The sequence below is a fragment of the Pyrus communis genome, chromosome 16 (assembly GCF_963583255.1).
Source record: "Pyrus communis chromosome 16, drPyrComm1.1, whole genome shotgun sequence".
Taxonomy (NCBI): Eukaryota; Viridiplantae; Streptophyta; class Magnoliopsida; order Rosales; family Rosaceae; genus Pyrus; species Pyrus communis.
Genome location: NC_084818.1, coordinates 10757367 through 10896450, shown reverse-complemented (window position 1 = coordinate 10896450; position 139084 = coordinate 10757367). Strand labels below are relative to the sequence as shown.

The window sequence follows — 139084 nt, the reverse complement described above, 5'->3', positions numbered from 1 at the left end:
TTACTTCACCGAGAAGGCTGATGAGATAACATCTACCAACAAGGACTCGAAAATCCTTGTTGATCAACCCTTGGATAAATAACCAGTCGGTCTCGAAGCAGTGCTGTTTATCCAAATTGAAGGTGCTTATTGGTCGGCTGATTTTACTTCTCCAGTACTGTTTATCCAAACTGAAGATGTCGTTGGTTGCCTTCACAGTGCTGTCTATCCAAACTAAAGATGTGTTGGCGAGAAGAAATGGAAAGAGGAAAAAATCTCAGGGTTGTTGAGAAGCTTTGCGTAGGACAATTTGTGTGTTAATTTAAAGGGCTTTGAATGATACACTCCATTCTCTATTTACCGCAACAAACCCCTTCATGGTTGAACTAGAAATGTACTCGGATTCAAACTCTTCAATCCAATCTAATTAGGTTTCGACCAATCCTAACCCCTATAGGACTTTAAACCTAGCTCCTTAATGAACTAGATTCATCCGTTAATTCTAAGCATCTTCAGCTTTAAGACTCCTTGTTGCGCTAGGGTTCGACTACTTCACCCTTATCTAAACCAATCTTTCTAGCAACAAGATTCGGCCAATTTTGACTGGATAACCCATGACACGATTCTAGATGAATGATTCGGCCAATCTTGACTGGATAACCCATGACAAGATTCTAGATGAATGTTACTGAGCCGAGAATAACTCTAAGCTCGGCCTAAAATATTATTTTGGGCCCAAACATTGCCCCCTTGCTTCTGAAGTTTTTGGCCTATAATTCTTTGCCGAGCCTCGCCCTTGAAGAAGTGATCTATTACTAAAGAATAAACCCTTAACATATTTCTTGTAGTAAACCAAAAAACATTGCAAGCCTTTAATACTCCAACTACCCAGACATATTTATTAAGCACAATCTTTCACCGCAGCAAAAGTTGACACATCGCAACTTTTCATCGCAACTGTCCATCTTCAATAATGCATACCCTTACATTCAAAGCGTACAAACACTGAAACGTCTTATCGTCATAACCTTCGCCGTCACATGCAATCATGTATTCTTAATTTGCAAGTTTTTCGACCTCTTCACTTGGATTTTCAAAGATCCGTTATGATTGTGAAATTCTTCAGTCGGATTTACGCCTTATCTTTTAAAACTAAACTGTTTGATAATCTTCCCCAATTGCTTATAAATACTTTGCCCAACTTCGTTTGAACTTTCACACTTTCAATCTTCAGAAATTCTTACCATTTGCTTTCGGCCAAAAAAAAAGAAATCAAACTTCGAAACCCAGAAAAAAAATTCAAACTTACTTCAATGGCCTCCAATACCTTCATTACCAAGCTCACCAGGAATGCAACAAATGCCAAGACTTCATTTATCGGAATGCGATCAAAACTCCCCGATTTTAGGGTGATTCAAGCGCCACTCACCAGATTCTGGGACTGCTTATTAAGGACAACGTCCCAGAAATCATCATTGAGATGTTGAAGGCCCACTGACTGAAACCCTTATTCCAAGGGTATGATTGGTCGAAGTGGGAATCGACCAAACCCCAAATAGCCTGGTCCTCGACCCCCGCGACCTGGGCTGCTTGGGTCACTCGAATAGACCTATACTTTGGCGACGAGTGGTAGACCATCGGCATGTTCGACGCTATTAAGCTTTCAACCTTTGAGATCAACATGGACTGAGATCTCTTGACAGCTGCCCTGAGCTTTTGGTGTTCAGCCACCAATACAATGGTTCTTCCCCTTGGCCCCATCAATCCAACCATGCCGGATATCACAACCCTACTCGGCACTTTTCCCTCTAGTCTCCCAATTGATACTATTCTTTCTCGGTATGAATTCCACCTGGATCTGAAAGTATTCTTCAACGAGGGTGCCGTTGAAGTTTTGACAAAGAAATATCAGGAACCATCGAAAGAATATGTGCACAAATTGCACAAAAATTTCTACAATTCCAACACCTTAATCAGCCACTTCGCCAGCTCAGAGGAGGAAACTCTCAAGAAATGAAAGCACAGGGCCTTCTTGTTTTACTGGTACAATAAATTCATTTAATGTACTAAGTCGAACAAGTTTTTGGCCGAAAGTATGCCAGTGGTTGAACCTCTGGCCAGCGACCATGTCCTGGTTCTCAGCCCGGTCATCCTCGCCTACCTTAACTAGTGTTTGGTCGAGGCCTCTGTTGGGAAGATTGATCTATAACAGAACGGTCCACTTTGGGTCTTCTAACTCTAGCTGCAGGTCTACTTTTCTACGTTGAGGCTAGAAATTCCAAGCTTTAACTCTTCTGAAGCGATGGGTCTTCAACTAACCTTGTGCCCCATTCCTACTCACTCAGCTGAAGACATCGTCAAGTATTTCTTCGACCTTGAAGATCTATCAAACGACGAATTTCTGATTTGCCACCGCCAGAAATATTTGTCTTCCATTAAACTCCCAACATTGGCATAGGAGGAAACAGAGGAAGCTGATCTTCGACAGTCTTAGGGGTCGTTTACCCTAGCTCGCGACTTTCCCTTTGGTTGAGACGCTCGACGAGCCAACTAGGAAGTTTACCATCCCAACTTTGTGGCCCGTCAATTGGGCTTCTTTTAGGGCTATCTTATGCCACTCCTCACTTCTCGCTCACTCTTGAGTTGAGAATGTCTCTTTGGCTCCTCAGAGAGGGAATGCGAGGAAGCCAAGCAAGAATTCCAAGGACGATGTACTAAATTCTGCCTTCTGCCGAATACTCCAAAGACCCATTGTACCAGCTTTGTCGACTGATGGAATGTTTACATCAGGGATTTCTTCAGTGCTTCGGCCGAGGTAACTTCAAAGAAGATTTATGGCGATCGACCAAAGAATACTCTTGCTCCAAAATCCAAAGAAATGGCTCTCAAGGTATATATCTTGTATTTCTCTATTCGTTTATTCAAACTTGATTCTGACTCAGGCTTAGCTTTTCCAGGTGGTCGTGCAATAAAACGGGCCGATGTGGTTGCGATGGTCGCAGCCAAAAAGAAACTCGCTCATCATTCAAAAAAGGCTGCAACTATCGTGGCTCCCTTAGCCAAAAAGATAACCACTTCAACTCCAACAGTGGCCACTGCTGCGCCAATTGCACCGAGCAAACAACCTCACCCAGAGGCTAAGACAACTGGTAGCATTGCTTAGCCCAAAAAACGTATCAAGAAAAAGGCAAAGAAGAGAGAGTGGGAGATTCATGTTATTTCAAGTCAGACCACTCGAACGACCACTCATAATATCCCTCTATATTCTCTTGTTTCTAGGTCTCGACAACGGTACCACAAGACATCTCGACCCTAACAATGGGTCAGGCGACCATGGTTCAATCAACCACGTAAGCCGCTGTTGCCGAAACAAACATTTCCCCCAATCCAAAGAAGAATCCAGTGAGGGTCCTGGATGAAGAGGTATAACAATTTCCTTTAATAATGTTCTCATTTCATTTTGACTGGATTTCCCGACTGAAAAATAATCATATTTCATGAACAGGAAAACGAGAGCGAAGTACCCTCATTGGTGAGGCACCATCAACAAGTTGAACCACCTACTATAAGTCCCTTGCCTCTAGACAAAGGCAAAGGTGTCGCATCCCCTATGGGTGATCTCCAACTGGCGGTCGAGGTGGCTGGCTAGGTATACCCCACGTGGCTGAAGTAGATTTGGGACATAAATTGGCACCTGTTGAACCAGAAGCAACGGCAGAAACGCCGGTTCATCCCCAAGACTAGAAACTCGGCATCCCTCATCAGGAGGTCACTTCGACCTTCGCAAGACTCATCATCATTTTCTTTTATTAATTTTCTGTCTTGGAACTCTAAACCAAGAAAAACATTAAATGTCAGGTGCCCAATTGTTCATTTCACAGAAAATTTTATGCGCCAAAGGGTGTTATTTATATTCCCTAGCCACTCTAGTGGCCATCAAACGTAGATAACCTTCATTGGTCGCATGAATTGAAAAGCTGCCTTAAACACTAGGCTCGGCCATTAAGCTCTCTGGGTTCGACCAACAAACCAGCAAACATGGCCTAAGTCTCTTCTCGACAGGTCTTACACAACATCTCTCTACTATCTTTTTTAATTCTCTTTTCTCTAACAACTCTTTTCTGTGCAGCCTTCATGGGAAGTCGAGCTTGACGCCCTTTTCTTCAATGTTTCGGGGACAGCTGGTCATTCAGCAACCACAACCGAATCTAGTGCCTTCGCTAAGCTACAGAAACTTCTATCTCTCTCAACCTCATAAATCCTCCAACGCAAAGGTGTCAACTCTGTGGAAGAGTGCTTGAACGATCTTGCAACTAACGACCTGCTAAGCAACGAGAATGTTGTTTATCTATCAATTATCCTAGAAAGAACTCGACAATATTTCACTATTTTTTAGAAGACTTTTCAAACAGAGGACGACCTCAAGGCTGATATGGTCACTCACCGAACTTCATCGACAAAGGTCGGCCATTGGTTTTGATCTTGAAAAGGATTTTGACTTGAACAAACCTTGGCTGGCAGAGTACGCAGCTAGTGTGAAAAAAATACAACTAAAGGCTGACAAAAGAACACAACAAGCCAAGGTCACGATGGGTGAAATGAAGTGGCTTGAACTAAAAGGCCCTCTTGAAGTTTTTCTTCCTTTGACTCCTTAGGTTTTTTGGTGTGTTGGCTTGTATGCCGATCGATTTTTTTGTAATTTTGAGTGTACGCCCTTTGAAAATTAATGAAATCAATCCTTTATTCTTGCATCTCCTAAGTGACCGGATAATATTTCTTTAAGAATTTCTGATTGATCGATAATTTATGAATTAAACCAGTTTGATCCTTGAGGTGGTATGCCCCCTTATCGAGAACTTTGTGAATGATCAATGGGCCTTCCCAATTCAGCGACCATTTCCCTAATTTGGGATCCTTAATCTCTATTGGTAACACGGTTTGCCACACCAACTCCCCTTCACTAAACATCTTTTGCTTAACTCGTCGATTATAAGCTTATTCGGCAATCTTTTTCTGCAACACTTGTAAGTTATAGGCATTGAGCCGAGCTTTCTCTAAATCCTCTGACTCTTGCCTTATGGCCTGACTATACTTGGCACTGAACAAACTGCTTTGTTCAATAACTTGTAATGAGTTTATGCTTAGCTTAACTAGTAGTATGGTGTCGTGTTCATAAGTTAACGCATATGGGGTCGTCCTTATTGCTGATAGGAGTGAAGTTTGATATGCCCATAATGCCTCATTTAACTTCAAATACCACATACTAGCCTTTTCTTTTATCATTTTCTCAAGGATACCAATTAGAACTTTATTACTTGCTTCGGTCCGTCTATTTGCCTGTGGGTAATACGGCTTGGATTGTTTGAGTCAAATTTTCAAACTTTTTGTGTATTCTTTAAACCTGTCGGCCGTAAAAATCGTGCATTTGTCCATTATAATTGTTTCTGGTACGCCGAATCTCGTCACGATGTTTTCTTCTACAAAATTGCAAACCTTTTTGGATGTTAACTCAACATATGATTTTGATTTGATCCACTTGATGAAGTAGTCGGTCACTACAAGTATTAATGCATGCTTTGCTGATCCGGAAGACGGCTTAATCTTGCCGATTACATCCATGATCCATCCTCTGAACGACCATGGCTTGGTAACCGAGTGAATTATTTCGGCCATGACCCTCTATATAGGCCCATGGATTTGACATTATACACAACCTTGCGCATATTCAATGCAATCTTTTAACATACTCGGCCAAAAATAACCATGTCGATGGAGCAACCAACGTGTTTTGCATCTTGATTGATGACCCTTGTATATTCCTTCGTGTACCTTTTTAATAGCTTGGGCAGCCTCATCCGGGCCGAGGCACAATAACAACAAACCATCTTCACCTTTTCGGTATAGTTCATTCTGGTACATTATGTAATTTGTGGAGTGCACCCTTGTCTTGCGGTCGTGTTTGCCACTGAGATTATCAAGATCTTGCATGATTAATCTTCTCCAATCGTCTGGTAATGTCTTGACCGTGCAGATATCTATAAAATCCTTTTGTTCCAACAACGAAGGTAGGGACATAGCTCGTGTATGGATTACATGGTCGTGTTAGAGAACTTATTGATTAACCAAGGCCGGGCACTAGTATGACTCGACCTAGTTCGCCCTTTAGGAGTTATGCTCCGAAGGCTATTTGAACCAACTCATCTACATCAGTATTTTGAACTCGTGAAATGTGCTCCAAAGCCAAAAAGAGTTTCTCAACGACCGAATAATTTATCTCAGTTCTAACTAAGATAAAAAATGGCCTACTCCCACTCAGTGTCATTGTCTTGAGCAAGAAAATAGCCAATGGATTCCTCGGCAACCAAGATATACAATTTAAGAGGTTTACCGCATCGAGGTGGCATGAGGACAAATAGGGTGGTGAAAGAGACCTTGATTTACGTGAAAGTGTCTTGATGTTCTTCGTACCATTCGAATTTGTCAGAATGCTTAAGTTTCAAAAACGTGGAAAAAGCCTTCATCTTCCCCGCCACGTTAGAAATGAAACGGTGGAGGAAATTGATTTTGCCGAGCAAGGATTGTAATTGCTTCTTGGTTGTTAGGGATGGAGCATCAATGATCGCTTAAGCTTTATTCTCATCTACCTCGATGCCACAATGATGTACAAGGAAACCCAAGAAGTTACATACCGATACACCAAATGCGCATTTGGCAATATTCATTTTAAGATTATATTGGCACACATGAAGGAAGGTTTACCGAAGATCATCTAAATGTATTCGGCGGTGCTTTGATTTGACCACAACATCATCGATATATAACTCAATGATTGTGCCAATCAGGTCAGGAAAAATGGTATTCATAACGCGTTGATATGTGGCACCGGCGTTCTTAAGTCTGAAAAGCATGATGACTCATTCATAGGCCCCAATTGCCCTGGGGCAACGAAAAGCAGATTTGTGGACATCAGCCTTAGCAATGAAAATCTGGTTGTAACTAGCATGGTCGTCCATGAAAGATAACACTCGTGATTTGCTGTAGTGTTGATTAACAAGTCTGAAATCAGCATCGTATATTCGTCTTTAGGGGTTGCCAAGTTCAAAATACGAAAATCAATGCAAATATATGGAGCACCACTTTTCTTTAAAAATGGGACAATATTCGCCAACCATTCAAAGTATCGAGCTGTCCGAATAAAACAGCTTTTAAAAGTCAAACAAGTTCATCTTTTATGCCAAGCTGAACTTCTATCAAGAATCGTCAAGGAAGGAAGGGATTGGAGGAAAGGTTTACAACCAACCTTGATGCGTAATTCGTGTTTGATCCAGGCCAAGCATCTCATGGTAACTTCAAGCGAAACAATCTTTAAATTCTTCGAGCAATTTACAAAGCTCAGCTTTCATAGGTTGGGGCAACAAAGAACTAATAAATAAAGGTCAAAGGTCATCAGCCATTCCAAAGTTTATTTCGTCTAACGAATCTTTGACTTGGGGTCGACTGTCTTCGAGCTCGGCTAGGGCAGCTTGGACTTTATCAAGTGATAAAACTGAGTCATTGCCTTCCTTAACAAGGAACTCTACTAAGTTCACACCAAAATTCGGTTGCTTGGAAATAATATACCAATGGGCCATCAAGCGTTCCATGATAGATGAAACTATGGCCCAGCATATATCGTGTTTAGTATCAGGCATTGGGATCGTCAATTAAGTTAGCCAACCCGAGTCTCGTAGAATCCTATTGAACAGTTTCGGCATCAACCTCGATGGCTTTCTAAACCGAGATCCTAGTTGGCCGTCCTTTTTCGTTGAAACCTTACAAAGTGATGTAGCTAACATAATCATCGTAATAGCGAGCTTGAATCATATTAGCTTCGAACGGCTGATTATCAGCCGGATGAATTATAGCCAATTTGTCGTCCCAAAAGATAAGGACTTGATATAATAACAAGGGGATATAGCCAGTTTGGTGGATCCAGTCATGACCAAGCAATGCATTATACTCAGTCTTTGAGTCGACTATAACAAACACGGTCATGTGATTTCGACCTGCGATACTCACCTCTAAAGGAAGCACTGCTTTAATCTGAGATTTGTCACTGATAAAGCTGCTCATGGTCACCCCTGATGAAATGAGCTCATCTTTGGAACGATGTAATACTTTCATGATAGAAACGGGTATGATGTTGACCATCACTCCACAATCGACAAAAATTTTGGAAATCAGGTATCCTTCAATATGGGTCGTGACATACAATGACTTCAAGTGATGAAGATTAATATATGGAGAATAAGAAAACAGTTTGGCAAGAGCTGTTTTAAGTTTATCCTCTTTGCTTATTTGCTCAGTTTTTTCGATGACCACAAAATCGATCTGCATGGCCTCCTCGACGATCAAGTCACCGTTTAGGAAATTTGGTTGGGATGTGGTTGACCAGAATTTTACAGGTAAAACATGGACCATGTTGATTTCTATGTTGTAGAGGATCGAAGGGTCTATCAGGTCGTGACTTCCGTTTTTTGGATTTTCGGGCAAAGTGCCTTGCTCATAGGCATTACTCACTTAGCCATCTTCGGCTGCAGTAAAAACACGTTTTTGCAACATGTCTATCGGAGCTATTTCGTTTTGAATTTTGACCACTGGATCGCTTGGCACTGGGACTTGGTCTTGTGATTGTAAAGCCTTACGAGTTTGCTCCTGATATGCGATTATGGCATCTCTTGTGTCCATGTAAGCGTCTACACATGCCACGCGCTCTTTTTGGTCTGCCGTAAGGCCAAAAAGAGAAACAGCTAAGAAAACTTTGAAATAGTACCACAAATATTGGAGGTTTTCGAGAGAGAAATGAAGATCAACAGTATTAATATCAGTATATAGTTCTACCTCAAACCCAAGAACTCGAGCCTCTTGTATATGTTGGAACCTAGCCTTCATTCCCAGATTCGACCATTTTTGGATGATTTGTTTGGCATCAGGGCAAGTTAACACCAAATCAAGAAACTTTTGACAGGTCGTACAAGTCCTTAGCAGAATGCTTCTTGTGAAAACTCTCGCATGTATTCCAAAGCTTCGCCGAGAAAGACGGGTGGCGATTCTGTTTGACTTTAATTAATGGCTCTTGTGGAAGTAGCGGAGGAAGTTTGCTTTCGGCTTTCTTTCGAAAATGCTTGAGGCGAGCTTTCATCTCCCCAGGCCGAAGAAGGAGTTTGATTCGCTTCTCGAACTCTTCAATTATGGTTTCAAAATCGCGATTGATTACTTTCTTTCCTTGAAGCAGTCTGGTCATGATTGCCAAAGGTTGTCGGTCATCTTCGTTTCCCATATTTTCTTTTGGCTGCCATTTGGTAGCCAGGGTAGCCTGGGCTGCTTGTTGGCGAGCTATATAATCTATTCTCTGGCGACGACATTTCTGCGATTTGGACAACGCGGCATACGCATTGGTATGAGAGTTGTAGCTATACTAACGTTGGTCCCGTGACTCAGGTGGCTTGAAGGTTCACCGGTTCACAGGTGAACTTGAGCTGCCAAAGTTAAGCGCGTAATAATCTTCATTGTAAAATGACGCATTGAAATCAAGTCGTCGTCTAACCAAAAACGGCTTGTTATTATGTGTATGAAGGCTGAGCCTATTGAAAACTTTTTGGCGTTGGCCTGCACCGACCACTTTTTGAGATGTTACCGCAGCTGCAGGCGCCAGTTGCGGTGCTTCAGCCCAAAGTAGTTGTTCATTCAGCTTAGTTATGATGACGTTTGATTTGCACCGACTACATAAAATTATCAGCCCGTCAATTTCCTTTGTGTTAGAATCCAACATTGACTCGGCATAAGTTGGGTTTGATAAGTATTTGGGTTGCTCATCCGAAGATAAATCAACTTTCAATCGCAGTCGAGAATTCTACTTAGGGACGTACTGCGTTAGGATGAACTCAGCTTTACATTTTCTCTTGTCCTTAGGTAGATGAGCATCTACCATGCTTACCGTCACCGAAGGGAAATGACCGGCGTTAGTGACCATTAGAGGTTTCTCGGGAAACTTGAGTTTGCCATTATCGATCCAACTTTGGATGGCATCGCGAAATATGACATAATTATATGTCGTATGCTTGTTTGAGTTGTGGTATTTGCAATACGTCTTTCCCTTCAAATCTTCGACCTTGGGAATATTATGCCCTGGCTGAAGCTTTACAATTTTTGCAAGTAACAACTGGTCAAAGATAGCATCAGCCTTGATGATGTCGAAAATGTAGACCTTTGATGTTTTGATGGCGGTTTCCACAGAGGCCAAGCGGGTTTTAACATCTTTGGAATTAACATGGGCCAGCACCTTGTATACATACGGTTTGTCAATTACTATCTTGGCCACATCTATACTGCCATATTGGGACTCTTCGCCTTCAGCCAATGCATAACATACCATTGGGTTTTTGTAGATTTCGATATTTTCTTTTCTTTAAGCAAATAATCATATTGCTCGACATGTTGAGCCAAGTTGTACATATCTCGGAAGTTTGCCCCAAGAAATTCTTTTTATGTTCCACGTCCAGGCCATTCAGGGCAAGCCTAACAAACTCAACTTCAGGGAGGGGTACTCGGCACAGTTTCTAGCTGATTTGAACTATTTCATTGGTGACTCGTTGGATGATTGAGCCATCCTGGCCAGAGAAGAAAATAACATTTTCATCCCTGGCCGATAAAATTGCTCATGAAATTTCTCGACCAATTCCTCCCAACTTTGGATAGAGTTGGGTGGAAGGTTGATGTACCATGCGAACGCTGGGTCGGTTAACGAGAAATTGAACAGTCGTAGTTTATGAAAATCACTATTAACATCTCCACATTGAGCAGTGAATCAAGCCACGTGTTCTAACGAAGACAAGGATGATTCTCTAGCGAAAAGACTAAATATGGAATCTTGAATCCCTTAAGTACTCGAACCTTTCTACAATGGGTGGATATGGGTGAATTAATTTTGGAAACTGCAACCCCTTTTTTAAAGCCAAATAAATCATTCGCCAAACTTCGACCATGTCAACAAGTGCCGTTTCTTCTCCTAGATTGATTCTGAATGATCTGCTGCTTAGTTCGCCATTTTTTTCTAAGTCAATCATTTTGAGCCGAGCAGATCCTGTCTCTGCCTGTATCGCTGTCAAGGGATTATTCTTTAGAAGCAGAGGCTGCTTGGGTCGGTCGGTGGGTCCAATATCATGGATTTTATTAACCAGAACTTCGAGCAATTTGTTGTGCACATCGTTATTATCACGCATCTCTTCAAGTATGTTTTTTACCTCGGCTGAACATTTATTCAAATTACCAGGACTGTTCTTCAAATCGCGCCGAAGAAAAGATTTAGATGGTGGATCAAAGGCCTCATCATCGTCGTCGTCACAATCCTCCACCAATCCTTCAACAAAAATGACTTTTGTCATTTTGGTGGGGATTTCTGCATCACAAGTCCGACCGCCAAGATTTACATCTTTTTCTTGGTGTGTTTTACTTATGACTTCAGGTGTTGCAGCAGTAGGTGTTGCTAACTACGTCATTCGGTTCTGCACAGGGCGTGCCAACTCATCGGCTGGGGAGTAAAATATGTTGATGTAGCGTTGGGCGCGCTGCTGACTTCCTAATCTTGCGATTGCGGTCGAGGAAGGAACACGTCTCTATCTCCAGGTTTTAGAGCCGGAAGACAAGGTTGCTAATTTATTCGAAGTTCACAAATCGTTGGCGCCGGGTTCAGTCTTGGTAATTATATTCGTGGGAGTATAAGTACACCAAACTAGTACCAAACTGTACGGACATAAATACTCGACAGAGATAAATTTATTGATTGTAAATGTGGTTCGGCCTTCAGAATACCGAACTCTAAAATGTACGTGAGAATATCCAATCATAAAACTCGGCTTTCAATGTGCCAAGCCTAGTAACCTGGTAACACCTCACTTCACCGAAAAGTCTGATGGGATGACCTCTACCAACAAGGACTCGGAAATCTTTATTGATTGAGACTTGGATAAATAACCAGTTGGTCTCGAAGCAGTATTGTTTATCCAAACTGTAGGTGCTCCTTGTTCAACTAATTCTACGGCTCCATTGCTGTTTATCCAAACTAAAGATGTCGCCAATTGCCTTCATAGTGCTATTTATCCAAACTGAAGATGTGTTGGTGAGAAGAAAGGGAAAGAGGAAAAAATCTTAGGGTTGTTAAGAAGCTTTGCGTAGGGCAATTGGTATAAGGATTTGAAGGGTTTTGAATGATGCACTCCCTTCTCTTTTTATAGCAATGAACCCCCCTTATGGTCAAACTAGAAATGTACTCGGATTAGAATTCTTCAACCCAATCTGATTAGGTTTCGGCCAATCCTAACCCCTATAGGACTTTGAACCAAGCTCCTTTATGAACCAGATTCATCATCTAATCCTAAGCATCTTTAGCTTTAAGACTCCTTGTTGCACTAGGGTTCGACTACCTCACCCTTATCTAAACCAATCCTTCTAACAACAGGATTCGACCGACCTTGACTGGACAGCCCATGACAAAATTCTAGATGAATGTTACTGGGTCGAAAACAACTCTAAACTCGACCCCAAATATTATCTTGGGCCCAAACAAGTACAGTTTATATTCAATTTTAAATATAAAAAATTTACAATAATTTCTGACCGCACGATATACGATAAACGGATGTAATTTAAGAATTCCCAAAATCTTCACAAAAAGAATCCATCGAATCCTCACTCCACACATGCCTTCCCCTACCACTGTAATTTTGAAGGTTTTTCCTCTCTTTGAATATATCTTAGTACTTTTCGACCAAAAACAAAAAACGCAAGGAATTGAATGACTTGGTAACTTCTGTCCGTTTAAATAGCATAGAACCACGTGAAATCACATTCAACTCACATTTTTTATTCAAACCATTTAAGAAAAAAAATTAAAGCCCAAAAGATTATAAACCTTCACAGTCTCAGACTTTTCAATTCATCCAACCCAATCTCATTTCACTTTACCATATTCCAATTTCCTAATTGGCTATCCTCACCCCCCACGCAATCGTACTGATTTTTCTAAATTGCAAAACATTAGTCATCTTTTAAAAAAATATATATATGTGAAAATGATCGCATTGAGTATTTTAATATGTATATTTATTTAGAATGCTGATATACTCATCCATTTTTTTTTATTTCTCCCTCTACTTTTTAATAAAAAAGTTATTCACAAATTTACACCTAGAAGCTGTGTTGATTTTTAACGTTCCAACTTCCAACGAACTACGTTGCTCTCTCCGGCTCCTTTTCTTTCTCTACTCCCTCACAGTATTATCCTCCTTTTCTTGTTTTTTCTTTTTTAATTTTTTGTTATTCTTGTTAGTCACCAGATTTGTCGATTTTGGAATTTTAGTTATTAGGTTATTTTTAAATAATATCATAGGTTATTTTTAAAGTTTTTTTAATTGGATATGATTGTGATTCCTTACTTGACTGAGTTGACATTCAATTAAGAGAGTATTAAAGATAAAATTTAGTAATTAATTATATTTTTAATGTGTGATTTTTCTCCTCATCATGGACAAGAGAGCTTGATGAGGTTGTATTCAGTTGCTCAGGTCTTCAAACCATGTCTAAAAAAATGTCAAATTTTTAAACAAAAAATTTAAATCTGAAAGCATAAGTGGCACGTTGATTTTTTGTAAATTTTGTTCTCCAACCGTATGTCAAATTTAAACTATTATTAATTCTGTTATTTACTTTTCATAATTGTATTAGTAATTTTGAAACAAAAGATAATAACAAAAAATTGTAAAAACCATTTATTATCCACTAAAAATATATTTGAAGCTCCAGTCAAATTTGATAGCAACTTCATCTGCTGTCATTCCACATAGAAATTGACATTTAGGTTGGAAAACACTAGTGGTGTTTTTTTTTTTTTTTTTTTTAACCATTATTGTTAATGTGGACATTTTAACATCTTCTTTGAATATACTCTCAGAGATGTTGAACTACAAGTGGATTAAATGTGGACCTTACAAATTTAATAAGGATATTTTTTTTCTTTTTCAGAAAAAAAAAATCACATTTCAGCTCCAGAATTTTTCAAATTATTTTTTGCTCTACTATTTAGTACCCAAGTGTTGTCCTACCAATTAAAAAAAAATTACCTGTGACATTATCAAGCCTTTCGTAGTGTAGTTATGGTGGTAGATAGAAGGTCGTTATAATGCTAACTAAAAAAATAGTCAAAAATGGAGCGCCGGGAAAAGAAAGACGTCTTTGGACTTAATTAATAAGGTGGAGAAAGTAGTTAAAAGTCTGGTGGGGAGACTAATGAACATAATATTTTTGTATTTTAGATGACAATAGTCAATTGAATGAAATAATGGTTTTGAAATTTCATTCAGGTAGGAACCAGCAACCACCATATTTGACATTTCTTAAAAGAGACATCATGCCGGCACAAAATCAATCATTTTCGGAATGAATTCCGTCATGTTAGGCATGCTTCCGATTGGATAATTGATTCAAACCCGAGCTATTGCAAACATGGTGTGCAATTGTCCGAATTAAAGTACCACGAACAATGGCATGAATTTGAGAAGAACTTCAATGTGACACTACAAGAAATATATATTCACTAGGTACAGAGGTGGAAGTGTCTCTACTTTTCTTTGTAGAGACAGAAAACTTGTCTACTTAACTAATAGAGACAATGCATCTACAAATTAGTGATCTGTTTGTTTCATTGGTGTAGTTATTGATGATTTGAGACACAGCTAAGATTTGTCCCTCAAAATTTTCTAAATATTATAATTAGACTTTGGCACAAGTCTCGATGCTTGATGTTGCATCTTTGCACAAGGTTTGTAACTTAATTAGTTAGTTCAGAACAATTATTGTAGCATGATTCAATCGCCCCCTTCGCATTTTACACATTTGAAAATAAGGTTCCTCAATAGGATGGCAATACTAGAAATTTGATCAACCGTCACGGATTCAGTCGTGGCTATCGATGTTATTGGCCGTAGACGACGAGTAACCATTGAAAGTCTTCTTCTTTTTTTCTTTTCTGTTTTTTCTGTTTTTTTTTTTTTTTTTTAAGAAATAAACTAAATTAAACAATAGAGTCACAAGGGCCTCCAATACATAAAGTATCACACATCAAAGCGTGTCTAGCAGGAAACGGAGAAGTACAAACCCAAAATATATCATAAGGATATAGTGACAATAATTGGCTAAATACAATTCCATTATACACATGAAATCATTTGAATGAAATCATATCATACTTAAAGAGATCATCTTACATAAGTTTTTTCCCATGTATTTTGGGTCTATGAAGTGCCACAACCATTTTAATCTTTTCCACACTTAAAAATAGAACAAGATAAATATTTCCATCGTGAGATTATGTCGCAGCCTCAAATGTAGCAGCTTCTTCATACACTAAATTATGTGTGAACATTCAGCAGCATCGGATATTTTGGGTAGGCAAAAGACAAGAGTCTCTTTACTTTTTAATGTCAAAAAAATGGAGAAAAAGCAATTACGTCCACGGACACAGTTCCTAAGTTCCACTACCATAACACTATAAAGTACACGACATTAGCTTCCACTTGCAAACCTCGGCTTTCCTTAACCCTTCTCTTCTTCATCTCTATAATTCTCAACCCCTCTCTCAGCTAGCCATGGTGGACAGGGAGCAAGTCAGGCCGCTAGCCCCTGCCGCTATCCACCCAAGCAGCGACGCCGATGAGGCTGCTTTTCACTTGAAAAAAGTTAGACGAAGGAAGTTCATCAAGTGCTGCGGCTGCATAACAGCCGTGATCTTAATCCAAGCCGTTGTGATCATAATACTAGCTTTCACTGTGTTCCGTGTGAAGGAGCCAAAGATCAAGATGAATAAGGTCACGATTACAAGGCTGGAGTTGATCAACAACAACACAGCCCCTAAGCCAGGCTCAAACATGTCACTAATAGCCGATGTGTCGGTGAAAAATCCCAACTTCGCCTCGTTCAAGTATACCAACACCACCACGACCCTGTATTATCACGGTGTGGTGGTGGGGGAGGCTCATGGCGCACCTGGTCATGCTAAGGCTCGACGGACCATGAGGATGAATATCACGGTTGATATGATCACAGACCGGCTCACGTCCGACCCCAACTTGAGGGCGGATTTCAATTCTGGGTTGATGACCATGAGTAGCTATTCTAGAATTCCAGGAAGGGTGAAGTTGTTGAATATTATCAAGAAACATGTAATTGTGAAAATGAATTGTACTATGACTGTTAATATTTCCAGCCAGGCAATTCAAGAACAAAAATGTAAGAGGAAGGTTAAGCTCTAGGTTTTATTGGGGTTTTTGTATACTTTATTTATTGTGTTTTTAGTAGGAGATGGAATAAAAATATAGGTTTTTGAACACGACATATACCATATGTTCATATGTAAAACAGTACAAGAAATGAGTGTGCTCCTTGTATAGATTTTTTCCTTCACTTTTCTCATATTGGATTTTTCATATTTAGTTTACCATCCAACTCCTTTTTTTGTCCTTCCTCTTTTTAGTCATATTAAGTGTGGTAACCAAAATAGTCTCTTCTTGAGCTATCCCTTGTATCCCCTGTGAGAGCAAACCAGGATCTTTTTCGGATTCTTTTTATAAAGATTCAGAAGATTCTTTAATTATATTTATCCATCGTAAATTATATAATTAATTTTTGTCAGATACTATTTATATTTTAATTTTAAATAAATAATTTAAAATAATTTTTAACTGATTAATTTACGATAAACGAATATAATTAAATAATTTTCTACATCACACACAGATAATCGGAGAGAATCCTCGTTCTTCCAAACCATGCTCAATTGTCAAGGCAATTGGGCAATTATGGACCCGGCAATTATTACCCAAAAAACGGAAAATCTTACACCTGGGCCCAGAGCTGTCATACAATCCTTGCCCGATCCTGCTCCCGAGTGGTCTGAAGTGAGCTAAGTTCAACATGACCCGACGAACCCAGCCCCGCCGGTGACGACAACTTGGAGCTGACGACCCAGAAGGCGTTGAACTCGTCAAGGCAAATGAAGCCGTCGTTGTCGGTGTCGAGATCGATCACGACGCGCTTGAGCTCGTCGTCGGAGATGGTGGAGTATTGGGTCTATCTAGCTTTCCCAATTTGTTATGGACTTTTTGCTTATCTGTTTATTGGGATGGTTGGTCTTACCCAAATATAATACTTTATATTATTTAATGGAACATGCTCTTTGAAAAAAGTGTGGTAACCAAAGCATACCGCCAAGCAAGATTATTACATGCCAGCAAAAAATCTAGAAGGAAGGAAACGTCGCCCAACCCTCTACAGGCCAAAAGTAGAAGAGTAAAATTCTCTTCCTCTTTTTGACAAAAATAATAATAATAATGAAATAAAATAAAATAAAAATATCTTCCTTCTTATTCTCGTCCTTTAATAAAATAAAAATATCTTCCTTCTTATTCTCATCCTTTTCTTTTTCCTCTTCTCATACTTCTCTTTTTACATGCCAGCAAAGAGTCTAGAAGGAAGGAAACGTCGCCCAACCCTCTACAAACCAAAAGTAGAAGAGTGAAATTCTCTTCCTCTTTTTAACAAAAAAAAAAAATTAATGAAATAAAATAAAATAAAAATATCTTCCTTCTTATTCTCGTCCTTTAATAAAATAAAAATATCTTGCTTCTTATTCTCATCCTTTTCTTTTTCCTCTTCTCATTCTTCTCTTTTTATATATATTTTTTTAATGTAAAATGTTGACGTGACATAGTTATGGGATAAGATCCTTCTTCGTCTTCTTTCATCTCTTCAAGCTTCTAGTTCCTCTTGTTCTAAAATGAGGCAAGCGTAGCTAGGGAAATTTGGGATTTGGATCCCATTCGGATCCAAACGGTAGGGATCATAAGGATCCTCACATCTTAGTTATTCATTGTTCATCGTGTGGTCGGAAATCATTTGAATTTTTTATTTAAAATTAAATACAAATAGTACCTGACAAAAATTAGTAGCATGATGTACGATGAATGGTTAAGATGTGAGGATCCCTAAGATTCCCACACAGAGGATTCGAAAAGGATCCTCATCAGGAAATTCGCCCATCATAAGGGCCTTCAGAAAAAGAAGACACTTATGCATACAATTTTTCTCCACTGCGCATGGGTTGATCATTGTCCATATCAACTAATTAGATGTCAAATTTTAATCATAAAATTTAGGGTAAATTAAATAAAACTACCTCAACTATTAGGTCAATCACAGTTTCATACCTCATCTTTAAAAGTTTCAATGTCATACATCATCTTATGATTTGTTACAATTTCATACATTCCGTCAGTTTGTCTATCAATTCTCCCGTTAAATAGTGACGTGGCTTAAAAAAATAATTAAATATTAATAAAATAATTAAATATTAAAAATGAAAAATATAAAATCGTTTAATATTTTTTCTTTTTCCATGGGGAACCCACCCCCCCTAAACCACCCGTATCTCCTTCATCCCCCACTTCTCTCTCTCGTCGTGCGCAGAACCCCCTTAACCCACCTGGGTTTTTTCATCTGCCATCCCCTTGGATCCCTTCCACCTAATCTTCTGCCCCGACCTTGACCTTGGATCCATTTCACCTAATCTCTGTCGTCCACTTGTCCTCTTTTTTCTTTGTCCTCTGGACCGGCCCCATTTGCACCCTCTTTCACAATGTCCCAACCCTCCAGCCTCCGCACCACCAACCGCACCTCGTACTTTTTTGTTGTCAGAGGCGGCCATGGTCGCCACCTTATCATCTTCACCACTATTCTTTTGAATCAGTCCCTACCCATTAACCCACCAAAGCCAGAAAAGAAAATTTGGGGAAAGCAACCCTTAATCTGAATCAAAAAATTTCTCTCGGTTTGGTCTCTAGGAAAATAAATGTTTCCGATAGGTTCTTGGGTTTGCAGTGAAGGATTTTCCAAGAAAATTTGGGATTTGATTTGATTTGATAAGTTTGGGGGAAGACATGAGCAGGTAGGATCTGGGTTCAGGGCCGACGAGGCTACTATTGTAAAGTGAAAGAAAGAAAGGGAAAGAGAATACGGGAGGAAAGGGTAATTTTGTCATTTTTACCCAAAAATCCACATGTCGCCTCTCAATTATTTTTGGCTGCACACATTGGAACCTTAGAATCAGCCGATCAAGGAACACCTTCAGTTTGGATAGACGACACTGCTTCGAGGCCAACTAGTTATTATCCAAGTCTTGGTCAACAAGGATTTTTAAGTCCTCGTTGGTAAAGGTCATCTCATCAGCCTTCTTGGCGAAGTGAGGTGTTACAAGCTACTAGGTTCGGCACATTGAACGCCAAGTTTTATTTTATGATTGGATGTTCGCAAGTGCATTTTTAAGTTCGACATTCCAACGGCCGAACCACATTTACCATCAAAACATTTATCTTATTCAAGTATTTGTGTCTGTATAGACTGGTGCCAGTTCGGCATGTTTATACTCTTACGAATATAATTACTGTGACCAAACCCGATGCTGATGATTTGTGAACTTCGCAAACCTAGCAGCCTTGTCTTCAGGCTCTAGAACCCGAAGGTCGAGACATGTTCCTTCCTTGGCCACATTCGCAAAATTAAGAAGTCAGCAGTGTGCTCAACGCAACATCAGCATATTTTACTCCCCGACCGAGCTCGGCCATTAAGTTGGCACGCCCCACACATAATCGAAAGATGTAGTTAGCTTATTAGTTACTCGGCCTGCGCACAATGTAGACTTGGTAGTTTTTTAGACAATTGAATACGCATTCATGATCACCATATATATAGCTAAAAATGTTTATCAAAAAAGATAACTTGCTTGTTATTTTAAAGGAAAATACTAGTAGGGTTTAGGATAAGTGTGTTATGCATATCAATTCAGTGCAAGCTAAGACACCTACATTGTCTCAATAATCCTCAACCCTTAGCAAAGATGGAGGGGGGGTAAGATAGACCATTAGCCCCCATCATTCTCCGCCAGAGCAAAGGACGCCGATGAGGCTGTTTTTCAATTAAAAAAAGATTAGAAAAACAAAGTTCATCAAGTAATGTGGCTATATAAAAGCCATGGTCTTAATCTGAACTGTGGTGATCATAATTCTTGCTTTCACTGTGTTCCGAGCGAAGAATCCAAAGATCAAGTTGAACAAGGTCATGATTACAAGGCTGAAGTTGATCAACAACAACACAATCCCTAAGCCAGACTCTAACATTTCGCTAACAGCAGATGTGTCGGTGAAAAATCCAAATGTGGCCTCATTCAGTTATAGCAACAACACTACCACTCTGTATTATCACGGCCTGGTGGTGGGGGTGGCTCATAGTCCGTCGGGAGTCTCTAGGGCTCAACGGACCATGAGGATGAATGTCACAATTGACATCATCACGAACAGTCTCACATCCAACCCCAATGTGAGATTAGATGCGGAGTCAGGGTTGATAATCATGAGTAGCCATTTTAGAATTCTTGGGAGGGTGAAGGTGTTGAATATTATCAAGAGACATGTGGGTTGTGAAAATGAATTGTAGCATGACTGTTAATATTTCCAGCCAGGCAATTCAAAAACAAAAATGCTAGAGGAATGTTGTTCTCTAGGTAGGTATCTATAGTTTGTTTTGAGTGTTGTTATACTCACCAACTTGTCCTATTTTCTCTCTCAACTGACAACTAAAATATAGATGCAAATCAATATAATGTGGGTGTCAAAATAGAAAAGATGAATGGGCATGTATAGTAGCACTATTTGTTTACTGTCTTTAATGTAGATAAATAATAAGCACCTAACTTGGTCTCCTCAAATCCTAGCCGCTAAACAGAAAAATAGAGAGAAAAAACCACTATACCCAACCCTCTGGTCGGTGGCAATCCTTGGTTTTTTTTTTCCTCTCTTCCTATTCTTATTTTTCATATCATCTAAATTTTTTTTGATCTCCTGGTTGTAGTTGCTCTTTCGCTTTGTGGATAAGAGCTATCATGATTGAGGCCACTACTCAACCTTGAATCTTAAATTGGGATTGTTGTTCAGCTTTGAGATTGTGGTTTTTGTGGTTCTCGTTGTTTGTGAGCTTGGAAAATGTTTATGAGAAGCTCAACGTTTTTAGACGCGACTCATAGGAATGCTTATTGCCGACAATTACAAGTTCATTCGAATGGTGTGTGGTTTCCTCGTGGTGCATTTACGGCACTTCTCCAACTTACTGTAAGAATTTAGTTCCCGTGTGTGATATCTTCCATGTTGGATGGATGTGCATCCTCTGTAGCTGATGAATCGTATTGTATTTTAATGTTTGTAATTTTGAAGCCATGATTTTCTTTTAGTATGTGTGCTCTTTTATTCCTGCTCCAAGGATTTCCTCTGTGTTTTTTTCTGGATAAGGTTTGACGTAAGGCTTACATTTGAGATGCATGTCCTATATCAGTTCTTAATGAAGTTTTATCTGACCCATATACATATATATAGACAGAGAGTTAGGCCGGGAGCACACGCTTTTGACACATTTTTTTTGTTTCACTCCTTAATGTATTTCAAGATTTGAACCGTCTATTTTTTTAGGTATTTCTTCAAAGATCATGTCTACCAAAAATACCTAAATCCGAAATGACCGTTGGATTAAATTTAGTGTTTTTTTTTTAGAACCATATTCGTCAATTTCTTTTATTACAAATGAATGTCTTGTTGATTTTGGATATGTCTAATATTTTGCAATAATTATGTAAAAATGATTTTCTAAAATATAGATGGTTCAGATTAGTGAAACATATTACAAAGTGACCCTACAAAATGAGTGTCAAAATGGATGTCAAAAACGTGTCCTCGGATAAAATCTCTTCAAATTGAATCTTGCATCTAATAATTGAACGTATCTACTAACCATTTTTGGGCCTCTACTGGTTAGGCCTCTATGAAAGATTTTTCTTTTTGGGTTGAAACACTTTTATGCTCTTCTTTTATGTACTATTTTGTAACTTCTGAGAAGAACCATTATTCATGCATTCTAGGGCTATGTTACTATGTAAGATGTAATTTGTCGGTTGGTCTTTGTTCGTTAAAAGTCTCTACGTCCAAAAAAAAAATTGAAAAAAATTGAAAAACTCTCACCGTTTGGTGGTGTGGTTCCAACAAACTTTTAACATATGATGCATCATGCATTCCTTTTGCTTACTCTTTCATTTTGATACCCTTTCTTCAAAATATTGAATCATTTCAACCCCACACGTTCCCTCTACTTTAAAGTCATAACTCGCTCATTAATTTAAACAAATTACACAAAATATAAGAACCAATGTGTGATGACTTGCTTCTGTAAGCGTCTTTAATTAAATTAATTAATTAATTTAGTTATGTTTTAAAATTCCAACGTTGCTTCGCTGCCATTTGATTATTTCCAAGTTTCTGGCTCTGGGGAATGCCAAATCCAACTTTGTTACATCAAGGAAGATCCGTTGACCAAATTATAACATATTATACGAACACAAATTATTTAATAATCGGACATGTATGCATTTACAAATTCTATATGTATTACTGAAATAATCATTACATTATAACTTTAGCTATGTTCATAAGCCGTATAAACTTAACCAACTATCGGTTGAATTTAGCATTTACTAAAAATTCATTTGGAACTGTTTTTGTAGAAAGTAATAATGTTCATAAGCGTTTATACTAGAATTGCTTCTACGGTAAACATGTAGCAATTTTTTACGACAAATTTCATATGTTTGTTAATAAAGAACCTGGGACTGAAGCACTTGACGGCTCCAATTTTGTTTTTCAAACGTATCTTAAATTTCCAACTAATTAACGCTAGTGCCAGCGTCGAATTCAGAATTTTGTACGTATGGAAATGTGGCGGGGTGTGGGCTATTGCTAAAAGCCTAAAATTACTTTTTACTATTTAGTGGGCTAAATGGGGATTGCGTGGGGGGGTAGGAGCCGAAAACAAAACAAAACCCAATCCAAAATGGAGGGTGGTAGGAGTAAGTCACTACCACTCACCACTCACAGTTTCCCACCAATTTAATGCGTCTTCTGGTGTGAGTATTAAATGCAGCAGCTGCCGCACCCACCCACCATCTCACCCCAACCCACCCAAAAAAATCACACCCCCCCTCCAATGGCTAAACCCCTCCTTCCCCCTCCCTTCCTCCAATGTCGTCCACCCCCACCCCCTCCAACCCTCACTCCCCCACTAATTATCTAACTACCCTCGGCCTCGGCTACGGCATCGCCATTTCTCTCGGCTTCCTCGTCCTCTTCTCCACCCTTCTCCTCGCCTCCTACATCTGCTGCCGCGTCTCCCGCCACCGCCACCACCACCACCACCAGCCGCCTCAGCGCCAGAACCCGAATCCGAGCCCCGAAGGCGTCATCCTCCCCCGCATCATCTTCGTCGCCGAAGACGACATCGAGCAGCAGCAGCAGGATGATGATGAGAACGCCGTCGTCGGGCTCCACCCGAGCGTCATCAATTCCTACCCCAAGTTCCCGTTTTCCAAGGAGGCGTCGACCCCCGATTCGTCCACGTGCTCCATCTGCCTCTGCGACTACAAGGACGCCGAGATGCTCCGGATGATGCCGGAGTGCCGGCACTACTTCCACCTGTTGTGCCTCGACGCGTGGCTCCGGCTCAAAGGATCGTGCCCGGTTTGCCGTAACTCGCCGCTGCCGACGCCTCTGTCAACTCCGTTGCAGGAGGTTGTGCCTTTGTCTCAGTACCCGGCCGATCGGAGATGGAGGAGGTGACATATTGCCCATTGATTGGATTTCTGTTTTTTTTTTCACTTTCTTTATTTAGTTTTGGGTTTTATTTTTTCTTTCGATTGTGTCAGTTTTCAATGGGGTGTGTTGAGTGGTTGCTTGGTTTCGGGAGATTAGGAAATGTAAATTTTTTTGGGGTTTTGAAATTGGTGAAAGTGGATTATGCAACAAAAAAACTGAAATTTAAGGGATTTGTTTTAATGTTAATCAATTTTTTTATCGAGTGATGATAAAGTTTCTGAATTATTCTACTTCACTTAAAAGCATTCAGTTTTTCCAACAGACAAGTCTTGTTCATAATATTTGAATTTACAACCGTTTAACAAAGTAAAGACTGAGTTCCACTAAACCAACTTGTCATGAGCAAAGCATTCGCCATTCGGCGAAGGGCTTGTGTTTGTGTTTCTTGCTTGGTAATACAAAAAATAGGGGAGTTCTTGTTTGGCCAATGCTAAATTTTGATAGAATAGTGAATCTGCAACTTTGGCAACCCTGTCTGAATTTGTAATTTTCTTTTTTCCTTGTTTGAAGACGTAGTGTTAATTCGTGGATTGTAGGGATTTGATGGAGAGTCAAAGGTCATGTGGTGGTCATGACTCCAACAATCATGTACTTTCGAAGTAGCATAAGACAAAGTTGGCTGCTTTGACACCTAATCTAACCCTAAACATGCTAACTACTCTTTTTCTAGTTGCCTTTGCTTGTGCTTTAATTCTACTTCTCGTAGGATTAATATATTTAATTTCTACGGACTCTATAATTCTATTCTTCTCGATGGGGGCCTTCTTTTATTATATGACGGAGAAGAAATTGAATACAAGACTTTAGTTGAAACAAAATAATTTTTATGCAACGGAAATACTACTACAGTAGCATCTGTGACTAGATTAGACGCTCATAAACAGTTAAGGAACATTGTCTAACAAAGTCAAATGTATGTATGTCAGCATATTGTGCAGTAACAGTACAGCACGTGTTTTTGTCAAGTGTCGCGGCGGCTGATCCTCTAGTTGTCTCTTGTCTTGATCACACTACACCACAATACTGACCAGTTTTTATGCGGAATGGAACTGTATTTCCATTCATACCTTGACTAATTCACCTCACATTTTATCTTAAACCTCAAGCAAAATGATTAAACAAGCCCTAGTTGCTTTGACTGGAATTTGCCTCCCATTTTGTATATAGGAAAGAGTGGTACTGGTAGGGTAGCGATTTTCGCATTCCGATATTTCCTTCTGCGCTCCTTTCTTTCTTCGTGTTCTTTTGTTCTCTTTTTCTTTATTCAATCTAAAGAAAGAAAAAGGGAGGAATAACGCAGTGCGGGAAAAAATAGGAACATGAGCCTTTAAAATATTGGGATCGAAAGGATGGAAAGTAATGATCCCCATATTTTTTTAAACGAAGATCATCATTTTCAATGACTTTTGCATTCAAAGTTAGTTTTGCATTCAAAGTGCTCATAAACATAAGAAATTTTTCAGTGTATCTAAAATACGATCGGTACATCAAAGTTAGTTATGTAAGTGGATGAATAGTTGAAAGAAAATGTCTATCCACGAAGACCACCAAAAAACCTTTTTGATCAAATAAAACAGATGTGAGCTTTACATTCTCTGATCTCAAAGCACATTTTTAAAGACTTAATTTTTTTATCCCAAAACCCAGTTGAACACAGTTTAAGAAATATTCTGTTTTCTTGAAAAAGTTTTCAAATGTGAACTGTTGAAAAGCACTTCTCAAAACTGCTGCTTTTTTCTATAGCCGAAAGATACGAATACACCAAATCTTTTCAAAGACCTTAGGAACATGGAGAGGAGGAGTTCGCAGCTCAATCTTTGTGTTAAGTGCTTTTGCTCTTCTCATTTCTATTGCTACTTTATCCAAATTCTACTCTCTCGGATCGTTTCACGTCACCTATGGCCTCTGCAGTTATGTAAACACTGATCAGAACCAAAGCAGGATCGACACCATGTCACGAAAACTCTCGAAACTGTAATCAGAAAATCCAAACAGAACTTAAGAAGTTCAGAGATTCGGAACCAAGCCGGGAGAGATCAGTATTGGACTCGACTTTCAGCGTTGGAACCGGGACTTTTGCAGCAAGGATGAGGGAATTCAATGTGACTATAGTCTCAGCAATTATCAATCGCGGGGCACCTTTCAACGAAATGATAGCGCTTCGTGGACTTGTCCCGCTTTACCTGACTATAAATCAACGACTTCCATTCTTCGATACACCACGAGGTTTCTAGACGGGTGGATAGATTTTATGCTGCTAGACTTTGTTCTGTACGATTGGGATAGAGTTCTGAGTCCCGGGGGGTTCTTGTGGATCGACAGCTTCTTTTGTTTGAAGGAGGATTTGAGTGATTATTTGGAATCCCTGAAGATGCTGAGGTATAAGAAGCACAAATGGGTAGTTGTTCCAAAGCTTGATAAAGATGATGATGGGGAAGTTTTCTTCTCCGCTGTATTAGAGAAGCCCGGCAGGCTGTTCCGGTAAATTACAGATCGATCTTATGTGTCTGATAATCACTATTGATTTTATATGAGCTTAAGTTTTTGGAATATGATGTTATAATTGTCATTACAGTTAGATGAGGTTGCTGTGATAGAAGGAAAATTTTCTGCAAAATCCATTTTTGTTTCTTTTGACAATACGATATTACTAAACAAACTACTCTAAGTTATTGAATGGGGACTCGATGTGGGTGCAAAAGGGTGAAGATTGTGTTGGTCAATTGACCTAACTCACGTCATGTACGCTTGAATGGTATAAAACAGGTAGCTCTGCTTCTCAACAGAAGGCATGAGTTTAGGCAGCCACAAGACACTTTGCATTGTTGGAGGCATTAGTTAATTTTTGAGTGTCCATTTTTACTTGGTGCAAATAAGGGCCCACTCATGTCATGTTAAAGAAAAAAGACATTAAAACTGAGGTAGGTTTTCTAGCATTAAACCTTCCAGGAACCTGTAAAAGTAGCTGACCCAACAGAATTTTCAATAGAGTCGTTTGATTAGGGTAGTTTTCACAACAAGTGAAACCAGCACGCGGTCGATTGTCCAAATCAAAATGATCTCATGTTTTTATCATTGTCCCTTGTTCGATGAACTTAATAATGATGGCAACGAACACAACTGGTGAACTGCTCTACTAAATAAAATCTTCTTCTTTAACTCGCTGCATCTCATGTTCAAAAATACGAATCCAAAGCAATATGGAAGGGCCTTTGAGAAATGGGGCAGAAGGAACCTTTGTGATTGATGGGCCTGAGGCCCTTTGTTATAATTGGCTATCAGCCTATGACTTAGCTGCATTTCTTTTTCATTTGCAAATGATTAGCTGGATTTATCAGTGTCCGTTTGTTGTGACTGTGAGTCGAAATAAAGTAGCCAGCGTCTGCATATTCTCCTTCCACTGGTCCACCATAAAAGATTCGAAAGATGCCAGGGCCCAGGCCAACCAGCAAATATGTAAAAAAAGATTCTAAACAACAACAAAGTTCAAAACTTTAAAGTTTTGCATGACCCTCTTATAAAGTTTAGAATAATACAAATTTATCTAATTGGAGTGATGATAAGTACAATTTACAAAGGTTGAATAACAGTCACTTTAGACTTTAGAGTGGTGGTGAAAAATTTTGAAGTGTAAATGACAGCTTTTAATCGTAAAATATGTATTTTATGTAAATAAAAATGAATAAGAGAACGTTAGAGATGTAATATTCAAAATCTTCATGTGAGAAATAAATAAATTCATAACTTCTTCTTTCTTTCTTTTTTTTTCTTTTTTTTTTTCGACTTAGTGAAGGGTATCCCAAAGGCTTCCTAGGCCCAAGGACTATTCCCTCCGGCGCATGTGAAATGCTCCAACCGTGCATTGCAGCACAGTGCCTGGCCACTTTGACAGCTTCGGGGTTCGAAGTTAGGTTGGGGAACACACCCAACTAGGCAAGAACCATTAGGCCACTTGCAGTGGTTAAATTCATAACTTCTTAGCCACACTATAATTTTATTAACTTTAAAAGATTTTAGTAACTTATACAACTAGTTGTATATTAGTTGTAAAATAATAAAGTTCACGATTAAGTTAGATGTAATAAATAAAATGTTGTCACATTATTTAGGATATGAGTTGTGTTGGATTGCTTATGAATTTTGTTTAAATAAAATAAAAACTTTTGAAAGTTGAAAGCTTTATATGGGAAACCTAAGTCTTTTGGGATTAACCCAAGTTAGGATTAATGTTTTTTTACGGAGTTATAATTAAGTTAAGTAAGAGTTTAATTCTTGAGCCCTCTTGAGCAATAACCTCATGAATAAGCTTAAATCTCTTTAAGTAATGAGTAGCTGATTTTCCGAGACTCCCAAAAATAGGCAAAAACTCTTGAATATGTTCAAAATTTGAGAAAGATTTACAATGCTCCACCACTTGAAACTCTTAGATCCAATTCAAGGGTAAATAATTGTCTTAAAAAATTGCAAAAAATTAAATGGTTTTAAACCTATTTACCTAATTCGTCTTTGTAGACTCTCTACCATATTCGCAGTCACAATTCACTTTCTTTCGTAGCCTCAAAATTCTAGGCCTATTTTTAGGTAAATTAAAGCTTACCTTAACAAGCTCTTATCACCTAAACCGACTCACTTTCTTTCATGAGTTGGATGGTTTGATACATGGGATGCGGGTATCGGTGGAAGCGGAGCCAATTTCACACTTATTCTTTGTGGATGTTTCCGTCGTTTTTTGTCAAGCCAATGAGTATGAGGCCAATCAGGTGATGCGCATTTTACAGGATTATGGAGACTCCTCGGGTCATATTATTAACTCGGATAAAAGTTCTATATTTTTTGGGAAGGGATGCCCTAAAAAAACAAAAAAAACGCATCGTTACGGTGATGAATATTCAAGCAAGAGACGGATTTGGTAAATATTAGGGGATTCAGGTTGACTTTGGGCACTCAAAGAAGGCGGCCTTCGAATCTGTTAGACATGGTATTGAGTGTCGTATTGACGGTTGGGCAGAACAATTCCTTTCTCCAGCGGGTAAGGAAGTTTGATCAAAGCGGTAGCAATGGCTATGCCAAATCATGCTATGGCGTGCTTTAAGTTACCGGTTGGAACGTGTAAAGAAATGGAAGGGGTTATCTCTCAATTTTGGTGGAGGGGGCAATCGAGAACGAAAGGGTGTCATTGGGTGGCGTGGGATAAGATGACAATGAGTAGAAAGTGTGGAGGTTTGGGTTTCCGGGACTTGATTTGTTTTAATTTGGGTATGCTAGCAAAGATCAGTTGGCGGGTATTACAGACACTTTCCTGCAACTTCTTTTTTGAAGGCCAATAGGAGGAATAAATCCTCGTGGGGTTGGAAAGGAATTTTACTTGGCCGTCAAGTATTACTATGTGGTCTTAGGTGGAGAGTTGGTAATGGATCAAGTATACATGCGGCGAATGACCCGTGGCTCCCAAAACCCCATACATTTAAACCCCGGATGCAACAAAGGGATGTTGATCCGCTTGTGCAGTTCCTTATTGATCCTATGACTATGGAACGGAAGACTCAACTTGTGACGGAATTGTTTGAGTCGGAGGATACTGAAATTATTAGGGCTATCCCTATTAGTCCAAGTGGATGTGACGATCGAAGTGGAGTGGGTTGGGTCTTGCGTGACTTTGCAGGAATTCCAAAGATGGTGGGAGGAAATGGTGGGGAGTATTTCTTGTTGTCAAATATGGCTGAGGCGGCAGCCATAAGACAGGGTCTAGAGATGTGTGCTTTAAGGGGATTTCATGCGTCCGGGAGGCACTGGAGGTGGAGTCTAATTCGAAAGGTTTGGTTCAAATGTTAAATAAGGAGATTCAAGCTGATGTGTTGATGGAGGTCTATGTAGTTGATATTTGGAATATGATGTAGTCATTCCAATCGGTGAAGTTTATTTTTACCCCTCAACAATGCAATCGTGTAGCTCAGTTGGTGACGGCGTACGTTCTTAAGCATGTCGGAAGCTTTGGTTGAGATAAATTAGGACCTGAATTTTTGTTTAATGTTCTAGCAGAAGATGCAAATGTTTCCATTCGTATTTGTTATTAATACATTTCTATCCTTTGTCAAAAAAAAAAAAATTATCAATTGATTTTTCCCTTTTTTTTCCATTTCTTGTCTATTAAGTTACCACAATTTTAATTTTTAAAATTCTAAATTTGACCCCCAATGCCTCCCCATAACAAAAAATAAAATAAAAGTCGTTGGACAATACTACCCCCAATCTGGATCCACCTCCACCCCTCCATCACAACGTGAAGCCATATACGATGGGAGTGGACCCCACAAAGAACCTACCCAAGGGGAAAAAAGTCACCCGACCGTCCAAGCCAGTCATGTCCTCACTGCTCCCCGCCACGTGGTTCGCAACCTTTCAAACCAGGTCGGTCACTTTGTTTCAAATTTCCCCCGAAGCAACCGGTTCCGGACCCGAACCTCCAGCCTCGCGCTAATCATCAAAATTAACGGCCCAGATGTGACCTCGTTTCCCGCACCCTTTTATATCCCCGCTCTTATCCCTGCCCCAAAACCCTACTAATTGTCCGTGCTATCATTTCCGTTACTCGTCTAAGCGTCTCGGTGCGATTTTTATATACTTTTTCAACTTTTCGGGTTCCGGATCGGATTTAGGAGATCATGGCCGATGAGAAGGAGCACGCTGGATCGCCGGTGGAGGATAAGCCATCGCTGTTGGAGAAGATGGGCGACAAGATCCACGTCGGTGATCACGATTCGTCGTCTTCCTCGTCTTCCGACTCGGATAACGAGAAATCGGAGAAGAAGACCGAGTCGGTGAAGGCCAAGGTTTTCCGGATTTTCGGCCGTGAGAGGCCGGTTCACCATGTGTTCGGCGGTGGAAAGCGTACGGACATCTATTATCTTTCTCTGAAGTTTTTACTTTCACTACTATTTGAAATGAATACATATATATTATTTGCGAGTAGTGATTTAGGGTTTTAGGAAGTGGAGATTACTGGATTTGTGTCGGTTGTATGGTGATCTGGGATTTTAGATTGCTTTTAAGCTGTGTTTGGATGCTTAGAAAATTTCTGAGCCGATCGGAGTTTTTCTTTTTGAGTATCTATTGCTGTGCTTTATCCGATGAGTTGAGTAGTTCCGATCGGTGAAGTTGATCCACTAATTAGCTCATTAAGTTTTGGAATCTTCGATTCCTTTTTCAATATTGCATTAGACTTTGGATTTTGGATTTTGACGTCGGTGAACTGTTGCAGCTGCTGATGTGTTCTTGTGGAGAAACAAGAAGGTTTCGGCTGGAGTTCTCGGCGGAACCACCGCCATCTGGGTCCTCTTCGAGTTGCTTGAGTACCACCTGCTTACACTTGTTGGCCACATTCTGATTGGTGCCCTGGTAATCTTGTTCCTCTGGTCCAATGCCCATGCGTTTATCCACAAGTAAGACGTTCGGCCTTTTCGATTTCATTGTTTCATTGTCCGGAAGCTTGTGTAGGATCTCAATGTAATATATGGTTTTGTTTGGATCACTGCCTAATGGGTTAATAACTTTGCTTGTGTAGGACTCCCCCTCATATCCCGAAAGTTCACCTTCCTGAAGAACCATTCCTGCAGGTTGCATCTGAGCTGAGAGTTCAAATCAACTGTGCATTTGCACTGCTTCATGATATTGCATCTGGGAGAGACTTGAAAAAATTCCTCGCTGTAAGAATATTTGATCTTTATAACTCTTTAACACGTCTGCCAATCAGTATAATGTGACTTGAATCAGCTTTTATTCGTCGAAACTCAGTAGCTTAATTTGCATACATTACGTGTCATGGGTTAACAGCATTTAGAATTTGTGCCATGCTAAATTTCATCCCTTAAGTTAGCGAGGTTTCGTTGATTTTGTTGTATGGTTTTGTTTCTCTGTTAGTTTAATGATGTACTGTCGGTTTCAGGTTGTTGCTGGCTTGTGGGTTCTATCTGTTGTGGGCAAATGGTGCAACTTCCTGACATTGTTTTACATATGTAAGGACTACGGAGAACTTGTGTGTGCTTTTGATGCCCATGATATATTTTTATTTCCCTTATTAATGTCTGGCCTTGTTTTACAGGCTTTGTTTTGCTGCACACCGTGCCCGTCATTTATGAGAAGTACGAAGACAAGATCGACCCGCTTGCAGAGAAGGCGACTATCGAGTTCAAAAAGCAGTATGCCGTGTTTGATGCCAAGGTTTTGAGTAAGATTCCGCATGGTCTAAAAAGCAAGAGGTCTTAGAAAGCTTGGGGTGTTATGTCGTGTTCTAAAGCTCTAGGATTCGTAGTTGAGCTTCCCTTTCCGTTCAAGTGTTTTGGGTTTGTAATTTGAATGACTATACTTGTGTGGTCTAGCTTCGAGAATTAGGTTCCGTTCTTGTGCTTATACATAATCGTGGGAAGCCATTAAAACCTTACCCATATTTCAATTCTGATGACCTTATGTTATTCAATGCTGCTTTACGTCGTCGATTAATGTTTGAACTGTTATGGTATATATATTAGTTCATGCTTGGTTCTCTTTTTGGTTGTGAGCATGATACTTTGGTCCTAAAGTTACGATGAACGACTAATTTTTGTGTTGATTTTGCTTGTGGTTCAAGTTGAATATTTCTTGTTCGTTATAAACAAAACGAAACGATGGTGTTTTTCTTCAAAGCCTTATTCCGACATTTTTCTTTTGACTTGGTGTTTGATAGAATTGAACATTTTTTAGTGACCAATGCATCCACCTTCGAATTTGATTGGTAAGATTTAATTGATTGGGTGGGCTTTAAGGACTTTGTCAAAACCACATTTACAGCTAGTGTTAGATTGAGTGGCAAGGATTTAGAACTATTTGCCATGAAACAACGGGATTGCTTATTGACAGGTAATAAATCACGGCATGCTACTCGCGACTTATATGTTTTAAATATATTTATATGCGTACATTGATAAAAGGAAATTCAAATATTTGAAATAAATGAATAATTTTAGATCATGCTAGAAGAAATCCCTCATAAACTAATTAAAGTAGTTGAATTCACATATTAAAATCGATCTCTGTGGAATTTATATTAAGAATAGAAAAAATAATATTTAATAAACAATTGATTGAATCATATTATTACTAACTTATTATGAGGTACTAAATATAAAAAATAAAAACACCAAAAAGTAAATTATTAAAGAAATACTGTTAAAATAACAAAAATGCTCCTAGCTTATTTGATGTATTATTTTAGAATGCCTTTGAAGTTTTTTGTTGCTAACCCATCACAGGGCCCAACACACAAGTTGGAGCCCAAAAACTAACACAGCACAAACAAAGCACCCTAGCCTTCTATAGACACCGTCACTACCTTCACAGAGCATCATCACCTGCGCAAACCAACACCCCGTACCGCCGTCAAGCATCCATCTCCCAGAAATGAAGAAGAAGGTGGCTCCAACAACCTACAACAAACCCGGTGCCGATCGCAACCAGAATATGAAAGAAGCCAGTGGAGAACCCACCCAATTAAAAACTCTACGCACCTTCCAAAGAAACCACAACCAAGTGCTGTAAAGAAATGAGATTGCAAATCTGAAAAAAAAGAAGCAGCGAGAAAGGATGGAGCCAACCCGGAGTGAGACTGGAAGAATATGCAAAAACAGAGTGAGAGGGATAGATGAGAGCCATGGAAGTGGAAGGAGAATGGAGGTGAGAGGAGATCGAAGGCGGAAAAAAGGTGGAAGAGCAAGGCGGAAAGGAAAAGTAGGCAGTGAAAAATTGAAGCAAAAGGAACAACGAAAAAAAGCAAAGGACAGCCACCAAACCTTACCAGAGCTTGGGCCGGCGGCTGGGAAGAAAAAGCAACGATGAAAAAACTCACACATAGAGGATTGATAGTTGGGTTCTTCACCAAAAAATGTGTGTGCATGATAATTATTCGATAATTTATAATAAAAAAATGAGGTTAGTCAAAAGCCTAATTCATTTAAGATGATTTAATTTAAGGACACTTTAACGAAAAGCTCCCGATACTGTTCATTTTAACGAAAAACCACATTTTTATACTAAAATGTCAATCTTGATACAATTCACTTTACCCTTTATTTTGTCCTTATCGTTATAACTCAAAATTTTCAAACCATTTTCATTAATTTTTCTTTAATTTAATGAACCTTTGAACCAGTAATTAAACAAATTTTACACAATTTCTCAGCAACCATGCAAGGCCGTGAGGAGAGAACCTTGTGATTGTGCTGGTGTCACTCAAAGTCGGGCCTTTTAAAAATTTACTTTTCCATATAATTTTTTATTAATTGATTTCGCGAAAAGTAAATTTAAATCACGTTATTGATAACTCATTATGAGGTTAATCCTATTCTTTTCCTTTAGTGTAAATAATATCGTTTGTTAAAAAATAAATTGAAAATAAGAATTATACTAACACAACACTGCTTAACACATGGCAAGTTATGAAAGGTGTGGTATGATTCGATGTCAAGCTAAGCCCCACACATGATTATTCCAGAAGACGTGCCCATGCATGACATCCAAGTAGGGAGGAAGATAAATATGCCACAAAAATAAGTTCCAAGTAAATCTGAGCAATCTCTGATATAAATTATATCGTTTCCGAAGTTGTCATTGTTTTTAGTTTGTGCACAAAGACATCGTCGAACGTCCCTTTTGAATTTACATCGTCATACAGGCCCCAAACCTAAAATTACCAGGCAGCTATGCACAAACTGGTATGGGTGAAAGAATTGATGGAACAAGATTGCGGGTCTACAAAATAAAACAATGATCTATACCTTTGATTAATTACAAGATACAACACAATTTCAATATCTCGGAAGCATTCTTGAGGCGTACGGATTGCTTTCTGACGATGTGAGAGGAACCGTTGAGAATTCCGAATCAGAGTGCTCCAACCGAAAATTACTTCGAAAAGGAGAGGGGCTTGTGTTTTGGATTGGTGATAAATTTGTTCTTGAGAAACCAGGCTCAGCCCCACTAGTTGTTCTGTGGTCAGGATTTGATGGACCGGTATGCGATTTGGTTGGAGTTCTATATGAATCTTCTTGAGATCTGCCTGAATCATCGGCCAACTCCCGTCTCTCCCTTTCTTCAGTTTCTTTGAGAAGAAAATCAACCCACAGATCTGCAAAGGACTGGAGTTGGTAGGGAACAAAGTTAGTGGAAGAATCCATGAACCAAATTCGAAATAATAGTTTAATGAACCCACTTGGACAAAGGAAACGCTCTAGGAACAATTTTCCGGGCAGGTTATTGATTCAAATTTAAAAGCTAATAGAGAACGACGCTTATGCAAGGTAAAACAGCACTAGCTGGTGATCCAAGTACGCCAATTAATCTTTCCATCGAACGGAGACAAAAAAGTACCTGGTTATCAGCTGCTGCATTTGCAGATAATCCAGCTGAACCACCTCCCAAAATTCCACCAACAAGGCGACCAGGTAGAGAGAAAACTCCACGAACAACACCTTTGCCTGCACCTTGAGAGACGCCTATTCTCTGCTTGTCTTCATCAGAGAATCCCAGCATGCGAGCCATAAGATCCAGAACCTGAAGAGCCACATAAAAATTACGTGAGTCTGCTTACTGAAAATAAAAGGAGATAACCAGGTTTAAAAAGAAGGGCAAAACTTGTGTCCGTGGTGCATAAAAGCTTAGTTGGGTTCGGGAACTGACCAATGAAAAATTATTAAATTCCAAAAGAAACTGAAGAAAACAGCAAGAACACTTTTGGTAGTGCCCCACCCCGTAGCTAGTCTAAATAAATCTTCATACCTCTTTACTGTGGTTTCTCTGGAAGTAGGTCACCAGTAACTTGATCACAATGCGTCTGTGAACAAAACCAATCTTCATTAATGAAACAGCTTTAAAATAAAGTATGTAAACAAAAAATATACCAATAATCCTTAATGACAATGGAAGAAAACACTTCTCTGAAAAAGTAAGAAGAAAGAAAAAGGCAAGATGAAAGAAAGAAAAGAGGGTTGGCCTATACTTGAGACACGAGCCATAACTGAAAATTGAACACAAAAGCGAATGCCAATACTCTTATCTACCTAGAACCCAACAGAAGGCCAACCAAAAAGTTAAACAGACCAACCTGTCAACAAGATAATCTGAATCTACTGACATCCTATTAAGCCTGGTCATGCTCTGCTCAACAGCTAGGCGTAATTTTGCGTTGTCTTCCTCAAGTTTATTTACTCTGCTTTTCCAATCTACTACTATTTTTTCAGCTTGTGAAAGCTTGTACAAAATTTCTTCCTTTTCCTTCTTTGATGCTTCTGCCTGATGATCCGCTTCCTGGTAGAATCATAAACATTTAAACTCCGATATACTTATGCCTGCGTGTGTGAGCAATATGTGTGGGTGCGTGTGCAAGAACATGTGTGTGTGTGCAGGTGTGCGGGGGAGGGGAGGACTCCAGTTTTATGCAAGTTAAACACTGTGAACTTATATAGTACCGACCATCAGAATATACAGAACTTAAATTTGTGCAAGTGATGCAACTTTATATGATATAATCATGTAAGGATTTATCTTCTTGTACTTATCGTCTCTAAGACTATCCTCAACAAACCAAAAAAGTATGATTTGCTAATCACAGTGATGGAACACCAATGTAATAAATGTACTGAATGAATATTATATAGCACAAAAAGCAAATTAGTATTTGCATACTCAGACAAAATATGAAAATGCAAAATCAAAAAAAGCAATCTTACTTTCAAGAGCCGAGAAAGCTTAGCTGACTCTTCTCTTGCCTGAGACAAATCTCCTTCCAAATGTTCCTATACATAAAAGGAAACTAGCATCAAAATAATAATCTCAGGATTCATACATCAACACAAAACATTCCAAATACCTTCCTTGATAATTCAATAGGAAGACAAACAAAATTTACATTTGGTTACCTTAGCTTCAATTTCAGCATAGTACTGACCAAGAGCAGTTTGAAGATTCAAGAGTTCAACATTTTTGGCATCTATTGTGCTCATGCAGCTTTCAAGTCTTTTATTCAGATCAGCAATAACTTCCTTCGATTTCTGAATTTCATTGTTGTTGCTCATCTTGAATTGGTCCTGATTTACAATTGCCTGCTTCAAAGCTTTCTCCAAATGTAAAATTTGAGCTCTTCGATATTCGTTACTTTCTCGAAGTTCCTCAATAATTTTGCTGTCTTCATCCATTTTTTCAGACTCTTCAGATTCCTAGAGAAGGTATATTGGAAAAATCAGTCATCAATTCTGCGAGACATTTTCATTTAGGAAATACAGGATGTAAAACCCACCAAAAATGTTTCCCAAAAAAAAAAAAAAAAAAAAGACAAAAAGATTTGGGTCCATCTTGAACCTGATTCAAAGATCAACTAAGAATTAAACCACAAATCTGTCACCTGATTCTGAAATAAAGAAAGTTTCATCATATATCTACCCCATAAGAGCTCCCAATTTTTGTAAATTACGGATAATGAAGAATCTCTAGATGCTGGAGACATCTACCCCCAAAACATATCTCAAGAATTCTAAATTCTCTATTTGTATCCAATAATGAATATATAATATTTGCAGAAGATGATATGTAGTGTCAAAGTTCATATATTAGCAGAAAATATCATACAAAAACAAACTTTGCTCCATTTTTATAAACAGTCAATAAATATCAAATAGCTTAAAACAATATCAGATAACTTAACACTCTTTGGTTTAGTCATCAGATTTTCTGCCAAGGGTAATGCAAAACAGTACAACAGCCCGCAGTCACTATCTATTGTCCCCCTTATTAAATTTTTGTTATTAATGGTCCCCACAAAAACCAAGTGCATTGGCATTCTAGGATTCATATAACCGACCCCACTCAGTGGGATAAGGCTTGGTTGTTGTTGTGTAATGGTCCCTTCAATAATGAGTGTGCAATAGAGAGAATAATCCACTGAAAATTATCCTCACTCACAATCCCATCAATTTCATTGTCAAATGGACCACAATGCAAATAGTAAATATTTTTCATGTAATATCATGTCAGGCACTGCAATGCGAATAATGAAAATTTTCAAGACATGTAACCTTTTCCAACAAATGCTGTTTAAGGCGTGACAATTGTTGCAAGGCTTTGTCCCTTTCAAGACGTGTTTCCTTCAAATTTTTATCAAACTCTCGTAATGATTTCTCCATTTCTTCCTTTCCAGGAAAACTTTCTGACGATTCCACCTTCTGCACAAAATTTTAAAATACTGATAATAAGCAGAAGAATTGCTGTCAAAGTACAAAGAACTGAGTTATGTTAAAACATACGATCGCACCCACACCTAATACACAAAGGGAGAGGGATTAGGAAATAGGATGCCATCCTATGCAAGAAAAAAGTAATAATTGTATTCCCCAAAAATTCTCAAAACAAGATTACCTGCATTTCACTTGCGGCCCTGCTCACTTTCAAAGCGCCCTCAAGTTCATTTTTCTCCATCTGTGCAATGACATAGTATTAGGGTTGATTGTCAAAGTAACACAAACTCTCATAAAAAAAGGTATGACAAAATAAAGCACTAATTATCAAACCTTAAGACTATTATTTTCCTTCTGCAGGGTTGCAATTAACCTTTTCAAACTCTCTGCACCATTATTTGCATTTTCATCCTCCCTTCTATTCAACTCCATTTGCAGTCGATTTATCTCAGACATTTTCTCATTCAACTCACTGCTTATTTTGCTTATCTCAACAGAGGTCTTCCAAAAGAAAGTACATGCATGGCGAAAGACAGAGGTCAGAGCACCAAAAAGTGGAACATAGATGTACACATACAGCTGCCCTCATAAATATAGCCCTTGATGTCTGAAATATAGTAGAGGATTTTTTTTTTTTTTTTGCATATTTCCTAATTGAAATGGTAATGATGCAGTGTAGAGGAAACCCGCATATATTACACAGATATATCAGTAGATAGATACAAATAGACAATGCAAAAATAATGAGCAGTCAAATATATGCATCTAATATCAATGTCTCTGTCCAACTTTGAAATTCACCTTTTCTCTATCCAACTTCAGAAATTTGAGCTCTTCCTGGATTGCTTCATTCAGTTTCTGTTGTTCTGCGAATGGACGAAGATTGAATTAAAAAAAATTAGATAAATGGTTAAGATGACTTGTAGAATTCCTTCTGAATCTTGCATAGCAATGTACCTTGTAACTTTTGATGTATCTTTTCTGACTGATTGCGTTCTTTTTTAAGTTCCATCCGCAATTTTTTCATCTCAGCAGTAGCTAGCACTGCTGTCGGGGACCTATTATTCTCTTCTAGTAAATCTGCAAGCTCCTAGAAGGCATTTATACATCCGTTGTCAAGTTCTTTCATCATTAAAAGAAAATAGCATACTGGAGATCCAAAAAATAAATTCAAATTCTAACTACAGCCAAAACTGCTTTGGATATCTATTATGGGCTTCAGTCTCTACAGAATTCCGGGGTTTATCTTATTCTAGTATTTGGTTTGATTGGGAAGCTTTTATAATCTAGGTTGTGGGGTCTATGTTTATGTCATAGTGGATACTGCCTTAGAATATTTGCTTCTATGATTTTTTCTAATACTGTTTCTGTCCAAGTTGTGGCCATCTTGTCCACTCCTTGTGCAATTTGATTGATTGATTCATTTTTGTTTGTGGTAACAGATCATAGAAAGAAAAAACACTATTGAAAAAAAAAGGAGACAGGTAGATCTAACCGAAACAGAAAAGAATACAAGGTGCATTACCCTTTCACTCCCTTGCATATCTGAAAGCTGTGAAATCCCATTGCTGGTACTGTCTTGTGTAAAGACAACACCATTCTGTTTCTGATGTCCAGAGTATCCAATTTTTGCTGGACTTGTCACTTTATGCTGTCTGTTGGGCGACTGATTACCACTTCCCTGAATAAATTTGAAGCTAACTTAGCCAATTATCAGAGCTCAAGGACAATCAATGACGACAACTAAGTCAAAACAATTCTTGCTAACTCAATAAAGTAGCACATATGAAATTAATAAATAATATGGAAGCAATTAACCCACCCCATAAAGGGGTTGAGGATCTGGAACTCTGCTATGCCAGTTAAATACACCTCTCGATTCAAGTACCTTATTAATGCCCTTCTTACTAAATGTTCAGATAACTAACATGCAGACCAAATAAATATATAAATAACAAGTAGCCAGTTTCTTAAAATATATACTTTCTGAAACCTTGGGCTATATGATAAAAGAAGTATCATAAATAAGTTTATGATTTAATTGAAGCTAACCACTAAGTACTAGCAAACTTACTGAACAGACTCATTGCGAACAATGTTAACGATGACGCAAGTAGATTTTGTCATAACAACTACCTTGAGCACGTTGACTCCATTTGCAGCTGCTTTGTGATTTTCACTTTTAGCTGCATTCAGAGATGCAGTAGTTGAGTCCAGATTCTGTTTCAATGAGCCATTTTCTTTACTCAATCTGGATATTTGATCCTGTCAAACGGGAGGGTTTCAAAATGTCAAAAGACATGTTGTAATATATTTTATTAAGATGCCACCCCATACAGAATATAAGGTGTACGAATCCAACTACAGAACTACAGACTAAAAGGTGCATGGATCCAACTAAAGATACTCCATCAAACAACATAAACAAAGAGGATGTAATCAATAGTATAATTTCCCTAGAGTTATCAGGTACCTCTTTTTCCTTTAACAGAGCTGCATAGTTTTTTGATAATGCTTTTATTTCTGCCTCAGATTCCTGAAGCCTCTTAATCTCCGATTTGTACTGTTCAATCTAAATAAAGAAGGAAAAAAAGTGCAGATTAGAATATCATAACATACTCCATCTGATAAAGCAAACCAAATAACAGCTGCAAAAGATGAGAGACGACGTGAGCAGTGACCAGTGAAGGTGATATTAAAACATAGAGCATGACGCCGCCATGAAGTCAACTTAATGTTTCTTTTTAGACCTACTCCGAGAGCCCTTGCTGCCACAAACGCTAGCAAAATGTAGACTTTCACACTTTGTCACCACCATTCTGATTACGGGCTTAGATCAAGTATAATGTGATAGACTCTGCCTATTTCTGCATTTGCACCATTGCACTACAGTTGTGTAAAGTTTAGCAATTTAACCAATAATTGCTTAACCTATAACACTTAATAAGACCTGCTAACAGGAATTATCTCGCTTGCTAATTATTATCCATTGATTCCCTTTAAATTCTGTATGCTCTCAACCTAAACCGCAAATTAAGAGGAACATCGCATTTCAATACGAAAATGAACCACAATTTGCAAATCTACCTCCATTTCGAAGTTTGAATTTGTAAGCCACACACCGATGCTAAATGATTCAATGTCTCACTAACATAATAACCAAATTCTCAGTTAAAAGAACACATAATCCTGAATCCACACTCATCGAAATCGATCCAAGCATTCATTAACAGCTCTAAAACCCAAATGAACAGACGACCGACACTAAAATAATTCCCAAACCCAAAAAAAATCCCAAATTACCCAAATTTCCAAGGAAAAAAAAATCAAAAACCTCTGGAGTAATAGTAAAATCGACGCCATTGGGGATCGGAGAGCGGGAGGGGGATTTGGAATGGGCGAAGCTGTGGGAATTCCTCCGATCAGATAAGGAAGAAGCTTTTTCTCCATTGATGGCATGGATCTCGTATACTTCATCATCGTCGTCATCGTCGTGGACGTCCTGCGCCATCTTGTTAAGATTCTCCTTCAGGTTCGCAATCGTGCTCCACATCTTTCAAAACCCTCGCAAAAACCAGGAAATTCAAATATGCGTGGCTGCTTAATCTGAAGAAATTGGGCGCCAAAATCGTTGGAAAGTCGGAGGTGAAATTTCTTGGACTGGGGATTGAAATTTGGGATATGGGTAGATCTGAGGTGGGAGAGGAAGAAGGAGCGAAGCGAAGAGGTGGAATTTCGTAATTAGATTTCGTTTTTATGGTTAGAGGACACGTTTTATAACTTATGAAATGTCTTACGCTGGTAACACTATTTTTTTTTTTTTTTTTAATAAACGATATTATCTAATCTACGAGGAGAAGATGTGTTTAGTCTCATAATTGGCTAACAATAATGTAGTTCAAATTTATCTTTGATAAGAATCGAACCTAAAACCTCTCACTTAAAATTGAAAAGGAATACCATTAAATCATATTAGCAAGTAGCTTGTTAATAACGCTTTTGAAAATTACTTTTTTTATTAAATTTGTTTGTAAAAAGTCTATGCTGCCCTATTGACTTACAATGACCCCAACCACACTTTGGTCTTTGATGTTGAACCACCATCTCTTAGACAACAATAACACAACGACGCTACAATTAACCTCTAACGATATTAAAGACGACCACAAACTCATTTCTAAAGAACTCCGTTTAACGAAAAAAGACTTACACTTCAATTTGATTTAAACCAAGATTCTTAGGATTCTAAACCACCAGCACAACAAGAACAATATTACAACGTTACAACAACACTCCAACAATACTCCTTTTATGATTTTGAACCAACACAACCACAACAACAATCTAATAACGCCCTTATGATACTCCAATGATATATCGCATTTTCTGATTTCGAACGGCCACATCCACAACAATTCATTCAAAGAACTCTCTCCTCCTTCATTCCCCAACCAAATTTCATATTCAAAAAATTGAATAATTGAGCTAAAGCAAGCAAGAAGAATGGATCTGAAGCTTACTCAGCTATTTCTATGGTGTTCCAGATGTTCTTCACTGCTTCAAATTTGATTAATCAATGTGGAGTAATCAAAGAATGGATTTGAGAGTGTCGTTGGGTCTCACTGGAGTGTTGTTGCGGTTTTTGTGGTTTATGATCCATGAAGGACATCTTGACCAATAAAAACGTCAATGAAGAACAATTAGACTTTTCACAGGCAAAGTTGATCTAAACAACAATTTTTAGAAAGTGTGTTTAAAAGTGCAACCAATTGCCATAATTTATTTGAGTTTTGTAGTGTGGGACAGTAGCTAAGCATATCAATAAAGTGATGGATTGTAATTAAGCTCTTAGGTTAGTAGGACAAGCCTTATCCTTAGCGAGCGGAAAACAAATCACCTTGTGAAATTACAAAATGGCATGTACTTGGAGACCAACTTACATGTTTGCCAGTTACTCAACAGATGAATACCAACACACCAAATGCTCAACGAAATACCTCACTTAAAAAATGAGAGTTTTTTTTTTTTTTTTTTGGATCCTTGATTGCATTGTTAAAAAAAAAAAAAAAAAAACTTAAAACTTGCACGCTAAGATGTCTTCAAGTTAGAATATTGCCCACTTGTCCTCCAAACTTAGTTGGAAACAAAAGATTTTCTTTTACATGCGATATGATAATCAAACAAATTACTTCAAAGTTAACAAGTAACGATTTTATTCACTTGAGTTACAATTCTCTTACTAATTTTTGGTCTTTTGATATTCAACAATTGCACCTTATGTAACTTAAACACAAAACCTCTTCCATCATGGTTAAAATTTGGCCCTAAACGACATTTATCGTTGATTCGTGTATTATAAAATTAAATCACTGTCGATTTAGTTTAAACTTATTTTTCTTTTATAAATGAGTAAATTGTAGTAATGGTTCCTCAACTTTAATCAAATTAGAGTAATGGTTCATCAACTAAAAATTCATTACCATTGGTTTCCTAACTCACCCAAATGTGTAGTTATGGTCATTTTCATCAAATTCATTAGAATTTTGTAAAAATAAGTTACGTTGGAATGACCATTACTACAATTGAGGTCTCTCAACTCGTCAAAACGTGTAGCTATGATCATTTTCGTCAAATTCATTAGAATTTTGTCAAAATTAATTATGTTAGAATGACCATTTATACAATTGAGTTAAAATTGAATAATCATTGCTCCAATTGGGTTAAAACTAAAAAATCATTATTACAATTTAGTCTTTATAACTTAGACGGCCCAAATGCAGTAGGAAGCCCAACCCTTCCACTATTTAAACAGCCGTTGTCCCAGGTAAACACAATCTCGCCGCGCTCTAGGGTTTAGCAGATCCGCTGGCCTCTTCCCTGCTCGTTTGTTTTTATTTTATTTTATTAATTAATTGCCTCTTTCATCTGAAATCCGTGTTATTATGCGATGATGAAGAAAACAATAACCGATGAGGAAACTCGTCGATTGCTTCTGCAACATGAATTATCCTTTATGGTTCGTATTCACTGAGCATTCATCAATATTTTCCTCTTTTTATTCATTTATATGTTTTTTTTTTTTAATTTAAAAAATCTTCTTCTCCACCCGAGGGACCTATGGAGGGAGCGCCATAAAACGATGCGCTTTCGGCCAAGTTTGCCTTCGAACATCGCTCTGAAATCCGATCGCCGAATCTCATGTTTTGTGTTCTGGGTTTCGGTTTTTATTTTTGGATCGATTTTTCGTACATATATAGTTTTATTTATTTATTTATTTTCATTTTTAATTGAAATTAGATTTGAAACCGAAGGTCCCAGCGGAGGGGCAAGCCACTCAGAAATGAGGCCTTTCTAACATTATTCAATAAAAAACCTTCGCAGAGTTACTTGCCAAATCGTACGGCGTCCAGAATTCTTTCACTTCTGAGCGTCTTGAACCCTTGGCTACATTTTTTGTTTTATTTTTAAAACTATTTACTTAATTTTGATATTATTTAACTTTAAAATTCATGTTTGAATTTTGTATGATTTTTTGAATAAAACATATTTTCAATAAAAAAAGGCTTAAATGTCTAAATGGTCCTGGTATTACCTTATTTGCCGGTGTTTTACCTTATTTGTCAATTTAGTCTTTGTGTTGTCAAATTGCTCTTTGTGTTCACATCCGTTTTCAATTAAACATAATCTGTTAAAAAACATTAAAATAGACATATCCTAAATCTCATAGTACTTAAGTGAGTTAAACGTCAAGGCGTCGTATTTTTTTACTGGATGTACACAAAATTATGTTTTTGCCATCTCACATGCTTGACACATGTCAATTTTACTGGTCCTTTAATGAAATCTATAAACATAGAGGTCAATTTGGCTAAATTGAAAACATAAGAATTAAATTGACCGATAAAGTAAAAACATAGGGGACCATTTTGACATTTAAACCATAAAAAAATGGTATTATCAACAACACTCCAAAAATAGCAACATTGCAAAATTCCTAATGCATTGGTATTTTAGTTGGAGTGTATTTTTGCTCACTCCTTAATTTTTAATTTTGGTGTAGCGTTTACCTCTCTCATTGACATTAGTGAAACTATTTTCGTCAAATAGAATTGAATACTTGTTTCAAACTGAGGACACTTTTGTTTTATCGTTTCATAAAGAATACCATGATCGATCGCGTGAAGTTGTTATTGGCTCTTGATAGATCCACAAGAATCAAAGGCCAATATCAACCCACAAGCGCGATTGATCCTAGCACTAGTTCCGTTTATCAGTCACATGGTATCACAATCACCATTTCGATTATATCAGAGTTGTAGTACAAGTAAACAGCAATGGCAAAATAATCAAGAAAATGGACAAGGAGAAAACCAAAAATGGAACATACCATCAAATTAAGATTATGGATTTACGAAGCCTTGTTGTTGAAGGATTATATGCACCAGTTACGTCGGATAAAAACATCTCGTCTAACAATTCCTACCAGACCAAAAACCTGAAGCCCTTAACTAACCAAAACTTTTCAGCAAAATCTGCAACTTACTGATTCAGCAGCGGAATCATTTAGGTGCCGCTATGTCCCTCTTCCTCTGAAACTTGTTTCCCGGATTCCTTGTTCGTGAGTGCAGTAGGTCTCGCCTCTATCGCTGCTTTCGTCCATGGAGTCAGGTCTGACATTCTCGGTTGTTTTCCTGGACTGCTCAACAGTTGCTATGGCATCCTTAGCAGCGTCGATATCAGCTGCCACGATGACTTGTTGCTCCTCTTCCTCAACTGCAGCCCGTACTCTTTCAAGAAATTTATCATCCTCCTCTGGGAGAAAATGACCTACAGAGATAAATATGCAGTGATACGAGTTAGAGAAACACACTGAGAATATGATAATATTGCTGCTGATGATGATAATGCAGAACAAGACACACAGAATCAATATAAACACATCAAAAAACGTAGCGTCATTGATGGTAGACATTGATGATGATGCACAATACCAGACTTCACTGCTGAAATATGCCCAAGAAAATTCGAGTCGAACATGATTATCACCTCGGATTCTAGTCTCTTTCTCTCTTCTTTTGCATTAAGCTTTGCAATTTTCTTCATATCCTCCATCTCAAAAACCCACATGCCATACCTCCATTACTAACAAACGGAAGCTAACAGAACATTTGCAGCGAGAAACATCTCAATGGTCAATACCTTGCGCTTGGCAATATCTTTTGCAATGTCCCTAGCTCTCCACTCATCAGCTTCTCGATCAGCTTCCTCGAACCTCTCACGCACCTACACATCACCATACCAAATCAAATGTAAGCAAAATAAATCAAAGGTAACAACTTTTGACATCCTGAATCGAAATTCGAACACACCAATCCACCTTTGCAATCATTTCCGCAATGTGCTTCCTCTTCGTTTTCCTCCATCGTTTATTCCTCTACGACTTGTGTATCTTATTCGCTAACCGCACTGCTGCGGACTTCTCCTCCCACGGGCACATTTCATGCGTGATCATTCTAAACGGTTCGAGCTCAACTCGCAGTTTGGCCATCAGAGCATTCGCAGCTTCCACTGAGAGCGACACTCGAGACTCCACATTTAGCCTCCTCTCTATCAAAAACTCCGAAAATCCACCGACGGAAGCTTCACCGTCTTTGATCAATTGCAGCATCTGCAGCTGCCTACGAAAATTCATTCAAATTGCAGTTCAAAAGTTAACAGAAGTTTCAGAAAGCTCGGAAGCGAATTGAAATTGGAATTTTCAATAGTTCGATTTCGTTCATTGCTTTTGCGAGACTCAGAGTGTCATGCAAGTTCTTGAACTGATCACGGACGTTTGCGGTTTCCCAGAAGGAGATCGACATTGGCTGGTTGGGCGGCACCACCGGAGCCCACGGAGGCCGGGGTCCCGCTGGTTGGTAAGGGATTGGATTCATGGCTATCGAAACTGGCCGAGAAGGAAACCCCTTAGAGATTGCAATCAAGGACTCATTACGAAACCCTGTAACTAACGGGAGGCGAAGGTTTTACCAGTTGGCGCTGACTGTAGAGTAAAGAGGTGATTTTCTAACCGAATTCATTTTTAGGTCATATAATTTATTAAGAGACAGTAGAAAGACAAGTCAGGATGGCCGAGTGGTCTAAGGCGCCAGACTCAAGTTCTGGTCTTCGAAAGAGGGCGTGGGTTCAAATCCCACTTCTGACATTTGTTTCCACTTTTTGTCTGTTTTTCTAATGGGGGCCATAAATTGGGCCAACCTTTCTCGAGGGCGTCAACGCTTGCCAGGAAATTACAGCAATCTTGGTGTTGCTTTGTTAAATGCTTAATGTTGTAGGGTTTGATTTGCCAATCTTCATCTCGGAACGCAACAGTCGACTTCAGACATCCCTAGGAAAGTACCAACTGCTCCGCAAGTTTTTGTATGCTGATTCATGCCTACCACATCGCTTCCAACAAATAAAACTTCATGTCTAAAGTCCAACTCACGGTGCACTCGAAGATGGATTACACTTTACGATCCCCACAAAATGATTCAAGTTCATGTCCAAAGTCCGACTTATGGTGCACTCGAAGATGGATTACACATTACGATCCCCACAAAATGACACGATTGGCGGAGGCAAGTTTCCTTCGTCCAATCTTTTCTAATCCCCTCTAAATGAAAAATCATTCACCTCTGCCTTCAGCGTGGTCCTTTGAATTTTATGAGTTATCCAATCAAAACGAACCGTAAATTCTTTGGCTACTGTACAAATGGATATTGGTTTCCATTGATCCATATCAAGCAGGCTGAAATAAACTTCGTCTCTTTTCAAAGAACATAAAAACAAGAAATTACTCCAATAAAAGCTTACTGAACTGGTTTAAATCTCAAGATATTTACGAAATTCACGAAAAAGAATCGACAAATCAATAGAAATAGATACTCTGTTATGGAGGTTTAGTTTAAACATAGAAAACATAAAAGATCAAATATCAGAAAAAGACTGCCAAAAATAATATCAAATAGCAATTGAAAACCTACTGAAAAAGAATGATCTTCAGACCTAGATGCCCCAACTTATAAACGGAGAACCCTAATGCAGGGGCGGTATTTAGATGAGCCTCAACAAACATCAGCCATGGGTATTAACAGCTTCCCAGGCCAAGTTCTTTGGGACGGGAAGGGCCATGTCCCAAGCCTGCTGGGCAGCATTCCTTAGCATCCTAATGGTAGTCACATTGGCATCCAAGAAGGACAAACTCTTGTAAGGCAAATTGTGCTTCTTGCATAGTTCCTTCACTGTGGGAGAAATCTTCCTTAGCTGGGAACGGGGTAATCGGGGGAACAAATGATGCTCAAGTTGAAACTGCAGGCCACCATAGAACCAGTCCATCCAAATCGAGCACGAAATATCCACGGTACCAGCTGTCTGCTTCTCAAACCAATCGTTCCCAGTTGGTGGTCCAAGATAAGTATCTCCTGTGAAATGGTTCAAAGTGAACTGAATGTGCTGAAGTGCTGTCACTGCAAAGCTCGCCAACACAAACATAAACCTCTCCCTCCAATTAGGCAGGCACGAAACAAGGAGAGGAAACCAAGTCCAGAAAACAAGGATCCCCATTATGTTCAAAGCTCTATCTGGGATGCTTCTCTTCGAGAACAATAGCAAGAATGTCTGTATAAACAAGTTAACCCTTCCAACAATCATGATCGGATAATATGTAAAATGCTGGTGGCTGACTAAAAATCTAGCCACAGCACCAAATGTCAGCTCTCTTCCATAAAAGGTTGATGTTATTGAATGAAAGAATTTTGTGGACACAGCAAACACCGGCATGTGCTGAAGATCGGGATCATAGTCAAGGCTGTTGCAGGCAATGTGGTGGGCATTGTGAGTCCATTTCCACCAAGCAATGCTGATCCCAGTCAGGCAATTTCCGGCCAGAAATTGTGCGATTTTGTTGTACCTGCGGCTCGACATAACCTGGTAATGCCCAGAGTCATGCCCTATATAGGCAGCCTGAATCCAGAGGACCCCCAACAAACAACCGCAACCAAAATGAACCAACACACTCTCAGACTTCAACACACCATACACAACAAGGTAAAGCATAACCAGAATACTAATCACAGAGTAAAGAGCCACATGCCCTTTGTTTTCGAACAAACCGAGCTGGTTAAACTCGGAAGCAAGCTTCCTGTAATCCTTGGAGACCTCCGAGATCTCGAAATCTTTCAGATGGTACCCAGTGAAGAACTTTCCCAGGTACTTCCATGCGGACGGAGGATGGTAGGCAATGAATGCATCAGTGACGTCCTGGCCGGACATATTGAAGAGAATGGCATCCCCACCCGGGTGATCTTTGGCCCAATCAGTGATATTGTAAACCTTGTCCTGGATAGAGATCCACAAATCCGAAGGCTTGTTGTGCAGCTTCAGCTGCTCGACAGTAATGTACTTCTTCTCACCCTCCATTGTTGTCCAATCCTAATGAATTCCGATCCAAAAACAATCAGACTTCCAAACAAAGGATCCGGGTATGGATCGGACAACACAAACAAATCAAACGCAGATAACCCTTTCGGATCTGGGTTCTGGGTTTTGATACAAACACAAAAGTAAAGCAAAATCCTGCAGTTTTAATCCAAAAAAAAAAAAAAAACAGCAGAAATGCAGAGAAAAGAAGGAGAAAGATTGAAGCTTTCTTCCAGATTCAATCACAAACTAACAGTTACAGCAAATACTGCAAGTTATTAAGCAAAATGCAGAACAAAGTATACATAATATAGACAAAAAAGGAGAAAGATTGAACCTTTCCTCAAGCGTTTAGTCAAAACACACGCTCTTCCCAGCAAAATACCTCCCCACTTTCCGAGCAATTAGATTAAAATGCTGAACGGGTACACACCCACTTTCCAAATTTTCTCCAACTGCCCCCAAAGTCTTCTGGGTTTCCAGAAGAAATTTCAAAACTGTCCCCAAGATATTTTCGAGCCTTCTGCTGCTGCGTTTTACAGCGCTAGTGTGCTTGTGTGAGAGAGAATATATCCGAAGAGAGAGGGAAAAGGGAGAGATAGAGACCCACTAATGGACAAAAGCCACAAAACAGGTTGAGTGAATCGGCACCCCTCGTCTCGTACACAACGCGCTGATGTGTGTGGAAAGTTGTATTTTCACCACGGCCGGTATCGTTGACCTGTGGCGGTGAAAAAACGAGGGGGGGCAAGTTAAAGCGCGTTTTATACCGTCGGGGGTGCCGGCCGCCCGGTGGGTGAAGAGCTGTGTGTGTGTGTGTCTCCTAGGAGAGAATATGTTAAATTGGGCAATGGCAGATAATATAACACCTGGCAATGTTTCGCACCTCTGAATGATAATATAAAAAATAACGGAGACGTCATCTCCGGACCCCTTCCTTTTACTACATTAAATCAATCGATTTGTACCATTGAAATTTGATCAAACGACTATAAATAAATGTTCATTTTAAAAGTTATAATAACTTTAACCACTTGATCAAATTTCAATAGCATGAATCCACTTGATGAATTAGAAGAAAGAGATCCGGAAATAATCCATTTTCAAACATAATCATAACGGAATGGTTCAGTAATTGTGAATAAACTTTAAACTCGTATTTTATATAGATGCCTGTGTGTGATTTTTAACACTTGAAAATCGTTTAATAGTAATTCAAAGTAAACTGAAATATATCTATAAGTCCTTATGGTCTCTAAAAAGTAGAATATCTTGACAAAGTCACTAAAATACATTTTCCTTAAAAGAAAAGCAAAAGTGTAAATCATGAGTGCAAGAGTCCAATGGTGAAAAATGACATGGATGGATGTGGATGGAAGATGTGTTAGGTTTGGATCCGTTTAAATTTCCCAAAAATAAAACTCAGAGGCGAAGCTCCGTAAGGTTAAATAATAGCCGTACATTTTTCCTTTTTTTTTTATCATTTTTTTTTTCGTCACACTTTTATTAAAGCTAAGCTTTGTAAGGTTACATAATAGCCGTACATTTTCCTTTTTTCTTTTTTTTTTTTTCGTCACACTTTTATTAAAAGCTAAGTAGACAGAAATAGTGAATAGGATTAGACAATAGTGTATAGTGGAGAAAAATGGTTTTTGCGAATTGGCAAGGGACTTCTAAGTTCTAAAATATTTAGGTGAAGAGAGGAGGAAGGACAATACAAAATATTAGAGAAGTGGTATTAAAAATGCATTTCATGATCATACAAATTTAAGAAGGCGAGATTTGCAAATGACAAAGTACATATAAATTTCTTTCTTTTTCAATATAAGATTCATACTCTCAGAACATATATCCTCATATATGACTAATTTTGAAGTTAATATGTGGGACAACATATATAGGATAATGTGAAATATCTGTTGTCGGTGGGCTTTCCATAGGCTAACCTATTATATTATGAAGAAAGTTAAGGTTTCATATTGATTTGAAACACATATTTCTAGACTACATTGATCAATTTTCAATTTCAAATATCGTCTTGATGGTGTGGATAAATTTCAATAACCATTTGAGATTTAAAGATTAAAAAAAATTAAAAATTAAAAATAAAAACTTGTGGGATCTATTTGTATGCCACATTAGCACATAAAATATTATTTTACAAAATTATGACGGAATGAACACATTGATTTGCAACACTTATTTTTAAAAATTACATTGATCAATTTTCAATTTCACGAATAAACAGATATAATTGAATGATCTTTGGAATGCTCACAAAGATAATTCCGCGCGTATCCTCACTTCAATCATGCAATCACATGACGACCTTAGCTGTGCTGTGGTTTGTGGGCCAACACCATCCAACAGCAAATCAAAAACTGAGTGCTCATTAGTGGAACGCATCAACATGTATAATTAACCAATTACTTTATTAATTTAAAAATATTATAATTATAAAAGTATAGCAGGACAACATCGCATGCTCAATGTCTAATTATGTGATTAACTGTGTTTAGGCTTTGTTTTAAAATCTTTATAATTTACTAATTGGCATCTATTAGAAACTGATTATTTTGGCCATACAGAGAAGAAGAAAAAGAAGAATTTACATGAAATATGTTCACTAATGTACAGTATTTTGACCCAATTATGTATTATTATGTGTTAATCTTTTTCCATGTGACAAGGTATTTATTAACGCTAAAATATGATGAGGTCATCATAGAACCAGTACAATCAATTCTAGCGGGTGTTAGCGTGTTAGGATATCAAAACAATAGGTTTAAAGTGGTTAACTCGAAAGAAATAAGCCACATCCACTGAGAATGTATGTTAGGTTTACAAAAAATTTCAAGAATAGTTTCTCATGTGAGGATGTAAAGGTGACGAGTCACACATCAGTGAAATGAGAAGTCTTGCAAGGATTTATAAGAGGTAGAGCTATTATACATATTACCAATTAGTTTTAAAGAAAACTAATAAAAATGACTTAAAAACTTTGAATTTTAACAAAAAATCATCTGATAACTTTATTTAATGATAAAAAAAAAAAGAAGGAAAAAAAAAAAACCTACCTAATGGCACGGGCAAGACTGAAAGCTTTTTCTGGAAGCCATATTTCCAGTGGCTACCCGTGAATATGCACCGTTTCTGCCGGACTCCTGCTATTCAAGCCACATACGACTGGAGGAATGAAATAGAAATGCTGCCGAGATCAGCTGCATATTTTCTTAATCGGGTAAGATCACGCTCTGTGTTCCTTGTCCTTTAGTTTTAGAAAAAAAGAAAAAAAAACTAAAGAAAACCAATAAAAAGAGTTTGAAAACTTTGAGTTTTAACGAAAATGACAAAATAAAGGGAAAAATAAAGAGTATCAAATTGATTTTTTATTGTAAAAATATAGTTTTTCATTAAAATGAACAGTACCAAAAACTTGTTATTAAAGTCTCCAAAAAAAAACTAGTCCACTAAGAATGTATGAACATGTTACTCAATTCAAACATTTAATTGATGTGAAGGCTGTTGAGACCTCAAGGACAGAGTATGAGCCCACATACATGGACATCTTGTATGTCAAGGGAATCACCTCATCCAACAGCCTTCCGAGCATAGAATTTTCAATTCCCCCATCAGCTGGAAAGAGCAATCTGGACCCTCCTTATCAGCATATGACCTTTCCGTGCACGCCAACTTGTATTAAATTTTAGAAATAGTATCCGTGTTCAATTTCAGAACTAGTGTAGTACATGCGTTCAATTTTTAGAAATAGTTCATAACTTATGTTTAGTTTCAGAAATAATGCAGTATTTGTGTTTAGTTTCAGAAATAATTAGTGTTCAACTTTCAGAAACAATATTTGATTTCAGAAATAGTGTAATACTATTCAGTTTTAAAAATAGTATAATATCGTTTAGTTTTAGAAATAGTGTGCCTTTTTTATTACTTTTTTCTATTTTATTTTTTATTATATTAAACTTTTGTCCTTTTTATTAAAATTTAAGTCATTTTCATTAAAAATTTAAGCTATTTTCATTAAATAAAGTTATATAATGGTTTTTAGTTAAAATAAATTTAACTCAAACCTTTTTCATTAAGTAATTCTTTAAAAAATAATTTCGAATTCCTTACCAGACAAGTTTTTTAGTCATGTAAAAGATTGTTGGATAAAGTACAAAAAACTACCTCAACTATTGGTGTCACGACACTTTTATACCTTATCTTTTAAAATTGACAATGTCATACCTCATCTTTAGAATTTGGTCCAATGTTATACCTTCCATTGCTTGGTCATTTACCTTTCAGTTAAATGATGACATGACTTGATCCGGATCCCACTTTCTATTAAAAAATTAATAAATATTATTAAAAAAAAAACATTTAATAATTTTTAAATATTAAAATAATAAAGAAAAGTTAAAAAAAAAAAAAAAAAAAAAAAAAAACCTTCTGTTCGTACCTCCCCCCAAAAAGCCCCTCTTCTCTCTTTTCTCCCCATCTTCATCTTCTTCTCCCTTCCAGTACCCTTCCTGCAACCCAAAAAAAAGAAGAAGAGGAAGAAAAAAAAAAACCCGAATCTGCAACCCAGAAGAAGAAGAAGGAGGAAGAAGGAGGAGGAAGAATAAGAAGAAGGAAAAAAAGAAAAGAAAAAAAACAACCCAAATCTGCAAAAGAAGGAGGAGGGAAAAAAAAAAAAAAAAAAAAACCCATATCCCATTAAGGTAGAATCGAGAAACCTTCATGACCTCCTTCTTCTTCTTCTTCTTCTTCCTCTTCTTCCTCTTCCTTCTTCTTTGCGCGCAGGGGTTACTTAGGGGTTTTTATTTTTATTTTAATATTTAAAAAATATTAAATAATTTTTTTGTTAGTTTTTAATAATTTTTTAATAGAAAGTGGGTCCCAAATTAAGCCACGTTAGTATCTGAAAAATAAACGGCCAAATAACGGAAGGTATAACATTGGATCAAATTCTAAAGATGAGGTATGACATTGTCAATTTTAAAAGATGAGGTATGAAAGTGTGGTAACATCAATAATTAAGGTAGTTTTTTGTATTTTACCCAAGATTGTTTCTAAGAAATGTCTTATGAAAGATTTTCCAAACTATTGAATTTTTTTTAGTATACTACCAAACGGGCCTTAAGAAATTCAACGGTTCTAATTATAAATGTTATACAGTAAAAAAAAAAAAGGTTAATAGTAAGGTGTCGGTTACGAGCAGTCCTCTGCGGGAAATACAAGTATTATCCTTTGTATGTGGCTCCAAAATTATAGATAGAGAAAAAGCCCAAATATGAAATGACCCTATACATGACAGGTAGCCACCTTCTTGCCATGTGCTTTTAGCATCATGTGCAATACTTGGACTAATTGACTATAAAATTTCGGAAACTGAAACCCGTATAAGTAAAAGAGAGAGACGGCATATGAGGAAAAAGTTAGCCATGTATTTTTATGTACTGGTTTTAGCAACTGATATCTTATTTTTAATTTAGGGGTGCAATAATTTATTGGCTTTGAAATTTTTTTTTTTGTGATGCTTGAAAATTTGTTTTCATTTTTATTATTAAGGAGCTTATGACCATATTTACTGATAATTAATTAAATATTAAAAAAATTATATAGATCTTATCAATTAAATAAAATAAATATATGGGCTAACTCGGCCCAACACAACACTATACAAACACATTTCATGCATGATTATGCAACTTTGAAGTGTATTTGCCAAAACAAAACCGGGATCTCCACTAAGAGAGTTCTATGTGCTCTTCAACACTGGAATCCTAAACCCTAAACCCTAAATCTCAATTGTTAACTCTTGATATTCCGGTCGAAAAACAACGTCGATGAAGACGTGTAGGTGCACTAAGCAACCTAATTTGGGTTGTTATTTTATTGTTTGCTATCATCATTAATGTACGTTGATGTACCTGGTCACAATGGTTTTATCATTCATTCATATAAGTAGAAAATGATAAACAATTTCAACATATACGTGTATGCATTTTGCTTGTTCGTTTATTATTTAATTCCATCTTCCAACTTAAGATGTTCAGTTTCATTGTTTCAACACAAAATCTCCATTCTTTCCGCACATTTATGTGTCATATACTTGTAACAAAGAATAATTGGAGTCCTTTTTCAAGCCTCACCTCCCTCCATCGCTAGAATTCAAACCTTGCTTATGTACACAGCTTACTAATCTCTACTTCTACGCCAATTCTTCGACTGCCGGGCTGGTCCCTCGTTTAGCTCCAGTGTGCAACAACAAATGTTCTCCTCAAACCAACCACTGCAAGTACGATATGGTATATGAAGAAGGAGATCATTCAGTTGGCTATTCTGAATCAGATGAGCTACATTTGGATATGATTCTGATGCAGTTTCACACCAAACTCCGGTCTTTAGCTTTGGTTAAATTTGGATGAGCTTTAATGTGCAAGTCTCTATCTTGTTTTCTATTCAATGTATTTTTTAAATTCATATATACTTGCTATTTCAATTTTGTTTCTCTCTGTTGATTCTTCTCCAACATTGAAAACAGGTGCAGTACTTATGTCTCTGGGGTTTGAGTCTCGGGTTTTGGTCGAGACCCAAATCTCACTTAGACCTGATTTGATACTGAGGTGATTCTGAAAAAAAACTGATATAAAAAAAAACTGGGAGCTATTTTTGTGTTTGATAAACATTCAGCTTCATTTTTTTTCACAGTTTTGGGTGAAAAAAAGCAAAAAACAAGAAGCTGCAAAACCCAGCTTTGAAAAACAGGTTTTTTTTCACATCTGTTTTACATAAAAGTTTACTAAACACTATAATACTGTTTTTTTTTTCTTTTCAAAAGCACTTTTATAAAAATATTTACCAAACACTCAGCTGCTTATTCTCACAACATAACAGAAATAGTTTTTTTTTCAAAACACATCAATACCAAACCAGCCCTTAATGGAATACTTAGATTTGGCCAAGGTGCAATGTCCGTCATATGACTCATATCCCAGTTGTCCCCCATTTATTGAAAATAAAATGACCATTTACCTATTTTACCAATAGTAAATGGATATTTATGTATTCGTGCTAGCGACTGATATTTTTTTTATAAAAATTTGTGGCCTACAATAATTTATTGACTTTTAATGCTTTGTGTATTTATTTTTAGTTTGGACTTTTTGACGCTTGAAAATTCGTTTTCATTCTTCATTATTAAGGAGCTTACAGCCATCTTTACTTACAGTTAATTAAATGTTAAAATCATACGTATCTTCTCAATTAAATAAAAAGATACTTTGAATGCGGTCCCTAATTCTTAATATTCTTTGATTAAATCATAATAGTTAATGATTAAAAATATTTTATTATTCAAATAATTAATGATGTTATTAATGCCCAATGATCTTGATCAAAAATTGAAAATGAATAGGATTTTAATCAATGAAGTAACAAAAAGAAGGATGTGAACTTAATTTCTCCTTAAATAAAATAATACACGGGCTAACTCGACCCAACACGACACTGTACAAGCACATTTTGTTCTAGCCAATAATTTTTTGAATGGTAGCTACTTTGTTTATTCATTTTTTATTATTACGGATTCATTCTGATCAGACTCGATGAGCTCCGAGCTAGAGAGTCAGTGAGGCACGCCTGTAGGGATGACAACTGTAACATCCCGTCCCGGAAATATCGAAACGTACATTTGAAATTACAATTTTACCCCTAATTCGTTTTTATCACATTAGTGTTGTGTTGTGTGGTGTTGTAGGACCACACACACTCATACCCTCTCTTTCTCTCCCGGGATTCCCTCCCTCTTTCCCTCACTTTTTGTCTCTCTCTCTCTCTCTCCCCGAGTTCATCTTCTTCTTCTTCTACTCACGGACACACACACAAACATACTCAAATCTTCACGAATCAAGAAACCAAGACCACCCTCGTGCTCGTGAGGCTGAGAGGAGTTCAGTGGTGCCATTTTCAGGTAAGAACTTCGACGTTTTCACGTTGATATCGCCATGTCCGTTTTAGTTACTGTTCATGCAAATTAAATTTACTTAGTTTTTGGACATTTGAAGCTTATAGTTGTGCTTGTGAGGTTCCCAGGAGCTTGGGAGTAGCTCGTTGGGTGAAATTGGACGTCGGGATCGTCCTGTACGAAGTTGGCCGGTTTTTGGAGATTTGGACAGGTATAATCTCGTAATTTTAGGCCTTAAAACTTGTTGGGACATGTTCTACTAGCTCTAGGGTTGATTTTGGTGCAAGAAACGTGGAAAAAGGTGGAGAAACGAGCGAGAAATCGCGATTTGCATGTTTTCCGACGACGGCGCCGGCGTCGGGGACTAATTGGAGAAGGAGACGGAATATTCCTGACGCCGTTAACGGTATCAGTTAAGTTTAACGGAATATTCCGTCAGTTTAACGGAATATTCCTGACGGCGTCAGTTGACGCCGTCAGTGTGCATGGCACGTGGCCGCGCGTGGGGGGCGCGTAGGTCCGTGCCTTGGACGGCGCGTGGGGGTGCGTGCGGGGTCCAAAAATTATTTTAAAAATATGGTTGTGATCCTGAGGTTGTGTAGAGCACGTTGGTATATTCAATTGTCCAATTTGAGCAATGTATGAGAAGTTATTACGAGAAGTTGGTTATGTGCTTTTAAATTAACGTTTTCGTAGCTTTTGCGCGTATAGGTGATACGTATTCCGAGGACGAGCGTACGCACTCGAGGCAGGGGGGCTACGACCCTTCCACTTATCAGTGAGTGGGCAGTTATTTTTCAGTATATATATACGTATGCTTGACGTATTTCCCAGAAAACGTATTTTAAAAGAAATACGAATTAAATATCCTGTCATATATGCATCATATTTTAATATGTGCATTACCATAATTATGCATACTGTTGCATGGTGCTGAGGAGGCCCAGGTAAGCTACATTTGAAATACATTTGATATACGTATGAAATACGTTTGGAATACGATTGAAATACTATCATCACATGCATTAGTAGCGGCATACATTTATATATGTGTATTTAGTGCTGTGGACGCACAGGTAAGTGCCAGGTAAGTGGTATTCATGTTTGTATTCAATAATAGCTTGAGATGCTTAGAGAACTCATAATCTGCACCCCGGTGTTAGTGCTCTCGCCCGGGGCCAGGGCATAGTCCTTCACGTGATGTTCACCCGCACCACACGCTCAGCTTGGATCCAAGTTAGGTGCATAGGCTTGTCGTACAGACCACATTAGGTGGTTCCGACTCGTAGGTGACCCGCGATTATTCGCACAGTCTTCACGTGATCGTAGCACTATAGCGTATATATGATACACCCAGTCTTGTCGTACATACCACGTTAGGTGGTTCCGACTCGTGTGCAGATTCAGTTATTGAGTTTGAGATTTGAGCTCTATATGCAGCCGTACAGGTCACGTTAGGTGACTCCCGGCTGCCAGATTATTTGTTATTGATGTGAGTTATGCTTGAGCACTTACATTTCATTATGAGTTTCCGACATGGCATATTCTTGAGCATGAATGATATACCCTTGAGCATGTTTGGCATATTTATACATACGTATATATGTTTATTTTCTGGGAAATTATACTTGTTTTATGGCGAGGGGTTAGTATATTCAAAGAGAAAAGAAGGTTCTGAATAAGTTTGTTTTGCTGACCCACTCAACTTTGTTTTGCGCCCCTCCAGGTTTAAGATATCAGAGCTTGGTGGCTACGAGGAATCCAACGGTGTTCTGACAGAATGGACAAAAAATAGGACTCACCTTTGGGTGTTTTATCTTAGAAATTGTATCTTTAAAGCTTTCGTACTGTGTAAATGGTTACGTCACTCTCACGTGACGGCCAGCATGCCCTCCTTCAGGACGGGGTGTGTCAGTTGGTATCAGAGCCTAGTTTCAATCTTGGACATCTTGAGAAGTTCTAGTGAATTCTGTCATAACTACACCGCCTCGTAGCAAACCACGTAGTTAGAGGAATTTAGTCTCCCTGATTTAGCTGTTAGGGGAAACTATTATTTTGGTGATTCAGTATATTATCAAAAAGGGACATTTTAAGATGGGTTATGAGTTGAATTTGAATTACCTTATGAAATGATGAACCTGATGGAGCAAAGTGATGGATTAACCGATTGGAAAAGATGTTTTAGATTATGCAAGTTAAGGAAATCTGTCTTTTGAAAGTAAGTCAAGACGACTACCTGGTTTGAGTTATGAACTTGTATCCTGGTGGAAACAGGAGTATAATTCGTTGTCACCGAAGGAAACAACCGATTGAGAATTGTTTAAGGACTTGTTTAAAGAAAAGAATTATTTCCTTTGGCATCTTATGATGGTAGAAAGCAAGAGTTTGCAAATGTGAGACAAGGAAAGCTGACGATCAATGAGTATTATAGAAAGTTCTCAGACTTGCCTCGTCCCATTCGAATATTGCTGCTATTTTGATTGAAGTGTTATATTGTTTTAGGCTGGGTGGCATAAGGCAGTGGTACTTTAGGTGACCACTATCCATTGTAATTCTTACCAGGAGTATACAAGATGTTGTTGAGCCTTAAGGACTCGGAGATTATGTCCATCGATAATGATGAAGAAGAATAAAGGAATGGGAATCAGAGGAATGATGACAAGGATAGAGGCCAGTCATCTCGAGAACCTCGAAAGATTCGGAACTTCAAAAGAAGTGAAGCTAATTCTAGTTCTTTTGGCAAAGGTTTTAATGCCATTGACCAGAGGCGAAGTGATAGATGTATTGGTAATCCCAGATCTCAGAGACAAGGTGATTTTGGTAAAGGAAATGTACCTTTGTGCTGTAGGTACAATAATGGACACCTTTGAGAATGTAGGCGAGAAAGCATTGGACGCTTTACAAGTGGATAGATGGGATATAGAACTGCAAATTATGTCCAAAGCCAACAGAAACCCTAGCAGTCTTCTTTGCCACAACTAGCGCCGATCCAGCAAGTTCCTGGATCTATTAATTATGGTCAGTTAGGTCGTGGTGTACATGAGCGAAGTATTTACACTAATAGAGGTTGTGGGAGACGACAACAAGCCCAGGGATGTGTTAACCACACATCACTGCAAGATACTCAGAATTATTCGGATTTGATTAGGAGTACGATAATTATTCTTAATGACTTAGCTAGAGTCTATTTGGTAATAATGTAGAAATTTTACGTTATTATTGTTATTGCCTAGAAAGTAGTATTTAAACGCGGTTGAGACGTGTGTATGTATTTCCTAATGAGTGGCAAAATAGTAATATTACACCCTCGAGAGTTGTTGCTTACTTATCGAGACAACGATGATTTATCAGTATTGCGGGCTGCAGACCGTAATATTAATAACTTATTCGTGGATTCGTTAAGCAAGTAAACCGGTAGGTTATCCTATGTTAGTATCGTACTTATTTAGAGTGCTCAGTAATAGTAGAGTATATATTGTTGCCAGCTACTTTTGTTTCATTAGATTGTGGATTTCGATGTTATTCTAGAGCATATTATGTTATATACAGTGATGAGTTGCAGACCACGCGAGGTGGTACTGAATGTGTGCAAGATATACATGATATGATGAGTTAATTATGAGTTATATATGCAGCCGAGGGCTGAGTTGATTAGAATGAAAGAGTATGAGCTATGTTTATAGCTGAATGTTGAATTGATTATATGTTATTTTCCATCGGTCTGGATGACTAGAGATTACTTTTGTAAGTATGCAAAGTGGAGTGAGGCAGGCCGTTATTTATGCTGTGAGAGCAAAGAGATTATTATCAAAAGGCTGCCAAGGATATTTATATCATGTGGTGCTAAGTGATGTCACTTCTAGTAGTGTGGAAGAAGTGGGAGTAATCAAACATTTAACTGACGTTTTCCCTGAGAATTTACCTGGTTTACCACCAGATCGAGACGTGGATTTCACTATTGAGTTGCTTCCAGGTACTAATCCTATTTCATTAACTCCTTATCGTATGGCTCCCGCTGAGTTAAGGGAATTGAAAGTTCAGTTACAGGAATTAGTGGATAAGGGATTCATTCAGCCTAGTACTTCGCCTTGGGGCGCTCCAGTGTTGTTTGTGAAAAAGAAAGATGGGACTTTGAGGCTGTGTATCGACTACAGGCAATTGAATCGGGTGACGATTAAAAACCGTTATCCATTGCCTCGTATCGACGATTTGTTTGATCAGCTGAGAGGTGCTTGTGTATTTTCTAAAATAGACTTGAGGTCTGGGTACTATCAGCTGAAGATTAGTAGGGATGATGTTCCTAAGACGGCGTTTAGGACTCGTTACGGTCATTACGAATTTCTGGTTATGCCGTTTGGGTTGACGAATGCACCAGCAGCTTTTATGGATTTAATGAACCGGGTATTCCAGCCTTACTTGGATAGATTTGTTATTGTCCTCATTGACGATATTCTGGTGTATTCTAAGTCCAAAGCAGAGCATGTTAGACATCTTACTTTGGTGTTGAAGAGGTTGAGGGAACACCAATTGTATGCTAAGTTTAGCAAGTGCCAGTTCTGGTTAGATCAAGTCGCATTTTTGGGGCACATCATTTCTGCTCAAGGTATTCTGGTTGATCCTCAGAAGGTTGCAGCTGTGGAAAGTTGGGAGCAACCACGAACCGTCACTGAGGTGAGAAGTTTCATTGGTTTGGCGGGATATTATCGGAGATTCGTTAAGGATTTTTCGGTAATTGCCTTGCCACTGACGAGGTTAACAAGGAAAGACGTTAAATTTGAGTGGAATGATAAGTGTGAGCAGAGTTTCCAGCAGTTGAAGCATTGTCTTACTAATGCACCTGTTTTGACACTCCCGGACGATAGTGGTGATTTCGAGGTTTATAGCGATGCTTCCTTGAATGGTCTGGGATGTGTTTTGATGCAGCATGGTAGGGTGATTGCTTATGCTTCGCGGCAGTTGAAACCCCATAAGATGAATTACCCTACACATGATTTGGAGTTGGCTGCTATCATCTTTGCGTTGAAGTTGTGGAGACATTATCTTTACGGAGAGAAGTGTAGGATCTTTACAGATCACAAGAGTCTTCAGTATCTCTTCACCCAGAAGGAACTTAATCTTCGTCAACGGAGGTGGTTAGAGTTGCTCAGCGATTACGATTGCACGATTGATTATCACCCTGGTCGTGCGAACGTAGTAGCCGATGCACTTAGCAGGAAGTCACAGGGCCGTATCAATGCGTTGTACGCTAGTCGTATTCCTCTTTTGGTGGACTTGCGTGCTACGGGAGTAAGGTTAGAAGCAGAAGATCGAGAAGTGGCGTTACTTGCTAATTTTCAAGTTAGACCAATCTTGGTTGATCGGGTGCTTGAAGCTCAAATAGCTGATGAACAGATTCAAGAACTAATTCGAGCTCGAGATCAAGGAAGGAGACGAGATCTCAGAGTTCGTGATTCTGATGGCATGTTGATGTTAGAGGGTAGAATGTTTGTGCCTAGTAATGCGGATTTGAAGAAGGAAATTCTTGATGAAGCACATATCTCAGCTTATGCCATGCACCCAAGGGCAACCAAAATGTATCATACCATTCGACCATTTTATTATTGGCCGGGTATAAAAAGGGAGATAGCCGAGTATGTGAGCAGTTGTGCTGTTTGTCAGCAAGTTAAAGCAGAAAGAAAGAAGCCGTTTGGATTGTTGCAGCCGCTTCCCGTTCCAGAGTGGAAATGGGAAAATATCACTATGGATTTTGTGTACAAGTTGCCGCGTACACGTAATGGCTTTGATGGCATTTGGGTGATCGTTGATCGGCTCACTAAGTCGGCACATTTTATTCCAGTGAGAGAGAAGTACTCTTTGAGCCGGTTAGCGGAATTGTTTATCTCAAAGGTTGTAAAGTATCATGGTGTCCCTGTGAGTATTGTCTCGGATCGTGATCCACGATTCACATCGAAGTTTTGGGTAGCTTTTCAGGAAGCTTTGGGTACGAGACTACTTTACAGTACAGCATATCATCCACAGACGGACAGACAGTCAGAGAGAACTATTCAGACCTTGGAAGATATGATGCGAGCTTCGGTGTTACAGTTCAGTGATGCTTGGCACCAGCGGTTAGATTTGATGGAATTTGCTTACAACAACAGTTTCCATTCGAGCATTGGCATGGCGCCATTTGAAGCCTTGTATGGTAGATCTTGTCGCACTTGATTGTTGTTTTCCTTCTTCATGCTAGAATATGTTTAGTATAATGGCACAAGTAAGGGTGTCGAATCCACATGGACTAATTGGACCTATATAATCACTTGTTTTGCAAGAACTCTTTACTAGAGAAATAAAACTAATCAATGTAGGCAGATTTGTTGTTGTAACTTGAAAGCATAAGGAAATGAAGTAAACACAAAATGAATGAATCAATAGCTAATAAAATGAGATAGTACCAATAGAGATGAAGCTAGGGATTCAATTTTACCATTGCTAACCCAAGGCCATGCTTGTTGAATCAGATTATACTCATCCATCTACCTATTTCTTGAGTTTGTTTCACTTAGATATGATCAACCATATGATGTGTGGATTTGATCAAATGTCTCTAATCATGAGCCTAATTGTGATGTGCAACTTTGGTTCCTAATCAAGAATATATAGTGCACAAGAAACTTTCACAAAACCAAAGGGAACACTCGGCAGGATGTTTGCAAAACATTCCCTTCATTCATTCACATATCCACCAAGATTATGCATGATGTGTGCTTTAATCTTGGCTAAACAACCTGTGGTTAATTCAAATGATGATCAAGCATTAAAATCAACACACTAAGTCACAATTAAAATGGAGAATGAAACAAGAAATAGATAGATTAAATGAGAATTCTGAATTAACTACATGGCAATCTTGCAAGGCTACATCGAATCCCTAGAGAGATATTAGTTACACTTCATGTTTACAAAAGGTTTGACATAAAAATATATAACATGAGTGAACATAGGATTAAGAAGAAAGAACCCTTGAAGCAAAACTGATGTCGAAATCCCTTAAGAGTTGCCTTCGGTGTGGGTGCTCCAAGTGTGTTGTAAATGAAGGTGGAGGGGCTAAGGTTGAATGGTTTCTGCGAATGGGAGAGTGTATGGAATGGAATGAAGCCAAGAAGAGATTGTGTAGAAATGGAAGGGGATTTCTGGCAAAGGGGAAGATTGGATGTGTTTGTGGTGTCTTGTGAATGAAAATGAGATGAGATTTGTGTGTATGAATGCATGGGTTTTTATAGGGGGAATGGGAGAATATGTGGGTGATTGTTTAAGAGTGAATGTGGTTGTTATGATTGAGAGTGCATGTGGATGAAATAATGATGAAAAAAGAGCTAGGTTGTTGGTGTGTGAATGCATGTGTTGAATTGGTGGTGCAATGATGAAAGAGTAAGTGCATGTGTGTGTGAATGGTGGTGCAATGATGAAAGAATAAGTGCATGTGTGTGTGAATGGTGGTAGTTAGGGTGAATTATGATGAATGCATGTGGAATAAAGATGGAGAAGGTGGTGTAATGATGAAGGAGTAAGTGCATGTGTGTGTGAATGGTGGTGCAATGATTTTGGGGTTGTGATGCATGTGAATGCATGTGGCTAAGGGTTGTTGATTGGGCTAGAGGTTTTGCATGGCTCAAAGGATTGTTTGATTGGGCTAGGCCCTTTGTTTTATGTCCAAAGTGCATACAAGGCTTTCAAATTCGTCCAACACTTTGGCTCCAAGCATATGTTATCCATTCCAAGCCCAATTTTGCTCCAAAATGCTCCAAAATGCATCTTTTTGCTTCCTTAGCCATATGAACCTAAAAACACACGAAAATGGCTTAAACTACTAAAACAATTATGAATTAACAACATAGATGCACGAAAACAAGCTAAGTAAGTCGCCTAAATATGCTCCTATCAGCACTCCGTTATGTTGGTCAGAGGTTGGCGAAAGAGTCTTAGTAGGTCCGGAGATTATCGAGGAGACTACTCAAAATGTTCAGGTAATTAGGTCTAACCTGAAAGCAGCTCAGGACAGGCAGAAAAGTTTAGCAGATCGGCATGCTACGGACAGAGTGTATAAGGTCGGAGATTGGGTATTTTTGAAGCTTTCACCGTGGAGAGGTGTTGTGCGGTTTGGAAAGAAGGGGAAGTTAAGTCCCAGGTACATCGGACCATACATGGTCACAAAAAGAGTTGGTGAGGTAGCTTACAGATTGGAGTTGCCTCCGGAGTTGGCTAAAGTGCATAACGTTTTTCACGTGTCTATGCTCCGACATTATGTTGCTGATCCGTTGCATGTGATACCTCCTTAACCGTTGGAGATTAATCTAGATTTGACGTATGACGAGGAACCGTTAACGATCTTAGATTGGAAAGAGAAGGTTCTGAGGAACAAGACGGTAAATTTAGTGAAAGTTCTGTGGAGGAATCATTCAGTCGAGGAAGCGACATGGGAGACAGAAAATAGGATGAGGGACTTGTATCCTAGATTGTTCTTTGACTATTAGGGGTGTATTTGGTTATTTTGAATTTCGGGACGAAATTCTATTAAGGTGGGTAGGTTGTAACATCCCGTCCCGGAAATATCGAAACGTACATTTGAAATTACAATTTTACCCCTAATTCGTTTTTATCACATTAGTGTTGTGTTGTGTGGTGTTGTAGGACCACACACACTCATACCCTCTCTTTCTCTCCCGGGATTCCCTCCCTCTTTCCCTCACTTTTTGTCTCTTTCTCTCTCTCTCCCCGAGTTCATCTTCTTCTTCTTCTACTCACGGACACACACACAAACATACTCAAATCTTCACGAATCAAGAAACCAAGACCACCCTCGTGCTCGTGAGGCTGAGAGGAGTTCAGTGGTGCCATTTTCAGGTAAGAACTTCGACGTTTTCACGTCGATATCGCCATGTCCGTTTTAGTTACTGTTCATGCAAATTAAATTTACTTAGTTTTTGGACATTTGAAGCTTATAGTTGTGCTTGTGAGGTTCCCAGGAGCTTGGGAGTAGCTCGTTGGGTGAAATTGGACGTCGGGATCGTCCTGTACGAAGTTGGCTGGTTTTTGGAGATTTGGACAGGTATAATCTCGTAATTTTAGGCCTTAAAACTTGTTGGGACATGTTCTACTAGCTCTAGGGTTGATTTTGGTGCAAGAAACGTGGAAAAAGGTGGAGAAACGAGCGAGAAATCGCGATTTGCAGGTTTTCCGGCGACGGCGACGGCGTCGGGGACTAATTGGAGAAGGAGACGGAATATTCCATCAAAGTTGACGGAATATTCCTGACGCCGTTAACGGTATCAGTTAAGTTTAACGGAATATTCCATCAGTTTAACGGAATATTCCTGACGGCGTCAGTTGACGCCGTCAGTGTGCATGGCACGTGGCCGCGCGTGGGGGGCGCGTAGGTCCGTGCCTTGGACGGCGCGTGGGGGCGCGTGCGGGGTCCAAAAATTATTTTAAAAATATGGGTGTGATCCTGAGGTTGTGTAGAGCACGTTGGTATATTCAATTGTCCAATTTGAGCAATGTATGAGAAGTTATTACGAGAAGTTGGTTATGTGCTTTTAAATTAACGTTTTCGTAGTTTTTGCGCGTATAGGTGATACGTATTCCGAGGACGAGCGTACGCACTCGAGGCAGGGGGGCTACGACCCTTCCACTTATCAGTGAGTGGGCAGTTATTTTTCAGTATATATATATATATATATATACGTATGCTTGACGTATTTCCCAGAAAACGTATTTTAAAAGAAATACGAATTAAATATCCTGTCATATATGCATCATATTTTAATATGTGCATTACCATAATTATGCATACTGTTGCATGGTGCTGAGAAGGCCCAGGTAAGCTACATTTGAAATACATTTGATATACGTATGAAATACGTTTGGAATACGATTGAAATACTATCATCACATGCATTAGTAGCGGCATACATTTATATATGTGTATTTGGTGCTGTGGACGCACAGGTAAGTGCCAGGTAAGTGGTATTCATGTTTGTATTCAATAATAGCTTGAGATGCTTAGAGAACTCATAATCTGCACCCCGGTGTTAGTGCTCCCGCCCGGGGCCAGGGCATAGTCCTTCACGTGATGTTCACCCGCACCACACGCTCAGCTTGGATCCAAGTTAGGTGCATAGGCTTGTCGTACAGACCACATTAGGTGGTTCCGACTCGTAGGTGACCCGCGATTATTCGCACAGTCTTCACGTGATCGTAGCACTATAGCGTATATATGATACACCCAGTCTTGTCGTACAGACCACGTTAGGTGGTTCCGACTCGTGTGCAGATTCAGTTATTGAGTTTGAGATTTGAGCTCTATATGCAGCCGTACAGGTCACGTTAGGTGACTCCCGGCTGCCAGATTATTTGTTATTGATGTGAGTTATGCTTGAGCACTTACATTTCATTATGAGTTTCCGACATGGCATATTCTTGAGCATGAATGATATACCCTTGAGCATGTTTGGCATATTTATACATACGTATATATGTTTATTTTCTGGGAAATTATACTTGTTTTACGGCGAGGGGTTAGTATATTCAAAGAGAAAAGAAGGTTCTGAATAAGTTTGTTTTGCTGACCCACTCAACTTTGTTTTGCGCCCCTCCAGGTTTAAGATATCAGAGCTTGGTGGCTACGAGGAATCCAACGGTGTTCTGACAGAATGGACAAAAATTAGGACTCACCTTTGGGTGTTTTATCTTAGAAATTGTATCTTTAAAGCTTCCGTACTGTGTAAATGGTTACGTCACTCTCACGTGACGGCCAGCATGCCCTCCTTCGGGACGGGGTGTGTCAACAACAGTTCGGTTTGGGGACGGAAATGCTATATTCATCCCCATAACCACGAAAATTAACCATATCCATAACCACAAATTAACCATCAGGGATTATCCATAACCGTATCCACCGGGTAACGGATTTTCAATCGGTTATCGGTTATATCCATCTTCGTCAAAAAACAAAAAAATATATATATATTTATCCAATTGACGCATTATAAATTTTAGTGGATACTAATTCCGTCATTAAATAGCAACATCCAATTACAAAAAAACTAACAATATATTTGAAGTTGCTCATGATAACATGCACCAATTTCTTGATAGTGGGACTCTTGAAGAGAGATGAATCTGATAAACTTGTAATATTTGGTAATTGATATATAAAATGATTCAATGAATTAATTTGGCTGAGTATAACAATAAGAGTATTGAATTGATGAGGTTGTTGGTATGCCTCATGCATGATGTTTGGTGCATAATAAAGATAGTATAGGGTCTGATGCATGCATAATGAATTAGTATAGAGAGGGTTCGGTAAATTAAATAAAATTATATTATATATCAAATATATATATATATATATATATATATATATTCGGATCGGATTCGGGAACGGATACAAATTGGGGATCCCTATAACCATATCCAAAACCATAACCAAATAAAGTTCACGGTTTTTGCCCATATCCATACCTTACCCGAATTTTCATATCCAAATCCAATCCATTCAGGCAGTTATCCACGATTATCGAGTTTAACAATTAGAATTGTCATCCCTACACACCCGCCTTATCGATGGCATCGTCAATGTGTCACATAGCAAGTATATGAAGATGGTCCAAAGCTACTAGGGCTACAGCAGTAGTCCTTGGTATGGTTCCACTAGTGCAAGTATAGCTGAAACATGTCATGTTATAATGAGAGATTTTTTTAATGTAGTCAAGATATTTTTACGTGATATATGTTATAATGAGAGATTTTTTAATATAGTCAGAACACTTTCACGTAATCACAGCACCCTCTCTCTGTATTCCTCACAAAAAAAAATAAATAAATAAATAAAAAAGAATATTGATCACTCAGAAGGTGATTATAAATCTATGATTAACATGTTATCGAGGCTATAAGCTGATCACTTGGGAAAGAGCTAATGATCTTCATTCATCGCATCCGAGCGTTGGCCGGGGCCTCTTCGAGCTCCTTATTTATCAAGGAAAACGAGCATATCTAACATAGAATTCGATCGTGCCTCCCTTGAAACCAAACCTCGCCGCCCTTTCTTCCGCTTGCTCCAATGCTTCGTTAATGATCCTTAATTTCTCTGTTGTGACTTGTTGCCTACGCCAACCCTTTACGTTCGGCACTAAGAAGATGAATGAGGAAGAGAACCCGATTAGGGTGAAAATTACACCACCGGAACCCATGGAGGTATGAGAACAATGTGAGAAACAAGGAACATAACTTATGACTTGAAGAGGGATATGGGCATCCAGGGAATCGGACCTTGTTCAGTACCGTGGGACGGTACTATGATACCACCACACCACAAGTGCTTCTTGTTCATTAGCTTCTCCATTTTTTTATAAAACGAAAATCTATTTTCTTAATAAACCCATTTTTTTTGTCAAACTTCTTAGTAAACTGATTAAACGAATCAAGGGATTTGCAGAGCTTTGAAGATGTTAAAACTGTCACATAGACATATGATAGTAAAAAATGGTAGCAGATTATCTTGAACCGAGCCTTCAGTTTCTTACGTGACACTGAGTGAATTGAAAGCAAAACCTTTTACTATCAAATTCATTTAATTTTAGTAGATGTGATGAAATATATAATAAATGTTGTTTTGTGTTTCAAGTATTTCATTTGTTGTCTCAATAATTGGACTCCACAAAGAGATGAAACAAATTATATACTGAATTTGTTATTTAACAAATCTGGTGGACTAAAAAATTGTACAAAATTTTAAATTGAACTTTAACGAAAAGCTCCTGGTACTATTCACTTTAACGAAAAATCACATTTTTACATTAAAAAGTCAATCATGATACTATTCACTTTACCTTTTATTTTGTCATTTTCGTTAAAACTCAAAGTTTTCAAACTCTTTTCATTAATTTTTCCTATTACAGCGTAAGTCATCAAATATCATTTTTTGAATCTTTAATGTTTAGAGATGCTTTAAAACGTAGCTTTTTATAGTAGCTAACAGCCTAAAAGTCCACTTTTGGTTGTCTTGTCTTTCGCTCAAGAAAGTTTCTCTACCTCAGAGCATGAAAGCAAGATTGCCTGCATAAATTGTGGCCTAGAGAACGAATAAAATCTTTGGTGGTACAAATCGCAACCACTTTTCTTCAATTCATTAAAGACTTTGAATTCGAGATGTCACAGCGACAGTATACTGTTATAACATTGAAAAGTCTAAAAATCTCTCTCAGAGGGAGGTGTTACTCTAAATACTAATTACTCTCGTTAGTCCCCAAAACAAAGGGTTATAATGGCATTCCTCTGCCCTTGAATGCACACCCTACAGAGATGAATGGCGTCAATATCGCATCGATAAGTGTCTATATCATGTGGAATGAATACTCTGTTTTGGCGCGTTATCAAACATTATTATCGGTAAAAGCCGCAGGCACAGAAAATTTCTAAACTGGTGAAAGAACGGAATGAACAAGAAAACACATAAATAACTTGTAAAGAAATTGCCTTTCATCAAACTTTGATCTGCAAGTCTTACAAAAGGCTTAACCAAATCAAACGGAAAGAGTCTCAGAGAGATACAATTCTATAATTTTGTACCAAATAAAAACTCAGAAAATGGACAGTTAAATCCCCTTTTCTACTGCAAGTTCAGAGACAGAATACATACCGAAATCATATAATGCAGAAGAGAAATGCCAAATGAAAAATGATACCAAATCCGCAATCAACAAAACCCATCTGCTTCTTCGTCCTAGCTAGATGCCCCAAACTTTGTAAAAAAAAGGGCAAAATGTAAACAAACCATTGTGTGTGGTGTGGGGCAGTGTGTGTGCGTGTGTGTGTGTGTGTGTGTGTATATATATTGACATGCTCTTCAAGAGGTCTCAGCCATGAGTGTTCAAAGCTTCCCAGACCAAGTTCTTCGGGACTGGATTCGACAGGTCTCTAGCCTGGAGGGCAGCGGTCCTTAGAGTCCTGAGTGTGGCCTTATTGGCCTCCCAGAAGGACAAGCTCCTGTATGGCAAATTGTGCTTCTTGCACAACTCCTTCACAGTAGGAGCAATCTTCCTCAGTTGTCCGCGAGGCATTCGCGGAAACAAATGATGTTCGAGCTGGAACTGCAGCCCGCCGAAGAACCAATCCATCTTAGTTGAGCAGGAGATATCGACAGTCCCCGCGGCTTGCTTCTCGAACCAGTCATTGCCATTGGGGGCTCCGAGATAGGTGTCGCCGGAGAAATGATTCAATGTGAATTGGATGTGCTGGAGCGATGTCACTGCAAATGCTGCCAGCACAAACATAACCCTCTCACTCCAGTTGGGCAAACACGAAACGAGGAGAGGAAACCATGTCCAGAAAACTAGGATTCCCATGATGTTCAATCCTCTGTTTGGGACATCCCGCCTCGAACACAAGAGCAAGAATGTCTGGATGAACAAATTAACCCTCCCCACCATCATAACCGGATAATATGTAAAGTGCTGGTAGCTGACCAAAAACCTAGCCAGGGGATCAAATGTCAAAACTCTTCCGTAAAAAATCGAGGTGATCGAATTGAAAAACTTGGTGGAGACGGCGAAAACCGGAATGTGCTGGAGATCCGGGTCGTAATCGAGGCTGTTGCAGGCAATGTGGTGGGCATTATGAGTCCACTTCCACCAGGCAATGCTGATTCCGGTGAGGCAATTACCGGCAACAATCTGGGCAATGTTGTTGCACAGTTGGCTTGGCATTACCTGGTAATGCCCACAATCATGTCCGACGTAAGCTCCCTCAATCCACAACATCCCCAGAAGCATCCCGCTCATCAAATGCACCAAAACGCTGTCGGATTTCAAAACTCCGTACACGGAGAGGCAGAACATGATTGAAATGATGGTGATCGAGCATAGAGCGCCGTGCCCCTTCTTCTCGAACAAACCCGCCTTTGAAAACTCTGTTGCCATTCTTCTGTAATCTTTCGACACTTCGGAGACCTCGAAATCTTTGAGATAAATTCCGGTGGAGAATTTCTTGAGGTACTGCCATGCAGTGCCGGGATGGTAAGCGATGAACGCGTCTGTAACATCCAGGCCACCCAGATTGTACAGAATGGTATCGCCGCCGGGGTGATCCTTCGCCCAATCGGAGACATTGTAGACCTTGCCCTGGATAGAGATCCATAAATCTCCAGGCTTGTTGTGCTTCTTCAACTCCTCTACAGAAATATACTTCTTCTCCACCTCCATTTTTTGAACAGCAATAAAAACCCAACAACAATTTCACAAAAAACGATGAACAGTAAAAAAAAAAATCTTTCCACACACAAATCAAACCGAGAAAATCCCTGTGTTCATGGGTCAGTTTTTTTCTTTGGAACAAAAAAAAAAACGAACCCGGTAGGACGTTGGGATAATCTCAGATTTGATTTGGGTTTTTTGGATCTGTTTTCAAACTCGTTTCTTATCTCTCAATTTCTCTGGGTTTTCTTTGGATTTGTTTTTGGGTTGCAAGGTCATTCTTTTTCTTATTTCTACCAAAAATCATATTTGGAATCAGATTTATATGGAAACAGGGGAAGTTGAGAGGATGAGTTTTGTTGCTTGCACGAGGAACGCGGTCCAGCGTCCACTTTTTAAAACCAAATCCTAAGCAAATCAGTATGTAACACCGCATTTTAAATAAACCTAGTGCAGGTGATAGTCACGTGATTCCAGGCTCTAGCGGTGCAAAATAGGGTTAGTGTGCTATTTATGTACTTTTTTTTTTTCAAATATACCTTTTTAATTTTAATTTGTAGTCGTTAAATCAATTGAATTAAAGAAGATCAAATGATATAAATTAACAAGGAGTGTGAGAAGTAAAAAGAGATGTGCGGATAGCATACTCCTTATTCAAAAGAATATGATCACATCTTTTCACCACATTAGTGTGTTATTTGATAAAATCAATGTGTATATATTACGTCAACTAAAATGTTTATCTCATTGAATGTAAGTTGTATGTATCGTTTGTTTATTAATGAATTTACCTCATTGGATGGTTGGGGTGGACATCAAATTGAGCGAACTGTCCAAATTGATCAATCCAAATTGTTTTGGTCAGTTAGGTTTGGTTTTCACTAAGAAAAGGTAAAACAATTTAAAAATCAAACCACACTGATTTTACGTTGGTTTGGTTCGATTTTGATACTTTTGAAACCGATCAAAATCAAACTGAATTAACTATATATCTTTTAATTATAATTTTATTTATTTTACATTTCAACATACTTTTTTTTTTACAAACGATATTATCTACACTAAGGAGGTGGGAGACTGGGATAAATCTCACAATATGCTAGCAATAATATGGTTCAAATTTTCCTCGGCAAGAATCAAACCTAAGACCTCTCACTTACTAGTGAAGAGGAATACCACTAGATCGTAATACTAAGTGACTACATTTCAACATACTATAGGTTATTTGGATGTCTAATTATACATGTACAGTAAGTGTTTACATCTTATAAGTTGTAATGACTACTAATAATTACAAGATTTGTTTGTATTTTAGGCTTATGTGAGATCATAACAAATAAATTGTATGTTAACATGAGATTTTATATGATTGAAACTTAGTATTAGTTAACTTGATGAAATTTTTATGTTTAGAAAACTTAATCTTTTAATTGGACTGGAATGTGCGACATGTAATTTTCTACATGTCTTGAAATGTTGTACATTTTTTATTAATGAGTGAGGATTAGGCTTCAAACGACCGAACCAAACCGAACTAAACCAATTATAATAACTTGGTTTTGTTATGTTTCAATAGTGATATTGATCAAACCGAACTAAAATCAATTGTTGAATGCTAGTTGGTTTGATTATATTTTTTATGCCAAGCCGATCCGCGCCCACCTTTAAAACTTAATAGTATACTAATAGCTACCGAGATATTTTTTCTAAATTTTTTTTATTTTTTTTATTTTTTGTGACAAAGACTAAGAAAATGAAATTTATGCTAAAAGTTACACTAGTTATAAATTAGTATTCAACTAGCCATTCATCAAAAACTGAAATTTCCTATTTACATACAGAATCTTAGGACTAGTAGCTGTCTTCGAGTCATGTTTATTTATTTATTTGCATTAATTTTAGAGGTTTTTATTTTTTGTACATCGACATATCTTATACTAAGAAGATGAGAAGTTTGGTTAAGACATATAATGTGTGATTTAATTTAGTATCGAACTTACAATTTATAAAATTTAAATCTAAAACTTTTTACTTATAAGTAAAAATAAATACTACCAAACTATATGCTGAATTTGATGTGATGGATCAATTTGGAAATGCACGCATCGGGCTCGCGGCTCACATGCACACGCGTGGCGTGAAAAGACAACCGATGGCTTTGCTTAGAGCGCACCACGACTTGTTTGTGGAGGGGGGCACCTGTGGCTGTAAAGCAAACCAACTTTAAGATTCCTTTTCAACGGAAGAATATCTATGTAGATTTTTATTAAAGAAAACTAATAAAAAATAGTTTAAGAACTTTGAGATTTAACGATAAAAATAAAATAAATGCTAAAATGAATAATATCATAATTGATTTTTTAGTATAAAAAGATGGTTTTTCATTAAAGTTAATAGTATCAGGAGTTTTTTTGTTAAAGTTACCTTTTTATTATTGTTTTTTATTTCCTTGTATAGAGGGTTATAGAGATGCGAATACAAGTTATTCTGCTAAGAATATATTTAAAGGTTTTTTGGTTAAAATAGTCTTTGATATTTACATAATTCATCATTTTAATCTTTAAGATTTGAAATTAATAAAAATAGTTCATCAATCATTTTGATCTTTCCGCGATTTTGAATGAAACTAATTTTTGCGGTTCGGTTCCGTATGTTTCTCAAACTTGATTAGAAATGAATCAAACCTTTTTTTGGGGGCCTTTTTTTTGGGTTTTTTTTGGAGAGAGAGAGAGAGAGAGAGAGAACTTGAATCGAAATGAATCAAACCTTTTGGGGTGGAAATGAATCAAACCTTTCGTGGGTGGGTGAAGTGATAGGGTTGGATTTATGATTGAGAACCTTTTGTGGTGGGGGAAGTGATAGAGTTGGATTTATGATTGAGATGCCTGTACCATTTTTTTCCTCTGTTTTTTAGATGCGGATAATTTAGGAATATTATAAATTACATGGGTGTCCAGTGTGCCGACAAAAAATAAAATATCTAATGATAAAAATTAGGTGTTTAAAATACAAATAATCAATTTTTTTTTTTTTTCAAAATTTTGTTACACATGGGTTACTTACCGCTAACGAAATGATTGGTAATAACTTTAAATGTGAGTCTCATATTCCTGACAAGATAAAAATAAAAGCGGTCATCAATCATAGACTCGTAATCCTCAACTCATGTATGCAAAATTGTATTTAACAAAAAAAATCCAAAATTAGGAGGCACTTAATTAGTTCATTCTGTTATTTCTCATGAGCCCCAAAATTTTCTAATGATAAAATAGAAGCGAGTGTTAAACTCTAATCATGAATATACGATTAACCACCCACAAGAATATGTCGGATAAGCTAAAATTAATTTTATCCATATTTGTCAAAAGTATATTATTAGAAAAGAGAGTGATTATTTGTTACAAAAATAGGACGTACATTTTTGGTAGTTTCATCCATAGTTGGTTCCGCCTAATGATTCCAATTTAAAATGTTGCTTTTAACCTCGAATTTTTAAGGACAAAATGGAATTTTTCTTTGCAAGCAAGGACATCATAAAATTATTATTGTTAAGGATCATGTCTTCATTTTTTTGACCTTTTCTACGTTGTTTCGTTTATTTTGCACATGCAAGTGTTTGAAAAAAAATTGTTATATAGTTAACTTGATAAAAATATTGGAAACTTCGTGTGGTTTTTTTGCAGAACATAGTAACATTTCCAACCGTACCATATGTTAAGTAGTGGGAAAACGTGTTTGGCTAGTCACGTTAACTACAAAACCGCCCTTGCCATATTTAGGGTTTAGCAAAATGAGAATCTAAGATTATGAGCAGAGGGAATCCAGGAATGAATTGTTCTATACTCCTTTTCGTTAGAGAGTGTTGCTATTTGGATCACATTATTTGTTTTCCAATTTACATGTACTCACTCGCTCTCATGTTTTTGTGGACAACTACAAACGTGGATTTTACGCACTTAGATGTGGTGGTTTTCATTTCAGGACTTGCATTGTTTGAAGGAGTTTTTTTGCCTTCTTATGACTATTCAATTGTTAGATTACTTGCAGATTTTCTGTACATTTCTCAATTTTGGAGGCATGTAGGAGGAAAGAGACATGTCTTTTCTTTCTTGTACCACCTGATACAACTATATTGCGTGGAGATCGCGCTTGCCATGAGAAAATAAATACTTTTCTATCCTATTGATTGGTGTGAAGTTTTATCATTAAAGACGATTGTGATGCGTAATTTTAACATTCTCCAACTATATATTTTTTTGGTTTGCTGATGAATTGCTTCGCCACATCCATTTAGCCAAGAGTGTCATCCCATGAGAATTCTCTGTAACTACTCATATATCCCACCAAAAATATTTCTCGATGGGGTTGGTGGGTGGTTTGCACAGTGGAATTAAGGTCAGATATTTATTTATAAGCCTGTATGTCAACATAGCCACCACACAAAAAATTTCAAATTCACTTGGGCAAGTTGTGAGATGCTATGCTACCTCGACGGTCCACTTTGGTGGATCCAAACTCGACTTTGTTTTCAATAAATTAGTCCGAACTGGTTTGCAGTTATGTTTTTTTGTAAGTAGAATTGGCTCATTTGGATTCGTTTTAAACGATCCAGTTCTTACGAGTATAACAAATTTGTTTTCAATTGTATTTCGTATAACAAAACAACAACATAAAATACTTTTGATGTATTTCTGTTACGAAAGAATTATGTCTAACAAAGACAATACCAACAAATCTTGTAAAGAAAATCAAAACTTCATAAATTTGATTGATATTTTACTTCTTAGTGTTTGATTAGGTATGAAATTATGGATTATGGACTTCATTGTTGACCGCAAATAAAATAACAAGTGCTAAAACAACCCTTAAACGGTCTGGTCTAGGATACCCGCACATAACAAATATGACTCAATCTTGGACACGGTTTTACACGAGTCGGATCTAAATCAGACCATTTGAAATATTAAAAGTAAAAACCGAATAATTTTACATTGGCCGAGTAATATAGTCCGATGCACGGATGCAAAGACTCGTATACCAACCCTTAGTGAATTCATTTTCACGAACCATACCCCAACTTTATCAACATTAATGACACATCTAAGTGTCATATGGTGGTTAGAGAAAGAACTAATAATGATTCGAAACTAGTGTAATAACTAGGCAAAATAGTTTGAGTGTGATCGTTGTACTACCATGTACGTATACTAGTCGACCTGTTATAATATGAGTAGCTTGTGTTATAGTATAACGTGTTTACTTGTACGGAATAGATTTGTAAAGAATGAGTTATATCTTTTGTTTACCAACACCGAATTAATCAACCTGTTATAATATGAGTGGCCAACATATTATAACATAAAAAGAACTGTAACACCACGCGGTGGTAAGTCTCACCGAAGTGCCTCTCAAACTAGAACATCTCCACAAATGACCCCTTCTTGAAACAACTACTTTTGGTCATATATATTCCAAAACAGTGTCATTTGCTCATGCCAGTTTTTCACTGGTGCTCAGTTTTTCCTACGATACGATATTACAATGAGAGAGATTCTACGGAATCCATAATCATCTCATACTATACAGAATATACAAGGGTTGTACAATATACTACTTTCACTCAGAACGAGTAGTTTTTAAACAGATTAGTACAATCTATTCGGAAATGCTGGTTCATCAACCAAAGTCTGGCAGTGCCGGTATCGACTAGGGCAACACCCTTGCAATCCGAGCCAACTTTTTACCATTAAGTAGTTGCCAAGCCCTAGCTCAATATGTACTCAAGTATAGGCCATATCACGGCATACGCCAAAATTTTGGGACATCTTAAAGCATCATCAAGTTCTCTTTGAAGACGAAGACTATGAAATTTTGAAATATGTTGGCCTTGGGGTTGAGGGGCATCCGAGAGATTGCATTATATCCGCTACGGTCAGCACTTGAAACTTTGGAGGTGGAGAATTGAGAGCAATGTTATCAACCCGATGCTCAAAGATCTTCCCTTGCTTGTCAAGTTTGTACTCAGAGGTTCCATCAAATCGACCACGACTATCCCAAGGGACTCGTGGAATGCCATGGATGGTCCAGCGAACCATGATTACATTGTCCATGGGCTGCCATACACTAATGACATCAACCCACAAGGCCCTGAAAAATATTTGACCATGGAAACGCAGTGCCCAATATATAGACTTATAATTCTCAATGCCCATAAAGGTATTCATTGGATCTTTGAAAGTGATATCATCCCTATACAGAATACAGAACAATCATTAGCATCTTTTTAAACAAAGCCAAATGTAATGTACAGAAGCTTTTATGAGGACAACACATGCACATTTTTCAACAGAACACTCTACAGATTTGCAAACCCTCAAAAAGTACTGGCAATCTCAAGCATACGACAACACATAACCCAACATTCCAACAATCTTGTTTCAATTTGCATATACGTCACCATGGAGGCTTCATCATGAAGGCACTCCCTAATCTATTGACAGTCTTATAGCCAAACCCTATAAAAGTTATTAACCAGGGCGTACATGAGCCCCGTTTAGGACCAAATTTGTCAGTCATATGGGCCAAAATTGCAAGTTCAAAGCATACAGACTGATATACATTTAGCGTTAACTAATGATCCCAAACTAAAGCTCTAATGAGCAGATGAAAGCAACTATCAATATACACAGTCAATCCAAACAGAACTGATGTTACGGAACTATAATGATGAACAGATGGTATCATGTTCAAATCTTCAGTTAGACTTGACCCTCAATTGGGGGTAACATAATGACTAGGTAAAAGAAATGACAACGAATTTCGAGTTCACAATCGCAAATTTGTAGCAAAGATTTCTTATATTCATACTCTGAGGTCCCAAAGTACCGAAAGCATTTAAATTTTTGGTTTACTCAAAAATCCCCACGAACTAATTGCTCTTTTCTTTTTTGAACTTTCTTGGCAACCAAACTGAAGGTACGAAAAACAACGAAATCAAACATTTTATATTGATCAATTGACAAAGTTCTCAAATTCAATCAAAACCAAAATAACAAAGAACATAAAATTCATCAACTTTCTTTCAATCTCCCTACATTTCTCAGCAACCAAACAAAGAGTAATTGCAAAATATTGAAAACACAGAGAAGAACAAAGACCAAACCTGTAAATGTTGAAGCTGAGCTCTCTGTAAAACAGCTGAGGAAATTCCTCTCTCAGAGTCCGAATCGCATACCCCATATTCACATAGTAATCCTGCTTCTCTTCCTCTTCTTTGCTCGGCTTCGAACCTCCTCGCTTCACAGGAGCCGAAAAATGTCCGTACAGCCTCACATTCTGGTCGAATTCCGAAACCCTAACCGTACAATCCCTAACCTTGGACGAAACCCTAACCCTAGAACCAAACCCAAATTTATCAATGTTCGTCGAGATTTTAAAGCTTTTGGGATTGGGATTAGGGTTGCAGAAAACTCTGGATATTTCCGGCGAAGGAATGAGAAGTACCATTGGGAGATTTCAGATTTTCAGTCGGAGAATTTGGGGCTCAGAAAAAGGCAAGAAAAAGCCATTTTCTCGAGAAAATTTGTAAAATTTGGTTTGGGGATTTTATTGGCTGGAGAGGGAAAGGAAAATCTGTTTGGATAATATTATGTTTTGTTTTGGATAAATTGGAATTATCGGTTAATTAAAATAACTAAAATATGTGATTGGTTGCCCACACACGTGCGATGCCTTTCCGTTTGACTTGCCGCGGGTTTTATTCTTCTGCCGGCACTCTACCGTCGTTACAAAGTAAGTTGAATTAAAAATTATAGGAAATGAGGCTTTCAACATGCCCGTGACCTCTCTTGCTGAGCCCATATCCCATGTATTTTTTGGGGATGACTCTGCTTTATTTTGTAGAGCTACGGAGATCGAGGCTTATAATATTAAATGTTTGCTCCAAAGGTATGTTGTGGGTTCTAATCGGTTCATTAACTTGGATAAGAGTTTGGTCCATTTTAGTGTGGGTCGCACATTTTGGGGATTACGCACAAGGAAGGCTTTGGAAAATATTTAGGTATACAATCAGATTTTGGGGCTTCGAAGACTTGAAGAAGTACAAAATAAATTGGATGAAAGAATCAATGGTTAGGCGGAACAGTTTTTATCAATAACCGGTAAAGAGGTGCTTATTAAGAGTGTTGCGGCGGCTTTACCTATTTATACCTTGTCATGTTTTCAATTGCCTATTCAATTGGCAAAGGAAATTGAACAAATTATAGCAAGATTTTGGTGGGGGGATCAGAAGATGAAAAAGGGTGTCCATTGGCTTGCTTGGAGAAAAGTGGTGAATAGAAAGGCTTCTGGAGGCCTTGGCTTTAAAGAGATTATTGACTTTAATTTAGCAATGTTGGCTAAGGTGGGATGGCACCTGATATGCAACGTGGATTTGCTTTTGGCTAAAGTTCTTAAGGCTAAGTATTACCCTAATTCATCGTTTCTTGAAGCATCAATGGGACGAGGAACTTCATGGGGATGGAAGGGAATTTTACAAGGGAGGAAAATTTTGAAGTCTAGTATACGATGGAGGGTTGGTGATGGGAGAAATATTCAGGTTGTTGAGGATCCTTGGTTGCCCACACCAAGAACATTTCGACCTATTTCAAGACCTCCGGAGATGCCTAGGATGGTTGCCGATATGGTGTTTATTGGAGGAACATGGAAACGTGAGGTCGTCGAGAGGTGTTTTAATGTAGACGAAGTACATATCATTTTGAGTATGTCGTTAAGCTAGTTTGGGTGTTCTGATCGTGTCATTTGGCACTATACTCGAAATGGAGTCTATTTGGTGAAATCAGGATATTTGGTAGCCTAAGAGATGAATAGGAATAGAGAACTTGGACGGAAGGGGGTGGGGCAATCCAGTAGGGATGATAATATGGATTCGGTATGAAGGGCTCTTTGGAGTTTGAAGGTTCCTCCCAAGCTCTGCCACTTTATATGGAGAGGATGTCGAAATATACTTGATATCAGAATATACTTGATGTCCATACCAACTTGCAATGGAGAGGGATTTAAGTACTAGCTATCCCTTCTGTGATTGTGAGGAGGAAACACAGGTACATATCTTTTTTAAATGCTCCTTTGCTCGTGTCTTTTGGTTTGGTTCTTCGCTCCAATTAGACGTGACCATGGTGGTGGGCGATGATTTTATGTAATGTTGGATTTAGTTGTGTGCAAAGTATGGTAAGATGGAGGAAGCTTGTGCGCTTATGTGTTGGGTGTTGTGTGGTTTATGGAGAATATGGAAGTGTCGTAATAGTGTGGTGTTTGAGAAGATTGTGGTAGAACCCAATGGTGCAATGCAGTTACTTCAGCATCAATGGGAGGAGATTGTGGGAAGTGATGAGAATCTGCTACTGTGCAAAGTCCCTAGCAGTTTGAGCGAGGGACAATTTTCAAATGGGTGGATAAAATCGCCATTTGGAATAATAAAAATAAATTGTGATGGAGCCTGGTGTAATAGTACTGGTGTGGGCGGACATGGGTGGGTAGCGAGAGATTTTGCGGGTATTTTCAAAGATGCGAGCGGTGTGGGGAAGGTTCTATGTGGTTTGAGCATCATGGCGGAAGTGGAAGCACTTAGGATGGCTATAATGGCTTCGGTGGAAAAGGGATTTGGTTATGTTCATTTGGAAACTGATTCCAAGGTCCTTGTTGATATGATTCATGGAAAGCTGCAACCTGAGGCCATCATGGAAGATATTTTGTGGGATATTAATACTATTAAGCAACATTTATGTTCTATTGAGTTTCTTTACACTCCTCGTGCCTGTAAGGAGGCTAGCATCTTGTGGCATCTTATGTCACGCGTGTTGGGGGGGGGGTGGGGTGTGCATTATTGGGATGAGTTTGAGCCTGAGTGGTTATTTAACGCTCTGGTGTCTGATGTAAACATTTCGATTTGTATCTAATAATAGCTATTCTTTGACAAAAAAAAAAAAAAAAACTTAGAAAATAAATTGAAAAAATATTAATTTATATCTCACTGGGTTCGGTTTTTTGAACCACCAAACCAAAACAGAACTAATACTGTTTAGTTTGGGTTTCAATCGTTTTATTTTCAGTTTTCTGCTCGATTTTTTTCTTTTTTGATTTTCGGAGCCCACTCCTACTAGTTATCTTCCGTAGTAAGTTATGAACAAGTATCATTAAACAAAAATTGTAAGGGAGAATTGCATAATGTTGAACCGCCAATTGCCCGTAGTTTTGCCTTGGATCCCAATTCAAATCATTGCTACATAACGCCCAATGCAAACCGTCATTGCATAATCTTAATCAGTTCAAGGTTTTGTCAACTTCAAGATTCTGCCTAACAATACAGCATTCATAACGGATTCCGGAAAATATCAAAAGGAGTACTAGTGTAAAAGTTCAGACAAATTCTACCGAAATCTATCAGTGAGCTATTTAGTCGAGCACTTAGTAAGCTTGTCGGTGTCAAACCATACTGCCAAGCAATGTTGACATCGTCGTTTAAAAAACCAACAATTATCTTTTGTACGAACTTTTGATGATCTACAAGCGTTTTTTGTGAAACCAAACCAATACTGAAATACTTTATTGTCAAATTACTTTTAGTTTCACTAAACTTGAAAAATTAAAAAGGAAAAGAAAAGAGAAACGAATCATATGCCCCTCGCAGCGTACAAACCTACCTCAGAAAACGACAGATCTCTTGCCGTTAATTAAATTTTCGAGCCAGCATTCTTCCAACTGCCATTTTCCGTTACATGTGCAGCGCACTAACTCTCTCGCTCCTCAGCAATAAATACGCTGCAAATTTCCCTTCCGCTTAACTCCAAATTAAATTTAAAATTAAATTAATCCTATAATTTAGAAAAACACCCACCACCTCTCGGCGTTGCTTCAACCACACTCTCACTCCAACCAAAACCTAACCCCCCAATCTAACCGCAGCTGTAATTACATATTTAATTGCATCGTCTTCCTGCAATTTGCAGTAAGTTTGATCGTTGGTTCGGTTAGAAATGGAGCTGGAGCAGCACCAACCGGGCAACCCGGCGATGACCTTCGACGAGGTCTCCATGGAGCGCAGCAAGAGCTTCGTCAAGGCCCTGCAGGTTGGATCTTGGGACTGGATCTGAAGTTGATTTCGTTTCAAATTGATTGGTTTGTTGCATTTTATGAATTGGTTGATTGAATTTGTGGGGTTTCGGATTATTTAGCTTGAAAGTTAAAAATCTGTTGGGTGTGTTATGTTTTCGAGAATAATGACTAGCAATGAATTTTGAGCTGTTAATGCCAAGCATTTGTTAAGGAAGTTGAGTTCTTTATGGTAGCTACTGTTGCATTGGTAATGCTATTTAAATTCTCTGAATTGGGCACTATGTAGCTGTACTGGGTTTATGTAGACCAATGGATGTAGCGTGAAGCCTTTTTTTGTTCCTACTTCCGAGGGTTTGTGTTAAGAACTTCGTTTGAAATGATACCGTTATGCAGTTTGAAGAGAAAAATAGGGCATTTTTGTAATGGTTGGATCCTCATAGTCTGTTTGCTATGTTTATCTCAGGAGCTCAAGAACTTAAGGCCTCAGCTTTATTCTGCTGCGGAATATTGCGAAAAATCCTATCTTCATAGCGAACAGAAACAAATGTAAGGATATTTGTTTTACTGGTTGCAAGTTTCTGAGAAGGAATGCTCCAGTATGTCATACACATCTGGATGCTTTTGTCGTCGCTTGTTTGATTCTCAGTTTTACCAGGAATTCTATGCTCCATTGCTTGCTGGCATTGATTTAAATTTATGCATCAGGGTACTGGATAACCTGAAAGATTATGCTGTGCGGGCCCTTGTTAATGCCGTTGATCACCTTGGCACTGTGGCTTACAAGTTAACTGACCTTCTTGATCAGCAAACCTCAGATGTCTCAACTATGGATCTGAAAGTTACTTGCCTAAATCAGGTGAGGTTTCAAATTTCTGCACGCTAGAATAGAGAGGGTATCAAATGGATAGAGTTTAGCTTAACAAACTTCATTTCTCAATCTAGAAACTTCTTACATGCCAAACATACATGGACAAAGAAGGGTCGAGGCAGCATCAGTTGTTGGCATTCATTCCGAGACATCACAAACACTACATTTTACCAAGTAAGACACAATATTGTCAACTTCTTGTTAGAGTTGCCCTGTTTGTAATGAGATTTTTTACATTTATTTCCATTTCTCTCCTTGCTAGATTCCATGAATAAGAAGGTACATTTTAGTCCACATGTACAGACTGACACTAGGCAACATCCTTATCAAGCAAGAGCAGATCTTCAGCTTTCAAGTATGTCACGTTCTGTTGGATGCTTGCTTATGACTTATGAGTCCACTTTTCATTGGGCGATTAAGCTTTTCTAGTTTATGGCATTTGATTTTACAAGTTCTTATTGTGCTCAAGTAATGAGTTTGGCGTTTCGACAATGTGTAACATTTAGGCGCTGCTGCATCAAAAACTCTTTCTTGGCATTTAGCTTCAGAAACGAAATCAACCTTGAAGGGGACTCCACAGGCTCAGACTAGGTAATTCCTATGAGAAACAAGAATCTTGCATATGGTTTCGCTGTGCTTGGTACAAACTTGTTTTTGTTGGTTATCTAGTGCGTCTGATACTTCTAAGAAAGCTTAAATGTTTTGGGATATTTACCTTTGTGCAGCATTGAAGACACAAAAATTTCTGTAAACACTGCTGGTGTTTTCCAGCTTGTAGGTATGTTGAATTGGATGGTTACGTCATCATATCACCTAGCTGCGAATAGATAAGTTTTACTAGAGAAACGATAGTTGTTTATGCTTCGACTAATATGAATGCAGAAAATGAAGAAGGGAGTGCCTCTAAATCCTTGGCAATTCAGCTTCAGCAACCAAGTGGATTACCTAATTCTGGCGGGGTTAAGCAAACATTGGGTGCTGGACACAGGGTAGAGCGATCATGTCCTCCAAGTTCTGATCTCCGTATTACAGAAGATAAAAAATTAGAAAGCTGATGAGAAGTTATTTTCCTTGCAGGAAGCAGTAGATGGTTCGAAACCAATGACGGCGTTCAGGTCATTTGAGAACCCCAGACGGGACACAGTGCGTGTCCCTGTTCGCAGCAAAAGTGTGCTATCGGCGTTCTTTGTCAAACAGAAATCGAATAAGCTGAAGGCTGGATCCGTCTCGTGAGACGTCATTAAAACAAACAAGTTAAAGATGCTGACACCCACATTGTGTCGGTCAATCAATTTGCCTGTAAATCCCCTTGGCCGTTAGTTTATCAATTGCTTGAAATCAAAATTCTTGTTTCTTTTTTCCCCGGGCTGCTTAATAACGAGCAAATTGTGCACACAAGTCCCTGTAACGAAGTGGTTGGGGAACTGTCTAGTTGTAGAATCTTGCACCTCATAACCATCTCATTGGTATCTTACTGAATTATCCGCTTTTACGCAAAACCCCGTGTAAAAATGTGTTCGATTCTTTCTACTTGGTTGGCTGGTCATACTTTTGTCAAGCGTGATATCTGTGTGTTATTGTTTGGGCCCGAAATATTATTGCTGGGCCGAGCAGCAGGATGTGCTCGGCCCAAGGAGATGATAAATACTATGGGCGGAATAATAAGGCCCGGGCCAGCTGGCAGGGTCGGCCAAATCCCATCAGAAGTAGTCCAGATAAATAGAAAGGTCGAGGAAGTCCTGGTGCAACTAGGATTCTCGACCAGCAAGGAATGAAGTCCCGAAAAGAAGGAAAATTCAGAATCCCAGTAGGAGTAGGTTTGTTCGAAGAAGAAGCGAAATGGGACAAGGACTCCCAATCCAAATCGGAGTCGGTTTCAAGGAATGGGGCACTATAAATACAAGAAATCATGCAAGCAGAAAGGACCTTAAAAATCAGCATACAATTGCCCTGCGCGAAACCTCTTGACACCTTGAGATTTTTTCCTTTTCTTTTCCTGCCGACACACCTTCAGTTTGGATAAACAGCACTGTGGAAGCGCTCGGCGAGCACCTTCAGTTTGGATAAACAGCACTGCGTTGAGGTCGACCGATTATCTATCCAAGTCTCGGTCGAGAAAGGTTTTCGAACCTTTGTTGGCAGAGGTCACCTTGCTAGCCTTCTCGGCATAGTTAGGTGTTACGAATTACATTGCTCGGCGTACTGGTCGCCGAGTGGTTTTATGATTGGATACTCACAAGTGAGTTTCAGGGTTCGGCATTCCGACGGCCGAACTACGTTTACCATCAAGACATACATCACGTTCGAGTACTTGTGCCCATACACCTTGGTCTCGATTCGACGTGCTTATACTCTCATGAATATAATCACAGTGACCGAATCGGGCTCGGACGATTTGTGAACTCCGCAGAATTAGCAGCCTTGTCTTCAGACTGTAGAACCCAGAGACCGAGAGTGTTCCTTCCTCGGTCGCAATCGCAAGTTAAAGAAGTCAGCGACGCGCTCAAAGCTACATCAACAAATTTTACTCCTTGGCCAGACTCGGCCGACGAGTTGGCACGCCCCGCATTCGACCGAATGACGTAGTTAGCTTATTAGTTACTTGGCCTGCGCGCCACGTAGGTTTTGTAATTTTTAGGGTCAACAGTTATATACGAATTACCTAAACTAAAATGTTCAGTTGTTATTTTCACATTTTTTTTTTACTTCTCACACGTTTTTTATTAATTTTTATTTTTTTATTTTCTTTAATTCAATCGATCCGATGATCGCAAATTAAGAGAGAGGGTAAGAAATGAAAAGAGCTGTGTAGATAATACATTTCCTTTAATAATCATATATACAAAATTTTGCCTTCATTCACAAACCCACTCGTGAAACTATTTTCTTTGCCACGGTGATAACTCGTGAAATTTCTTCCTTTCCCCATCACGCTGGGTGACAGTAAGGAAACGACTTGTCGTTTGATGAATCGGATTCGTACACCGACAACAGATCGGCACCTTTAAATCCTAAACGACAACAAAGCAAACTCCTTCCCCTCAAAGCAGACTGTTCTAAACCACCACACTCCGACCGAGGAACACTGTGATCACTCGATCGGCAGCAGCAGCGCCACCCTTCTTATTTTTCACATCCTCGCATTAAATTTCGATAGTTTCAACAATTTTACTCAATTTTTAATTCCAAACTGCAAAATCCATCCAAAGTTTGCATCTTTACTTTCAAAACCAGAAGCTTCTGCATAAACAAAATCCAATTTTCACACTTCCCCCGTCGAATTTCAGCAATTTCTGAAAAACCCATCTCAAAATCTCACCCCTACAATCAGCCCCAACTCATAAATTTCTCTGCAACAATGTCCTCCTTCTTGTACCAAAGACCAATCCACAACCCACTTTCGGATCCGTACCCGATTTCCCCGCGCTCCTCCTCCAATGCCCAAAAACCCTACTCAATCTTCAGCCCCACGACCCTCCTGGTCCTCCTCTCGCTCCTGGTGGTGATGGGCGTCTTCTTCCCCTGGGTGGGCATGCGGGAGAGCCTCTTCTCGGACACCACCAGGCCCTCGACCGCCAAGTGGCGGGACTACACGTTGGCTCAGGCGGCGGAGTTTGTGGCCCGGAACGGGACGGTGATTGTTTGCGCCGTGAGCCAGCCGTACTTGCCGTTTTTGAACAACTGGTTGATCAGCATTACCAGGCAGAAGCACCAGGACAAGGTGCTTGTGATTGCTGAAGACTATGCCACGCTTTATAAGGTCAATGAGCGGTGGCCTGGCCACGCCGTGCTGGTTCCACCTGCGCCGGATGCTCAGACTGCCCATAAGTTTGGTTCTCAGGTATAATTGCTGATTCTTGCATCTGGGTTTGGCTTGATTTGTAGATACAGTGGAGTTTTAGCTTATAGTTGGAATTGTAAAGTTGGTTCATTGAAGTAATTGCTAGTTGATTGTAGATACAGTGGAATTCTAATGTTGCGATGCTCAAGTTTTGCTTGTGCAGTTGAGGTTCTGTTTTCGGGTTTTAATTTGATGTTCGAATTTCATTGATCATTACATTGAAGTAATACTAATGCACTAATATCATTTCCTTTCAATACATGGCGTGGAATACTAGTGTTTCTTCCTGTCACATCATTAGCACAATGAAGAATTAGATGTGCAAATTTCATTGATCATTGAAATGTTAAATTTTTAATGTATTGTTCTGTTTGCTTCCCGCCCTCACTTAACATGAACTGCCTAAGTTATCGTTATTTAAACTTCTAAATAATTGAACTTATCAGGTTTTTGCTCCAGTACATTGTTTCCCCTCTCAATTCTGCTTTTTGGCCCCTTGGTTTCGATTGCTTCTCTTGGTGTTTATGTTTGTTCTGTGAACCTGCACATGATGATTAGAATTGTTTATTTTCATGAATTGTTGACTTTTGCCTTTCAAAAGTGATTTTGATTGGTTTCCTAGTGCAGGGATTCTTCAACTTTACTTCCCGAAGGCCGCGACACCTATTGCAGATTTTGGAGCTTGGATACAATGTTATGTACAATGATGTTGATATGGTGTGGTTGGCTGATCCATTTCCCTATTTCGAAGGAAACCATGATGTATACTTCACAGATGACATGACCCCAGTAAGTACACCTAGTTTTGGTTTTTAGCTACTTGATGTGCTTAATTAGGAACAGATGCTAAGCATGTGCCGTCCTAAATTTCATGTTCATCAGACACCGGGAGGTGTGTTCAGCGCAAACTTGATTATTAGTAAAACATTACCTTAAACCTTCCTTAATTTTTCCTTATGCAATAAGGGAAACTTTCAATTTGCTTTGGGTATTGAGTGGATATATGGTGATATCTTTTGGCACCAGTTAAATACAGAAAGTGACTGCCAAAATCTCTATTTATTTTGTCGTTAAACCCTGCTCGCTACTGTATGTCTAAAAACTAAAATATATCAGATAACGGTGTTCTAGCAGTACCAGTTCTTGGTATTATTCTTTTAGAGTCTGCAGTCTATTCTAATGCTGCAGATATATCTGCACTTTTGTTATGTTTACAAGTGATAATTCTTCTATTTTGGCAACCAGGTCAAACCTCTGAACCACTCTCATGATCTGCCACCTCCAGGAAAGAAAGGACGCACTTATATATGCAGCTGTATGATTTTTCTACGTCCAACCAGCGGAGCAAAGCTAGTTATGAAGAAGTGGATCGAGGAACTTAAAGATCAACCATGGTCCAGAGAGAAAAAGGCAAATGATCAACCTGCTTTTAACTGGGCATTAGACAAACTTGTTAACAAAGTATGTTCACTTTGAAAGTTGTGCTTGATATACCTTGACAAATTATTTAGATCCTTTGAGTGATTATGTTTATAATTTTCTGCAGGTGGATCTCTACCTGCTGCCACAGGCAGCATTTCCAACTGGAGGATTATACTTTAAGAACAAGACGTGGGTGCGAGAAACTAAAGGGATGCATGTTATAATTCACAATAATTATATCCTGGGTTTTGAGAAGAAGATAAAACGCTTCCATGATTATGATCTATGGCTGGTCGATGATCACGCGGATGAGTCTCCTCTTGGGAGAATATGATATTGAATGACCTGATCAATATTTGTTCCCATAGAAGCTCAGCTGTATCGATGCCCGCAGGAAATGCTTCCTACGAATTTGTGTGACCTTCGAGCCCGGTGGGTTTTTGTAAGAGACTTGGAAAGGGAAGGGAATGTGGTGGTGTTGGCTCAACTGGTTGTACAAACATTACCTCATGCCTCCCCTTGATCTGCTTTACTCACATTATTTGTTGGAATTTAATTCCAAATAGAGACTCAGCTTTTGATTGTTTTCCAAAAGAAGGAATGGATACCTTGCAGTCGGAGTCAAATTTTGTCAATTTACTAGGAAAGTAACCTTTTAAGCCACTAGTATTAAATATGAGTTTAGGGCACAGAATCATCAGAAATTCCAAATCAAGAACAATAATTGAGATTTTCTTATATATATATATATATATGTATGTATGTATGGATGGTGCTATTACACACTTATTTTTATAAGTCATACACTATTATTAACTATTATTAACTTTTGATCATTTGTTTTCTTCAATTCATTCAATTCGAGGTCGGCATGAGAGATGTAAAAATAAGTGTGAAATGTGTATGCATATGTCTGTTAGACAGCTTGCAAGGCATTCTCATTTTTGAAAAAAATTGAGATTAGTTGTGGGGTCCAAACAATATCAAACTTTAATAATGCAAGGCATTCCCATTTTTGAAAAAAAAAAATTGAGATTAGTTGTGAGGTCCAAACGACATTAAACTTTAATAATTCAAACCGTCTATTTTTTATGTTGCAACTCATGGACAATTCTTGCAAAATATCATCCGCAATGGGCCCCAACTCGTCGTATAAATCTAATTTATAATGGCTTTTCCCATTTTTGTTAATATTTTATTATTATCATTTTTAATGCAATTATATATTTTACACTAATAAAAGCAAAAGTTCGGTTAAGTCACATAATTAGTAACCTAATTTGGTATTAAATTCATCATTCACGATATTCGAATATAAAATATCTCACTTATAATTAAAAAATAATATTACTAAAATGTAGTACTGAGTGATAATATTTTATTATTGTCTTGAATAGCAGCTTTGATAATATTAAGAAATGAAAAATGGAATAAATCTAGTCATACGGAAGGATTTTATAATTACATAAATATGTAAAACTTTTTACTACGACAAAAATAATGATAAAATCAAAATAAGCATGACGCAACAGATTTCAGTAACTTGATGTATTCAAAGTACAAAAATTATCAAGCAGATTATAATATTAAATGCTGACAAATTAAAAACCTTTTGATCCATGTGATGTCACATCCCGGCCCGGAGCGGACCACTTCCCGGGCCCACTCCACCACCTTAGCACGATATTGTCCGCTTTGGGCCCCGACCACACCCTCACGGTTTTGTTTCTGGGAACTCACACGAGAACTTCCCGATGGGTCACCCATCCTGGGAATGCTCTCGCGCGCTACTCGCTTAACTTCGGAGTTCCCATGGAACCCGAAGCCAGTGAGCTCCCAAAAGGCCTCGTGATAGGTAGGGATGGGAATATACATATAAGGATCACTCCCCTGGGCGATGTGGGATGTCACATGTGAAGTTCTTCTCTCCAACAAAAAAAATTACTCAAAATTCTGGATTTTGATCTCATTCAGATCATTTTTATTCATTTATCATACATTGTGCAATTACAAATTATTATGAATTATTTCATTTAAAATTAAATATAAACAATACTTAACGAAAACCTGCAGCTCAATGTATAATGAACAGATCCTAACATAGAAAATCCCGAGAGGTTCCTTATCCCAAAATTCTATATAACCTTGGTGCAAAGATGCTATCTTTACATTAATTGGAATATTTTAAATCAATTTGGGAAACTATTTATGAAAGAACAAATAAATAAAATTCTTAGGACACATCATGTCGTGTACTAATCCCTTTCCTTTTTTTTTGGTTAAGTACTAATCCCTTTCTTAGATCACAAAAGAAACCCTTATTTTTCTCCCCAAATATTTCGTCGATAAATCTGAAAAAAATTAACTTTTCATGGTCCACGTCAATATCAAACACCAATTTCTCACCTTCACTGCTTCTTCAGCATATTGCAAAAATCTCTGACTTTTCTTTGACTCACTTCACAAGCTTCCTTTGATAAATCAAAACGCTTATCTGAAAACACGCACGCACAAGCCATTGATATCTGTGTCGGTGAACGACCGTGAAAACTTTCTGGGTTTTTCGATTTCCAGAAAAAGCTTTGTGGGTTCTTGAACTTGAATAAAAAGCTACGTGGGTTTTCGATTTTTGATCTGGTTTTGAAGGAAATTCGTGTAAAGTTTGAAGCTTTTCGGTGTGAATCGATGGGAAGGAGAAGCTAGCTGAAATGGGTTCGTTGGAAAGTGGGGTCCCGTTGAAGAGGGACCCACTTGGGCGGTCTTCATCGAACGGCAGAAGCCCTTTTTTGCAGAGACCCAGATCGAAGTTTTCAAGGTTTCTGCTCCTGAAGAGGCTGGATTACCTCCAATGGATTTGCACTGTGGCTGTGTTTCTGTTCTTTGTGGTGCTGTTCCAAATGTACTTGCCTGGTTCGGTGATTGAAAACGAAAAGTCAGAGGATTTGAAGAAGAATGTGGGATGGAATTCAGAGGATTTGAAGAAGAATGTGGGATGGAATTCAGAGGATTTGAGGTTTTTGAAGGAGTTGGGGTTATTGGATTTTGGGGAAGACATTAGATTTGAGCCATCAAAGCTTTTGGAGAAATTCGGGAAGGAAGCTAGAGAGGCTAGTCTCTCTCCTGCTTTCAACAGGACGCGACAGCAACGTTTTGGGTACAGAAAACCTCAGCTTGCAATCGTAAGTATTCGATTTTTTCTGACAACTTTTCATTGATTTCCAGATATTGTGTTTTGTTTTGGATTAGTATTTTGGGTTTGGCTTCTTGTACTTGTAATGTATTGCATGCTGGGATGTGTTGACTTAATGGATTTTGTATGACTTAGTGCTTGCTTACTCTGTTTCTTTACTGATTGTTTTCGTTTTGTTGGCCTTCTGCTTTCGTTCTTTTACTTGGAAGGTTTTCGCAGATCTGTCGGTCGATTCACAACAGTTACTGATGGTGACTGTTGCTGCTGCATTGCAGGAGATTGGATACACACTTTCGGTAATTTGACTTCGAATTTAGCAATAACATTGTAGAATACCGTAGATTATATGCTGTTCTATGGGTGGTCCAGTTTTACTATTATTCCTTTGGTTGTTAGTTTGTCACCAGGGACATGCACGTCTCATGGATTAGTCTTTGCGCTATAAGTATCTACACTAATTCTGTGTTTAATACAGATTTTCTGGGCAGTATAATGTTTTGTATCATTGTGGCGATACATGTGATGGTGTTTTGTGTCATGTTGTTTATACTGCTGCAGGTTTATTCACTTGAAGATGGTCCTGTGCATGACATTTGGAGAGGTTTAGGAGTTCCGGTCAGTATTATCCAAACCACTGATCAGCCAGAGCTTAATGTAGACTGGCTAAAGTATGTCTTCAGGCTAATTGTCTAACGCATTGTGGACTTTTTACAATTTCGTTTCAATGCAACATTGTTGAATATCTTCTCACTTCGACTAGCACATATGTTGTGTTTGATTGACACCATTTGAAGCATTATTGAAATTAATATGCGCGCCAATTCTTTACATAAGGCCTTTCATGTTCTTATAATATTCATCTTTTTTATAGTTTGTATGCAACATCCTTAATCCTTTTTACTTTTGGAGAATATTAATATGCTGCATTGGGACCAAATCCCATGCTCACACCATGATTCCTCTTTGTTTGAATGAATTACCAAATTCCCGTGAATATTTGAATCGTTGTTTGGATATGTAACATCACTTTGATTTCCTGGAAATTTATGTGACTTGTGACTGGATTTGGTTGATTTTGTTGACATTGTTAAATAAGTCAATGTTAATGAGCATGGTTCAGTTAATTAGATCTATTGACGGTTGAATCTGATCAAAACATGTGTCTTGCAGTTATAACGGCATACTTGTGAACTCTCTTGAAGCAAAGGGCATCTTTTCTTGGTAAGATATGTAATTCAGTTACAATAAATTTTATGATCTTCCTAATTATTAACATCACTGGAACATGTATTTTTCCATTGAAACTGCCATTTGCTTTAGTGTGTATTTCTTAAATGTAGTTGATGCTTTGGTGTTCTTCCCATCAGAAACTTCTCTATCAAACAACGTGAATGATTTTATTTGTCGCAGTTTTCTGCAGGAGCCTTTCAAGTCTTTACCTATAATATGGACTATCCATGAACAAGCACTTGCTGCTCGATCAAGAAAGTACTCTTCAAATATGCAGATTGAACTTTTAAATGATTGGAAAAGACTCTTCAGCCGATCTACTGTTGTTGTCTTCCCAAATCATTTTCTGCCGGTAAGATTTATTTGACAAGTGTGATTTTATAGCACTTGTTAAATTGCTGATTATCATTATATCACCAGATCATACACATGAAGAGGTTGTGTCTATACTCCTCCATGGTTCTTCTGGGACACCTGAGTGGTCATTACTTGCTTTTATATTGCCAATTTGTGGGCTCAACCCCATAGGCCCATAATTTAGCAGACAAGTGTTTAACTTTATAGCACCAGTTAATTTCTTACATCTCATTCTATCACGTTATCATATGCGTGAATCGTGATTTACCGTGTCCATTTGGTCTGCTTCATGGTCCATCTGTTTGTTTTAGGGAAGAAGGAAAAGGAGTAAATCACATTCCCAACCAACGTTAACATCTATAGAAGACTTTTTTGGGTCAACATCTATAAAAGACTGCTGTTAACATACTTGTAGTAAAAAGGGGTGGAGTGTATTCCTTCTGGACTTCATATACGTCTTGTCATTTGGCTTAACCTCAAGGGAGTGAACAATTTACTAAAATAAATGAAGTTACACGCCATATTACATTCTCAGTGTCGAGATCAGATGTCTTATCAGTTAGGGAATGCAGTACAAATAAACAAGCACTTATTATTGAGTGGTAACCATCATCCAATGAACCAATCATTTAAAAATCGTAGATGTGATAGTGTTAGACAATTATGACGCCTCCCCGCCCAGCTCTATCAGCGGGCCCTTTCTTTTGCAATACTTAATAAGGTCTCTCATCTGACTTATTACCCATGCCGTCGTTAGTTTTGGATTGTCCAAATTTCTAGAAGTTTGATTGGTTTCTTTACTTTCACAGATGATTTACTCGGTATTTGATGCTGGAAACTTTTTTGTTATTCCGGGTTCTCCTGCCGAAGCTTGCAAGGCAGATTCTCTAATGGATTCAGACAAAAATAATCTGCGTGCCAAGATGGGTTTTGAGTCTGAAGATGTTGTAATTACAATTGTGGGAAGCCAATTTTTGTATAGGGGCTTGTGGCTGGAACATTCCATTGTTCTACGGGCTGTATTACCGCTTTTGGAGGATTCCTCATTGGTTAACAATTCTTATTCTCATCTCAAAATCATTGTTTTGAATGGAGACTCAGCAAGTAACTATAGTTTGGTCGTTGAGGTGTGTAACTGAACTCTGCTTCAAACTGTTTGGAGATAGATAATTTTTTTTATAGGAAGCTTGAGGATGTGTTATTTATGCTTCTTTTCGGTTGATCTGGTCTTAGGCCATTGCTCACAGTTTGAAGTACCCAAGTGGCATTGTGAAGCATGTAGCTGTTGATATGGATGCAGACAACGTTCTCAGTATGTCTGATGTTGTGATATATGGATCCTTCCTTGAAGAGCAATCATTTCCAGACATTTTAGTCAAAGCGATGTGCCTTGAGAAACCAATTGTTGCCCCAGATCTCTCCATGATCAGGAAATATGTATGTTTCTTAATACTTTTTTCTTGACCCTACAAACTCTTATGTCTTGAAATGATCAAACATTATATCTTAACGAAAAATTTATAATTAAGCAGTCATAACCATGAGTTCTAAGTTGAACTGAAACTAAATCAGGAACAAATGCTTGGGATGGTGTTCAATACAGATCCTTCACTGTTAATCTTTCTATGCTCATCATGCATTACTCTGTATTTATCTTTTTTCCAATCAACTATGTCAACATCCTCTTTTTTTTTCTTTTATCTGGACACATTGCCACTTAATTCGATATGCTGTTTTTAAAGTCTCAGAAATTTGTCCCCTATCTGGCATACAAAATTAAAAAGGGGCAAGCTCAAAAACCATGATCGGCATACAAAATCCACTTCACTTATAATAATGTTAAGTGGCTAAGCTTATCTGGAAACTGTAGAATTTGCCCATGTAGGATCTATTGGCAGGGATTTGCTGAAATGTGGGGTATAAAATGTGTTGCCATGTAATGATGATTGCTTACAATGCATCTCAAACACCATGATGTGAACCTACATAATGATTCCTTTTTGTTGAATTTTGAATTGTTAAATTGTTGCATAATTTTGTTTCCGAAGAGGACTACTAATTGTAGTGCCATTAACAATTAGGTTGATAATAGAGTGAATGGCTTACAATGTGTTGCCAAGTAATGATGATTGCTTACAATGCATCTCAAACACCATGATGTGAACCTACATAATGATTCCTTTTTGTTGAATTTTGGATTGTTAAATTGTTGCATAATTTTGTTTCCGAAGAGGACTACTAATTGTAATGGCATTAACAATCAGGTTGATAATAGAGTGAATGGCTACCTTTTCCCGAAGGAAAATATCGGGGCTCTTTCGCAAATCCTTCTGCAAGTTATTTCAAAAGGAAAGTTATCACCTCTAGCTCATAGTTTTGCCTCGATAGGGAGAGGTACTGCAAAAAGCCTAATGGTGTCTGAAACTGTCGAAGGATATGCTTCACTTCTCGAAAATGTTCTCACGCTTCCGTCAGAAGTTGCACCGCCCAGGGATGTCGTAAAAATCCCTCCCAAATTGAAAGAAAGATGGCAATGGCACTTATTTGAAGCAGTATCAAATTCAACATACTTAGATAGAAATTTGAGAAGTAATGCATTTTTGGATGATTTCGAGGAGCAGTACAATCGTACTCAAGAAGAGAGGTTGAATGCCACCTCTGCAACCAATTATTCATTTATATATAGTATATGGGAGGAAGAAAAATACATTCAGATGGTTAGTATCAAGAGAAGAAGAGAGGAAGAAATGGTAAGGGCTGTTGTGTGCAGTAATTTTTTTTTGTCCCTTATTGTATTGAACCGATTCGTGGGCCTCCTTTATTTGCTTTTGGAGCTTTGCCCATTTATATATAGTACCCACAGTTTGAAATTTTGTGCAGTTAAAGGATAGAAGTGATCAATCGCATGGAACATGGGAGGAAGTGTATCGAAATGCCAAAAGAACTGATCGCTCCAAGAATGATTTGCATGAAAGGGATGAAGGGGAACTTGAAAGGACAGGCCAACCATTGTGTATATATGAACCTTACATTGGTGAGGGAACCTGGCCATTCTTACACCTAAGATCTCTTTATCGTGGAATCAGGCTGGTAAGCTCTCCAATTTGTCATTTCTTGTATTCATTTTAGAGACTTAGTTGAACATTATTTGGATGCGTATGTCCATTATGATTGTTCTGTCCAAAACAAATTGATATTAAAAGTGCATGCTACACAACCTGTGTTGCCACTTTGTTGTCAGATCCCTTGCTGTCAATTTAGTAGGGATTGTTTGTTTTAGATTTTCATCTGACTGTTGCATAAACTAAATTCTTGTAGTCCAAGGGTCGAAGACCTAGGGCTGATGATGTTGAAGCACCGTCTCGTCTTCCACTTCTTAACAACCCTTATTATCGAGATGTACTTGGTGAACATGGAGCATTCTTTGCCATTGCAAACCGAATTGACCGTATACATAAGAACGCATGGATAGGGTTTCAGTCATGGAGAATAACAGCGAGGAAGGTATTGGATCTCTCTCTCTCTCTCTCTCTCTCTCTCTCTCTCTCTCTCTCTCTGTACACATCTTCCTGATGTTTATGTATTGATTGCCTTACATTTGTACACATGATTTCAGCAAGCTTCCTAGCATCTGGAAATACCCATCTCTATATCTTTATCTTGTCCTCTTGATCTTGTCGGAAGTTTCATAGTGAACCATAGCAGTTTATACTCGTGGCATGTTGGAAGGCCGTATTTGCTTTGTCAAAAGGCCTTGGAACCAGTAAAAGATCTAGGTTTCGTATTCCTTTTTAGTTTTGCTTTTTTCAGAGCAGAAGAGGTATCATATGATAACAGTATCTTAGCCATCTAGCAAGTTTCAAAATATGTTTTCCAATCTCATTCTGTGTTTAAGCAATAAAAGTGTTGCAACATGATTGAGTAAACGCATTGACTTAATTGAATGAACTGTCTAGCGGGGGCATTAAAAGATGATTGCACATGTACACTGTTAATAACAATAGGCATCATGTGTATGCAAACCAGTTGCAAATGTATGATGGGCTAGGAAGCCTAGGGTATTTCATCTCGTCATGTCAATGACTAATGTTGCTACTTGCACTTACAAATGTTAAACAAGTCACGTCGCTTTAAGATAAAATCCACAAAGAAGGAAAGTAACAACAAATGAATTGTATGATAACGTTCTCTTCTGATAAATAAATTAAGCAGTGTGTGCACTGAATAGTTGTGGCTAGGATAACCACTTTTGGGGTATTCTTGGATCTCAGTCTCCAAATGAAAAGGAGAATGGAAAGTGACTAAACAAAAAAATGAATTCTTTTCATCTTTCTGCCTTTTCTTTTATATATGATCCTTTATATCTAACATGGGGAATGGGGACTGGAACAGGCTTCGTTATCTGGAATAGCTGAAAATGAATTGTTAGAATCTATTCAAACACGAAGGCATGGAGACGCACTCTACTTTTGGGCACGCATGGATGATGATCCACGAAATCCTCTGAAACAAGATTTTTGGTCATTCTGTGATGGTATAAATGCTGGAAATTGCAAGTAAGACTGGTGATCCTTTATTTGATTCTTGTCATTAATACTTCCGCAGAACCTTCCCTTTCTTTCTCAAATGTGAGTTAGAGACTCTTTTGACTTAATTTTTCCACATGGTAAATTGAAGGTTTGCTTTTTCGGAGGCTCTTAAAAGGATGTATGGCGTAAAGTACAATTTGGAATTTATACCGCCCATGCCTGTGGATGGGGACACGTGGTCTGTCATGCATAGCTGGGCTTTGCCAACGAAGTCCTTCCTAGAGTTTGTAATGTTTTCTAGGTAAGAAATATTGCACTTGTTGGCATCTATTCAGAAATGATGTACCATACAATCTACTGTGAAAGCTATTCTTTAAATGTTAACGTGAACTTCTGGGTGTGCAGAATGTTTGTAGATGCGATGGATGCACAAATGTATGATGAACACCATTCAACTGGCCGCTGTTATTTGAGTTTGTCAAAAGTAATTTGCTTGTACTTGAATAATTTTCTTCTACTGATAAAATTTTGTTTTGCTGTATTGTACTTATGTGTGCATCTGCAAATTGTAGGACAAACATTGCTATTCACGGCTTCTTGAGTTACTCATAAATGTTTGGGCGTACCACAGTGCGAGGCGGATGGTATATGTGCACCCTGAGACTGGTGTGATGCAGGAACAACATGGGTTTAAGAGCAGGAAAGGTCATATGTGGATCAAATGGTTCTCATACTCCACCCTAAAGAGCATGGACGAGGACTTGGCTGAGGAATCAGATCTTGAGCACCCCAGAAGGCGGTGGTTGTGGCCATCAACAGGCGAGGTCTTCTGGCAAGGTATCTATGAAAAAGAGAGACATTTACGGCATAAGGAGAAAGAGAATAGGAGGAAGAAAAGTAAGGAAAAAATAAACAGAATAAGGAGGCGAACTCACCAAAAAGCAATCGGGAGGTATGTAAAACCCCCACCAGAAGCCACAGATAGTACGAACATAACAATTGTTACGAGGATTTGATAGTAGAATTTGATTTTTACGGATTAGGAACTCTGGAAGTAGAAGCTCAATTTGATTATTCTTTTTTTCGTTGCCTCTAGTTTTAATTTTTGTGAGGAAGGGTGTACTTAGTTGTAATCTGTATGAGCTTTTGTATGTAAAAATGAAAATGCACCCTTTCTTCTGGTCATTAGTTTCGACGAGTGGTGTTAAATTTGTAAAAGTATTACTTTGCATTTCTTTCTCTAAATCCCATTTGTTCATTCTCGCTACATTTTTAACAAGAACGGTAAATACGACAAGGGTGAAGTCGAATTTTTGATTATTTCTGATGCAATTTTCGGAGCTTGTGAATGTGACCTCAAATTTTCGACACGAAAGATGTATGTATATGATCTTGTTTTTTTTTTGTTTGGGCGAAATAATAAATTTTGTTAGATTAAATGATAGATTAGTCATTTACGGAATTTGAACTCATGTTATGTAAGGGCTTAACATTTTTCTACCATTGTGGTAAAGACCTACTTGCGACATGAAAGATACTTCAAGCACATCTTTTGTATGCATGTCTCAAGTTCTCACTCATGTCTCAGACTTCATTTTTATGCATGCCATTATTTCTTGTAATCAAATCAACGGAGTATGAAATGACAAAACTAAAACGGACAAAAGTCGCGCAATACAACCAACTCATGTCACTAAAATTGAGCGTACTTGTATAAAGCTCACAAAACCTAAAACCGGCACCCTTACTGTGCATTGCATCCCACAAGCTTCTCACACCTCTCTCTATTTCTAGCCACTGTATTGAATTAAATCAAATGAAAATAACATAATGAATTAAACAGAGATGTGTGAGAAACTAAAACTGGTGTGTGTTTACCGTTTCCCTATATACGGTCGAATAGTTGCCACAATTTTGTAGTTCAATAATTACACCAAAACCAGAGCTGCAATGTAGTTCAAACTCTGAATAAATGTTGGTTCGGAAGACAAAGTTTTAATAGTTTGTTAGGATAATGTGTTTGGTTAAATAATAAAACAAATTAAAATGTGCTATACTATTATTTGCATACTTGTTATTGACCCGTTTTTACCCTTTTTGTTTTGATTGAATATGAATTAGGCTGTCTCAGTTCGTTTATCATTTTATCTCAATCACGCTACAAAGAGATGTATATTGACAAGTAAATTACAAGCTGGGACAACAAGTGACGAACAAATCAAAGTTTTGACAATACAAGTAGGGATGTATTAACTTGACTTAGTAATTTATTATCTTGAAATTATTAGATTACAACACACAATAATTCACTAACTTGCAACTTATGATGGTTTCCTAAGTTATCAGGGTTCCACTAGTCTTGACAAAATTTGGATAGTTACACTTTAACTGCGTCATCCGTAAGTCTCACATATGCATGAGACCTCCTATATTTTGGTCCCATCCAGTGTGAGAGATTCACCAGTAGCGCAACACTATGAAGTTTCTCACCTACTTGTCCAGTTCGTCTGCCATTTTGTCACAAACAAACTACAACGAATTGTATACACTTCGCCAATAGATGATAAACACACGTAAAAAATCGTGTTGACCCAAAAAATATGCGTGTCATCAGATGAGTGGTCAAAACCAATTATATTCGGCAAAATCTGATGGAATTTATGGTTCAATTTGCTTGATTCAAAACGAAGGAAGGAGCCGCATTGTATTCACTGTTTAGCAGCAGCAGATCCAACTTTCCATAAGTAGGTAGCAATGGACATTTGCATTTTGAATTGTGCTTTTTTTTTTTTGTTTGCAAGGACATTTGCATTTTGATTTAGTATTTGAAAAGAATTAATTTGTTCTTAACTTTGTATAACCATTTTAGAAGACGTATTTGAACGCAAGCATGGAAAAAACAAGAAAACTTGATTTGCTATTCCAAATTGTACACTGACATAAGTTGACACCACCCGTATGGTTTTAGTAATAAATTTAAGCGAAACAGCACCAAATCGAACCATTGATATTTTCTTATTTTGTTTCTAGTTTGAGGGCTGAACTGCATCGTGCCCACCCCTACTTTCCACTCAGATCTCGGCTCCTCAAATAGTTTTTTAACTCTCGTTGCTGAAAAGCACTAATCCTCCAAAATTTGAGCTCTACAAGTCTTTTCATATCTACTGCATTACCGGTTACACCAACCATTCTCCGGCATTTGAAGTACGCAACTTCATAAAGGCCGTTCTTGTCAAACCATATTTACAGAAAGGTGTCTTAAAATTATGTAATAAACCCTGTTTTTGTTGTGGGATGCATCATGGTTATGCTATTTGTTTCCTGTCTGGTGAGTTTTGAGTTGATTAAACCCTATAGAACTGAACATGTGGCTGCACACTTGCATTAGACAAATCGAAAAACGGATATAATTACTACAGTTCAGAGTTTCACAAGTAAAATCATAACACTAAACACTGCTCCAAGTGCACTTCGATTTCTTCTCTTATAACTGTAATAAAGAAACGTTAGAAACGTTTACAAGTTCCTATGAAGAAATTCACCTAACCCAAAAGTGCACAATTCAGCCTTGATGAACTGCATTCTTCAGAATCGGAGTAGAACTAGTCTTTGCTTTGTAGAGGTCACACGCCAATCATCAAAATCTTGGAGCTGCAACAAAACAAAATGTTTTATGTTACCTCAAGTAAACTAGTTACATTTCGAAAAACCGGCCATAAGATTCACATTAGATTTGTTCTAAAAACACTTCAGTGTCGACATTAATAAATAATAGCACAAGCCCATAAACTTTCCAAACAACTCAATCTGGTTAAAAACCTTGCAATAAAACAGCATTTGGCAATTAACAATACTTATGTGAGTTTTGGGTATCTAAGCCTACCTCCACCTATGGTTGCTTCTGGCAACCGCTCAATTGAATACTTGTGTTGAGTGATGTACATGATTGGTACACCAGGGACCTACATTTAAACAAGCAAAGTTATGGAGTTGTTACATTAAAGTCGTAGTGTCGCTTAAAATGGTTCTAAATTGTTATTCCACCTTTCGGATCCTTCGCTTTAAATCTCGATCGCATGTAGCAACAATGTAGCATTTGTGCTGTACCCAACAACAAGGTCAGTCAATGTCAGTCATAAGAATGCATCAGAAAATTTTGATAAGCTGCAACTGGAATCAACAAAAGACCACAATCTGGCCAGTAAATTTATCCAGAATGTTAACAAGAAGAGAGAAAAGACAGAACAGACAATCAAATGATGCACATTCAGCCTATGCAAAGTGTAACTTTGAAATCCAAAAATATAGTCTTTATCGAACTGCTTCAGAAGAGAAAATATGCATTTTTTGTTTCGAAAGCCATCTAACTTTCAAAATACCGTTTTACAATCCAAGAAAGAAGAAATTGCTGAAAGTTGAGCTACGGCAACTTTCGTAGGGATAAATCAAGAAAAGTTCAAGCAATATATTTTAGATAGCAACTATTTATTATACTGACTATAATACAACATGATAGCCTTAAAAACTCTACTTCATCATCCCAACTCCCCCAATTCCTGACTAGGAGGGGTAAAGACTCCAAAGAGCAAAACAGGAAAGTGCAGTTCCTGAGTGTAAATTGTACCTGGGTAACTCTTTCAACAATACAGTCATCAGCATAGGTTCCTTTATGAGTGCAGAGTAGTCTCTCAAAACGAGGATCCTTGGCAATCCTGTCAGAACAGAATAATTTTTTGTTAGTAACGCAATCTTTTGGAAGACTGAAGAGCACAAATTATTAAAGCTACATAATATATCAGTTATCTTAGAACCTGACAAACGGGAAAAAAAATCAAAATCGAATAATTACAAAATGTAAAAAGAAATAGTATAAAATGAGTAACAGGACAATGAACATAGATATTAGTACAGCTCATGCATATGCACATCCAACAACTTCAAACCTTCTAACAATGAAATAAAGGAGGTACCAAAGTTCAGAACATACCTCAGAGCCACACGATATTTCTGACCTAACTTCTCAAGCTCTGCCATTACACAATCCGTGATACAAGGAGTGCCTGCCAATTCAAAAGAGAAACAGATAGTAAGCTACCAATAGAGCAGCATTTGCAATCAAGACGTGGTACAGATTTCTCGTTATGAAAATCAGCATTCGAAACCAATTTCTCTGGGGAGACTGAAAATTTATACAAGTCAATAAACGAGTGATTTAAGACTCACACTTTGCGTACAGGCAATCCATCATTCCTTTCTCCAAATCCAACTGCACAAAGTGAAGGAGAAAAACAGTCAACTATGACCACTACAGATAATTTCTAAGTTCTAACCTATACCTTTAGCTCATCAAAAGGGCAAAATGTGATTAAACTTACTGAAAAAGTCCACCATGTATCAATATTTTCAACCATAAACACGCAGATGTATAGAAAAACTTCCGTTGCAAATCAAAACATAATTTTAGTAAAACGATGAGATGTATAATGTCAACAATTAGCATTTAAACACTAACCTTATTCTGGATAGAGAAATTGATGAAGTTGGTATCAACCAAAACCCGGTAAGGCGGTCCCAAAGCAGTGTTGTGTTTAAAGAACAGCGCAGAAGAAACATTCGGCCTAAATCACAAGACCAAACTAATTATGCTAAACCACTAAACCCCTAATTAAAGAATTAAAATAAACATTAAACTCAATGAAAAACTTACACGTTTCTGGGTAGCTTTTCTTTCGTGAGGTCCTTCTTGTTCGGATTCAAAATCGCCTCTTTGTAGCTGAATTCAAAACACATAGCAAAAATCGAACAAAATCCCAACTTTTTATGCAGAAAATTGAAGAAATAAAGACAAATAAGAAATAAACTATGAAAAGTTTTTACCTTTTAATTGCTTTGGAGGTGACCACCTTCTTCATGACTGCAAATTTCGGGCCTTTTTTAGCTCTCCCCATCTTCCGAATCACAGAGACAACCAAAGTTTACAGATTTGGGATTTGCGCAAAAACCCTAAACCCTATTTTTATAGTGTTCTCTGAATAAACCCTACTAAAAGTGATGAATAGAGGCAGCTCAATCTGCGCAGTCGGTTAGTCAGGGAGGGAGAAATAAGGAGATGACGATGAGACGAAACGAAACACTCGCTTGTACCCAAGCCTACCGTGGGTTTAGACCTAAGAAGCTAATGTGGGCTTGGGCTTCAATGGTGAGTTATGTTTTAAGAGTTTTGATCGTTTGGTCTTAAAAGACGGGTTACGCCTCTCTCTGTATAAGACCATCTTCAAACATATTGTCATTCAAAATTATATCCTTATAAGAAATTATTTTTAAATGAACAATATTAGATCACTCATATACCACCTTCAACTAAAGTGGACCATCAATAATTTATTAATTTTAAGTTTATACTTCAAATTTATTGGTTAATTTAATTAAACTGCCGTTTGATGTTTTTAAATCTAGTTGTTGAACTTGAATCAATTATTGCACCAAAGAAGTTGAGCCCAAAAAAAGAGGCTAAGAATAATGTGGGCTTGGGCTTCAATTGTGAGTTATGTTTTGAGAGTTTTGATCGTTTGGTCTTAAAGACAAGTCACGCCTTTCTGTGTATAAGACCATCTTCACACATAGTGTCGTTCAAAATTATAGTCTTTTAAGAAATTATTTTTAAATGAACAATGTTAGGTCCCTCATATACCATCTCCAACTAAAGTGGACCATTAATAATTTATTAGTTATAAGTTTATACTTCAAATTTAATGGTTAATTTAATTAAACTACCATTTGATATTTTTAAATCTAACTGTTGAATTTGAATCAATTATTGCACCAAAGAAGCTGAGTCCAAAAACAGAGGCTAAGAAGAGGGCTATAATTGGTTAGCCAGTTGGCCCTTTGGCTGAATAATAATCAGGATGGCTCCATAGTATATATGCCAGCCATCCATTGGAGATGGATTTGTGGGCAAATCAGACCATTTTTAAGTTTTTTAGACCTTTAGCCTTCTCTATTAGACATTTCTAAGGTCATCTCTTATCAAAGGGCTGAAGATCATCTCCAATTGAAATCTAAGCTAAAATTAAGTGGAGCTCACCAGGCCGAAAGGGCGTTGGGCTGGCTAAGCTTGGCTTGATACCCAACCCGTTCGGCAACAATTACATATCCAGCATTGCATTGCATGGCGTCTGCTAAACCTCCAATGGACTAGATCCTGGTTATGAAAATAATCACATATATTGTTCTGTTATGACATTTATTTTAATTATCTGGTTTTGAAAAAGAAAAATCTATATAACTTATTCATAAATATATCATTTTATTCATAAGTTTATCGCAGGTACATACAACTCATGTATTTAGTTGCAGCACAAATATTTTAACAACACTAGTGCGAGAACTAAGACTTTTAATTAGGAATTTCCTTCTGTGATTGCGAGAGTTTAGAGAAGTCTTTGGAAATGGACTCCATGTTTTGTTCCACAGGAGGACACCTACAAAAGCCATTAATGCATTGACAGAAGCCAATTACGCAGTCTCCAGCATCTTGCATCGAGGGTCCGGTTGGAGCTTTGCTCCCACGCCAAGTTGTACACCTACAACAAACGTTTCCTTGATTGTTAACAAGAAAAATCAAATGATAATATGCCATATATGTGTGTATATATATGTGTGTGTGTGTGTTGATTGAGAGACAAGTATTTTACCAGAAGATGCAACAAGCAAGAGCACGATGAGGAAAGCTAACTTCACTGAACCCTTCTCCATATTTCTTCAATTTGTTGATAGCTAGAGCAAAGGAAGTACAATAGTTGTAGACTTGTTGTGCGCTATATAAAACTTATTTCTGGATATTAGTTTTCTCCAAATCTACTCTTATATATAGCCGAAGCTTAGAAATGTTTTTTTAATTGCATGTATCTCCTTAAGGTTGAATTCAATGGGCCATTCATGCATGGAATTTTTACTTTTTGTAAACAAAATCAATCATCAAACACTAATGGTAAAAACTTCAGTAATTCAGATTACAAACTATATTAATTATAGGGCTTTTAGATTTTAGGACATAAATAAGATTACTTTTAGATTATAACCTGCATGGTTTTCTCTATCCAATTTAAGTTCCTATTTTAAAATCTTAACACCATGTCATCTTTAATTGCCTCTACCACGTATACTATTTACAAACTTGCCATCCACATTTTCCTATTCAATTCATAATTAAGACTAAAAATTGGAAATTGACGTTCACACTTAAATCACCCATTAATACACTTAAAATCAAAATTCTACAATTTTAAAATTTTTGGAAAGTACTAATAGGTACAAGAAAATAAATGAAATTTTTTATATTGATTAATTGTGAATATAAACGTGAAAGAAATGACAAAAATACATTACAAAAGAAAAGCAAAACATCATCACTAACACAATTTCCATCTCCATAAGAAAAAAGAACACCCATAAAAATTATAAGTACATTAACAAAGTGCTATACATGGGTACGGAAGTATAAGTGCATAAGCATAGGTTCGGAAGTATAAGTGCATAGGCATAGGTTCGGAAGTATAAGTGCATAGGCATAGGTACGGAAGTATAAGGGCATAAACATAGGTACATAAATATAAATGCATAGGCATATGTATGGAAGTATAAGGGCATAAACATAGGCTCACAATTTCGGTAAGCAAACTTTACTCCATGTATCTTTATATAAGTACACAAATCATAGATTTAAAAATACGTACTTGTCAATCTCTATAGACAAAAAATTATCATACACGAATAAACTAGGGGTGGGCATGGGCCGGGCTAGGCCCAATTTTGGAGGGACCGGACCGGACCCAGGTACAAAGGAGACGGGCCGGGGATAGCAGATTCTAATATAGAAACCGGACCTAACCTGGCCTGGTTGAAACAAACAGGGTCCACGGGTCCTTGGTTTTTTTTTTTTTTGTTATATATATATTAAAAAAAAAAAAAAAAAAAACTAACATTTGCACATATTCAAATTCATTCCCAGCAGATTCAAATAAATGAATATGGAAAATTAGTCTCTGTTGAAACTTGTCCACAATAAAAAATAAAAAAAGTGTCTTGGTTTGCAAATTATTTAACAAACCAGTGAAGCTCTTCCCACTAATATTAGGGGGCGTTTGTTTGCCCTCACTAAGTTGAATTGGACTGGACTGGACTAGCTATTAGTCCAATACTGTGTTTGTTCCATGCTGGGACTAACATTAATGAGACTAAAGGGGACTAGCATGGACAAAACCCTTCACTAAGAGGTCTTAGCGAGACCCCCCAATAACCATGGGACTAGCTAAGACTATCCTCTCTTTCTCGTCCTCGTTATGCTCAACGACCACTCCCGACAGACTCTTCGTCATCTCCGGTCACCTAGATGATGACGGTCACCTAGATCAATCATTAACTTTCCGACTCTCTTTCAAATCCATTTCACAACCAAATTTATATAAAATATACCAAATTGAAGCTGGGAGTGACAAGATTACGATTTTACCTGAATCAAGGCCAAAATGTGGTCGAATGTGGCCAGAAAATGGCCTGGAAGTCTCGGCCTGTTTGGGCTTCTTCAAATCCATGACAAATTCGAGCATTCAAGGCTAAGATCTCGGTCTAGGGATGGTGATGAATTTTTTGGCGGTGCTAACTTCATCCAATTTAACGAGGGTTGGCCGGAAAACACATCGGGGAAAACACATCGGGAAACCTGCAACTTTTCGGGAAAATTGGAGTTGTGAGGTTCCATTCGAACAACGCATAGCTAGAGAGGGAGGGAGGACAGAGAAATAGAGACTGGAATCAATAAGGAGTTTGACCAGGAATGAGAAAGAGACATGAATTGAGAGGTCTAAGAGAAAAAAAAAGAGGGAGAGGGTGGGACGATGAGAGAAGAGGAAAAGAGTGGGACGGAAATGGTAGGAAAAGATGAAGAAAAAGATAAGATCATAATAAAATATTAATAATTTATATATTAAATAATATAATATTAGAATTTGTTATTATCCAGCTTCTTAGTCCAATACTGCACCAAACGCTTCACTAAGTTAGTCCAGTCTAGTCTAGTCTAAGCCAGTCCAGCTTAGTCCTTGAAGCTAATCCAGTCCGAAATAGTCCGGCGCAACAAACGCCCCCTTAAGGTCTACATCAAAAGAAGACTATACTCCAATCAGCAGAAAAAGAAAAGAAAAAAAAAGACGAAAACATCTGTAACTCACAACCAGATGCTACAGAACACCAATCGAAACTAAATGACTTCTCCAATTTTACTGTAGATATACCACAAAAAATTGCATCACCCCTGCTCTATATAATTTTAATATTTTACTCTAAAACTAATCTCATAAGAAATGGCAATGCTAATAACACTTAGGAGGTTGTCTTACATGCCTGGTATCACTCTGAAGGAAGTCCACCAATGAGTCTTCCACTGAGAGAATAAGATGCTTGCAAGTAAGATTGTCTTTGACAAGAGAAGCCAATTCCTCAACCTGCATTTCAATAGCATTCCAGTATGAAATATCGAGATTCAAACACGAACTCCCGCACTCAAAGCATATCATATGTATACAAATGAAAAAGATTGGTCTAATCTGATGCTTTGACATTATTTTTTAAAGTTCTCTCAGAGGTGTCAATGTGCAGATTTAGCAGAAGAAATGATTTATGCAACAACTCTCTTAAAATTACGTAACCTTATATGGGGTTTGATATAAAGCTTACTGTGTTCGGGGTTTGAACCCTCCCTAGTCCCTACTCCTTAGCCCCTGCTTCCTAGTTTAGAGTAGTAATTTGGCTTTGTAATCAAAAGGCTTAAAGCATTAACATTTTAAATAAGATGCTTGAAACAAAAAGGGAAAGAAAAAAGTTGGCGTCTTTTCCCAAATCCCAATTTCTCACATCCCTAGCACAATTCAACAAACCAGTGAAGCTCAGTTGGCCTCAAATTTACCAGCTATAGTTGCATTTCATAGTCTAGTATGGACCAGAAAACACATGATCCATCAAATGGCAGGAATTCAATATATCCAAACCAACACAAATCGCCTTAGGTTGTCTAGACCGGTTGCCCCGAGGATTTTGTTGGAGCAGTTATGTTTTTATTTAATAATATATATGTTTTTTTTTATTACCAATATTATATAAATAACGTTTGTTTTATTATCATTATTCTATGCATAACAGCCAATAGATTTTGGCTTTTCAATGAGATAAGGAGTTACAACTTTTTTGAAACATGCCATTGACTTTTCAATTAGATAAGGAGTTATCTCCTTTTAAGTTCGAAAAGATGGGATTCCTTCTTTGAATAGAGAAGAAGATCAAATCTATTTGCATAATTGATTTGGACATTTTGATTTTGTCCGTTTTGTTTTTTTTCTGCATTTGATACCCTACGGTTTTGCTTTGATTTCCTACAGTTTTGCACCCCAAATAACTCCTTTGTCTTTCTTACGGTTTTTCCATTCCAACATCTCTTTCTTTACACAATATAGTCCCAAGTATCGCAGAGAAAGATATAAGAAAAAAATACAAGTTTTACATATATTGAGTTAATAGCAACATATTGAAAGGGTGTGAGTTCAAAGGTTCTTCCGGTGTGCAAGGAAGAATCTTATCAGAAGAAGAAGGATCTGGGTTGTTTTATCCTGGGGACGACGTAGTGTTTGTGAAACTGCTTGCACACTTTGGGCAGAGCCGCGAAACGTCTTAAAGAGAGTGACTTAGTCCGCGACTCATCCTAAGAATCATTCACCACTCAAGACTTCTACATTTTTCGAGTAACTTCGTTCCTTTCTATTTTAGTTTACAACAATTTTAAGACGAAAACAATCTGCCATGGAATCTGAAAACAACACCACACTAGACCTTAACAAGCCTTCCAAGTTTGAGGGTCTCCACTTTAAGTGTTGGAGGCAGAAGATGTTATGTTTTCTCACCACAAAAAAATTGGCTTCATTTTGCACCACTGTCAAACCAACTCTCCCTGAAGAGCCCACTATTGTACAAACCAAAGCTTCACAAACTTGGATTGAAAATGATTTTCTTGCTAAGAATTATATTCTTAATGGATTGTCTGATGACCTTTATGATTACTACTCTGATTATGGCATTGCTAAAGATTTATGTGAGGCACTTCAGAAAAAATATAACATTGAGGAAGCTGGGCTAAGAAATTTGCTGTTAGTCGTTATTTGAAATATCAGATGGTTGATGATAAATCTGTTGAAGAACAATCTCATGAATTACATAAAATTGCTCATGAAATTATTTCTGAAGGCATGGTTTTAGATGATCAATTTCAGGTTGCTGTCATCATTGATAAATTGCCACCAACCTAGAAAATTTTCAAGAACTCACTCCGCCACAAGACAAAAGAGTTCTCCCTGGAAAGCTTGATCACTCGACTTCGCATTGAGGAAGAGGCTAGGAAACAACAATTGAAGGAGGAAATTCTGGTCGTGTCAAGCAACCACAAGGCTACCAACTTTAACCTGAACCAAACTCTAGCTGTGCTGAAACCAAATGGGAAGAACATGAAGATTTAGAACAAAAATCACAACAAGCGCCTCAACAACAACACAAACAAGGTTTAGAATCAAAATCCTTCTCATCTTCAGAATAGGTACCAACCCCCCTCATGTGCTGCTTCTGATTCGAGACAATTTGAATGCTATAACTGTCACAAGTTGGGCCATCTTACCCGGAATTGCAGAAATAAGAAAAGTCTTACTCCACAGGCAAATCTTGTTGAAGAGCAAATGATTGGAATGATATCAGAAATCAACTTTGTTGATGGATCCGAGGGGTGATGGGTGGACACTGGCGCTTCTCGCCATGTTTGCTATGATCGTTCCCTTTTCAAAACCTATTATGTGGCTGAGGGAAGGAAGGTGTTGTTGGGTGATTCACACTGAACTGATGTTGCTGGTACTGGAGAGGTGGAGCTGAGGTTCACCTCTGGAAAAACCATGATACTAAAAGATGTGATGCATGCTCCAACGATAAGGAATAATATGATCTCTGGCTTTCTTCTCAACAAGGCTGGATTTACTCAAATCATTGGAGCAGCTATGTATACTCTTACTAGAAATGGGGTTTTTGTGGGAAAAGGGATATGCTACTGATGGAATGTTTAAATTGAATGTTGATGCTATTAAAATGTAATAATTGAGTCACTTAATGCTGATTTTTATGAGAATAAAGTTCCTTTAATCTTCGAAATAGTGGGGTTTCTAATTCTTCTAAAATTTATGAACCTATTGATAGATACCCCTTTATAGGAAGAAATCAATTCTAGCAGTTTTGATCCATTGTGATAGTACAACGTAATCTCTTATAGAGCTGTAAAAGTGGATCATATATGGTCTGAAGAAAACTTGGCTGATCCTTTGACAAAAGGACTAGCATGAGAAAAGGTTTGGAAAACCTTGAAAAGGATGGGATTAAAGCCCGTAGAAAACTGAGTCATTTGTGATAAAAACCCAACCTATAGACTGGAGATCCCAAGAAATAGGTTCAAAGTGATATGAGCGAAGTCTTGCTAATTTTAATTTGGAATATTATTCCATGTCCATCCCTAATAAGCATGACATCCTGCAGCGTTTTTAGGTTGAGAATTTTTCTCTTAGTAAGGTCTATACTCTATGTTGAGTGGGATATCTAGTTATAGGAATATCCTTGATAGTCTTACCTATGTGAATGTGGAAGTAAGGCCGCTTCCTATGAAATCTTGGGCAAGTTTCTAGAGCGTTCACTATACTGGAATATAAGCACAAGGCCGTAATGTGCTGGCTTTTTGAACTTCACCTTAATAAAGTTATATGTGTGGTGTTGTCAGAGATAGAGTTCAAAACTATAAGTTACTCTAGTATAATCTGGATCACTAACACTATGTACAGGTCCAAGTTGAGAAACACCTTTACTTATGCATAGCTTTATGATATGTTGCTTTATATATATATATATATATATATATATATATATATATATATATTTTAAATAAAAACAAGTGGGGGATTGTTGGAGCAATTATGTTTTTATTTAATAATATATATGCTTATATATTTATGTTTTTTTATTACCAATATTATATAAATAACGTTACTTTTATTATCATTATTCTATGCATAACTGCCAATTGATTTTGGCTTTTCAATGAGATAAAGAGTTACAGCTTTTTTGAAACATGCCATTGACTTTTCAATCAGATAAGGAGTTATCTCCTTTTAAGTTTGAAAAGATGGGATTCCTTCTCTGAATAGAGAAGAAGATCAAGTCTATTTACATAATTGATTTGGACGTTTTGATTTTGTCCGTTTTGTTTTCTTCTGCATTTGATACCCTACGGTTTTGTTTTGATTTCCTACAGTTTTGCACCCCAAATAACTCCTTTGTCTTTCTTACAGTTTTTCCATTCCAACATCTCTTTCTTTACATAATATATATATTAGTCCCAAGTATCGCAGAGAAAGATATAAGAAAAAATACAAGTTTTACATATGTTGAGTTAATAGCAACATATTGAAAGGGTGTGAGTTCGAAGGTTCTTCCGGTGTGCAAGGAAGAATCTTATCAGAAGAAGAAGGTTCTGGGCTGTTTTATCCTGGGGGCGACATGGTGTTTGTGAAACTGCTTGCACACTTTGGGCAGAGCCGCGAAACATCTTGAAGAGAACGACTTAGTCCGCGACTCATCCCAATAATCATTCACCACTCAAGGCTTCTACATTTTTCGGGTAACTTCGTTCCTTTCTATTTCAGTTTATAACAGATTTCATAGCGTCCAAATCGGAACCAAAAACAAACAATATGACCTGATTTATTCACAAATTGACAAAGTTGTTGCTGCATATGTATTGCAAACAGGAATTCTAATAGTCCAATCCAAACATTCAGATTATCAAAGGCCCTCTGGGTTCTCATAAGCAAATAGGTCAATCATCAATCTACTGCAAAATTAACTCTAGTAACCTAGTTCAAAAAACCCTAAAATCCCAAATTCTAATTTAAAAACCCTAAAATCCCTATACCCGAAATTCAAATTAATAACAAACCCCTAATTCAAAATTACCTAGGGGGGTGTATTTAATTGGGATTTTGAGGGATTTTAATTCTTTTAATGAATCTAGGGGTATTCAATTAGAATTTTAAGAAATTCTCTAAAATTCAAGGTGTATTCAATTAGAATTTTAAGATAGTTTATTAAAATCCTTAGAAATCCGGGTGTATTCAATTAGGATTTTAAAGAAGTTTATTACATTCTAGGTGTATTCAATTAGAAATTGATTTTAAAGAATTTGAAAAAGTTGAAGAATTAGAGGGAAATAGAGAGATTTCGCAGTGTATTTTAAGCATCCACAAATCTCACATCTCCCCATGAGATTTCGAGGGAATTGAATCAAAATTTTATATGGAATCTCTACAAATTAATTAAACTCCATAAAAATCCATGGATTTATAAATCCATTAAAGTCTCTCAAATTCTCAATTGAATACACCCCTATAAATTTTAGAAGGATGATGGCTGGTAGCAACGTCCTCGACGGCGGTGGTGTTGTCGAACAGGAGAGAATCGAGCCGTCGTTCTGGGACTTGGGTTCTCTGGGATGTCGTCAAGGAGGATAGCTGGATGGGTGGTGCCGTTGTCGATCGCGATGGCGGTAAGGTTGGATGGGTGATGTCGTCGAGATTCAAGAAGACGGTGGAGATTGGAGTGAGTGACTCAAAATGACATCGAACTCAATAATATCCAACGGAATGAGATTAGCTGGCATAACCTCATCCTTCACTAACACTGGGCACCTTGGGTACATCCAGCCCACCTGACATGTCTCGCCTCTAGGCATCGAAAACTCTAACTCAAACCCGAGAGGTGTGGGATTAGGTTGCGTCAATTGAGCACATGTATGAGAAATAATTGAATGAGTAGCACCACAATCAATCAACACTCTAGCAAAGTGCAAAGGATATTTAACGTACCTATGATCAAATCTGGGTTGTTCTAGGCATCCTGCACTGTAAGGTTATGAATATGGCCCTAAGGCTGCTGCCGACCACCTCGACCTCTACTCGACTGTCCACTACGTCCAGGTGTACTACGACCCTGACCAGTCTGTCTTGATGACCCTGCATTGCTAGAGCAACCTCCCTCTGCTGAGGCTATACTCCCGAATACCACTGCGATCCGCCGACTAGATAAGGAGGATATGGGGTATACCCTCCAGGGTACTGCTGATATCCGCTCTAGTAGCTACCCGAATAATACAGATCCTGAGGATACAGGTACGGCGCTGCTGAATAAAGAGCAACATGTCCCTGGTAATAATAAGTACCCCCATGACCTGTCTGACCATAGCCGCTCGGCACTGGAGCTTGCTGAATAGGAACTGGTGGTGGTAAATAATGCATTTAGGGCTTCTGCTGACCCTGTGGACGATTTGTTGGCCGATGTCCAACCTGTCCACAAGTAAAACATCCTTGACTGCCCTGTCTACACTCGCCAAAATGCCAACCATTACATCTCCGACAAAATAGAGCTCCTGAACCACCAGAACCGCCAGCATCTCGCTGCCTCTGAAAACGTGGGCCTCCAGCAAACCTACCACCTCTACGTTGGCCCATAGAATTCATGCCTCCACTGGACGAACTAGAGCTAGCTCCACTTCTCTTAAAACTCTGAGTCTTCCTAGGTCCTTGAGATGCTTGACCTTTACCTCTATCGTCTTTCTTTTAATTGTCATTCTTCTCTTCTTCATCACTTTCACTAGGCATAGTCTCAGAATCCTCAATCCTCAACAAAATCTCGTAGAGATAAGTATCGCAAGGAGTAGTGATCGCCATAGAACGCCATTTCTTCTTATTACCCAATCTGAAACGACGAAGCATCTCAACCGGATTAGCAGCAACTCTCGGATGATAACGGGACAAATCAGTGAATCTTCTGTAGTACTGATTCGCCGTCAACTTCCCCTGCTTCAAATCAGTAAATTCTTGCTTCTTGCGATCAATATACTTAGGGGGAATAAACATTTTCCCAAACAACCATTTAAACACTTCCCAGTCAGTAGCTTTCTCTGGGGTCAAATGACGTACCTCATGTCCCCACCAGGATGCCGATTCTTTACCTAAGAACCATGAAGTCGTCTCTACCCACCTTTTAGAAGGAAGATTTCCTTGACTTTGCAACACTAGAAAGGTTTTTTCAATATGCTCAAGCCACCACTCAGCTTCATCATAACCTTCATGACCCTCAAACTTATCCAGCTTTAGATTATACATGGTCTCTAGAGGAGTCCTCTGAGGAAGGCAGAGAGTAGACTGAATTGCATGAGCTATAGCTTCCCCCAACTAAGCTATATCGGGGAAACTAGGCTCAGCTAATCGACATGGTTCTCGACAAGGCAGTATAGTTTTGACAGAAAACACCAAAAATAATTAGAATACTCACAAGTAATGCAGGACTGCCAAACCTAGGCTCTGATACCAAACTAACACACCCCTATCAAAAATTGGAGCGTGTTGGCCGTCACATGAGGGTGACGTAGCCAAGTGCACAATGCAAAAGCAAAAAAGTGAAAATATGAGAAAAATAAAGTCAACAAAATAATTTACAATAACAAGATCAGTGAGTGCTAATGACAAACACGGAAGGAAAATGTAAAGTAGAAGTTCAAGTATCCTAGGTGCAGTCCAGAATAAACAAACACTACACAAGTGATAACTAGAAAGTCCCACATGGAGGGTGCTTGTCAGAAATGCCTCGACGCCTCTTTCGTCACCCACGTCCTCGCTACTTAAAACCTGGAGGGGCACAAAACAGAAAATGTGAGTGGGCAAAAACAAAGTTTGTTTTTCAAACCATTCCAATATCAAGTACTAACCCCTCTCTGTAAAACCCGTATACTTTCTAGAAAATATTATATGTACTCATATATCAAATTATGCTAAAACGATAAAGCTCAAATATGCCATGCCAGAATATGCCATGTCAGAAATATCCAATCAAACAGTATAAGTATCAAGCAAGTGAGATAAAACAAATCATAATATGCCAGTGATATCAATACGTCAGTTGGGGTCACCTAAAGTGAACTGTACGGCTAAATCTATAGCTCATCAATCACTATCCTGCACACGAGTCGGAACCACCTAAGGTGGTCTGTACGACAGGCTGATGTATCTAATTACGCTTAGTGCTACGATCACATGAAGGCTGTGCGATGTATCGCGAGTCACCTACGAGTCGGAACTACCTATAGTGGTCTGTACGACAGGCTGTCATCTGCCTTGGATCCAAGGTGAGCGTACAGTGTGGAAGGTGAACGATCATGTGAAGGCTAGGCCCTACTCTGGCGGAGCACAATCATCGAGGTGCAGGAATATAAGCTATAACTCAATCTCATCAACACCACATCTATCACTAACAACATACTCACCTGACTTACCTGAGCATCCTTGACACCAATGTATAACCAACATAATCACAATAATAATATCGACGATATTCGACATGACATTTCAATTATAAAACCATTTAAAACGTAATTTCTGGAAAGATACCAATCAATATATATATATATATATTTACTGAAAACAAAAGCCCACTCACCAATACGTAGAAGGGTCGTAAGCCCAGAGCCTCGCGTGGCTGCGCTCGTCCTCCGGATAGTCTTCACCTATATGCGAAACAACTATAAAAACGTCAATTTAATGCACATAACCAACCTTAGATAATAACTTCTCATAATTGCCCAAATGGGGTGTTTGAATATATCAACGTGATCTACTCAATCCCACAAACATCCCCATATTTTAAAAATAATTTTCTAACCTCCCACGCGTCGACACGTGCCTAGCACGCATGTGAAACGCTAACGCCGTTAGGGAATATTCTGTTAAAACCCTAACAAACGTTAACGGCCGTTACCTGACGCCGTTAGAATATTCCGTTAACTTTGACGGAATATTCTCCTTCTTCTTCGGTGAGCCTCGCCGGTCGCCGCCATTGCAACTCGATTTCTCGCCGAAAAACTGGAAAAACTTCAAACCTTAATATCTTCTTCATTTCTCAACCAAATTCCATGAAATTGGTACCAAAATGAAGCTTACAACGAGTAGAACAAAACCTTACCACTTTGGGGACCCAAAACGAACGAAATCTCATCGGAAAAACTCACGATATTCCGACCAAACCTGCAACTCCTTGAAACTGGGCCTCCCAACATCCAAAACACTTCAAAAAAAGCTCCCTAGAACCTTAAAACTCACTGAAAGTTCCACGATCACGTGTGTTTGAACAGTACACCAAAACTGGGTTCACAGGTTCTAGGGTTTTCGAAGGTCTCATGTCGATTTAAGGGTATGGATGAGTTCCTGAGCTCACAAGGAACACAAAAGTAAACTCCTCGATGCCGATCCATGCGTGGAAAGTTGGCTTCGAAGTGCGTCCATACACTTGCAAAGGAAAGGGAATAAAATGGAAGAAAATTCGAGGAAGAGAGAAGAAAGAGAGGGTCCATGAGTGTGAGTGTGTATGAGTGAGGTCCAAATGGCAGCCCACAAACAAAAACAATTCAAACATCACCCTACAACGCTAAATAACATCCATAGGTAAAATCGTCATTTCACACTAACGGTACAAAAATCGGAACGGGTTGTCACACAAATGTTGGTAGCATGATTATAATCCCTAAGCTAATTAACATATATCTTTTGGCAGAGTATTTAACAGAAGTTCAATTTCAAGCAGTCATTTTTCTTGGATAGATTGTTGCGGAAAGAAATATTTGACAAAACAAATTAGTTCCTTACTTATATGAATGAATTGAGATGAAGAGGACTGCATCATGCAAAAACTAAATCATCTCAGTCTTTCAGGTCTCAAGGTTTTTTCCTTTTTTTTCCTTCTCTTTTGTCTTCTTAGTGTTTGATTTCTTTCCTCTCACCCCGCCCCCCCCCTCCCCCCCCCCCCCCTCGACCTTTTTAGGATTCTTATGAGCGGGAATTGCTATTTTTAAAGCTTTTGCACGTAGGGAGAGATGAAAACTTTTTCATCGATATCCTGCTTGTGACTCCTAAAAGTAAGCTAAAATTGGTGGAAGAAAAGAAGGGAACTATAAAGTCCCGATTAACTGAATGGATCCTGATTTAACCACCCCCCTTTCATCTTGCATTTTAATTTCAGATTATAGAAAATCTATTGTAGGGAGCGGATGGAAAAAAGCACGACCCTTCTTGTGAAACCTGGAGGAAGAGATAGGCGGAGCGGCATTTTGTTGCTTTGGATTCAACTATGTACGCTCTTTTTGAGTACTTTTCATATATACCCTGGCAATTACTTCTTCTTCTTTTTTCTTTTTCTTTTTTCTTTTTTTTTTTTTGTTTAAACATTCTAACAAAGTTTTCCTTAGATATCTTCATAACAACAGGCCTAGATTCATCATTAACGGGTGAACTTGACATCATGGCACGTATGCTCTAAATAGTTTAATTTTCAATTTTTGTATGTACACTTTGGCTTTAAAGTTTTCTTATTTTATTTATTTATTTATTATTTTTATAATTTAAGTTTCGGTTTTCATTTTCGTATCTCTATTAGCTTAATTTCTTTCGTTTAAGGGGCTCAAAAACCGATTGAGAATGACACAAGTAGAGACAATTTGGGTACAAACTCAAGTGCAAACAATAAAATTGTTCAGGTATATGTCTTACAATTGTGTTTTTAAGTAATTGCATTTAGAGTTCAAATATTTGGTTTATTGGAACTTATTTAAATTGCTCTGTGCTTTATCTTCTTCTTCATTTGATAGCTTTATGAGTTCCTTATGCCTTCTTTTTACGTTCTTATATCAGAGAACTTTGTATATTTGGTTGTCTTCTTAAAAGAATTTTCTTGCTTTACTCTTTGTACATATATATCATGGAACTAGAACGAAGTATGCCTACATGCGGTTTGGTCTCAGTGCATTTTACCCACCAAAATAAGAAAAGAGAATAAGTGGCATGTAGTTTCTTTTTTCTTATGGACAAAATTTCAGTTATGTATATTATGTTGATGCAGGAGAAGTTGCTTTTTTTTTTAGTGTTACTGGAAATCAAACTATTTTTTTGAAGTGTCCACCAATAAGATTTGATTGCACACATAATGTTTTTGCCTCACCTATTATTTTGTAGTGTCATAAAACAATATGCTTATAGATGCATACTTCTGTAAGTTATCAAGACAGAGAAATTTTCTTTTTATTCTTGGTCCGCGTTAAATGTAATACAAGTGTATATATGTACCATGATTTTTATTCTGTTTATAAATATACCACCATCGCATCCATATTTACCAATTTATTATTGCATAAGAGTTCAAAATATTGCAAAGCAACTTCTATTCAACGCTGTCCAACACAATAGTAAAATAAATCGTCTCTTAACATTGTATTTCTAAGTCTAATCCTAAGGTAAACCAAAAAAAAAATAAAAAATAAAAAATAGTGCAAAGTGCGTGTAGAAAGACTAGATAATTTGGTGTGTATTTTTCACCAAAAAAAATTATTTCCAATTCTTTCCCCTTCTAGTTCTTTTATGCTGGCATATTTCTTGCTAAATGGTTGTGCTTACTACTTCTCAACAAAAGGTAAAAAAAAAAACGCACGTTGAAGGTATATATTAAAAAATAGGAGGAAAGATGGATGTTGGCCTCTCACAAATTCAAAATCAAAAACTTCGAAATGGCCCTCACATGCACAAAATATAAATAAGCACTTAAGAAATAAGGAAAAAAAAAAATAAAGCAACACATTTTCAGGGGCTGATAAAGAAATCTCTCGCATGCATAATACATTGAAAATATATCTTCACAATTAGAATGAAAAATAACTAACTCGAGACATCTTTAGCAATGAGATTCTATTTATTTTCAGTAATCAATTTCAAATTAAAATAATATCTAAATTAACAAATCCTTGGGACGCGTAGCACCCGTAATGCAAAAATGCCTCTAGCATGCGCGTGAGTGTGTGCGGAGAGGCTAATAGAAGTTAACACTTGCATATTTCATGTTATTGGAATGGAAAATTATGGTAACAGTGAATACATTCCGTGTAAGTCCTTCTAGACTTTCGGCAGTTAGTTCAGTTTTAGATTTTACTTCATGTGCCTTATGTCCCCAAATCTAAAAAAAATTCATGGGTTTGAATTCTTTGATAATCCAACTTACAAAGTAGTTAATTTGGTTTTTTAAACATCCTTCACCGTTTAATTTTTTAAAATTTACTTTTATCATTCATTTTTAAAACCATTTCGTATTTAATGGTCCGAAAAAATAATTGCAAACAAATTCTTTTACTTTTAACACTTTGAATAACCTCACCTTGACTTGATCGAACAAAAATTAAAGAACGATCTAGACTATCACAGCAGAAGAGAGAATTACAAATATACCCTTATTCGGGGAGAAAACTCGAAGCTCACACGTGTCCGACAAAGACGAACTGCACGTTGTCAGAAACCTCCAGAAAACTCTAGTGTTAGATGGCGCGGGAAACATCTCGAAACACAAAGCCTTAGATTTTTCCCGTTGATTTGCATTTCTAGCCCTTCCTATATAAATTACTCGACTCCTTTCTCCCCAAAACACAGATTTTGAATTTCAGAAAGCGAAAGCCGAAGGAAAACCAGACTACAAAAGCTTCCATTTTTCTAATTTTCGGGTTTGTGGACCGATTGGCTCCGATAACTTTGTCATTCGGATTGTGGAACCGCAATTGGCTGTTTGAATTTTCTCAAGAAAATAAACTGTAAGTTCTTCTCTTCTTTTCTCTCCTTGTGATTTTGCATTTTTCTTTGTTTCTGCAATGATGTGAGGTTATCTGAGAGAAGATTTAGATGAATAGTGATAACTCAGGAAAAAAGATTTTAACTTTTTGTGAATTTTGAGTGAAGATTGAAAACCCAGAAATCAAAATTTGGACTTTTTAGGAATTTTGATTCGAATCTTCTGATTTGGATTGTCTTAGGAAAACCCATTAATCTGAATGCAAACTCTTTATTTTGTATGCTTTCTCTCTCTAAATCTGGAATTTCTATAATCTTTGGTATGCATCTTCTTATTTACTATGTCCTAATTTATGAGTTTGAATTTTAGGCACGGTTTGGAAATTTGGAATTAAAAGTTCATTAATTTGAATTTAGTGCTTGTTAGTCATAGAATATTAGTTTGAATGCGATTACCGTTTGGTGCTTGTCGGTTCTTTTTTCCGCTATGGTTTAGACTTTTAGAAATTTAAGTTCTAAGCATTTTCTCGTTCCTTTTATGTCAACAGATTTAACAAGTGCTTTTGGTGTTGCTTAAACACTTTTTGGAGAATTCCATTTCGTCTTTGTGTGTATAGAGTTGGTGAATAATGATGCCATTATACAGATACATGGATTCAAACCCCTACCAAAGAAACCAAACTTTCTCTTTCCCTCAGTATCATAATCCGGGTTTCGGGTCCAATCCGTCCATGGTATGGGAGCCTTGGCCCTATGGCGGAAACTATGGCTACCCAATGCCTTGCCATTCTTGCTGTAACCATAATCTCAGACCCTCTTATCCTCATCCTTCAATGCCATCACCGCAACACCTTTATGGGGGTTATCCTGTTCCGCATCCCGAGGCTTACCCTATTCCCTATGTGCCGCCGCCTCCTCATTATTCCATGGAGATTCCTAAATATGAGTACGATAAGATGGTGCCTCGAAATTATCACTGCTGTGGGTGTCCTAATCATGTTTGCCAGCAGAATATAGATAAGGGTGTGAAGATTGAAGAACAAGGATCGGATGTTGTTGACAAGAAGGCAGATTTGGTTCCGGTTCATATGAACAACAACCATTATCCAACTTTGTGGTTTCCACCGGTTTCCATGAATGGTAGAGAGCAAAGCAAGGTTTCTGAACCGGAGGCCGTAGAGGAAACAAAAATTCCAACTGATTCTAAGCCTCCAGAGGGTTTGAAGTCTCAGGGAGATCAAAGGCATATTTGGTTCCCTTTTGATCTGAATGACATTGGGGCTTCGATGCAAGGAGGAAATAGAGAGCCACGTCAAGAACAGCAGGTGGAGGATAAAAAGAAGGAATTCCCATTTCCAATTTTCTGGATGCCACCTTATCAGGAGGCTGGAAAGAAGGAGAAGGATGTGAATGCTTCTCGTGATCACAAGACCGAGGATGAAAAGAAGCAAATCCCATTTCCATTCTTCTTGTTTCCTTACGGAAACAAGCAGGAGGAAGTTCAAAAGGAGGGCAACAGGGAGGTGAATTCTGCACCGAAGGTTGTTCCAATGAACAGTACTGAGGGTGGTGTCACAAAGGAGGCTGGTACAAATGAAGAGAAACCTGCTGGTCAGGGTGCTGAGGAGAGGAAGGAAAACACTGCTAACGTGAAAAACATAGTTGTGAAGCAAATGGATCCACATGAGGAGGAAAAGAACTCTGAAGACGAGGAGAGAAGAGAAAGGAGTGTCCCTGTGAAACAAGTGGAAGAGAACGTGGGGAACAAACCTTCTGGTACGAGTGTTAAGAGACAGTCCTCTTCCCCTAAAAAGTCATCTGAGCTACCTCCCGTCTGTCTGAGAGTTGATCCATTGCCGAGGAAGAAGAAGGCCAATGGCAGTTCACGGTCTCCTAGTCCTCCTGCTCAAAAAGGACACAAAAAAGAAGTGGAGCCATCCATAAAGGAGAAGGCTACAGAGGTGGTGGATAGGACAATCAGCGAGAACAAAGATCCGATGCATGCATCCAAGATTCCTACTAATTCTAAAGAGGATGTTTCTAGGAATTCAACTGTTTGGGAATCTGAGAAGGATGGAGATAGATGTCAGACCAACATGGATGAAGAAGCACAAAAGGTAGCAGATGCAAAATCTGAGGAGACTAATAAGCCTACGGAGGCAACCAAATCAGTTGCTGATGGAAAACTTGAGAGGACATTGTCAGATATAGAGGCAGCTGTGCTTATTCAATCTGCCTTTCGTGGGTTTGAGGTCAGGAGGTGGGAACCATTGAAGAAACTAAAGCAAATAGCTGACATTCGTGAGCAGGTTGCTGATATTCGCAATCGTATCTCCACTTTGGAGACTTCTGATCTCCAGAAAGATGACAAGCAGAGAGTAATAATTGGGGAGACAATCATGAGACTCCTCCTCAAGTTGGATACCATTCAGGTATGTACTTAACTGGTTGAATTAAAAACCCTTGTGCACGCACACGCGCACACTCACAAACACGTGCAGAAATGGACAGATTTGCGAACCCTCAACCCTCATGTTATAGTGTTCGTTTAAAAGTAATTGATGTATGTAGTTTATGCTTAGATGATTCTCTATCTTAGCAATGAAAGAGGCACCGGAATCTAAAAGTTTCTAGATTGTGGGATTTGTTTTAAAACTATGCTGATGTGGTTGCTTATTTGGTGGTCGTTCAACAGGGTTTGCTTCCAAGCCTCAGAGACATTAGAAGATCCTTGGCAAGGGAGCTCGTAGTTCTGCAGGAAAAGCTCGACGAGTTTAACACTAAGAAGTTTCAAAATCCGACACAGGAGGTATCCACTGTTGAGCATATGGAAGAGCTCGGTGAGAACACCAACAACAGTAACTGCATGCTAGAGCAGCAAAGAGAGGATGTGACTGGACTTGGTGAAGGATTGCCTGATGGTGTCAGTGATAGCAGTCATAATGGTACAGACCATTGTCAAGGGGAAGTGCTTCAGAATGTTGAACCTGAGCCCGGTTTGAGAGCCGAGGAACCAGGCCATTGTAATCATAGAGAGTTGCACGCCCCAGCAGAGGATGGTGATCAAGAGCAACAGGTGGAAAGTTGCTTAAAGTCTGAAGATAATGGTTCTGCGCCCATTGTGGAAACAAAAGATGATGTGGTTGGTGAACAGTCTAATGGAAATATGGCGGTGGGAGATGCAGAAATGAAGAATGGTTTTACTCGGCCTGGGCAATGCAGTGAAGCATCATCTCTTGTAGAAGGAAACCATACTCTGACAGGAAACTCTTCCGAAGCTGTTAATATAAATGTAGAGACAAGAGAGCCTGGAGAGTTGCCTCGAGGAGTAACTGATGACGAACCTGCCATTTTGGAGCCTGGAAAGGATGAACAAGTGGAAGTGTTGCCGAATGTGACTCCACCAAATGCTTGTTCCTGTGTGATGGAAAAGGACTTAGAGATGCAAGAGCTAGCAGAACTGTCACGGGGCATGATTGATGAGCACAATGCACTTACCGAATCTACCATTTTGGAGCCTGGCATGATTGATGAGCACAATGCACTTAACAAATCTACCATTTTGGAGCCTGAAATCGTTGAACAAGTAGAACTGTCGCCAGATGTGCCTTCATCAAATGCTTGTGCTTATGTGACAGAAAAGGAAGCAGAGATGCAAGAACTCGCAGAACTCCCACCGGGCATGACTGATGAGCACAATGCACTTAATGAGTCCAGGGAAATTGAAGAAGTCGGAGTAGTGAAGGAAGATGATTCCCTACAAAGTGGAGGAGAACATCATGTGGCATTTGATGTAACTTCACAACCAGATGGAACTTCAAATACGGATCAATTAGAGCAACGACGAGAGGGAGCAGTGGAGGAGCAACCTATTGTCCGTTTAGAGCAGCAGGTAGAGATTGGATCTCAAGAGGATGAAGGACGCCCTTCAGATTCAGTGCTTGATTTAGAGGTAGAGCTCCAGCCGCAAGAACAAGTCCGCAAAGATGATCATCTTCCACTGGCCCTTGAGTCGATTGAAGCCCAAGCACTGAGCTTACCTGTTCAGACCGAAGCTCATGGTGTTGTGCATGAAGATGGACCCTTGGACATAATTCATGATCATCATTCGGGCCAGCCTATCGAGGATGAAGTGCCAATTGAGAGAGGTACAAAGGACTCTGAGCACCTGCGAGCAGAAACAGTTATAGAGGATATAAAGATGCAGGAGAGCAACCTCGAATGTGAGGACAAGAAGAATGCACTGCCAAATGTGGCTGAAACTGTCGCGCAGGACGTCTTCAGCGAGACACTGTCCACTCCGGTGCAGAAGAGTGAATCATTGCCTGAGAAACAAGTTGCGATCGAGGCATCCTCCATTGATGGAGATGTCACGGAACTCGAAAGTGGTAGAAAGCTGATTGAAGAGAACGAGAAACTCAGGGCAATGATGCAGAAGTTCATGGTAGCCGGAAACGAACAGCTACAAGCTATATCGAACCTGACCGGCAGAGTGAAAGACCTGGAGAAAAAGTTGGCTAGGAAGAAGAAAGTAAGGGGTAGAAGGTTACCTTCTCGTGCCAGACCATCAAACAATCGTTCCAAGGACATGGATGCTGGTGTTGCAATTTGAAAAGTTCATTTCATATCTCAATTGAATGAATGTAAGCAGTTGTAATCTGGGCTTTGGTTTGAGTATATGTGTATCTATAATGTGTGAATTTGTATTTACCTTTTTTCAATTTTACAGAAAAATAAAGGACTGTTTCAGTATATATTTTCCATCTTGCATAGTAAAACGAAGCCACCAAATTCCAGATGATAATGCTTGTATACGTACCAAAGTAATGTTAGGAATAATTGAGGTCCGGTATTATTTTGGTAAATAAATCTCACCACCTGTCATTCGTACAAGAATAACTTAAACTTTCTTTAACATAATCATTTGTGAGAAAGGTGGAACCTCCTCCAACATCATGTACATATCTCCCCCAAAACACGTTTTCAAGACATTATTATTCACGTGACGAGACGAGACGTAGAATGCCTCCAGCATGATGCCTATATTTTAGCCAAAACATGTTTTAGCAACGTTCGACTTTCCTTCATTTATTTTTAATTTGCATCCAATACATACATATGTGTGTATATGTATGTTGTATTATAACCAGACTTAGGAATAGGATATAGTTTTGTATACACTTGGGAAGTTAAACAAGTACAATGAAATCACGGCGACAAATTAATCAAACTAGCTAGAGCCTAAAGCCTAGATAGCCCGTGGAGGGCTGATTTGGCTAATAAGTTGGGCCCGTCTCGGAGGAGTGGGCGGAGCTTTTTCCCTCAGTTTCCTTGGCATCGGAGCTGCAGCCAATTAAAATTATGAGTACCATATATCATCGTTAATTGGAGATGACAGAAAAAACAGCAACAACTTGCATCCCTTCTTTCTGAATGTAATTTTCCGCCTTTTATCGTAGTGTCCGTTTAATAACCCTTTCGTTTTTCTGTCCTTTAATTAGAGATATATAAAGCGAGCAATTTGTTCATGCACGTAAATTACAATTAGAAGAACTGAACAAACCTCCTTGAACATGAGCTGATTGCATGGACAAGAACGAAGCAGTGATCAGCATGAGCAGCGTGAGAACACGGAGCAAAAACCACAAGTTCATCGTCGATTGATGAGCGTTGTATCTTTGAGTTTAACTTCTCGCTTTAAGGATGTTGGTCTGCTTCCCATATTTATAATTAACATGCTGGGAATGTCAAATTAGTTAAGTAATGTGGTGTGTGTGTGTGTGTGTGTACACAGACAGAGATTATCAAGCAAATAATTAATAGCAGTAGATTAAGACCGTCGTTGGATATTTTGATCTTGACTTCAACTTTGAACTAGCACTGCTATTAAGTTATGTCAATGCTAATTAAGTAATGTGTGTGTTTTAGCCGCTAGGCTGTTGTTCGCTGGCTATTTCCGTAGGTGCCAAGTTCTTCGGGTCGAAATTCGGGTGGGTTCGAGGACGGACTCAGATCCAGGAGATACATGGATTCATGGTTCACCCTGATTCAGGAATTCACTATGTCAAAATTAAATGATGGAAAGAATGTTATAGTCCAACTTAGGATTAGAACGAAAAAAACGTAATATAACATTGACATTCTATTCGAGGCATTCTCCATCGATGGAGATGTTACAGAACTCTGAAAGTGGTACAAAGCTGATTGAAGAGAACGAGAAACGTAGGGCAATCACGCTGAAGTTCATTGAAGTCAGAAATGAACAGCAACGAGCTATATCTAACTCGTCTGGCCAGAGTAATGTATTGTTCGTACAATTTATAATGTTCTTTTTATCCGATATCTGACATAATCCTACAACTCTTGTTCACGAGACAGTACTTAAAAGTCTGTTTGTCATAACGTAGTCACGCGTGAGATCTGTTAAGTGTATAAGTGAATGGTTGATATTAGGACATGTGTCACTTAATACTACAATAGTATATTAGATTGCTATAACTGTAAGTAGTTAATATAGTTAAGGATTGTATTGTACTGCTGTGAGTATAAAGCTTCACATGAAACATTGTAAACTTGATCATTAAGAAATACTGAATTCCTATTTCTCTTTCTCTAAAACTCTGCTTCTGCTTCTACATTTCTTCATATCAACAAGATCGAGTTTAGAGCCTCTTCCAACATAACTTATATATCTCGGCCAAAACCCGTTTTGGTCCATCTAGTTTTCACAATGTTCCACTTTCCTTCACGATTTTCAACACGCGTCAAATTCAGTCACTATGGTTTGCAAACCGACTATATAAATCTGTAGTTTCCATCAAATATATACGTGTACGTATATGTATATGTCTGTTGTATTGTAATGGGACTCGCAGTAGGCTATAATTTTGTATATAGAACTGAACAAACAATTAACCAAACTGAGTAACACGACAAACAATTAACCAAACTAGCAGCTGGAGCCTTGATGCTAATAGCTTATTAGCACATTTTACTCATCCGGCGGAGTTTGTCTAATAAGTGTGGCATATAACAACCTTAATTAGATATAAACAGAGAAAACATGCAACAACTAGTGCATGTTTTCCTTTTTTAAAGGACCAATCAGTTCATGCATGTTAATTATAATTAGAAATTTAGAACTGATTTCATATAGTGGACAAATAAAATGGGAAGCGCTCGAAACTTCCAGTCTCTTAAATTAATGTAATTGTTTCATAATATAAATAATATCGTTTGTTAAAAAATAAATAAAATAATATACCACTTCCCTTATAAAAAAAAATCAAACTTGCTTAATAAAAAAAGGATTGTCATTGCTCACTCTTCACGTTTTAATGTAAATAATATTGTTTGTTAAAAAAAATAAACGACTGCCACTAGAAGGTAAATTGAAAGCAAAAGGGTTAATAATAGAATTACCATCCAAGTTCCAGCTAATTAACCCCACTGGTTTTTACTCTCCACCGTATAAATTTGATGCATCATCCACCCTGTAACCACTGTAACTTGACACCCCGGCAAAACCCAAGCCATCCGCTTCATTTTTTACTCAACACGAATATTCCCCCCGACTATTCCGGGCCCGTCAATTTCCCCATAACTCTTCGTTTTTTTTTTTTTTTTTTTTTTTAACTCCACCCCACCCGCCGCCCTCCTTTCCCTCTCGCCTCTCCCCTCTCCATCGACCGGCAAGCCATGCGCCAACGACCTTCACGTTCTTGAATCTCATCAAGGCCGTTCGTTTTCTCTTTTCCTTCTTTCTCGATCGATTCTCGGCCCTCCGATTCCCCCTGAGAACCGACGACGATGATGATGAAGAAAGAAAACGGAGACGATCACGTGCACTTCTTGGAGATCAACCTCATCTCCGCCCAGGGCCTCAAGCCTCCCTCCGCGGCCCTCCGCCGCATGCAGACCTACGCCCTCGCCTGGGTCGACTCCGCCCACAAGATCCGCTCCCGGGTCGACAAGATCGGCGGCGAGAACCCGACGTGGAACGATCGGTTTCTCTTCAAGGTCCCGTCCGCATTTCTCTCAAGCGAGACCTCCCAGGTCTCCATCCAGATCTACGCCGTCGGCTGCTTCAGCGATCACCTCGTCGGCACCGTCCGACTTCTCATCAACAACTTTCTCGACGTCGCGTCCAAGGTTCCGTCGTTTACGGCCATCCAGATTCGGAGACCTTCTGGAAGATTCCAAGGCGTATTGAATGTGGCCGCGATGGTGATCGACGGCTCGTACCTGGCCCCGGCGGTGAGCGAGTTGTCTGCGGTCGGGTACCGCGACCTGATGGGAAAGGGAGAAAGCTTCCGGCGCCGGCGACGCGACAGCATGAAGAGCAAATCGAGTGATTACTCCGGCGATTCGAAGGAAAACTCTTTCACTGAGTCGGCGGAGAACTCAGACGTCGGCGGGTCGGCGGCATCATCTCCGGCGACGCCGTTACCGCCTCTAAAGGAGCTGAACACGATCTCCGAATTGGCGGGAACAACAAGGCAGGTGTTGAAGGCTCGTCCAACGGACGGCTCGCGTTTCCTGTGCTGCTTGCTGACGCAGAGGAAGATTCAATACAGTCCGTCGGATGAGAACGCGGATGGGGCCCACAGCAGAGAAAGGTAAAAAGAAAGAGTAAAACGGTAAAAGAGTCAAAAAAGTTTGACAAGCGTGGAGGTTATTCGTGTGAATAATGCCGGTGGAGGGATGGAGATTAAAATGGTAATGAGAGAGGATTAAGAGTAAGAGAGTGCAAATTACGGATTAATGAGGAGTTTGATTACGAGTAGCCAGATTTTAGTTTCTTCTTGATTCTAAAATAAAAATGTAGGAATCAGGCAGGCACCGGAGATTGTTGGCTTCTATTAAGCATGTAATTTTGCTTTTTGTGCAAACAATGTGCAATTAGTCATGCAATAATCTCATCAAATTTTCCTCTAATTTTGACGTGTTTTAATGACAATTCAAGTGGTGGACTTTGCACATTTTTCATTTCTTTTGAAATTGGAATTTTGTTTTTTGTGCATTATGGCGGTAATAATTTTATTTGTATTGCATCTACTGTTGTGTTTAGCAATTATCGTGGTGAACTTGAGCTAAGTGAGAAATTTTTACCGTTGTAACATTATGTAAAAAGAACATGATTGTAGTAAATTTGTGTAGTTAAAGCTGATTTCAACTCCACTTTGCACTTTGGATAGAAAAATGGGGTTTCCATTTTTGTGCATTGATCGTTAGTAGTGATAGAGAGCGCTAATTGTGACGACATTATGATCCACAAATACACCCCTACAATCTTGATGATCAAATCTAGTTAAGAATTTAGAGGTGTAGTTTGATTAATTTTCCCTTTTCAATTAATAATCGATATCTAAGGTAGCACACATGAGAATGCTTTGTTAGATTGTGGGCACACGATAAATGACATAATTAAGATCGAGGATATCTGAGGTAAAATAAGAGTAGTTGAGATTGAAGATAAGAAAAAATCAGTTAAGGTAATTTAGATATATGAAACAAATATCTACAGACGCTTAAATTAAAAGATGTGATCGCAAGATTTGGAATTTGAACATGTGAAACCAATATCAACCCAAGTTTACGGTTGGGCCTAAATAAAAACTTGGAATTGGATGCATCAAAGTTCCGGCCCAATTTTCGATTTCATAAATCCACCCATTTGTCTATCTGATTTGATGTTTCCAACAAACTCCACGAATCAAAGCAAAATCTCTTTACCAATCCCGAAAAAGAAGGACAGGCACGCCACGTTTCGATTAGATAGAGCGAGTACACACCACCATCGAACCAGTGCGAGTAAGCTCAGCAGAAGAAAATCAGCAAATTGCAGACCGCAGAAGCAGCAGGAGGCAGCGTAGAAGTAGCCTAGTGCCCTAGTCTGCAGGAGCAGGGATTGTGTAGACTACAGCACACGATTTGATTGATTGAGGAACCAAAACAAGTAACCTCCAACCACTCATAATTTCACACGTAGTCACGCACGTACGCAGTTTCAAATACGCGGGGATTTATTGGCACAACTTCAGCTGATGCAACAACTGCTGTGGATCCGGCTGTCTCTGATTGCAATCTCCGGATCCCGTGCCGAACTCTGATATTGTTAACTTTTTTTTTATCGATTGTCGTCAACGATGCTGATAAGTGATCCCCTGAAAATGACTCTCTTGTGCCTAAATAATTGAGTGGTGCTATCTACCTATATTATTTTATATTTAAATATTATTTTTATTTTTTGTTCGTCGAGTGTGTGTGTGTATATATATGGAATATTAAATTACAGAAATTATCAGAATGTGTACGAAATGTTAAAAGAAATGTGTGAACAGCATCCGTCTAGATATTATGGTTTTGATTTTTGTTGGCTCAAAATAGTTTTCACTTGTAACTTTATAAGTGAGAAACCACTTGCATTTGTTTATAATGACTTTGGCTACATCGCCAAATAGCTTTAAAGTTGAATATCAAATGGGAATTATTATTAGGACTTCAAAAATCTCATTCTACACTCCAAACTTTCTATATTAAGAAAGAAAAATACACTTATAAGGAGTGTAGAATGAGATTTTTGAAGTGCTAATAACACTTTCCTATCAAATTTTCTCAAGTCTCATGGTCGACTCGATTAGATGACTCAACCTAAATTTACACTTATAACTATTGTTGTACTAAAAAAAAAGTTACAGAATATCTTCGAGTTCTTCCTTTGTTGTGAATCTTTTTTTAGTGAACACGTTCACACTTTTTTGTGTTGTCAAAAAAGTTTATGGTGTTAGATTGTCTCCAAGAGATGTTGTAAAACAACCAAAACTCTACTTTAAAGAACCAAACTCAAAAATCCATCTCCAAGAGATGTTGTCAAAGAAGATATTGTACAAAGTTTATGTTATAACAAAATAATCAGTTACTCTTTGAATTTAGAGAGCAATTGAATATTAAAAAATAATAAAACTCAAGGGTCCTTTGAGCAAGGAGAAAAGAAAGAGAGAAGGTTGTTTTATAAAATGAGTGGGTTGTGTTTGAATTGTTAATAATAAAATATTTAAAGGTTGTTGAAATAGAGAGTGTTGTTGGAGATAACAAGTTTGACATTGTTTACTTGTTAATTTAACAAAAATTCAGAGTTGCTCTTGGAGATGTTTTTACTTTCTAGGAATTGAAAGCCTTGCATTAGTGTTGGGTTTGATGCTTATATTCTACCAATATTTTATGATGCTCTAAGGATATTCCGAGTGTTTTCATTGTTCAATCTTGATTTTGTATTTTTAAATAAAATTTTAATAGTTAAAACATTCAGAATATCTCATATTTCAAAGTACCGTAAAAAATCTCTATATTCTAACATACGGTCGTTAGAGGTTGCTACTCAGATAACCCTAATCCAACTATACGAGTGGAGAAAGAGGAGCTTGATATCAAAATTCAAAACAGGCAAAAGAAGGCGTCAACATCAGGTAGTGGCTTAATGCCTTGACACCTATCGACTATATGATTATGTTTATAAGTAATGTTAGGTTAATCAATTTTTTAGACAAAATTTGTAAATCTGTCACCAATAGAAAATATGCACGTTAATTAATTTAAGTAATAATTCATCTATCAATCCATCAACAATCGCATCATATGACTTTCAAAATTTGATCTAATTAGTTAGTCTCCCTAGCATTACTCTGACTATTCATAGCATTACATGTTAATTATTTAGGATACTACGTGATTGTTTTTGGAACTAGCAACGATTGTGATTACATGCATGGTGGCCACTCAATAAACTTAGAAACAAAATGTAGAACAAGTGCGATAATGTTGGACTTTGCAGTGAAAACATAGAACAAGTGGGATAGCGTTGTCATGTTTTATATCTTCTTAATATATACACATAATAGGGATTTGAATTTAGGGTATATTTGAAAGTACTTTTAAAATAATTGGAGTTGTTTTTTGTGAAAATATTTTTGACACAGATCCTTGGTAAAAGTGCATTTGAAGTGCTTTGAAAACTACATAATTAGTATTTCTTCTAAAATGCATTTCAAGTATTTTTAAAAACCCAATAACACTTTCACTGAAAGCACTTCTTTAAACCCTTTCAAACAACCCTTAAGAAAATTTTCAAAGGAGAAATATCTAGATCCCAAAACCTAGGTTATCCACGACAACCGAGTTCTATATATATTACAGATTTGGATCCTCTCCGGATCCCCTCCCTGGGGATCCTGGAGATCAATGCACAAGAACCGTTTATCAAAGATCATGCAGCCACGATTAAATACTTTTTATATTTTTAAAAGTAAAACAATCTCGTTTTACATAAAAAGTATTTAATTGTGACCGCATGATCTTTGATGAACGGTCCTTTTGCATTGATCCTCGGGATTCCCAGGAAAGGAATCCAGAGAGGATCCAAATCCATATATTACCACCATTCGGTGAGTATAATATATATATATATATATATATATATATATTATTAAGGAAAGATTCAAAGTACCTCGTTACTATTTACCAAAAATAGTTAACTGATAGAATAACCATGCATGCATGGAACAAATACTGATGGAAGAGCAATATCATATTTCCAATTTCGTGAAGTTCCTTGCCTTTTTTCTTTTAAATTTTACCATTACGAGGAGGAGGGAAGAGAGTTGGAAAGTAGTACAATAATGTTAGGGAGAAGAGTTTCAAATTAGAAATGCATGAGTAAAAGTCTAATATCATATCTATTAAGATATTAAATCATATACCATAATTGTCTGTCAATTTGTTGGGAAGTGAAGATAATTTTCAAGACCTATGAGTGGCGGTGCTAAACACAATCATAAATAATCAAGATATATACACTTTATTTCATGATTATTCTTGATTACATCCAAAACATTATATTTTTGAGTTAAACACCATAAACTACCAATAACATGAAAAATTAATAATAACATAATTTTAGGAGAATTTCTATATGTATTTGATATAAGGCTTTTTAGCCAAAATGATCTCTAAAATTTGCATAACTCCTCAATTTGGTTCCTAAGATTTGAAATCGATAAAAGTGCCATTGAGTTTGTCCACCATCAATCATTTTGATCATTCCGTGTACAAAATAAATGTTTGGTATTAATGTAAATGTAGGGTTACAATCTCTTTACAAACTTGATTATTCTGATTCGATCTTTGGGGTGAAAATGTGTGTGTTGTTGATCTGAGGGTCGTGATGACTTGATCTCGAATGAACAAACACCTCAAGGTTTTGACATGTGGGGATGGAGGAACCGGCACATGTAGGGGTGCTTGGTGGTTCTTCACAAGAATGATGAAGAATGCATAGAGTTTTTTGAATCTTCTGAGTGTTTGGGAATTTGGGAGTTTAAGGCTTGAGAGCTTCAGCGTTTGGGTGTGAGAATGATTTTCTAACCCCATTTCTTTGTCTTGGAGCCTTGTATTATAGGCTTTCCAAGTCTTTCCTACTGTTGAATTTGACCTTGACCGTGGACTTGATTCAATGATGAAAGAACCAAGACTTTATTTGTGACTTGGTTCATGATTTGACTTCATCAATTAATTGTTTTAAATTTAAATCAATTAATTTGTTTGATCTAAATTAAAATCAATAACAAAAAATTAAAAAAGATAATTCTTTAACTATTTTTCGCCAAATGTTGACATGTGTCCCTCTTGATGACTCGTTCGGTTTTGATAAGTCAAATGTCATGTGTATAATTTGTGAGACACATAATGTATGTCACATAAACCATGACATGTCAAAATTTATTATGTTAGTGAATATATATATATATATATCAAGGAGATTTCGATGTCTACGCATATACCTACTTCTCTTTTACCTTTGCTTAATTTACCAAAACAAGGACCAACTTTATAACAGTAAAACAACTTATTTTCTGTTAAATCAATTTGGTCTCTTCTCCTTTCCCAAGTGAGCTTAACCTGTCCCATCATTTCTAAATCACATTGATATTATTGTGCTTGGGAGAGAAGAGAAATCACCTTTTGCTACTACTTCCTTCTTCTTATTGCCTAACATGCGATCATCTCTTCTTTGGAAGATGTTGAAACCTTTTCACAATGAGAACTCACCAACAAATCTAGTTCATTAAATTTTAGAAACCCTTTTTTTTTTTTTTTTTTATTTTTTTTATTTTTAACAAGAAGCAAATTACCTTAAGATTTTTAAATCATACATATTAATTAAACTATAACTGAGAAATAGATATCATCAAGAAAATTAGCAAATCATATACAAAATTAATCGTTATTATGTCCTTAGCAAATGGTAATTGTTCATAGAAGTCTAAAACCCCATTGATGGATTTGCAAGACCCCTCAGATTGCAACCACCAATGGAAAATGACCTATAAGGATTAGAAGTACAGCTAGTCAAGCAAAAAAAAAAAAAAAAACCATCGAGCTCAAATCTGTTACCCTTATTTTCTATGTGGCTTTTCTGTACTTCTATAATTAATTGACACATATTAAGTTTATGACAATAATATCAATGAGAGTTAAGTTTGTTAATACGTGTTAATCCAAAATAGAGACCACATAAAGATCACACACAAAATAAATACAGAAGATTTGAACTCAAATTGTTCAGGCCAAAACACAAGCACGTTTTCCACAAGCATTTTCCCACCCACAATGTTGTATGAGACTCTGAGCACTTGTATAGTACTTTGGTTTCACAAAATTCTATAACCTCCACTCACTGCCATCGCCATATTTGCACGACCCATAAGTTTGTGATAATTCACTTTGGCAATTCAACCATGTGCTGTCCCTTTTCCTTTTCCTTTTCCTTTGATTACTTACTCCATTATCTTCCCTTTACATTTTGCCTTTTTCCATCATGCATATTGGGTCTGTGAAGGCCATGCACAGTTGGAATGTTTCTATAGGACTAATTAAGTCAACTCTATAGTTTAAAGTATCATCTCAACATAATCCCTTATTAAGAACTCATAATCAAGGATTAGCCTTAAAATTCTTAATTGATGTGATAGCGAGTATCGTGAAACTTTTCCTCTTTTATGTTGCATTCGCCTACTGTAAGATAATGCTAGTCGACTCTCATCCTACAACCGATCTTGCCTGTAGTTATAACCCGAAATAGAAATGCATGAAAACTAATCTCTGGCCTTGTTAACTAAACATGGTTAGATGAATGGTCCAAATAATTTAGCTTGACTCGAAAAAAAAAAAAAACGGATATATAACCATACGTCTGCAAGTTTAAAATGTATGTGGTCGATTTTGCTTGACAAACCCGCACATAACAAGACATATATGAATAATATTTGTTTTGTAAAAAGTTTGTCAATAAACTATTACAAGTGAAGCATGACTTAATGTGCAAAAGCGATAATTTTTACCATAAAGAGGTTGCTTTGTAGTGGTGAACCCACTAAAATTTGTTTAAATTCGCCAGATTAGGCAAAGAAAAAAAAAACTTTGTGATGCCAGAGGATAATCACACTTGTATTTGATTTTATAATTCCTAAAAAAATTGTGTACTGTGTAAATTTTAATATGTACGGTTTAAAAATCAGGAGATGACAGTCCTACTCTTTTAAGATTCTCGTTTGATGAATTCTGAGTACCAAAGCATATTAGCCATTATATTATACTAGTTTAGATCGAAAAGCTTCTCCAACTTGTCAAATAATTTAAGCTTTTGAATATAAACTAATATAATCATTTAGCTAATATGCATTTGGTCCTCACTGATCTTCAAAATAAAGACCTTAAAAGAGGAGGACTCTAGGAGATGATCTTTTATGCCAATTTTTTTATTTTCAGTTTTTAAAAATAAATAAATAAACCACGTACTCTATGTACCTTTGATCCTTGGTTTGCCCATTGAGTCATTTTCATTTGCTTTCATTTATTTATAGCCCCTCTGGCCTCTATTCCTTCGGTCTGAAGAAAAGTTGATCCATCAACTGATGAGGCTCCACGCACTACACATTTTTTAGTGCAGCTGCTTGTATAAATACTTAATTTGAACAAATTTTTTTTGTTGGTATTATGTAGCAACTGCACTAAAAATATTCCCATTATATATTTATAATGGTTTGGGATGGTATATCCTAGTCCCCTAGAGCATGTTCTATTCTTTTTTTTTTTTTTTTTTTTTTCGTCTAGTTTAAATTTTCTGCACTCAAAATTTTATATGGCCTCTTTATGATTCTCTTTTTTTTGCGTCAATTATGTGACTTGTTTCATTTGTTGATACTTGGTCATTCATTTAAATCCTAAAAACATGTGGTGCTCAAATAAATAAGTCATAGAGAAGCCACAGAAAACTTTGAGTGCAGCAGATTTGAACTATTTTGGTCCAGTAGTTTCTTCCCTATTTATCAATTAATAAAAGTAGTGCGTGTGACTAATATATGCCTAAGATTTGATTGTTACCAATTTTTTGGGAGTTTAATGGCACTTGCTAGAAACTATAAAAATTTCTCCTCTACTTTTTCATTAGATCACTTTACATCATCTTTGTCATTCCCCTTTTGCAATTGGGATTCCTTAGCTTTGCCTCAATTAATTTATTGTATGCATTTCTGCTGTTGACTTGACCTAAGTAAGGATCATATTGTTTTATTTCATGGCGATACTCACTTAAGCCTCTAAGATCTAAGCAAGTTTTAAAATGCATTGCTTATACAACGGCTCACCACGTTAGATTGAAGTAGTCGCTAGGAATGAAAGGACTAGGTTGCCCCATGTAGCTTGAAGTCGTTAGGCCTGTATTTTACGTTAATAGGCTTCATGTATCATCATATTATGCCAGACTAGATTGTAAAACACGTGCTTAATAATAATAATAAGGGTGGCATCATCTTGATGCCATGATCTCATCCTCGAGCTGGAGCTCGAGGTGTGGGCCTTGTGTATTGCCAAGGCACTTTAGCCTTGGTAGAGGAGGCTTTTGGATTTTAGACTAATTCTAGAGCTTTTGCTAAATGATTGCTTAGCATGCATGAATAATGACGTATTGC

The 139084-nt window shown here is 38.0% G+C and overlaps 14 protein-coding genes and 2 non-coding genes across 16 annotated transcripts; 10 read left to right on the top strand and 6 right to left on the bottom strand.

Annotated features, from left to right (window-relative positions):
• The first annotated feature begins 15578 nt into the window (after window positions 1-15578).
• Window positions 15579-16507, top strand: LOC137721327 (late embryogenesis abundant protein At1g64065). Its single transcript, XM_068460426.1, has one exon. It carries the CDS (start codon window positions 15660-15662, stop codon window positions 16320-16322), a length of 663 nt encoding a protein of 220 aa, XP_068316527.1. The 5' UTR covers window positions 15579-15659; the 3' UTR covers window positions 16323-16507.
• Window positions 16508-23165: 6658 nt separating this feature from the next.
• LOC137721342 (RING-H2 finger protein ATL67) lies at window positions 23166-24023 on the top strand. Its single transcript, XM_068460440.1, has one exon. The coding sequence runs from the start codon at window positions 23181-23183 to the stop codon at window positions 23772-23774; it is 594 nt and encodes a 197-aa protein (XP_068316541.1). The 5' UTR covers window positions 23166-23180; the 3' UTR covers window positions 23775-24023.
• Window positions 24024-30366: 6343 nt separating this feature from the next.
• LOC137719990 (reticulon-like protein B6) lies at window positions 30367-32351 on the top strand. Its single transcript, XM_068458977.1, has 5 exons — window positions 30367-30698; window positions 31069-31249; window positions 31372-31513; window positions 31753-31822; window positions 31909-32351. The coding sequence occupies exons 1-5, from the start codon at window positions 30473-30475 to the stop codon at window positions 32070-32072; spliced, it is 783 nt and encodes a 260-aa protein (XP_068315078.1). The 5' UTR covers window positions 30367-30472; the 3' UTR covers window positions 32073-32351.
• Window positions 32352-34396: 2045 nt separating this feature from the next.
• Window positions 34397-41808, bottom strand: LOC137721453 (golgin candidate 3-like). The gene is made up of 15 exons (XM_068460549.1): window positions 41400-41808; window positions 40539-40637; window positions 40202-40330; window positions 39591-39746; window positions 39023-39155; window positions 38867-38931; window positions 38399-38566; window positions 38247-38306; window positions 37907-38053; window positions 36755-37051; window positions 36566-36631; window positions 35941-36143; window positions 35616-35670; window positions 35208-35390; window positions 34397-34975 (listed from the first exon to the last, which is right to left on the bottom strand). Exons 1-15 carry the CDS (start codon window positions 41616-41618, stop codon window positions 34646-34648), a joined length of 2310 nt encoding a protein of 769 aa, XP_068316650.1. The 5' UTR covers window positions 41619-41808; the 3' UTR covers window positions 34397-34645.
• Window positions 41809-44368: 2560 nt separating this feature from the next.
• On the top strand, window positions 44369-44519 carry LOC137721627 (small nucleolar RNA snoR145). The gene has a single exon (XR_011066697.1). It is a non-coding gene; the product is annotated as a small nucleolar RNA snoR145 (small nucleolar RNA).
• A 1109-nt stretch (window positions 44520-45628) lies between these two features.
• On the bottom strand, window positions 45629-46998 carry LOC137719795 (U11/U12 small nuclear ribonucleoprotein 59 kDa protein). The gene is given in 6 exon segments (XM_068458813.1): window positions 45629-45695; window positions 45697-45892; window positions 46057-46177; window positions 46265-46348; window positions 46443-46748; window positions 46843-46998. Coding segments are annotated over 6 exon segments (930 nt in total).
• Window positions 46999-47183: 185 nt separating this feature from the next.
• TRNAL-CAA (transfer RNA leucine (anticodon CAA)) lies at window positions 47184-47267 on the top strand. The gene has a single exon. It is a non-coding gene; the product is annotated as a tRNA-Leu (tRNA).
• Window positions 47268-47950: 683 nt separating this feature from the next.
• On the bottom strand, window positions 47951-50011 carry LOC137720399 (delta(8)-fatty-acid desaturase 1-like). Its single transcript, XM_068459467.1, has 2 exons — window positions 49860-50011; window positions 47951-49534 (listed from the first exon to the last, which is right to left on the bottom strand). The coding sequence occupies exon 2, from the start codon at window positions 49520-49522 to the stop codon at window positions 48179-48181; it is 1344 nt and encodes a 447-aa protein (XP_068315568.1). The 5' UTR covers window positions 49523-49534; window positions 49860-50011; the 3' UTR covers window positions 47951-48178.
• A 20986-nt stretch (window positions 50012-70997) lies between these two features.
• LOC137720319 (delta(8)-fatty-acid desaturase 1-like) lies at window positions 70998-73143 on the bottom strand. Its single transcript, XM_068459372.1, has one exon. It carries the CDS (start codon window positions 72734-72736, stop codon window positions 71393-71395), a length of 1344 nt encoding a protein of 447 aa, XP_068315473.1. The 5' UTR covers window positions 72737-73143; the 3' UTR covers window positions 70998-71392.
• A 5028-nt stretch (window positions 73144-78171) lies between these two features.
• On the bottom strand, window positions 78172-80368 carry LOC137720320 (uncharacterized). Its single transcript, XM_068459373.1, has 2 exons — window positions 79890-80368; window positions 78172-78976 (listed from the first exon to the last, which is right to left on the bottom strand). The coding sequence occupies exons 1-2, from the start codon at window positions 80231-80233 to the stop codon at window positions 78589-78591; spliced, it is 732 nt and encodes a 243-aa protein (XP_068315474.1). The 5' UTR covers window positions 80234-80368; the 3' UTR covers window positions 78172-78588.
• A 3119-nt stretch (window positions 80369-83487) lies between these two features.
• On the top strand, window positions 83488-86279 carry LOC137721289 (protein ABIL1-like). The gene is made up of 9 exons (XM_068460394.1): window positions 83488-83853; window positions 84303-84385; window positions 84545-84695; window positions 84782-84881; window positions 84970-85062; window positions 85214-85298; window positions 85433-85485; window positions 85590-85696; window positions 85785-86279. Exons 1-9 carry the CDS (start codon window positions 83761-83763, stop codon window positions 85938-85940), a joined length of 921 nt encoding a protein of 306 aa, XP_068316495.1. The 5' UTR covers window positions 83488-83760; the 3' UTR covers window positions 85941-86279.
• Window positions 86280-87764: 1485 nt separating this feature from the next.
• Window positions 87765-90780, top strand: LOC137720544 (UDP-D-xylose:L-fucose alpha-1,3-D-xylosyltransferase MGP4-like). The gene is made up of 4 exons (XM_068459628.1): window positions 87765-88548; window positions 89176-89337; window positions 89794-90009; window positions 90095-90780. Exons 1-4 carry the CDS (start codon window positions 88066-88068, stop codon window positions 90302-90304), a joined length of 1071 nt encoding a protein of 356 aa, XP_068315729.1. The 5' UTR covers window positions 87765-88065; the 3' UTR covers window positions 90305-90780.
• Window positions 90781-92384: 1604 nt separating this feature from the next.
• Window positions 92385-100596, top strand: LOC137720870 (uncharacterized). Its single transcript, XM_068459981.1, has 14 exons — window positions 92385-93149; window positions 93370-93456; window positions 93719-93828; window positions 94331-94381; window positions 94571-94742; window positions 95557-95874; window positions 95981-96184; window positions 97012-97497; window positions 97628-97837; window positions 98066-98251; window positions 99140-99303; window positions 99425-99577; window positions 99682-99760; window positions 99849-100596. The coding sequence occupies exons 1-14, from the start codon at window positions 92679-92681 to the stop codon at window positions 100290-100292; spliced, it is 3135 nt and encodes a 1044-aa protein (XP_068316082.1). The 5' UTR covers window positions 92385-92678; the 3' UTR covers window positions 100293-100596.
• Window positions 100597-102660: 2064 nt separating this feature from the next.
• Window positions 102661-105417, bottom strand: LOC137720437 (uncharacterized). Its single transcript, XM_068459504.1, has 9 exons — window positions 105154-105417; window positions 104984-105049; window positions 104789-104894; window positions 104500-104542; window positions 104264-104336; window positions 103901-103988; window positions 103321-103377; window positions 103160-103238; window positions 102661-102927 (listed from the first exon to the last, which is right to left on the bottom strand). Exons 1-9 carry the CDS (start codon window positions 105222-105224, stop codon window positions 102914-102916), a joined length of 597 nt encoding a protein of 198 aa, XP_068315605.1. The 5' UTR covers window positions 105225-105417; the 3' UTR covers window positions 102661-102913.
• A 16475-nt stretch (window positions 105418-121892) lies between these two features.
• On the top strand, window positions 121893-126811 carry LOC137720673 (BAG family molecular chaperone regulator 6). The gene is made up of 3 exons (XM_068459766.1): window positions 121893-122080; window positions 122606-124489; window positions 124753-126811. The coding sequence occupies exons 2-3, from the start codon at window positions 122687-122689 to the stop codon at window positions 126667-126669; spliced, it is 3720 nt and encodes a 1239-aa protein (XP_068315867.1). The 5' UTR covers window positions 121893-122080; window positions 122606-122686; the 3' UTR covers window positions 126670-126811.
• Window positions 126812-129709: 2898 nt separating this feature from the next.
• On the top strand, window positions 129710-131038 carry LOC137721572 (uncharacterized). Its single transcript, XM_068460665.1, has one exon. The coding sequence runs from the start codon at window positions 129867-129869 to the stop codon at window positions 130677-130679; it is 813 nt and encodes a 270-aa protein (XP_068316766.1). The 5' UTR covers window positions 129710-129866; the 3' UTR covers window positions 130680-131038.
• Window positions 131039-139084: the final 8046 nt, after the last annotated feature.

What these genes read in the sequence shown, in the direction of transcription:
- LOC137721327 (XM_068460426.1), top strand. Translation starts at nt 15,660, where the DNA reads ATGGTGGACAGGGAGCAAGTCAGGCCGCTAGCCCCTGCCGCTATCCAC.
- LOC137721342 (XM_068460440.1), top strand. Translation starts at nt 23,181, where the DNA reads ATGTCGTCCACCCCCACCCCCTCCAACCCTCACTCCCCCACTAATTAT.
- LOC137719990 (XM_068458977.1), top strand. Translation starts at nt 30,473, where the DNA reads ATGGCCGATGAGAAGGAGCACGCTGGATCGCCGGTGGAGGATAAGCCA. An exon ending in GCCCATGCGTTTATCCACAA is followed by an intron (nt 31,250 to 31,371) that starts GTAAGACGTTCG and finishes TTGCTTGTGTAG; the next exon opens with GACTCCCCCTCATATCCCGA. An exon ending in CCTGACATTGTTTTACATAT is followed by an intron (nt 31,823 to 31,908) that starts GTAAGGACTACG and finishes CTTGTTTTACAG; the next exon opens with GCTTTGTTTTGCTGCACACC.
- LOC137721453 (XM_068460549.1), bottom strand. Translation starts at nt 41,618, where the DNA reads ATGTGGAGCACGATTGCGAACCTGAAGGAGAATCTTAACAAGATGGCG. An exon ending in AGGAAAATAATAGTCTTAAG is followed by an intron (nt 38,307 to 38,398) that starts GTTTGATAATTA and finishes GTCATTGCACAG; the next exon opens with ATGGAGAAAAATGAACTTGA. An exon ending in TCAGATTATCTTGTTGACAG is followed by an intron (nt 35,671 to 35,940) that starts GTTGGTCTGTTT and finishes TTTTGTTCACAG; the next exon opens with ACGCATTGTGATCAAGTTAC.
- LOC137720399 (XM_068459467.1), bottom strand. Translation starts at nt 49,522, where the DNA reads ATGGAGGGTGAGAAGAAGTACATTACTGTCGAGCAGCTGAAGCTGCAC.
- LOC137720319 (XM_068459372.1), bottom strand. Translation starts at nt 72,736, where the DNA reads ATGGAGGTGGAGAAGAAGTATATTTCTGTAGAGGAGTTGAAGAAGCAC.
- LOC137720320 (XM_068459373.1), bottom strand. Translation starts at nt 80,233, where the DNA reads ATGGTACTTCTCATTCCTTCGCCGGAAATATCCAGAGTTTTCTGCAAC. An exon ending in CTCAGCTTCAACATTTACAG is followed by an intron (nt 78,977 to 79,889) that starts GTTTGGTCTTTG and finishes TATTCTGTATAG; the next exon opens with GGATGATATCACTTTCAAAG.
- LOC137721289 (XM_068460394.1), top strand. Translation starts at nt 83,761, where the DNA reads ATGGAGCTGGAGCAGCACCAACCGGGCAACCCGGCGATGACCTTCGAC. An exon ending in GCTTCGTCAAGGCCCTGCAG is followed by an intron (nt 83,854 to 84,302) that starts GTTGGATCTTGG and finishes TGTTTATCTCAG; the next exon opens with GAGCTCAAGAACTTAAGGCC. An exon ending in AGCAGATCTTCAGCTTTCAA is followed by an intron (nt 85,063 to 85,213) that starts GTATGTCACGTT and finishes TGTAACATTTAG; the next exon opens with GCGCTGCTGCATCAAAAACT.
- LOC137720544 (XM_068459628.1), top strand. Translation starts at nt 88,066, where the DNA reads ATGTCCTCCTTCTTGTACCAAAGACCAATCCACAACCCACTTTCGGAT. An exon ending in TCACAGATGACATGACCCCA is followed by an intron (nt 89,338 to 89,793) that starts GTAAGTACACCT and finishes TTTGGCAACCAG; the next exon opens with GTCAAACCTCTGAACCACTC. An exon ending in TAGACAAACTTGTTAACAAA is followed by an intron (nt 90,010 to 90,094) that starts GTATGTTCACTT and finishes AATTTTCTGCAG; the next exon opens with GTGGATCTCTACCTGCTGCC.
- LOC137720870 (XM_068459981.1), top strand. Translation starts at nt 92,679, where the DNA reads ATGGGTTCGTTGGAAAGTGGGGTCCCGTTGAAGAGGGACCCACTTGGG. An exon ending in ACTATAGTTTGGTCGTTGAG is followed by an intron (nt 95,875 to 95,980) that starts GTGTGTAACTGA and finishes ATCTGGTCTTAG; the next exon opens with GCCATTGCTCACAGTTTGAA. An exon ending in ATAAATGCTGGAAATTGCAA is followed by an intron (nt 99,304 to 99,424) that starts GTAAGACTGGTG and finishes GGTAAATTGAAG; the next exon opens with GTTTGCTTTTTCGGAGGCTC.
- LOC137720437 (XM_068459504.1), bottom strand. Translation starts at nt 105,224, where the DNA reads ATGGGGAGAGCTAAAAAAGGCCCGAAATTTGCAGTCATGAAGAAGGTG. An exon ending in AAATATCGTGTGGCTCTGAG is followed by an intron (nt 103,989 to 104,263) that starts GTATGTTCTGAA and finishes CTGTTCTGACAG; the next exon opens with GATTGCCAAGGATCCTCGTT. An exon ending in TTGTTGAAAGAGTTACCCAG is followed by an intron (nt 103,378 to 103,900) that starts GTACAATTTACA and finishes TGTTGGGTACAG; the next exon opens with CACAAATGCTACATTGTTGC.
- LOC137720673 (XM_068459766.1), top strand. Translation starts at nt 122,687, where the DNA reads ATGATGCCATTATACAGATACATGGATTCAAACCCCTACCAAAGAAAC. An exon ending in TCAAGTTGGATACCATTCAG is followed by an intron (nt 124,490 to 124,752) that starts GTATGTACTTAA and finishes GTCGTTCAACAG; the next exon opens with GGTTTGCTTCCAAGCCTCAG.
- LOC137721572 (XM_068460665.1), top strand. Translation starts at nt 129,867, where the DNA reads ATGATGATGAAGAAAGAAAACGGAGACGATCACGTGCACTTCTTGGAG.